This window comes from Procambarus clarkii, chromosome 90, assembly GCF_040958095.1.
Source record: "Procambarus clarkii isolate CNS0578487 chromosome 90, FALCON_Pclarkii_2.0, whole genome shotgun sequence".
Classification (NCBI taxonomy): Eukaryota; Metazoa; Arthropoda; class Malacostraca; order Decapoda; family Cambaridae; genus Procambarus; species Procambarus clarkii.
This window is the reverse complement of record NC_091239.1, coordinates 13,591,886-13,736,064: the sequence shown is the minus strand read 5'-3', so window position 1 is coordinate 13,736,064 and position 144,179 is coordinate 13,591,886. Positions and strand designations below refer to the sequence as shown.

Here is a 144,179-nt window from a genome sequence, read left to right as displayed (position 1 = left end):
ATAATGACATTAATTTTATTTTTCAGGGACATGCCTGTGTTAGCCACAAGCCTCTGACTGGCTAACTCTTTAGCATCCCAATCCTCATTCTCTCGATTTGACAATCCATAAACACGGCAACCTTCTGACAAACTAGAAATGCTTGAACCCAAGCAACCAACCTAGTCTATCAAGGCCAATGCATAGAAAACGTCAACATCATAGTCTATTAATTCTGACAGATATGTAACATAAAGTAAAGTAATATGTTATATGAAATAACACAACAGGTTAGAGGACGGGTTCGTGTGTTACTTACTGGGTATATTTAGGTGGTGAAGGAGAGTTTATAATTTATGTGGGCTTATGTAAGCTCATGTTCAATTTGGTTTTAACAATGTCTTCTTCTGGGTTGTTAAATTTCATGGCAAGTCCAATTTAAATTTGTAACAATGTATTATATTTGATAACTTTCAAATCATCTGTTAGGCCTTTTTCCATAATGCTAACCTTTTCTACCTCCCACCTACAACGTCCCCCACCCCACCAAGACCCCCCCCACCTGCCTCCTGCAAGGTCCCCCACCCCACCCAGACCCCCCCCACCTGCCTCCTACAATTCTCTCTCAAGAACACGAATGCCTATTTCCTATGCACATGGGTATCCTAAGCGTGGTGAGAAGCAAATGTACTGCTGTGCTTCTCTATTATGCCCTTTCAACAGAGAAAGTGGTGGAGTGTGAAAAGATACGTGAATTTAGAGAATGATTTAACCAATGTTCCAGCGATGTGTAAATATTTCATTCAAAATGATATGCTACCACAAATTTTAGCCAAATATCCCCAGTTTGCTAACTGTAGGTAGTAACTAAGTGATTGTAACCTATCCACCGCTGCCTACTGGATGGGGGGCGGTGTGCAGGACAAACATAAATTGTGACACTAGCTCTCCACACGCCAGTTGCTTAATTTAGAAACTGTACTTGTGGTCGATCTCGAACCCATTGTTGATGTGACGACTTATATTAAATTTTCTAACTAGCTCATCAAGATTGTAACTTGCTTAGCTAAATCAATTGTGGGGTTCAGTCCCTGAGCCCATTATGTGCCTCTGTAACCCTTTCCACTACTGCCACAAGATGGCTATGGGGTGCATAATAAATGAACTAAACTAACTACTGTAATTGGCTAATTCTTGACTTGTCAAGATCAAATGATTTCCTTTCTTACTGACATTTTGCATGACCACTTATGATAGTTAATCAGAGTTTTCTTGGTACATTCTTGGATTGTATCCCTCAATCTCCAGGATGCTTATTGTCATGTTCTTGGTCAGGTTTGGCTCAATTAACTCAAAATGTACTTCTGCTCACATGTTCACCACCAGCTCAGGAATTAGCATGACAACTCGAGCTTAGAGGAGTCCTCTACTCTGGTGGTGTCCACTGGAGTCTTTTACTAGAGTTAATTCAGTTCAATAAAACTCTCGAACAGTTCACCAACATGTCCTATGTAGGTTGGGGCTTCCTCTCCAACCTTTTTGCAGGCCAATAGTATGGTCCACATAATACTATCCATACTATCCAATAGTATGGATAGTATTTAAATGCTTAACTATTGCAAGAGACCTAGGTATCCAACTCCACTCTGATAAATTTGTTCTCAAGCACAGCCAGGGATCCTTCTGGGTAGGCGAGTTTTTTGATCGGTTTGGCTAGCATTTTGGCCTGTCGGCTTTGATTCTGTTGCCCGTCATTCAGCTTAGGGCAGTATTCACTTGGTACTGCTGCCTTGCTATCTGAGCAAGTTTCTGAGTTTATACCCATCTCTTCCCTTTCTGTTTCCGGCTGCACTCTTGCAATTCCTGTCTATGGAGAACTGTAATATGTGTTGCCCTGATTGACTATGTACAGTATGTCTAAAACTACGGTGTGATCTGACTTTATGGAGCAGCTAAATGTAAAAGCCCAGAAATAGGACAAATAGGACTCGGTGACAGAAAACAAATTACTATGACAAGATACCTTTCTTGGCTTGGCAGATTCCAGCTTCAGGCTCTTTGCATTGCCTCCAGACGTCTCCATATTTTCATCACCACCAGTCTTCTTTTGTTTAGTTTCAAGACATACGTCATCAAGAGACTGCTTTTCTTCTTCTTTAGCTGAGAAGAAATTAAAAGGGGGTTACATCAATTTATATATATATACACACACACACATACATACATACAAATACTGATGGTCTTAAAATAATGCTATTTTAAGACCATCAATGGAACCAAACAGTTTGGAAGAATAATCTTAAGATGCTCATACTGAAATTTATTACAGTAAGTTATGTGAGAGTTTGAATTCTTGGAAAACCTCATCATAGGAAGAACTCATGCAATACAAACCTTAGGAAAACCATATGGGAAAATATGAATGCATTCCAGACTTAAAAGAAATGCACTTTCTAAGCTTTGCTCTCACTAGTTGCTCCCAATCCACAGCTTATATGATCTGCCAGGACTTTATCTACCTGTCAATCTCTTTCCCCACAGTGGTAAGTAACTTCAAAAGGTATTGAATAAATTTCAAATGATCTGTCAGGACTTTTCCACAACGGTAACCTGTCATGGTGGGTCGACGAGGGTCTGATATGTGAGCAGTGTCCTGCATAGACACTGACCCTGGATAACACTAAGTACAAGCTTCCTGTTCTCAAGAATAGGAAATAAACCCAGCAAACCCCACCAATCTGTATAAAACATGTTGTCCAGAAGAATAATGATGATGTTCTGAACACCAGACCATTTGGTGACGAGTTCTCATAAGACTGTTTGAATCCTTGCTCTTACTGGAAGCTACAAAAACTGAAAACTCTATATAAATGATATGAGAACCAACATGGTGGGTCTAGTCCTCAGGAAAGCCAAACTAAAAACAAAATGTTTCAAAAACTGATATGATTTGAGTACTTACACACTTCCTTCATCTCTTCTGTTCCATTTGTTGCAGATTCTTCCTGTAGATTAATGTCTGGTAGTTTGTTAAAGTTAATGAAGGAGAGAACCTCCAGCTCTGGCACTGTGAAGTTCATCAGGTCTACTGCATCTCTGGTTTAAGAATATGACACTCGACAGAGATAACATACAGTAATTATGGAACTAAAATTTGACAATACTCTTAATACAATATTTTCAACATGGCATATACTTCAAAATATGTCATGCACTCTTTGTATAAATTATTTAATAAATATTTGATCTATAAATGAGTAAAGATTAATATTATCCCAAACTAATCAAATAGAGCTAGTCAGTAATAAATTACACCAATGCAAGTATAGTACAGTTTAACCTCACTTACCCATTATGTTGCAAATATTAATACAAAAATGTCTAAATGAGTAGGTTAGGGTGCCCAAGTGTCAATGAAATGCTACATCCTGGGGCTAGATACAGTACACAAAGAAGTTACGCAAACACTTACGAACCTGTACATCTTTTCTCAATCTTTGGCGACTTTGTTTACAATTATTAAACAGTTAATGAGCTCCGAAGCACCAGGAGGCTGTTTATAACAATAACAGTTGATTGGCAAGTTTTCATGCTTGTAAACTGTTTAATAAATGTAATCAAAGCCGTCAAAGATTGAAGAAAGATGTACACGTTCATAAGTGTTTGCGTAACTGCTTTGTGAATCTGGCCCCTGAGCTATGAGATCAAAGCACCACCAAGGTAGTAAGCAGTACAACTCACGAGAGTTTACCTGAATTTACCCAAGGGGCACTCTCTCTCTAGTGGCTTCAATGGGGACAGGAGGCTGTCAGCTGTCAAAAGACCTTTCCTGGTTCCTGAGGGCTTTCCCATCAAGATTTTGAACCACAGTAATACCTGGGCATTTACGGCCTTGGCAGATAGGTAGTTTTACGGGTATATAATGCTATGGCTAAAGGGAATGCTAAACACCTTCAGAAATAGCCTCTGGGACCAAAGGCCTTTGAGAAAAAGCCACAGAAAAAAGCTCTGGTGTTCAACCCGTCCTCACACTTGATAAATAAAACTCACACTTAAATCAATTTATCTTAAGTATTTGTTAATCAGACATTAGTATTCAGTAGGTTATTTTTTAATGCTACTTGTATTTCTGTAAGCCACGTGTTATTTCTGTATGGTTAGGTTAGGTTATGTGTTTAGGTTCTGTTGCAGATTATTTGTACATATTTGTAGTACGTGGGTGAAGCCTTTACAGAGTTGTGGTTTGAACAAAAGTCATCAGCGAAGCATTTGTTCTGGAAGTGTTCGGATACCTTCAGTTGTGAGTCGTGTGTAAACCACTTTTCATTCATAAACAGGGGGTTTGGCAGGTGCATGGAGTGGACTTTGGGTCCTTGTTTAGAGGACGGGCTGCTTTCTGATAGGTCATTTTGAGGCTTTGTGTTAGCTAAGGAAGCCACTGAGGACAGCCCTCCCAGAAAATTAAACTATGGCCCTTTAATTCTTAAACTGCTAAGCTATTTAAAAGTCTTATATTGTGGTGTGCATGGTAAAAGTAAAGTACAGGCATACCTCAGTTTAAGAGTTTAATTGGTTCCTGGAGACGCCTCGTATTCCGAAAACTCGCATTCCGAAGCTAATTTCCCCATAAGAAATAAAGGGAAATGAATTAATCCGTTCCTGACTACCCCAAAAACCCCACATCAAACTAAATTTTTATACCTAATTCATCTAAATAAACCTACAAAACTATGTTCAAGTTATTACTTACCTTGCTGTTGAATGCTGTAGGCGTATGGAAGATGGTGAGGAGGTGGGAGGAAGAGAGGAGTTACTGTTTGGAAGGGGAGTCCCCTTCCATTATCACATCAGGCAGTGAGGACTTCACTGGTATGCACACTCTGGCACATTTTGCCTGCATACCACTAAGACTTGCTTGTTTTACTAAGAATCTGTCTAAAGACACTTGTTTTTCCCTACATTTTAACACTTGTCTGTAGTAAGACATCACATTATCATTTAAAAGGTCAATGCAACGGCCTGCTACAGCTTTATCTGGGTGAGTTTTTTCAACAAAACTTTGCAGTTCTTCCCATACTTCACACATTTTCTTAATCAAGAAGGGACATCCTCTACTGCCTCTACTCACAGCTATTTTCTTAGGTTGAACCTTACCAATGGCTTTCTTGAGACCCATGGCGAGATATATAATGACAACTTTTATGCTCAAATGGCCAAAAAAACGATAAAAAACTGTAAATCCTTGTGAAGAATTCAGGTGGGATAGTCACTGGACACGAGACACTGGTAAACTGAGGCACGATCGCCATGCCACCACGCGCCAGTCGGCCTGTACACGTATCAACAAACTCGCGTCCCGAGGTAACCCTCGCCTTCCGAGACATATTTTTGGAGTAAATCCTGCTCGTCTTCCGAAAAACTCGCATACAGGGACACTCACATTCCGAGGTACCACTGTACTGAAAACCCCATAAGGATCAATGTGCTGAAACCTCATAAAGATCAAAACCCAATAAGGATCAATTCATTGAAACCCATAAGGATCAATGTATTGAAAATCAATAAGGAACAATCATATATGGCAATTTCAGCATAGAAGGAAATTATAGATAGTGACTAGAACACTGTAATTAAGAATTTTTTTTTACCTCTGTGGATGACTACCATGATAAATCTGAACCAAATGTCCAGTGGTGCCCATGCGGTGCAACATGGCAGCCGTCACCAAGCCCTGAGTGCCAGACTCGAACACAGCAAAAGAACCCCCTGGCTGAACATTCACGTGACACAGCAGCTGCGACAATGTATCAACGCGAAGATTCCTGGTGGAAAAGCCACGAATAAATGGTTTTATTTATTAAGTTGCTAACCTCCGTAGTAAGCAAATATTATTGAATTGCATCAAGTAATCAATGAAGATCAATTATATGAAGACTCCTGGTAACATTCCAGCATATCTGAAAATACAAACTAGATTATACACTACTTAAAAAATACAAATGACTATCTCATTATAATAACTAGAGAAGTGTGTCAACAGATCTGATTAACTGTAGAGAAAATAACATGTGTTGGGTAATTAAAAATCATATATCCAAGTGGCTCCTTGCTTGCTCGCCACAGTCAGGACTCGAGTTCACACAAGACACTCCTCACGCGCCAGGTCCTTGTAGATTTTGAGGCCTATTGCCACAAGGAACTTTTCAAATGGTCATACCACAAAGTATGAGAATTCAACCTGTCTCAACCTGCTCACGTGAAGAGCTGAGCTCAACCCCATGGCCATGATATACCACTACAATCACACCAAAGAACCAACCAACACACCCTGAAAGGGAACAGCACTGAGGATCAAAGTTCGAGACACACCTCAAAAGGAGTCAAACTGAGCCGCTACCCACTATTCACCTCTGGAGGAGTACCAGTATGACAATACACAATCCAAAAGAAGACAAAGCTTCCTGTCCCTGATAAGGGAAATTATAACATACAATAAATCATATACTTCAGGCTTCAGCAAAATGAGCTTGGAAAAAAACTCAAATAAATAAGAATGTCTGCTATCATGTCTGCTTCTGAATGTCGGCTATCATGGCCCACAAGAAACCTCGACTAATGAAATGCATAATCAATACTTACGCTATTTTGAGCGGGTCCTGGGTGTAATACATATTGCTTAACAGTCGTATAGATGGTCTATGTATAGTGATGATTTCACCATATTTCTTCTGCTTTTTATTAACATATTTTTCTTTGGAAAATACTGTTTTATCTTTGAATGTAGTGCTGTTTTCTGTGATCGTCTGAATAACCTGAAAGGACATACTTTATATATAGAGTTGAACAAAATTTCATGATGAAAACTGTTGTGTGTTTACATGTTATGGTGGATTACAAATACTGCACCTGTAATGAAGAAAAATATGTTATAGCAATAAAACTCAGGATTGGTAATAAAATAAGAAGCTTGATATGCATCAATTGCATAGCATTAGGGCAATTATATCTCGAGTTTCCTTCCACAGTATGTCGGCAATACACAAACTTTACAAAATTCCTGTTTTATTGCAATCCTTGAGCTAAAAAAAATCCTCTATTTAAATCCACAGAATTACATTGACTACATTAGACTGCTTGAATTACATTCATCTTCCACATCATCGGTACAGTATCAGGTTCCCTTCTCCCCCATCATTTTGGCCAGAAGATTATCTTTCTTAGACTGGAAGGTGCCACCCTTCCACACACTATGTCTATAGACTGAAGGAGCGTTCCTCTGTGTTCAACTCCCTGCTGGCCAAGACGCATCTGAATATCTTGAACTATGCTCTGTATACTTATCAATTACTCCAGAAAGCTGGGGTTTTGGTATTCAATGTTCAGCTTCCTCCCCCACTGTCCTCAGCTCTGATCTCATGGACTTCAAGACTTGTTTTTGCTTAACCAATGCAATCCAGTTTCTGGTGTACTAAGAGCTCTTATCTTTTCAAGTTTTGAGTGGCTTCCATAGGAGCTGTTGGCACTCATGTCTTGTTGTCTGCCTCTTTGGCTGCCACTGCCATACCTAACATGTTCGTTCCAATCCTCCGTAATGCTGTGTTGGACTACTCTATGACATGCCTTGCCTATTAGAAAACGACAAGCACACACCCTTCAAATTCAGGTGCACATTCTCTCCAGGAAGAGAACATAAATATATGAAGAGTGCAAAAGCAAAAGTGTCCAAGCTGATGCCTGAAAGTCCAAGAAGCAGACATCTGCAGGCAAGGCATGGAGATAAGGCCACTATACTGTAAACATTATGAAGAATCAAGGCAAGATCACAGCTGCAGCAGAAGTAATGAAAAGTGAGGCAAAAAGTTAGATCAACTCTAGACCAGCCAGACCAACTTGGCACTAGAATGAAAGAAGAGCTCCTGGCAGGAACAGAACTTTAACAATATCCAGCAAATGAAAGCAAAAAGCAAGCCTTAAAATCTGTAAAGATGCTGCACCAAGTGGGGAACCTGGACATAGTACTGCCACATCCCAAAAACAGGATGGGACCTTCAAAAAGCCGCAAGCTTCCTGTTCCCACCCATCGAGGCCACTAGAGGTTGTGGCCCTCAGGTTAATTTAGGTAAATACAAGATCCCTTACAAAACAGTCTCCATTTTCCCCACAGAAAATAGCAGACTGAAGAAACTTGAAGAAAGTGTGACAAATTTCTGAAGCATGGATACAAGAGTTACAAGAAGTCCCACTATGCACGAAGGACAGGAAGATGGGACTTTGTGTACCTGTAAAGTCAGAAGATCAGAGACCTCCATAGGAAACACGAATTAAACACAAGGTGGAAAAATGAATGTAATACACTGAAATTCAGGAGGGTAAAACAGCTTCTCAGTCTAGAGGTTATCACCATCATGCTTGGAAATTAAGACCCAAGCAGGGTCAAAAGAGAACCCAGGCCTCATCTACTCTCAAAGCCTCCAGCCAAAGAGTATTCCCCACTAGGGAAGAGGACAGACTGGTTGAGGAGCCTGGAACAAAACTAACACTAAAAAAATAATTCCCAAAACTAAGAGCTCTACAAAAGATGCCCCCAATCCCTCTGTGCAAAAACTGGTGACAATGAACATAAAACCAGAGGAAGAGTTGACAACTCCTGGAACAAACTCTGCATGCCTTGATCATCACATAAAGCCCTTATAGTTCTGCAGCCAAAGGAGGCAGCTGGAAAGTCGGGCAAGGTACAGCTATGGCCTTGGAAGCTAGAGCATTAAGGAGAAAGAAAGTGGGTATTTAGAGAAATATCCTAACTGCCCTGGGAGATGGAAAGCAGCAGTGGCCAATACTGGAGATTACATTATTTCAAGGCAAGTGAGATGTTGCCAAAGAAAGTGACCAAATGACCAATATTCAGTAGTTTGTACTACTTTAAAGTTGGTCATTCCATATATTTAATAAGATAAATAACAGGTACAAAACTGAATGGCCAGTTTCATAACCCACAGTTTAACAAACAGTACAATATCATACTCTTAATTGAGTTAAATCATTATACAGTACTAAGAAAGTACTGAACTAATTAACTGTGTTAATATAAAAAAAAATGATACACAATTGAGAAATCTTCAATGCATTGCTTAGAAACATTTAATACTAAAATAAGATGCGAGTCATAATTTAATTTAACCTTCATTATCATAGTGCATAAATAACAATACAAAAACTTATAAAACTTCATAGCCATCCTTCCCACCTCTTTGCCTGTGAGCCCTGAACCTTTCAGCTGAATAATTTCTTCAGAAGTTAACTTTTGGGATCGACCATCATCTTGTAAGTCCCGATTGTCCTCCCCGCCCTCCTTCACTGCAAGTAAAGTGTGTGGGAGAATAACCTTATAATCAACATCAATATGAAACTTGCAATAGTGATACAACATTTTTAACACTGTCAACAATGGAGAAAGTTAATACAATGCCATAGTGGTTGAAAAAGGGTGAAGGGAAAGCCTGATATATGTGCATTAAAAATTAAATTTTTTGGATGGAACCTATTTTAATAGGTTACATCCATCCATCCATACATACATAGTTTGCTGCCTGTGGTAGTCATTTATTTGCAAAAATAGAGCATCGAGTGTAATGAAATGACCCCTATCTGAGCGGTTACCTTATGGTGAGATACCTTGGTAGCCTGCTGAGGTTACTGCACTGACACCCTAGAACTACACCCCAATGGTCAGACTCATTAGACAGTTGCAGTTCACTGGGAGAAAGCACCAATATCTTGCTTCCTCAAAGGGGCAGGTAAGCATGCAAAGATCAAAGATCAATCCACTACAAAGGTGCACTGCCCAACCTATCTCCCATTCTAGCCATTCCTTATTTAAGGAACTGCTTGTCTCTTGTTTAGAGAGGCCTGGACCTTGAACAACACAAGGAAAGTTGAAGCAAAACAGGAGGTAATGAAGGCAACCAAGTAGCTGTTTAAGAAAGGACCCATCTACCCCCCCCCCCCATCCATCTTCCCTTAACATGCTTTACTCATATACCATTTATGGCACTCATTTTTAAATGATCTAAAATCATTCGTTCTTTATAATATACAGAAACCTTCCAAAAGTTGCAATTCAAATTGAGATTTGGGAACATTCCCTGGTATCAAGTATACAAGTAGAAAAATTGGTGCAGTTATGCTTACTAATTGCAATACAGTGGTATTGAAGGTCATATCCTCTACAATTAAAAGTTTAAATTTATTTACAAAAATTGCTACTAGGGAGTTCCACCGTCCAATTTTAATATGACTTCCATTCACCACTACACTTCATTAAGTCAATACAAAGAAACACTCAAAATATTAGACACAACTTAATAAAGAACAAAAATAAATCATGACAAAACCCCCAGGTATCCTGATCAACCAGGCTGTGTCTCATATGTCAGGCTAAGAGCAGCTGCATCCAACAGCCTGGTTGCCCAGTCCAGCAAGTCCAGCAACGAGGAGGCCTGGTTGAAGACCGGGCTGTGTGGACACTAGGGCACCTGACAGCTGAGTGGACAGCGCTTCGAATTCGTAGTCCTGAGGTTCAGGGTTCGATCCCTGGCGGAGGCGGAGACAAATGGGCAAAAAGTTTCTTTCACCCTCATGTCCCTGTTACCTAGCAGTAAATAGGTACCTGGGAGTTAGACAGCTGCTACGGGCTGCTTCTTGGGAGTGCGTAACAAAAAGGAGGCTTGGTCGAGGATCGGGCCGCGGGGACGCTATTCCCCCAAATCATCTTAAGATAACCTCAAGATGACACTAAGCCCCGAAACCATCTCAAGGTAAGGTATCCTTTACTGATGATAACCAGTTAGTCATTTGCTAATGTACAATACTGAATTTTCTAACAAGTAAGAAAATATGGAGCTGTGCTATCCCGAAATATAATTCAATACTTACCAATATCAAGACAATTACTAAGGTGTTCAGTTTTATGAATGCTGAAAAGCTTGTTTGTCATCCTCTCCATTCGGAATGAAGAGCCAAACTGAGAGCCTAATGCACCATCAATATTGAGAGTGAATTGACCATCCCCTCGTTTACCAAATGCATAGGTCCTGTAAAAAAACACTATATATATTATATACTGTAAACATATACAGGCATACCTCAGAATAAGAGTTTAATCCGTTCCTGGAGACGCCTCGCCTTCCGAAAACTCGCATTCCGAAGTTAATTTCCCCATAAGAAATAAAGGGAAATGAATTAATCCGTTCCTGACTACCCCAAAAACCCCACATCAAACTAAATTTTTATACCTAATTTACCTAATTCATCTAAATAAACCTACAAAACTGTGTTCCAGTTATTACTTACCTTACTGTCGAGTGCTGTAGGCGTATGGAAGATGGTGAGGAGGGGGGAGGAGGAGAGGAGTTACTGTTTGGAAGGGGAGTCCCCTTCCATAATCACATCACATAACCCCATGCCTTGTAACACTATGGATACCACTTCTCTTTCTAAATTTTTCAAACCAGCCCCTGCTTGCCTTAAACTCTTTCTTATCTGCATCACTCGTTGCAGGGGTATTCTTTAGAAGGTCTTCGTGCAACACCCTGGCTTTCTCACAAATAATGGCCTCCGAAACACTATCACCCCTCAACTCCTTGTCGTGTATCCAAATTAATAACAACTTTTCCACTTCTTCAAGTATTTGTGCCGTTAATGTTCTTACTCCTTTTGCCACTTTAGCACCCATAATCTTATTTTTCTTCTTAAGTATAGTGCATATTGTTGATGTGGCTTTGTTGTACTGCCTACAAAGTTCAACAACACGTGTACCGTTCTCATGCTTCCGAATGATCTCTTGTTTCTCCTCTATTGTCATCCTCACAGGAGCTTTCTGGCCTTTATCCTTACCACTGGCTTTCTTGGGACCCATGGTGAGATATATAATAACAAATTGTATAGACAAATCACCAAAAATCCAACAAAACACTGAAAATCCGCGAGAAGAATTGATGTGGGGGTAGTCACTGAGCGCCAGACAATAATAAACTGAGGGGCGGCGGGGCGGAGGGGCGACGAACGCGCTAGGTCGGCTGTACGCGTATCAACAAACTCGCGTCCAAACTCGCCTCCCGAAGTAACCCTCGCCTTCTGAGACAAATTTTTGGAGTAAATACACCTCGCCTTCCGAAAACCTCGCATACAGGGACAATCGCATTCCGAGGTACCACTGTACAGTATATATATCATATATACAGTACACTATGTTTATAACATTCAAATTATATTTTTCATTATGCTTATAGAAGTCATTATTGCGTGCCTTTTACCAATTTAAAATGGACTATATAATGTTGGTCCACATCACTAACCTGCCAGCCATCACACGACAAGTCTTAAGGTACGTGCCCTTCTGTACCACAACTGTGCAGCCATCATAGATCTCGGATTTCACTTCAGGCATGATGACCTATAGAAGAATAAATAGCAATTACAGTACTCAACAGAATTCAGACACTGTACATTGTTCTTACAATATCAGTATACTTTTTAATAAAGTCCAGTACTGCATTGTATTTACAGGATCAGTTTCCTCTTTGATACAATACTGTACTGTACTTACAATATTAGTATGCTTTTTTGCACACATATAGATATTAAAGAACATACAATAGAGTACTGTATATAAAGGGTCCCAGTAGTACAGTTGGGTTCATTCTCGACTCTCAATCAAGAATTCCGAGTTCAAATCCCAGGTGGGACAGAAATGGTTGGACGCATGTCCTATCACCTAATACCCCTGTTCAAGCAGGAAGTAGGTACTCAGGAGTTAGTCAGCTTCTTGTGGGGTTGCATCCTGGACGGGGTCAGTAATTTGACTGCAGGGAGGGACCTCAATATAAACCTATTGTGTATGAATACACTGGCTTCCTGTCCCCCATCCCCCCCCCCCCACACACACAATCAATTATCATAAAAAGCATGTACCAAAGAATAAAGTATGTGCAAACAAAACGTAAATTCTTTAAGTATATAAATATGCTTACACATTAGAGAATCGGTCAATAACGTGGCTTAAACAAATATACATTAATCATCTCCATTCCAAGTTACTTTACCTAAACTAAAGTTATCTTGATAATAAATTGCTACACATCTTTTATTGAGTTCACGTTTATGAACTGCTCTGTAATTGGCTACATAATATATTTAAATGGTGTTTATTTATGTTCCTATGAAGATTATGAAAGCCTAGTACCTAGTGATTCTAGCAGTACATTTTAAACATGATGTCCCTTTGGTGCAGTGGTAAGATACTCACGCCGCGCTTCACGAGCGATTTAGCCTAGGTTCGTATCCTGGCCGGGGAGGTTATCTCGAGATGATTTCGGCGCTTTAGTGTCCCCGCGGCCCGGTCCTCAACCAGGTCTCCAGGCCTGAGGAGGGTTGACTGGGCACCAACCCATAAATGTAGCCTCTGTTCACCCAGCATGGGTACCTGGTTAAGCGATTTAGCAGGTTCGCATTCCAGGGAAAATTAGGATTAAGGACTTGCCCGAAATGCTATGCGAGCTAGTGGCTGTCAAGAATATACGAATGCTTGTACATATAAAAAAGGTTAGTGCTGTCACGCACATCATATAACAAAAGTATGCATCTTATTTTCATTAGGTTTAGTTAGGTTGGATTGTTTTGAGTTCAGGTTGGGTTTGTTTAAGAATGCACCATCTAATTACCACAAGCTTCACAAAGCTTCCTGGCAATACGTTAGTAATGAATAAATATGATAGGTTAGGCTGACCTAACCTAACATAAGCTTGGATCGTCGACTTGATTTGGCGTCAGCAGCTTTTTATTTTCTTTTTATAAAGAAAATAAAAAGCTGCTGACGCCAAATCAAGTCGACGATCCAAGCTTCGGTTAGGTTAGGTTGGTCAGCCTAACCTAACATATATTTATTCATTACTAACGTATTGCCAGGAAGCTTGTGGTAATTAGACAGACCCTATACGAATGCTTGTACAAATAAATAAAAAAAAAATCAGTGATGTCATCCACATCATATAACAAAACTATGCATCTTATTTTCATTAGATGCAGTTAGGTTGGATTGTATTGAGTTCAAGTTGGGTTTGTTTAAGTGGTGATGACAGATCAAACATTTCTCAAGAGCTGAGCCTTATGCCTGGAATTAACTGGTCTTAAAAGTATTCGTCAGCTACTTGGGCAAATCTTATCGACCTATAGTGACTTAATACACCTATCTTCACCCCTAATCAGTTCAAAGTTCAGCAGCATTAGCACAAGCCTTACCTATTTATCCTTCTGTGACTTCAGCCTCGATATTCAGGGGATATCCTGGAGGTTTAAGATGTCTGTAATTGTCTTGTTTACATCTAGAGGTTTTCCTTACGAGGCTAATGACTTATGTTTATAATGGTGCTCAGAGTGCTTTAGAGGTTGTTGGGAAGACACTTAAGGGTCAGCAGAGCTCATAAGTGCGCGAGAGTGTACCTGAGCTCAGCAAGGCTCAGCAAGTGCGTGTGTTGTGTTGATTTAGGGGCGACGACGATCTTGAGTGCGTGTGTGTGAGCGCCTCAGCTCAGCAGTGTTGCCAGATTCAAATTGCTAAAAGTAGCGAGCTGACGGTCTAAAAGTAGCGAATTTGTAATAATAGCCCAATTCTTGGTTTAGCGACTGATACGGGTTTCAAAGTAATCTATTATGATATATAGAGTACATTAAACGATTTTAATTGTTTAACATTATCTCTACATATATATATTTAACCAATAGGATAACTTACCAATATTTACTGTTGGAAGGACTCTACACCCATTAAGCTTCCATGTGGACTGCTGGCCTGGAGAGCGTGCAGAGATCCTTTTCTGCTAGAATCCACTCGGTAAAGCATCGTTAATTAACCGAGCGTTCTGGGAGACCCCGAACAGGGGTGTCTCCAATGCAGGATAAAGCGGCTAAGCGAGTAGCTGCATCCTGAGGAGCAGCAGCGACGACACACGTACCGTAACTGGTGGAGTTAAAAGTAACACACTACTGATTCAACAACGTGTTTATGGAGGGAGAAGTCGTCAGGAGGAGTAGAATCCAGATGGAGATCAAAGTATTTAGCCCACGCAGCGGGGCCAAACAAGGCGTTGTAATTAGTATTACGGGAAGGGATCGTGCGAGTGCGGCCGTGGCGGGAACGGCGTTGAGAATCCCAGGAGTTCATGGGGTAAAAGGCGCAGTAGTCAATGAGAGAGGGAGCCGTGCCAGGGGACGAGGTGGTCACCACTGGGGACTCGACCCTACCGCAGAGGAGGGAGGGGAGTAGTCAGGTCGCAGGGGCTACAGGGGTGACGAAAGGACTGACAATAAAAGGGTCCCCTCGCTCTACGTCGGGTACTACAGTTCTACGGGTGCAAGATTATGCCTCCTCAAGCACCCGGGCGTCAAAAAATAAAAAGGTCGAAACATTAATCAAAACAGGCAAAAGGTCGGCAGAAAATGACAATTTGATACGAGGAGAAAAATAACACGAGTAAAAGGAAAAGGGGCCTGGCAAAATTGGTAAAGGCAGGAGCATAAGGCTGCAAAACGACAGACTGACCTACGGAGCATCACACTCTGGCAGCTGCCCACCAAGCCCCCTCACGGCGACAACGAGCCACACAGTGAGGGGGTTTCACCACCAAGACATTTTGGCCCCTATCATGGGAACACTTTCAGGAGATACTACTGAAGGCCACAATACACACGTTCTTCCCGCTCACTACTACGACTACATTATGATCTACTTGAAATGCAACTAAATACCATTTGTTAGGTGGAAGGGGAAAGTGTTAAACTCAATATTTCAATTCACATCCATCTTTACTAGTGTACACATTACATGAAAGAGAAGGGGGTTCTTGAATGAATAACCTTCATATCTTCGCCAATATCAAGTCCTTTCAGTTCACGGTGTGGGTCGCGTGATCCTTAAGTCTTCAACACTTCTTCTTGCACATCAGCCTCTGCTTCCGTTGTACGTCAAAGTCCACTGGCTCGGATTTCCTCTACCAATCAACCATGATCTCCCCAATCTATAAAACAAATTTGGTATATGGTTATTATTCTATCATTCCTGAACCTATCTATTATAATACATCTTTTAGGATTCAATTCTATATATTCTACAAATACAACACCTTAACCTTTTGTTTTCTTTTTTGCACTAAAGGATCAACGACATTCACGTCTGTTTTACATTTATATCAATTTTCACTTCATTATTTAACTAACGTTTCCCATACTACATTTTTATACCTAGTTTCTTCCCCACACTCCATAATTCGTATATTTACTTTATGATTCCCTGCAACTATGTATTCATTTATGATTCCCAAATTGTCCATTAATTTTTCGACATCAACTATTCACTTCCTATTCCTTCATCACATCTACTGCCCTCTGAGCACAGTAACGACGCGCCTTCAGCCCAGCCCAGCCCAGCCCCCCCCCCCCCTACCATGTTATGATTCACTTTAAATTATTAGTTATACTGCACTTTAATAACTATCAACTGCATATCTAATAACCATAAACTATATGCTCAACGACTCTGCACTACAATAAAGATTTACAACGACATGTTCCATACAAGGTACGAAATGTAATACGTCAACTTCCACCTTCAACACTTGCAGGTCTGTCCCTAAAGTACCTACACACCATGTTCTCCACGTCTAAGGTACTCAAGCCTGCGAAACGCCATTGTATTCACCATTATGAACATTCATATCCTCTACACAGTCATCATTATACCAAATACACGCACATTTCTATAAACTACACAGAGGTGGGGGGGGAGACATACCATAATGCACAGGAACGCCTGAAAATTATCAAATGGGACATACACCGTTATGAAACTAACATCCCTGTCCACCTACCTGACACTATGTCTGGCTCTTGCCAGCTAACCCTCTTTGTCGGCCAACTGTGTAAGCGCCTCTTCACCTGTGTTTAACCATCTATGCATCTCTAGAGCAATACCGTCTACCATTCAGATATATATACACACCAAGGCTTCAACACTTTTCCACCCTAATATAAATAACTGTTCCGTCTAGTCATTCTGGGTCTCATCACCTATAATGCTCAAACTACACCACATGCATAAATCAGCACGTGTTGTAAATATAAATCGTGATGTAAGTGTTAGGTAGTACATAATTTTAAGATGTCTTTAAATTCCAACAACAATTAATAGACTCGCCTCAAGGTCACGACCGTGGTCGACCTTGACCAAGGTCTCGACCGTGGCGATGCTAGTCCTCAACCCCTGCCGGTGTCGCCACAAATAGATACTTCATCGTTCTGTTCCGGCAAGCCTAAACCTCTCCAAACGCTCACCACCTCGATATCAATAATATCCATCAACTTATCCTAACAAACATTTCGTATTATGGCCTACAACCATCTATGAACACAAATCTAAATTCATTACATTTTCGATATTATATTTCAACATCTAACAATTACTATTTTATTTTAACACGTTTTCCCTCAAAGTGTTAAAAGTTGGTAGACAATACATAGCAACATATGTTCAAACTGACGATTGCTACTTTTCTATAAAATACCATCAAAGCGCAACCATGACAACTATAGATAAATAGTGCCACGAGCCTCATGTGCACTACAAATTACTCCAGTGACCGTATCATTAAGAAAAAATCAAAGATTCATTTTAGGACCTATTATTGAAGTCACGCTTATTTCATGCACTATAAACATTTACTTACAATAAGCAATTTAATGTTTTTTGTTAGTAGCAGCTCTACGTCAAACAACCTACAGCTCAATATGTCTACGTCAATCAAAGAGGACACCAAGGCCACGGATTGTCGACACTTTCTCCCCCCCCCCCCCCTCCTCATACGTTAAGACTTATCTACTCGGGTAACCAGACCACTTTAAAGTCCCCATTAAATGATTGACAAAAAGGGGGGGGGGGAAACAGCACTATCAACCCATTTTAAAGAAACTAATGATGCCCAAGCCTACCCACAGTTATTCAGTAGTCTTAACACTTTTCTGGAAGAAACATCCTGCAGCCTAACTGCATTTTTCCACTTCTATCAACTTAAGATTCACAGATTAACACTTTTAACTAGTTTTAAATCAAAACACTCCCTATAAGCGCCCAGATATGGCTGTAGAGGTCCTCAAACTGCCACTTATTTCACCACATCAATGTCCAACTCCGTTCGTCCACAACCCAGACTTGTCTATTGCATGCCGCAAATCTACGTCCACCACGCCTTATCTTCATCACCTACATTTATTTACCTATACATCGAGTGGGTGCCGCTTCAATATACACCACTGCGTTAGGCCCGGTACACTGGCCTTAGTGGCAACGTTATTAACTACTCTTTTAACTCGTGTAAGGTACGGTTCAATTCTACGTCCGTCCATTATGAGGCTAACGTTTCCAACAACAATGTCATTACTTCCTACTTTGTTTAATTGCAGCCAATTCTCCCGGCAACATGTGATTATTTAGTGTACCATGTTAACTATTTTAACGTCATCGTTAACTGACGATGTTATTTCCACTTCATTAATAAATATTTCATAACGTCAACATAACTACCTTGCACAACATTCAAGTTAACTACTCTCCGCCGCATCAACGTGACATTCAAACCACCACAATTATAAACACTCACCTTTACACTGTAGACCGTCTACGTCCACGGTATAGTACTGTACTGTATTGTACGGTACAATACAGTACAGTACTATACATTACAGTACTGTAGAGTACACTTCCGTACGGTACGATACATTACACTACTATACATTACAGTACTGTAGAGTACACTTCCGTACGGTACAATACAGTACAGTACTATACATTACAATACAGTACATTACCGTACCATACACAACAGCCAAGGGCACAGTTCTCTACAGTACAATACAGTACCGTACAGTACAGTACACTACAAGGTACAGTACCATACAATACTCTGCAGTACAGTACACTACAAGGTACAGTACCATACAATACTCTGCAGTACAGTAAACGATACAGTACAGTATTGTACATTACCGTACACTAAACTCAAGGGTACAGTACACTACAATACACTACAGTACATTCATGGACGCTACAGGGTACACTAAAATATAATACACTACAGTAAACTACTCTACACTACAATATACAAGAGTACAGTACGCTATAGTACTCTACAGGATACATTTCGCTACAGTCCAGTACAATACAGTTCGCTACAAAAGAGTATAGTACAAAACACTACAGTACCGTACACTATAATACTCTACAGTATACTTGAGTACACGGTACAGTACACTACAAAACCGTACAGTACAGTCATATACAGTACAATCATGTACAATACAGTATTGTACACAGTAAAGTACAGGGTACAGTACAATGCACTACAGAGCAGTACAGTATAGGACAGAAAAGTACAATACCATACCCTTACTTCCCTTTCAAATATACCAACGGCATCACCCTTATAATTTTTTATATTTAAATAAATGTTTCTTGAATGTATCAACGCGTAATAAGCACAAATTTCACGTGAGATAAGGAGGGAGGAGATTCCTGCAATGGCGGTCTATGGCAACTGACGCTAGTATCACTAACAACCATTCTTATTGCAGTATTACCTTTCCAGCCCTTCATTTTCCTCTCTAAACAACACCAATGTATATTTATATACATTGGTGTATATAAGATTTATATAAATTCTCCCAAGAAATCATACTAGAAATGAAACTAGATATCCTATTAGAAATTTAAAATGATTTAAGCCATAGATGTACACTGCAACTTGTAAAACGATTACATTTAACATGCAATCAAATAGTGTTCTTTTTTCTGAGATATATACAAGAGTTGTTACATGGTTGTAGAGACACTATACACTGCAACTTGTAAAACGATTACATTTAACATGCAATCAAATAGTGTTCTTTTTTCTGAGATATATACAAGAGTTGTTACATTCTTGTAGAGCCACTAGTACGCGTAGCGTATCGGGCAGGTCCCTGGAATACGATCCCCGCCGCGAAGAATCCTTGTTACAACCAAGTACACATTTTACCGTTGAGTTAAACAGAGGCTACAGTTAAGGAATTGCGCCCAGTAAATACTCCCCGGCCAGGATACGAACCCATGACATAGCGCTCGCGGAACGCCAGGCGAGTGTCTTACCACTACACCACGGAGACTGTAATGCAATTTAATGCAATCCATTTATGCAAAGTTATCAGTCATTTTGAATAATAAAGATCTTGTGCGTTACACTTTTATCATTTTAACTGTTGTGAGTCGTTTTTTAGACATTAGCGCTATATTATGATATGTTAAGCTAAGCTAAGCAAGCTACGCTAGACTGGACTAGGCTACGGTAAGCTAGGTCACGTTAGATACAGTACCCTAAAGTAAAGGGTACAATACAGGGTACAGTACAGGGTTATACATTACACAACAGTAAAGTATAGTAGAGTATAGTACACCATAGTGCAGACCAGTACAGTGCAATACATTACACGAAAGTGAAGTACAATGCAGAGTACAACACAAAGTATTGTACTGTATTGTACATAGAAGTACAGTGCAACATTTTCTACTAAAAATTCCGCTAAACATAAAATTAACATTTCCCCTACAATTCCTATTAGAAATTCCCCTATAAATCGTACTAGAAATTCCTCTATAAATCCTACAATAAATTCCCCTATAAATCCTACTAGAAATTCCCCTACAAATCCTACTATAAATTCTCCCAAAAAATCATACTAGAAATGAAACTAGATATCCTATTAGAAATTCCCCTTGAAATTCAACTGCAAATTTCCATAGAATTCCTACTAGAAATACCCCTGGAAAGCCTAATACCTAATTTTGCTAATTAACAAAACTCCGACCGCATCGAGCTTCCATGCTGCTGTCCCGCACCAGCACAAATCAAATCAGCACAAATACACAGTAATTTTGGTGTGAAATGGTCTCTGCTTTGCAACAAAGTCTGCGGTGGGGGTGCAGCGCCGGTCCCCAAGTGTCCCGCTGTCCACAGCTAATACTTTGCCCAGTCTAGGTGCTAGTAAGCCCTACCTTTAGTCAGGAAACCCTTCTCCTTATTCCTTGGCGGCACAGCCTCACGCCCTGGGAAAAAAGTCTCACCCATTGTCATCTCAGTTTTCCCCAGCACTAGGTATTTTCTGCCCGCCGGTTTAATTCCTGTTAATTCAGCTAAGGATTTACCGTTATGTCTTTCCGGCCTCTTGGTCGGCCTCCGTTAAGTGTTATGTAGCCTATTCACTTTATTTAACATTTGTGTCCTGACTGTTATAACTAGATTTATATAATTACATTACATTGACATTAGGTTTCTGCAGAACGTGTTTACCATGTCACTAGGCTAAGCTTACTCTCTTAATAAGGGTGTACATTTTAACTTAAATATTAGTACTCAGTAGACATGGATATGTTACATTTGTTCCTACTTATATATATTTACATGTTCTGCAGAATATAATTTTCCGTCTCCTACTATGTAATAAATAAGCCCCCAAACTGTTGGCGTCTTTTTCCACCTGAGCAGAAATTGCTGTTATTTTATGCATCATTTGTTGTTTTAATAATATTACGGCCATCTCAACAGAGAACAGTACATCCTAAGCAGACGTTATATAATGATATTCTCAACAGTAGATAAAAGAAAATTAATTGTTATCTAATACCAGAATAGTATAAAACCTTATCATAAGCTACGGGATTTGTGGATCAGTGTTTAAAAGGAATTCGGAAGTAATAATGATACAGCTGATGCCATCTGTCGGCAGAAGAGAACACTATCAACTGGCAGGTCAATAGTGGCCATAAGATACAGCTTACGCCATCTGTTGGCATCAAATTACACTTATAACAAATTACCCTACAAAATACAACTAGCGCCATCTCTTTTTTTTCCAACGCACTATAAATAGCCAAACAGCAACCCATAAGGTGGGTTGTTGTGCTCGGGTAGGAAGGTTCCTAGCTCTGCCCACAAGTGGTATGGGGTGCATAATAAATGGCATATCTTTGTTGACATTGACACAACAGCCAATCACAGGAAGGGATCAGCTAAAGGCTCCATCCACTTAATAAATCATCTTTATTCAGCACAACATCCTTGCTTATGATATTCTGCTTCAACTTTAATCTACCTAAAAAGTTAAGGGTTAAGTATTTAAAAGCATTAATAAAGTGATAAATAAATACTGCAGGATGTAACGAGTGTTACAGAAACATGGGCTGGCTACCTAGCTTGTGACGTCATCAGTGGGGGTTGCCTGACGCGAATAATATTAATGATACAATGCTCCGTTCTCTTATTGGACTCAATTATTCAGTTAGATGGAAATGTCTGTCTTGTACAAAACGAACAGGTTGTGTTTGAGATAAGTATATTGTTGTGCAAAAAGACGTATTTCTTAGTTTAAATTTAATTATAGAAAGAGTGTTTGCATTCCCAGCAACAGCCAATCACGGGAAGGTATTTGCTAAATGCAGTCTCCGTGGTGTAGTGGTAAGACACTCGCCTGGCGTTCCGCGAGCGCTATGTCATGGGTTAGTATCCTGGCCGGGGAGGATTTACTGGGCGCAATTCCTTAACTGTAGCCTCTGTTTAACGCAACAGTAAAATGTGTACTTGGATGAAAAAATGATTCTTCGCGGCAGGGAATCGTATTCCAGGGACCATAGGATTAAGGACTTGCCCGAAACGCTACGCGTACTAGTGGCTGTACAAGAATGTAACAACTCTTGTATATATCTCAAAAAAAAAAAAAAGTTCGTCTCCTTACTGACATCTTCAGGAGCGACACACAGATCTACCTTATGACTTTCTCTTTCATCTCTTCTATATAAACAAATATGAATATTTCGGTTACTATGATTATTAAAGAGATTATAACAGTTGTTACACAAAATGGCTAAAATTTGCCATTAAAAAGAGATCATAGTGGATTTTGTAATAGTTTTATGGAAAGTGTTGAGTTTCTTAATATTAATAGCCCAAAGTAGCCCAACTTGCGTTTAAACTAGCCCAAAAAGTCACAAGTAGCGAAATTAAAAATTTGGGAGCGTGGGGCTCTCAAAAGTAGTCCAATTCGCAACTTGTAGCCCAATCTGGCAACCCTGTTCTGACTCTCTGCGCCTATTTTAATTTTCAAATTACGACATTTTACACCGAAAATATGGCAATTACTGAAAACGGCGAAGGATCATATCTTGCCCAAACCCCCCTGCAGTTTTCAAAATATCTGAAATGTCGGAAATTTGACTCCTGAGCGTGATTTTTGAGCCGAATTCTGACTCTCTGCACCTATTTTCATTTTCAAATTACGACTTTTTATACCGAAAATATGCCAATTACTGAAAACTGCGATGGGTCATATTTTGCCCAAACCCCCCTGCAGTTTTCAAAATATCTGAAATGTCGGAAATTTGACTCCTGAGCATGATTTTTGAGCCGAATTCTGACAGTTCTAGCAGAATTAATAAAATTATAACAGATACATTGCAAGAAAAAAATGAGATGAGAGAGATTAGTAAGTATATTAAAGCACATTGGTGTAATGTTGTAATAAACTATTCCAACATTTACAGTTGTTCTTCCTTGTGAAGATTTAACAAAAACTTGTGCTTGTAAGAGTGATAAAGTTCAGCCCCGGCAGCACCCAGTCTTACTCCATAGTTCCACCTTTGTGGGACCAGTATAAGCCTAACTTGTATATATACCCTGGCTGCCTGTCCCCCTACACAATGATTTATCATTAACTATTATATACAGTATGTCCGGCTAAAGCGAACACAGTACAGTTTCTTCATAGGAGATTCCTAGACTGGAATTCACTACCAAATTTCAATATATCAAAGTATTTTTGGTGTGAAATGGCCTCTGCTTTGCAACAAAGTCTGCGGTGGGGGTGCAGCGCCGGTCCCCAAGTGTCCCGCTGTCCACAGCTAATACTTTGCCCAGTCTAGGTGCTAGTAAGCCCTACCTTTAGTCAGGAAACCCTTCTCCTTATTCCTTGGCGGCACAGCCTCACGCCCTGGGAAAAAAGTCTCACCCATTGTCATCTCAGTTTTCCCCAGCACTAGGTATTTTCTGCCCGCCGGTTTAATTCCTGTTAATTCAGCAAGGATTTACCGTTATGTCTTTCCGGCCTCTTGGTCGGCCTCCGTTAAGTGTTATGTAGCCTATTCACTTTATTTAACATTTGTGTCCTGACTGTTATAACTAGATTTATATAATTACATTACATTGACATTAGGTTTCTGCAGAACGTGTTTACCATGTCACTAGGCTAAGCTTACTCTCTTAATAAGGGTGTACATTTTAACTTAAATATTAGTACTCAGTAGACATGGATATGTTACATTTGTTCCTACTTATATATATTTACATGTTCTGCAGAATATAATTTTCCGTCTCCTACTATGTAATAAATAAGCCCCCAAACTGTTGGTGTCTTTTTCCCCCTGAGCAAAAATTGCTGTTATTTTATGCATCATTTGTTGTTTTAATAATATTACGGCCATCTCAACAGAGAACAGTACATCCTAAGCAGACGTTATATAATGATATTCTCAACAGTAGATAAAAGAAAATTAATTGTTATCTAATACCAGAATAGTATAAAACCTTATCATAAGCTACGGGATTTGTGGATCAGTGTTTAAAAGGAATTCGGAAGTAATAATGATACAGCTGATGCCATCTGTCGGCAGAAGAGAACACTATCAACTGGCAGGTCAATAGTGGCCATAAGATACAGCTTACGCCATCTGTTGGCATCAAATTACACTTATAACAAATTACCCTACAAAATACAACTAGCGCCATCTCTTTTTTTTCCAACGCACTATAAATAGCCAAACAGCAACCCATAAGGTGGGTTGTTGTGCTCGGGTAGGAAGTTCCTAGCTCTGCCCACAAGTGGTATGGGGTGCATAATAAATGGCATATCTTTGTTGACATTGACACAACAGCCAATCACAGGAAGGGATCAGCTAAAGGCTCCATCCACTTAATAAATCATCTTTATTCAGCACAACATCCTTGCTTATGATATTCTGCTTCAACTTTAATCTACCTAAAAAGTTAAGGGTTAAGTATTTAAAAGCATTAATAAAGTGATAAATAAATACTGCAGGATGTAACGAGTGTTACAGAAACATGGGCTGGCTACCTAGCTTGTGACGTCATCAGTGGGGGTTGCCTGACGCGAATAATATTAATGATACAATGCTCCGTTCTCTTATTGGACTCAATTATTCAGTTAGATGGAAATGTCTGTCTTGTACAAAACGAACAGGTTGTGTTTGAGATAAGTATATTGTTGTGCAAAAAGACGTATTTCTTAGTTTAAATTTAATTATAGAAAGAGTGTTTGCATTCCCAGCAACAGCCAATCACGGGAAGGTATTTGCTAAATGCAGTCTCCGTGGTGTAGTGGTAAGACACTCGCCTGGCGTTCCGCGAGCGCTATGTCATGGGTTAGTATCCTGGCCGGGGAGGATTTACTGGGCGCAATTCCTTAACTGTAGCCTCTGTTTAACGCAACAGTAAAATGTGTACTTGGATGAAAAAATGATTCTTCGCGGCAGGGAATCGTATTCCAGGGACCATAGGATTAAGGACTTGCCCGAAACGCTACGCGTACTAGTGGCTGTACAAGAATGTAACAACTCTTGTATATATCTCAAAAAAAAAAAAAAGTTCGTCTCCTTACTGACATCTTCAGGAGCGACACACAGATCTACCTTATGACTTTCTCTTTCATCTCTTCTATATAAACAAATATGAATATTTCGGTTACTATGATTATTAAAGAGATTATAACAGTTGTTACACAAAATGGCTAAAATTTGCCATTAAAAAGAGATCATAGTGGATTTTGTAATAGTTTTATGGAAAGTGTTGAGTTTCTTAATATTAATAGCCCAAAGTAGCCCAACTTGCGTTTAAACTAGCCCAAAAAGTCACAAGTAGCGAAATTAAAAATTTGGGAGCGTGGGGCTCTCAAAAGTAGTCCAATTCGCAACTTGTAGCCCAATCTGGCAACCCTGTTCTGACTCTCTGCGCCTATTTTAATTTTCAAATTACGACATTTTACACCGAAAATATGGCAATTACTGAAAACGGCGAAGGATCATATCTTGCCCAAACCCCCCTGCAGTTTTCAAAATATCTGAAATGTCGGAAATTTGACTCCTGAGCGTGATTTTTGAGCCGAATTCTGACTCTCTGCACCTATTTTCATTTTCAAATTACGACTTTTTATACCGAAAATATGCCAATTACTGAAAACTGCGATGGGTCATATTTTGCCCAAACCCCCCTGCAGTTTTCAAAATATCTGAAATGTCGGAAATTTGACTCCTGAGCATGATTTTTGAGCCGAATTCTGACAGTTCTAGCAGAATTAATAAAATTATAACAGATACATTGCAAGAAAAAAATGAGATGAGAGAGATTAGTAAGTATATTAAAGCACATTGGTGTAATGTTGTAATAAACTATTCCAACATTTACAGTTGTTCTTCCTTGTGAAGATTTAACAAAAACTTGTGCTTGTAAGAGTGATAAAGTTCAGCCCCGGCAGCACCCAGTCTTACTCCATAGTTCCACCTTTGTGGGACCAGTATAAGCCTAACTTGTATATATACCCTGGCTGCCTGTCCCCCTACACAATGATTTATCATTAACTATTATATACAGTATGTCCGGCTAAAGCGAACACAGTACAGTTTCTTCATAGGAGATTCCTAGACTGGAATTCACTACCAAATTTCAATATATCAAAGTATTTTTGGTGTGAAATGGCCTCTGCTTTGCAACAAAGTCTGCGGTGGGGGTGCAGCGCCGGTCCCCAAGTATCCCGCTGTCCACAGCTAATACTTTGCCCAGTCTAGGTGCTAGTAAGCCCTACCTTTAGTCAGGAAACCCTTCTCCTTATTTCTTGGCGGCACAGCCTCACGCCCTGGGAAAAAATTCTCACCCATTGTCATCTCAGTTTTCCCCAGCACTAGGTATTTTCTGCCCGCCGGTTTAATTCCTGTTAATCCAGCTAGGATTTACCGTTATGTCTTTCCGGCCTCTTGGTCGGCCTCCGTTAAGTGTTATGTAGCCTATTCACTTTATTTAACATTTGTGTCCTGACTGTTATAACTAGATTTATATAATTACATTACATTGACATTAGGTTTCTGCAGAACGTGTTTACCATGTCACTAGGCTAAGCTTACTCTCTTAATAAGGGTGTACATTTTAACTTAAATATTAGTACTCAGTAGACATGGATATGTTACATTTGTTCCTACTTATATATATTTACATGTTCTGCAGAATATAATTTTCCGTCTCCTACTATGTAATAAATAAGCCCCCAAACTGTTGGTGTCTTTTTCCCCCTGAGCAAAAATTGCTGTTATTTTATGCATCATTTGTTGTTTTAATAATATTACGGCCATCTCAACAGAGAACAGTACATCCTAAGCAGACGTTATATAATGATATTCTCAACAGTAGATAAAAGAAAATTAATTGTTATCTAATACCAGAATAGTATAAAACCTTATCATAAGCTACGGGATTTGTGGATCAGTGTTTAAAAGGAATTCGGAAGTAATAATGATACAGCTGATGCCATCTGTCGGCAGAAGAGAACACTATCAACTGGCAGGTCAATAGTGGCCATAAGATACAGCTTACGCCATCTGTTGGCATCAAATTACACTTATAACAAATTACCCTACAAAATACAACTAGCGCCATCTCTTTTTTTTCCAACGCACTATAAATAGCCAAACAGCAACCCATAAGGCGGGTTGTTGGGCTCGGGTAGGAGGTTCCTAGCTCCGCCCACAAGTGGTATGGGGTGCATAATAAATGGCATATCTTTGTTGACATTGACACAACAGCCAATCACAGGAAGGGATCAGCTAAAGGCTCCATCCACTTAATAAATCATCTTTATTCAGCACAACATCCTTGCTTATGATATTCTGCTTCAACTTTAATCTACCTAAAAAGTTAAGGGTTAAGTATTTAAAAGCATTAATAAAGTGATAAATAAATACTGCAGGATGTAACGAGTGTTACAGAAACATGGGCTGGCTACCTAGCTTGTGACGTCATCAGTGGGGGTTGCCTGACGCGAATAATATTAATGATACAATGCTCCGTTCTCTTATTGGACTCAATTATTCAGTTAGATGGAAATGTCTGTCTTGTACAAAACGAACAGGTTGTGTTTGAGATAAGTATATTGTTGTGCAAAAAGACGTATTTCTTAGTTTAAATTTAATTATAGAAAGAGTGTTTGCATTCCCAGCAACAGCCAATCACGGGAAGGTATTTGCTAAATGCAGTCTCCGTGGTGTAGTGGTAAGACACTCGCCTGGCGTTCCGCGAGCGCTATGTCATGGGTTAGTATCCTGGCCGGGGAGGATTTACTGGGCGCAATTCCTTAACTGTAGCCTCTGTTTAACGCAACAGTAAAATGTGTACTTGGATGAAAAAATGATTCTTCGCGGCAGGGAATCGTATTCCAGGGACCATAGGATTAAGGACTTGCCCGAAACGCTACGCGTACTAGTGGCTGTACAAGAATGTAACAACTCTTGTATATATCTCAAAAAACAAAAAAAAGTTCGTCTCCTTACTGACATCTTCAGGAGCGACACACAGATCTACCTTATGACTTTCTCTTTCATCTCTTCTATATAAACAAATATGAATATTTCGGTTACTATGATTATTAAAGAGATTATAACAGTTGTTACACAAAATGGCTAAAATTTGCCATTAAAAAGAGATCATAGTGGATTTTGTAATAGTTTTATGGAAAGTGTTGAGTTTCTTAATATTAATAGCCCAAAGTAGCCCAACTTGCGTTTAAACTAGCCCAAAAAGTCACAAGTAGCGAAATTAAAAATTTGGGAGCGTGGGGCTCTCAAAAGTAGTCCAATTCGCAACTTGTAGCCCAATCTGGCAACCCTGTTCTGACTCTCTGCGCCTATTTTAATTTTCAAATTACGACATTTTACACCGAAAATATGGCAATTACTGAAAACGGCGAAGGATCATATCTTGCCCAAACCCCCCTGCAGTTTTCAAAATATCTGAAATGTCGGAAATTTGACTCCTGAGCGTGATTTTTGAGCCGAATTCTGACTCTCTGCACCTATTTTCATTTTCAAATTACGACTTTTTATACCGAAAATATGCCAATTACTGAAAACTGCGATGGGTCATATTTTGCCCAAACCCCCCTGCAGTTTTCAAAATATCTGAAATGTCGGAAATTTGACTCCTGAGCATGATTTTTGAGCCGAATTCTGACAGTTCTAGCAGAATTAATAAAATTATAACAGATACATTGCAAGAAAAAAATGAGATGAGAGAGATTAGTAAGTATATTAAAGCACATTGGTGTAATGTTGTAATAAACTATTCCAACATTTACAGTTGTTCTTCCTTGTGAAGATTTAACAAAAACTTGTGCTTGTAAGAGTGATAAAGTTCAGCCCCGGCAGCACCCAGTCTTACTCCATAGTTCCACCTTTGTGGGACCAGTATAAGCCTAACTTGTATATATACCCTGGCTGCCTGTCCCCCTACACAATGATTTATCATTAACTATTATATACAGTATGTCCGGCTAAAGCGAACACAGTACAGTTTCTTCATAGGAGATTCCTAGACTGGAATTCACTACCAAATTTCAATATATCAAAGTATTTTTGGTGTGAAATGGCCTCTGCTTTGCAACAAAGTCTGCGGTGGGGGTGCAGCGCCGGTCCCCAAGTATCCCGCTGTCCACAGCTAATACTTTGCCCAGTCTAGGTGCTAGTAAGCCCTACCTTTAGTCAGGAAACCCTTCTCCTTATTTCTTGGCGGCACAGCCTCACGCCCTGGGAAAAAATTCTCACCCATTGTCATCTCAGTTTTCCCCAGCACTAGGTATTTTCTGCCCGCCGGTTTAATTCCTGTTAATCCAGCTAGGATTTACCGTTATGTCTTTCCGGCCTCTTGGTCGGCCTCCGTTAAGTGTTATGTAGCCTATTCACTTTATTTAACATTTGTGTCCTGACTGTTATAACTAGATTTATATAATTACATTACATTGACATTAGGTTTCTGCAGAACGTGTTTACCATGTCACTAGGCTAAGCTTACTCTCTTAATAAGGGTGTACATTTTAACTTAAATATTAGTACTCAGTAGACATGGATATGTTACATTTGTTCCTACTTATATATATTTACATGTTCTGCAGAATATAATTTTCCGTCTCCTACTATGTAATAAATAAGCCCCCAAACTGTTGGTGTCTTTTTCCCCCTGAGCAAAAATTGCTGTTATTTTATGCATCATTTGTTGTTTTAATAATATTACGGCCATCTCAACAGAGAACAGTACATCCTAAGCAGACGTTATATTGTAACGGGGGGTGGGGGAAATAGCTCTATCTTGTCCATTATTCCACCCCCCAGTTAACTAACGAGGCCGGGGGAAACAGCTCTCTCTAGTCCGTTATCCCGTCCCCAGTTAGCCAACTATTCTAGAGCACCTCCAGAGTTCCTAAGGCAACCTCTCTCGTTCAACACCTTGTAACCTAGGTATTTGACTACCTAGGTGCTAAGACTACAAGGCGCCGTCCCTTGATCAGTTACCCGAAACTCTAGAGAGAACTCTAGAATACAAAATCATTGCCACAAACGTATACGAGGAAACGAAAGGAAAGAAATGAAAAGTGAAGTAATTAGTGAGGGTTTGGGGTGAGAGGTAGAGAGGTGGGAGGAGCGAGGAGGGTCATTAGTTGAAAGTGAAAGTTTAGAGAAGGGTGGAGGGAGAGGTGTAGATAGGTAGAAGGAGAAGAGTAGATAGTAGAAGTAGAAGAGTAGATAGTAGAAGACGAAATGCTGCCACCATCCATTCATGATCATTACATACAAGACAAGGAATGGAACTTGCCTGTATCACAAAATTCTCCAAGGATGTTATCATGAGTTCATTATTAGTATGTTCCCTCTGTACCATGTATCAACTCCAAACAAGTACTCATTAATATCTTGAATCTAGTAACCACCGAGGCTTTCTCACCTCAACTCAAAGCTCTAGGGAACAAAGTTAAACACAATTTAAATAATAAATTCATAATTATATTTCACATGAAGTATCATAATGTAGCAATTCAATTAAAATGTTAAAGAGAGTCATTATCCAAGAATTCGAGAACCCTACAACTTGACTGCCCCTGATCATCACACAACATATGTAAACACGACCAAGTCACCTTAATGTTCACTCACCGAGGACTGAGTCTAAGTTGAATAGAGAGGGGGGGGGGGGGGTCTGTAGTTGACAGAGACTCCCGCCCTTGCCGGCCGACAGCCTCCCTGATAGGGACGTCTCTGCTCTCGTCTGCTGTTCTGTCTGTTAATCCTTCCTGCTGGATAGCTCTCCGAGTTTATATTGGGGAACCTAGTAGCTAACTCCGCCCACAAGTAGATAGCCTCCGGCACTACCAAGCCACTCCTTAAACGTCGGCTTGTTTGAAGGCTACCAGCCTACAATTAAGAGCTTAGCGGAAGCAAGGTGAAATTCTCATGATCTGACCTCAGGTCACTTGAGGTCATTAACGCTTTGAGGTGTGAGATCTCAGGCAGACAACTGGCGCCTTTCCAAATCCCTGTCTGTGACTCATATTCTATATATATTTTAAATAAACTAACCCAAACACTTTTACAGTGTTACATCTCCCCTTCTCCCCGAAATAAAGTTTTTGCAACACTGCTAAAGCAAGCTAGCTGTGTGCAACAACTTTATTAACGAAAAAAAAAATACATCCTAGCTAAACAAATATACATCATCCTACTCTAAAAAATGAAATATGTAGACAGACGTCCATTGTCTCTGGCTGGGCGACGTCACTGCTTGGTCTTGTAGATAATCCTGTACCACATTTCTTCAACACAACTGCCTCCGTCGCTTCTCCGTCGTTAACGCACAACAACACTTGGTCAACCCGAAAGCCGTTACTACTTGAACTGAGCACAGGACCGTGGAATTCGGTTGTCCCAGCTGATCTGTAATTGGCCCTACGTCAGTCACCATGAGAGACGTATATTGGGGTTCTTCACAGCTATAGGGACTACAAGTTTCGAGACCTTCATATAGTTGCCAACAGTAGAAATCCCATCCTACTCTTCTTCCTCCCTGTTGCTCCAGCACGCCTCCTTCAGAGAGCTACTTCTGACAGCCACATCAAGTCCGCATGACACAGGAAGAATCACTCAACAGAGCAACATGCTTGTAGGAGGGGCGGCCAGTCAAGGCAAACGATCCTGTCTTGCAATTACGCTCCATGCAATAATGCTGACACCAGCAAGGGACACTAGGTATCGTGTCTCAGCTTGGCTTATCTTCTTCTTTCTTCTCTCTTCTTTCTTCTCTCTTCTTTCTTCTCTCTTCTTTCTTCTTTCTTCTCTCTTCCTCCTCCCATGGGTCTTTGACAAGCGACCTGGGGTCCATTGGGGTCCGTCCGTCCTGGGGTCCATCCTGGGTAGACCGATGTTGGTGGGACAGACTGGAGTCGTTGTTGCTCCTCTTCCATCATTACTGGGTCGTCTGGGGTCGTCTGCAGAACGACCTGGGGTCCACTGGGTAGACCAATGTTGACCGACCGAGAGGGCTGCGTCTTGGGGTCCCCTGGGGTGGTGGTGGTGGTGGAGCCATGACCTCCAGGTAGTGGGCTGGTCGTGGTGGTGGTGATAAACGCCCCTGAGTGTGGTACACAGCAGCCGTCTCCCTCTTCTGTATATGCGTCGCGCCTCTCCTCTGGCTCCCACCTGTGAATTGAACATAAAGGCGACAATACCCGTGTTCCATGCTGTTGTGTGACCCTGTAGTTTGTATAGGGTTACACAGTTATATCATAACGCTCTCCTCCTGGCAACAACTACACTTCAATTTTTTTTTTTTTTAATAATCCAATTAACTCTGAATGATACTGACTTGGTGGAACATAAGACAGTAACAGAGGAAAGTTAGAGAAGAGAGAATAAGGTCATCACTACCTTTAACTTGTCCCAAAAAAAAAATCAACACTAATAGACAAAACACTAGCCTAAACTTAACTGTACCGTTCCTAATCTTAAGTACATAATTAACCATTACTCCCACCCTTAACCTACAGCCACCTACGTGACCCAGAGTGTCTCCCTAGCATCTCCGCCGTTCAACAACTCCAAACTGTTGCCACCCCTGTGACCAGACTATCTAACGTCGAGCGTCCCCAACGTGAAGTCTACTGACATACTAAGGCTCCCCCTAGCATGCTGTACAAGACCAGTACACCTCGGGTTATTGCGTTCAAATGGAGTAAAACAGTCGATCGCAATAATCTGAGCAGAACCACTAAAAACTACTTAAAATCTATTTAAGAACTACACCTGCCACTCCCCACTGACCTGGAGACCAGCGGTGGCTGGGTGTCCCCGTGGGACATGCGAGGTCACCTGTCACACTCAGCTGACCTGCACTACCAACACCGCTAAGTTCCCAAATCGCCAAATATTATTACTAACATAAATCACTACACACGCAAGTTCTGGTGAACATTCCCTGAACACCACAAAACTCACAAAATCACTAAACCACAACACTAGAGAATCACTATCTCCTAGCCTGAAAAAAAGTTCGCTAACTCGCGAATAATAAACACCTGTCAAGATCTCCCTGATAGCGCCTGAGCGGTAAAAAGACACGTGGGACTGAACAATGTTAAAAGAACACCAACTACCTACAACATTGTTCAACACCGCTGCCAACATTGTAACGGGGGGTGGGGGAAATAGCTCTATCTTGTCCATTATTCCACCCCCCAGTTAACTAACGAGGCCGGGGGAAACAGCTCTCTCTAGTCCGTTATCCCGTCCCCAGTTAGCCAACTATTCTAGAGCACCTCCAGAGTTCCTAAGGCAACCTCTCTCGTTCAACACCTTGTAACCTAGGTATTTGACTACCTAGGTGCTAAGACTACAAGGCGCCGTCCCTTGATCAGTTACCCGAAACTCTAGAGAGAACTCTAGAATACAAAATCATTGCCACAAACGTATACGAGGAAACGAAAGGAAAGAAATGAAAAGTGAAGTAATTAGTGAGGGTTTGGGGTGAGAGGTAGAGAGGTGGGAGGAGCGAGGAGGGTCATTAGTTGAAAGTGAAAGTTTAGAGAAGGGTGGAGGGAGAGGTGTAGATAGGTAGAAGGAGAAGAGTAGATAGTAGAAGTAGAAGAGTAGATAGTAGAAGACGAAATGCTGCCACCATCCATTCATGATCATTACATACAAGACAAGGAATGGAACTTGCCTGTATCACAAAATTCTCCAAGGATGTTATCATGAGTTCATTATTAGTATGTTCCCTCTGTACCATGTATCAACTCCAAACAAGTACTCATTAATATCTTGAATCTAGTAACCACCGAGGCTTTCTCACCTCAACTCAAAGCTCTAGGGAACAAAGTTAAACACAATTTAAATAATAAATTCATAATTATATTTCACATGAAGTATCATAATGTAGCAATTCAATTAAAATGTTAAAGAGAGTCATTATCCAAGAATTCGAGAACCCTACAACTTGACTGCCCCTGATCATCACACAACATATGTAAACACGACCAAGTCACCTTAATGTTCACTCACCGAGGACTGAGTCTAAGTTGAATAGAGAGGGGGGGGGGGGGTCTGTAGTTGACAGAGACTCCCGCCCTTGCCGGCCGACAGCCTCCCTGATAGGGACGTCTCTGCTCTCGTCTGCTGTTCTGTCTGTTAATCCTTCCTGCTGGATAGCTCTCCGAGTTTATATTGGGGAACCTAGTAGCTAACTCCGCCCACAAGTAGATAGCCTCCGGCACTACCAAGCCACTCCTTAAACGTCGGCTTGTTTGAAGGCTACCAGCCTACAATTAAGAGCTTAGCGGAAGCAAGGTGAAATTCTCATGATCTGACCTCAGGTCACTTGAGGTCATTAACGCTTTGAGGTGTGAGATCTCAGGCAGACAACTGGCGCCTTTCCAAATCCCTGTCTGTGACTCATATTCTATATATATTTTAAATAAACTAACCCAAACACTTTTACAGTGTTACAATATAATGATATTCTCAACAGTAGATAAAAGAAAATTAATTGTTATCTAATACCAGAATAGTATAAAACCTTATCATAAGCTACGGGATTTGTGGATCAGTGTTTAAAAGGAATTCGGAAGTAATAATGATACAGCTGATGCCATCTGTCGGCAGAAGAGAACACTATCAACTGGCAGGTCAATAGTGGCCATAAGATACAGCTTACGCCATCTGTTGGCATCAAATTACACTTATAACAAATTACCCTACAAAATACAACTAGCGCCATCTCTTTTTTTTCCAACGCACTATAAATAGCCAAACAGCAACCCATAAGGCGGGTTGTTGGGCTCGGGTAGGAGGTTCCTAGCTCCGCCCACAAGTGGTATGGGGTGCATAATAAATGGCATATCTTTGTTGACATTGACACAACAGCCAATCACAGGAAGGGATCAGCTAAAGGCTCCATCCACTTAATAAATCATCTTTATTCAGCACAACATCCTTGCTTATGATATTCTGCTTCAACTTTAATCTACCTAAAAAGTTAAGGGTTAAGTATTTAAAAGCATTAATAAAGTGATAAATAAATACTGCAGGATGTAACGAGTGTTACAGAAACATGGGCTGGCTACCTAGCTTGTGACGTCATCAGTGGGGGTTGCCTGACGCGAATAATATTAATGATACAATGCTCCGTTCTCTTATTGGACTCAATTATTCAGTTAGATGGAAATGTCTGTCTTGTACAAAACGAACAGGTTGTGTTTGAGATAAGTATATTGTTGTGCAAAAAGACGTATTTCTTAGTTTAAATTTAATTATAGAAAGAGTGTTTGCATTCCCAGCAACAGCCAATCACGGGAAGGTATTTGCTAAATGCAGTCTCCGTGGTGTAGTGGTAAGACACTCGCCTGGCGTTCCGCGAGCGCTATGTCATGGGTTAGTATCCTGGCCGGGGAGGATTTACTGGGCGCAATTCCTTAACTGTAGCCTCTGTTTAACGCAACAGTAAAATGTGTACTTGGATGAAAAAATGATTCTTCGCGGCAGGGAATCGTATTCCAGGGACCATAGGATTAAGGACTTGCCCGAAACGCTACGCGTACTAGTGGCTCTACAAGAATGTAACAACTCTTGTATATATCTCAAAAAAAAAAAAAAGTTCGTCTCCTTACTGACATCTTCAGGAGCGACACACAGATCTACCTTATGACTTTCTCTTTCATCTCTTCTATATAAACAAATATGAATATTTCGGTTACTATGATTATTAAAGAGATTATAACAGTTGTTACACAAAATGGCTAAAATTTGCCATTAAAAAGAGATCATAGTGGATTTTGTAATAGTTTTATGGAAAGTGTTGAGTTTCTTAATATTAATAGCCCAAAGTAGCCCAACTTGCGTTTAAACTAGCCCAAAAAGTCACAAGTAGCGAAATTAAAAATTTGGGAGCGTGGGGCTCTCAAAAGTAGTCCAATCCGCAACTTGTAGCCCAATCTGGCAACCCTGTTCTGACTCTCTGCGCCTATTTTAATTTTCAAATTACGACATTTTACACCGAAAATATGGCAATTACTGAAAACGGCGAAGGATCATATCTTGCCCAAACCCCCCTGCAGTTTTCAAAATATCTGAAATGTCGGAAATTTGACTCCTGAGCGTGATTTTTGAGCCGAATTCTGACTCTCTGCACCTATTTTCATTTTCAAATTACGACTTTTTATACCGAAAATATGCCAATTACTGAAAACTGCGATGGGTCATATTTTGCCCAAACCCCCCTGCAGTTTTCAAAATATCTGAAATGTCGGAAATTTGACTCCTGAGCATGATTTTTGAGCCGAATTCTGACAGTTCTAGCAGAATTAATAAAATTATAACAGATACATTGCAAGAAAAAAATGAGATGAGAGAGATTAGTAAGTATATTAAAGCACATTGGTGTAATGTTGTAATAAACTATTCCAACATTTACAGTTGTTCTTCCTTGTGAAGATTTAACAAAAACTTGTGCTTGTAAGAGTGATAAAGTTCAGCCCCGGCAGCACCCAGTCTTACTCCATAGTTCCACCTTTGTGGGACCAGTATAAGCCTAACTTGTATATATACCCTGGCTGCCTGTCCCCCTACACAATGATTTATCATTAACTATTATATACAGTATGTCCGGCTAAAGCGAACACAGTACAGTTTCTTCATAGGAGATTCCTAGACTGGAATTCACTACCAAATTTCAATATATCAAAGTATTTTTGGTGTGAAATGGCCTCTGCTTTGCAACAAAGTCTGCGGTGGGGGTGCAGCGCCGGTCCCCAAGTATCCCGCTGTCCACAGCTAATACTTTGCCCAGTCTAGGTGCTAGTAAGCCCTACCTTTAGTCAGGAAACCCTTCTCCTTATTTCTTGGCGGCACAGCCTCACGCCCTGGGAAAAAATTCTCACCCATTGTCATCTCAGTTTTCCCCAGCACTAGGTATTTTCTGCCCGCCGGTTTAATTCCTGTTAATCCAGCTAGGATTTACCGTTATGTCTTTCCGGCCTCTTGGTCGGCCTCCGTTAAGTGTTATGTAGCCTATTCACTTTATTTAACATTTGTGTCCTGACTGTTATAACTAGATTTATATAATTACATTACATTGACATTAGGTTTCTGCAGAACGTGTTTACCATGTCACTAGGCTAAGCTTACTCTCTTAATAAGGGTGTACATTTTAACTTAAATATTAGTACTCAGTAGACATGGATATGTTACATTTGTTCCTACTTATATATATTAACATGTTCTGCAGAATATAATTTACCGTCTACTATGTAATAAATAAGCCCCCAAACTGTTGGTGTCTTTTTCCCCCTGAGCAAAAATTGCTGTTATTTTATGCATCATTTGTTGTTTTAATAATATTACGGCCATCTCAACAGAGAACAGTACATCCTAAGCAGACGTTATATAATGATATTCTCAACAGTAGATAAAAGAAAATTAATTGTTATCTAATACCAGAATAGTATAAAACCTTATCATAAGCTACGGGATTTGTGGATCAGTGTTTAAAAGGAATTCGGAAGTAATAATGATACAGCTGATGCCATCTGTCGGCAGAAGAGAACACTATCAACTGGCAGGTCAATAGTGGCCATAAGATACAGCTTACGCCATCTGTTGACATCAAATTACACTTATAACAAATTACCCCACAAAATACAACTAGCGCCATCTCTTTTTTTTCCAACGCACTATAAATAGTCAAACAGCAACCCATAAGGCGGGTTGTTGCGCTCGGGTAGGAGGTTCCTAGCTCCGCCCACAGATGGTATGGGGTGCATACTAAATGGCATATCATTGGTAGATATTCTTTGTTGACATTGACACAACAGCCAATCACAGGAAGGGATCAGCTAAAGGCTCCATCCACTTAATAAATCATCTTTATTCAGCACACCATCCTTGCTTATGACATTCTGCTTCAACTTTAATCTACCTAAAAAGTTAAGGGTTAAGTATTTAAAAGCATTAATAAAGTGATAAATAAATACTGCAGGATGTAATGAGTGTTACAGAAACATGGGCTGGCTACCTAGCTTGTGACGTCATCAGTGGGGGTTGCCTGACGCGAATAATATTAATGATACAATGCTCCGTTCTCTTATTGGACTAAATTATTCACTTAGATGGAAATGTCTGTCTTGTACAAAACGAACAGGTTGTGTTTGAAATAAAGATATTGTTGTGCAAAAAGACGTATTTCTTAGTTTAAATTTAATTATAGAAAGAGTGTTGGCATTCCCAGCAACAACCAATCACAGGAAGGTATTTGCTAAAAGTTCGTCTCCTTACTGACGTCTTCAGGAGCGACACACAGATCTACCTTATGACTTTCTCTTTCATCTCTTCTATATAAAAAATATGAATATTTCGGTTACTATGACTATTAAAAGAATGAGATTATAACAGTTGTTACACAAAACGGCTAAATTTTGCCATTAAAAAGAACTCATAGTGGATTTTGTAATAGTTTTGTGGAAAGCGTGTTATACAATTTTTCTAAATATCTTCTGATATGGGTGATGACTTCTCAATTTGTGTCTCTAATACTTGAAGGCTTCTCTCCAGTTCCTTGTAGATTTTATACCAGTCAGAATAATGAGTAAGGGCTCTGAGTATAATTGCGTTTAATACACTATTCTTATATCTGTCTGACCATTCATACACATTCCAGTGTTGGTGGGTTTAGTATAATCTTCTGTGGTGAAAGTTGTTTTAGGTTCTCACGTAGACATGGAGGAAAGGGTGTGTACCATCGATGCCTAGTTCATGGGTAAAGTTAAGCGTAAATTTAGCATTTACAGCTTCAGCGGGTAGGCGGTTCCATGGGTTTTATAACCCTCTTGATGGAAAAAAACATCTGTTTTCAGTTCTACTTGAGAGAACATACTCTCCAACACTATATCTGTGATTGCCCTGTTATCAGTGACTTCATACCAAATGGTATGAGGTATTTTGAGCTCTGTAATTACTTTATACACTCAGGAATATTGGAAGAGATTCTTGTGCTGCACCCAGATTTTGCCAGTGGAGGCTAATAGATCAGCATTAAATATTTTGTTCTCTCCGGATTCCATGTATGACCGGCCATCCTGTGAGGTGAGGATGTTGGATGAGCTTGTAGCTGGTTTTTGATCTTCACTGTGTGGTCCTTATACAGAATAAGGAAGCAGCACATTGCTGTGTATACCTAAACATGTTAAAAAATACATTGTTTGAGAGGAGTCTTGTAGAAACTGGTAAGAGTAATTATAATATAATGTTTCCATGATTCAGTGCTTATCTCTTGTGAAAATCGTGAAGAGTTGTTTAGTCAGAGTTGATTTGTTCTTTGCATTGAGGCTGGTGTTTTCTACCTTGATTCCATGTATACAATACAATACAATACAATTTTATTTAGGTAAGGTACATACATACAATAAATATTTACAAGGATTGTTTAACTTATAGGTATAGCTAGTACATACAATGCCTAAAGCCACTATTACGCAAAGCGTTTCGGGCATGATAAACTTAAATGACAAGCTTAATACTAATTGAGCATAATGAGTAGAATGAAAACAAGAAATGAAAACATAGATGAAAAAGCAGCACAAATACAATTATGTCGACAAACAGCGCTCTTTAAAGAAAAAAACAGACATTGGTTGACAATAGAAGGGTAAGGTAGGTTACAGGGAATTTATTAGGTATAGCTTCGCTTTTAACTTAAACTGGTTGAGAGAGGTACAGTCTTTAACATGAGATCGGGATTGGCATTATAGTTTAGCGTTTTATATATGTATAATACACATGAGAGAATGTGCAGTGACTTAATGTCTAACATATTCAGAGATTTAAGTAGGGGTACCGAGTGATGTCTGGGGCCAGAATTGGATATTGTCCTAATAGCAGCTTTGTGTTGAGTAATTAGAGGTATGTCTAACACTCCTGTGAGATGGGAGTATTAGATAAACTTATAGCTAGTTTTTTATCTACACTGTAATATTCCATATAGAATAGGGTAGCAGCACATTGCTGTGATCTTCTTGAGATTATCTTGAGATGATTTCGGGGCTTTAGTGTCCCCACGGCCCGGTCCTCGACAAGGCCTCCACCCCCAGGAAGCAGCCCGTGACAGCTGACTAACACCCAGGTACCTATTTTACTGCTAGGTAACAGGGGCATAGGGTGAACAAAACTTCTGCGTTTTCTTCCAACCTCAGAAAATTGTGCATTATGTTTCAATTTTTCACTTCCTTGGATATACTGTACAGTACAAAAAGATAGGATAAAAATAAACCAATAATATTTCTTTCATTATATTTTTTATTTAAATAACTGCATCAATATTTTTACAGCTGACGGGATTTGTTTTACCATACAGGTGCATTATTTGTTAAAAAAAATTTGGTTTATTGTTACACACAATGGTGCTACAGTAGCCTTCCCAGCTTGGTGCCTTCTTTTAATACTTACTGATTAATAAATAAATAATAATAAATAATGTTTATCAAGGAAAAGTACATACAGTTGATTTACAAACATAATGTTGGATTTACAGACAGAGCTAGTACATACAATACCTAAAGCCACTAATACTCATAGCATGTCGGCCAAGGTGTGGGGAAAAAACACTTAGACTAAAACTTAATAGTAATCGGGATTAGGTATAAATTGTGTTGAAAGAAGGAATGAAAAATAAAAAAGGGGGGTAACATAGCAGATCTCAGCTGTACACGATGGTGAACAGCATTGTTTAAAAAATAGCAAGACATGGGTTGACATTTAGGGAGTAAAGTAGGTTACATGGAGTTAATTAGGTAGTACTTAGTTTTACTCTTAAACTGATTGAGAGAGGTACAGCCTTTGACATGATTCGGGAGGTCATTCCACATTCTGAGTCCCTTGATTTGTAGAGCACTTCTAGTTTGGTTACACACAGCCAAATTGTATAACAGGAAGAAGTCTTGGACACAAATTTGTTCCATGCTAAATGTAGAGGAATCAGCTGAGTATTCCTCAAATAAAATAAGCTGCCTCAGCTTATAAGGTAAATAAAATAAGCATTTCTCAAATATGTAGCTGCCTCACCTCACTGTCTTACTGCTAACATAGCCTTCCCTGCATGATGCCTTCTTTTGATAATTACTTGTTCCACACCAAAGTTGTGTAACAGGAAGAGGTCTTGGACCCCTACCTGAATACCGACGTAGCCGCCACGAAGGCGCTATAAGAAGGAAAACATTCGTAGCTAAGTAGAAAAACCTTCGTAAGTACCTTCGTGAATCTGGCCCCTGGTCAATCAGGCTGTGATTTGTCCACATTACATTATAAAAGCATAAATAATCACTCGATGAGTTTCGATTAGTAGCCCAAAGTAGCCCAACCTATTTTTAAATTAGCCCAACCTATCTTTAAATTAGCCCAACCTATCTTTAAATTAGCCCAACCTATTTTTTAATTAGCCCAAAAAGTCGCAAGTAGCGAAATTAAAAACTTAGGAGCGCCGGGCTTTCAAAATTAGCCCAATTAGCTATTTATAGCCCAATGTGCTACTTGTAGCCTAATCTGGCAACACTGCTCAGCTGTGTGAGTGTAAACAAACCCACGTGGTCTGCTAACTCACCACAAAGCCTAATTATCACTAATCAGTTAAAATGCAATAAATCAATATTTGTTTCGATGTATGACAAAAATAAATAATATTTTCTAAAATAAATAAATATTAACTTTAGATAAGTCAAATATGAACGTAAAGTTTACATGGAAGACATTGATGCCACATAGAGACAAATACACTCTTGTTATACTGCACTAATCTAACATTTATAATGACGCGGTAATAAACTTTCCACACATCACATAACGCAAAATTAATAACAAAATAAAGGATAACATAATATAATCTTATGCGAGGTGTTATTAGTATTATATTTATTAGCCCACAATTCTCCTCTTGAGTTGGCAGCAGTGTGACCATAGCCAAGCTAAGGTCCACTTTCCTCCTGTCGCCTCTACATCAACAACAACACCTACATCCTGTACTCATTGTAACTCTCAGTTAACTCTCCTGTGCTCCTTGTAACTCTCCTGTACTCCTTGTAACTCTCAGTTAACTCCTGTACTCCTTGTAACTCTCAGTTAACTCCTGTACTCCTTGTAACTCTCAGTTAACTCTCCTGTACTCCTTGTAACTCAGTTAACTCTCCTGTGCTCCTTGTAACTCTCCTGTACTCCTTGTAACTCTCAGTTAACTCTCCTGTACTCCTTGTAACTCAGTTAACTCTCCTGTACTCCTTGTAACTCTCAGTTAACTCTCCTGTACTCCTTGTAACTCTCAGTTAACTCTCTTGTACTTCTTGTAACTCTCAGTTAACTCTCCTGTACTCCTTGTAGCTCTCAGTTAACTCTCCTGTACTCCTTGTAACTCAGTTAACTCTCCTGTACTCCTTGTAACTCAGTTAACTCCTGTACTTGTAACTCCCACCTGTCTTCTTCTGTACTCCTTGTAACACCCACCTGTCTCCTGTACTCCTTGTAACCCCACCTAACTACACAAAATGGCAGAATTTGTCGAACAGCGCATTGAAGAAACCATTCCCGAGATGGAGGAGATGGAGCGGATCGGTCTCTTAGCACCAAAGGAAGTGAAGTGAGTCACAACGGCATCACGGCTTTTATTATGTCAACTTCATATTTATTTAATGTTTGGACTCGAGTACGCAACACGATTGTTTAAATGGACTTGTTTACATAATTGGACAGTTGAATGGACTTGTGTATGCAACAGTTTAGTTAAACTAAGCACATAATATTTTGTAATATTTCATAATATAGTGGCATCGAGTTGCTATGTACTGTACGAAGTGTATATTTTAATTCAATAAAGCTACTGCTGCAATTAATCGGGATGATAAGTTGTTTTATTATTGTAAGCCATATTATTGTATTCAATTCACAGTACTGTGTATATATATATATATATATATATATATATATATATATATATATATATATATATATATATATATATATAATATGTAAAACCTAGAGAAAAATAATGTAACCTATTCTTACATTATTAGTAACCTATACAGCTTACAGGCTAATTGTTCTGTGCTGTTTGGTTTCAGGCATATAGATATACACTTACATTCATACATACTGTAATGTATTTGGCCTGAAAACTATACAAATGCAGGTTTGGGGATAAGATACTGAGGGGGAATAGGTAAGATGGACAGAGATGTTGACCAATGCACACTCTAGAAAATGAAGGGACGACGACGTTTCGGTCTGTCCTGGACCATTCTCGAGTCGATTGTGTGGATTGGTCAACATACTTCAGCCACGTTATTGTGACTCATCGCCTGCACATGGACAGATATGGCCTGTTCAGACTGAGAGAAAACAGGACAAGAATGCTTGGGTGGTAGTCTGCTTTCATTAGAGAACCGTTTTGAATTCCACATTTTTTTTCATTCTTTTTACAACAGATGAGATTTTCTGTATCTAAATACATTATCACAGTGGTGGGCAAAAGATTTGTGCCCATGGTTACTGCCGCAGTAGCAGTCTAATCAACCAGATACAATCCCTAAATGATCATGTGTTGGCTTTTTGGTAATTACTGTATTTTATATATATTGTTGCATGTTCTGCCCGAAACGCTGCGCGTACTAGTGGCTTTACAAGATTGTAATTACCATATTATGTATCCTCACATTCCCAATGTACCTTCTTGTATATGCATAAATAAATAGATAAATATGTGGCACAGTGGACAATGCCAGGATCACCTTGTCAATCAGGATAGGCACTGTTCAGTCTAGCCAGTAACTGAATGGGTGATTGGGCAGCTTTTTCCTTGGCTAGGAGGATCCATGATGAACCTAATAATCTTCCTGTCCAACAAAAAGTCTTGTGAAACTTGTAGAATAGCCTAATAGGACGTGGATGGGCTTAGTATGTCAAAAGTTCTTTTGAAGCAAGTGAATTGACATGGTACTGAAAAGAATCATTGGAAAAAATGAGGGAAGGGGGGGTCCTTTGACATGCTACCAGCTTCCTGTCCCCATCGAAGCCACTAGAGAGATGATGGCCTTCGGATAAATTCAGGTACTGAATGCTGTCATAAAATTTACCCCTGTTAGTATAAAATATGAATTCTTAACCCCTCTTTATTATTTGCACCATGAGATATTCTGGCATTGGGGTGTGGGGATATACTGTATTGCCTAACCTGCTTTCTTCCATTACTTATGATTAAAAAGTACTGTAATGTATATTGTTTAAGCCTAAGGCTTAATGCAGATGTTTTATATTTTATGATTACATTACAAGACAAACTGTTTGTCGTAACTAAGATACTCAATAAATGTGTTGTTATTTATAAATTATTTTCTATTAGAGTATTTTAATTCACTCATCTTGGCTATTAATTCTAATACAGTATTAATATCTGTTGTATAAGCATTAAATATACGGTATTTGAATAGTTTAACATTTTCAGTACTGTACAGTATAGATCAACAGCTTTTTAATCTGAATTTACCTGAGGTGACTATATCTAGTTGACTTGATGGGAATAGGATGCCAGTTGATAATATAGGTAACCCTTACTTTCATAGATTTCATCTTCATTTCTTTCTTACATGAAATAATAATTTTCAACTTTAATTATTACTATTATAGTATACAGTACTGTATTTATAAATGCAATTATTTCCCTCTACCCTACAATGGCTGTACAGTAATTTTACCAGAAATGTTGTGTTCAATATGTTTCATAAATGTGCTGTTCTCACTAGCAGCAATATCCGAGTCATATGTATGCCTAGGAGGATCCAGTATTGGTTTGAGAATTAACAATTTTTTCTTCTACAGAAAGCTTATTCAGAAGAGGAGGGACTTCCAGTATCGCCTTGCCCGAAGGTCAAAAAACAAGTCTGATTTTTTTAATTATATAAATTATGAGAGAAAACTTATTGAATTGATCAGAATCAGGCGGAAGGTAGAGATCTTGCTTTTGATTTGTTTGTGTATTATAGTGTTTATTAAAAATTTTGTTTAGATACAATGTTATTCCAGGGATGTGTGTGATAATACAAATGACAATAATTGTATAAAACTATATGGTAATTTCTGTACATTACTATGTTCAGTCCATTCTCTTTCTTTTCCCAGCAAATTGGAATACATGAGAAGCGCAAGCAAATTGAAACTGCCATATCAAAAAGAGTGATTAGACAATTACGTTACGTGACCCGTGTTTGGCCATCACATCTTGATACCTGGAAACTTAGGATTTGTTTTGCCCAGTTCATTGGGTGGAAGGAAGAGGTATGTAAAAAAATATAAACATATACAGTGTAACCTTCAATATCTAGATCTATTTATAATGTAACTCTTTAAATATCGAACTAATCACTTACCGAATCCCCCTTCCAGAATTTGATCGGGATTTCATATAAGCATTTGATGTGAAAGCTGCACCGATACTATAGTTATTTCTGGCAGGATTTGTTTAGTTTTTGTATTTATATTTAATATATTTTGAATATTTACTATTGTTTTAGTAGCAAATTTTATTTTATAACAAAAAATCCATTTCTCAGCTAGCCCCCTGTTGCTCTATTGGCTTACAGTCAGAGTCCAACTTGGTCACTACAGAAAACAGGCCTTCTTGTTATCTTCACCCAGTAATGGCAAGTGTCTTTACAAACATCTTGCCATGTGACTGGAGAGGTGAGCTGCAAGAGAGTAGTCTGTCGTCAATAATGCAAAGAAGTGAAAACAAATCACTCGATATCTCCTTCATACGATAATTGGGATCACCAGGACAGCCAGTTATCATCTTAAAAACTATCACTACTGAATTACCTGTGACTTGAACACCCCTAGATGGCAGCACAATTACACCACTACTGGGAAGCCAACCTCGGTTTCAGCCTGGCTTTTCATGGTTCTATATGGATGTCTGGGTCAGCAGAGATTAATTCATTTTATTGGTATTCTTACTGAACTTTCCTTGAGGCGTCTTTATTCAGTGCAGTATGTATATTGCTTAGTTTGCTTCATGGTGTTGTTACCAGTATTTTGAGTCTGGCTTTTCCATTTATTCTTTGATACGTGCAGTTTTTGTGAAAGTTTTCTCCTCTCAAGGACTACTATTTTTGTATTTTCCCTGGCTAGGTTAGTTTGATGGTTATTATCCAGCACACTAAGGTACTGATTACCGTACTGTATTAAAGGCCGAGGACACCAGTTATCTCTGACCATGACTGTGTGGTAACTTGATTTTGCTCTTCTTCAGTGGACCACTGCCTTGGCTGTACTTTTTGAGACTTGGTCCTGGGGGGGTAAGGCCTTGGAAAAGCGCTGTTACTATGCACACACTGGGATTGTGTATGTCATCTCCTTGAAGGAATTACACAGTGGCCCCTTTATCCATAAATTTTTTAGACTTGCCCTGCCCTGTCATGGGGTACAGTAAACACATGTCAGTTTCACTTTCTTGTGTCTTCGCTGTATTTGTATGACTCTTACAATATAAAAGTATGAATAGTAGTATACATTTTGCAGTTTTATTATGGTTCGGTATTTCAAGATTTAAAGAAGCATATGCAATTATTCTTCCAGATTAGCAGTACATTTGCAGAACAAATTCGCTACCATAGCAATCAAGAAAATGTATGGGTGGCTTGGGCAAAGTGGGAAATTGAAGAAAGGCAGAATTTTGATAAAGCAAGAACAATTCTGCTCTCTAAAGCTTCTCTACACCACCCCAAGTCACGGCTTATTAAAAGGGAGGTAAGATTTGTAATTCAAAGTTTTCATTTACCTTTGTGCTTTCTTTTTATATTTATTGCATATTGTATACTGTATCTTATTCCTATTTCAGTAAAATTACACTGGTGGCATGTTCCATACTAATTTTCATACACAAATATACACTGAACTTAATGTAGGTGTAATTGTGCGTATGCAATCTTAGACTGTTTTAAATTAAATTACTGTACTGTATACTGTATATTGGATGCGAACTTCTGATAAAGGAGGATGCTTTTTTAATTATAGACTAAATTTTGTTCTAGCTGTTTCGTCTTGAGCTGTTATATGTTGAGTTTCTTATGAATAAACTGAAGAATGACAACATTGCTGGCTTGGAGGAAATCATCGCAGAGAACCGTGAAAAGGTATATTAGTGATTTTCTTTGCAACTTTCTTTATTCTTCATTGACTCAATTTATCTTTTTATTTCACCATTCTAAACTTTCTTGATGCATTTGACCTTGGTTGCTAACACTTCACTTTCATACATAACTACAGTACATGCTCATTTTCTCACTTTATTCAATAAACATTATATTCAATACATTTACAGCAGTTTAGCGTCTGTTTTGTAAACTATTGATTTAACTTGTGAAATGATTATGTTATAGGTCTTCATTGCTACCTAATTAATGCTGATTTTATTAGATATATCTAATGCTCAATTAACCCTTAAAATGCACATAGGATAAATCAAGCATTTTCTATGTGCTCAAAAGAAAATAATTAAAATAAAGTTTTTCTCTTCATATATTAATAAAAACCATGCACTGAGCATAGGAAAATGTAACAAAAAAATTAAGGCTTTTCAAGATGTTTATTGATGCCTTCAAACACTGTTTAGGAACTCTTGTGTATCCTGTAGGATTTCAGATGTTGCAAAGTACTGTATCTAAAACATCTTTGGATGCTATGTGCACAAGGATTGACCTTCTTACGATGATAGGTGCATTTCAATGGTTAATATCCACTACCAGAAGATATTTTCTAGTAGTGAAAATGTTAAAATCAGCAATGTTTCTTGGTTATAAATATATTTTTGTTTATGCTGGACTCAGGTGTTGAACTGTGCCGTTGCCAAGGCAGTATACAAAGATGCTGTTTCTTCTCTCCCTGACCCGGAACTGTATTTGGAACTCTACCAGGTAGCTGATAAGTTTGAGTATGCCCACACTCTGCGAGATGAAATTTACAGGTAAGCTGTGTTTTGTATCTGAAATCTTGTTTTGTCAGTTTTTACAATTATGTAAATTATTTTGTTTTGTGTTCTGTTCAAACACTGGTATTGCTGCCATACCAATCATGTGTCGTTCTTTTTTCCTTATGCCCTGGATAGGCATTAATGATCTACTAGGTGGTGAGCTGGCATATTTGGCCAAGCTGGCATACAAGCAGCTATGAAGCTAAAAATTTTCAAGTGCTGTACTGAGAAGTACTGCTACACTTATCACAGAAAACACATGGACAAGACACAATCAGTTACCATAGGGCTATATTTACCACAGAAAGTCACACAAACTCTCTTATATGTGAGAGTTAATTGAAATATTAACTGGTTGATACCTGGTTGATGGGGTTCTGGGAGTTCTACTCCAAAAGCCCGGCCCGAGGCCAAGCTTGACTTGAGAGTTTGGTCCACTAGGCTTTTGCTCTATTAAATATTGAAGTTAAATACTTTGTAGCAGTAAGAAGTGAAATATGAGTGTTTTCTCAGCTTGGCGGGGCAGACACAATATTCTGGTTTACCAAGAATTTGTCTATTAGCCAGTTTTTTCCTTCCCACGAAGGGTTTTAGTTTACAACGATCTGTTTGAGTAAGGTTCCACTATGCAGTACAGTACTTAATAGGAAAATATTGAATTTAACAAGAGCATGTACAAAAATTCTAGTTTACCTAATCTTTACTTTACTAGAAATTCTAGTAAAAAGGTGGTTTTGAGGATCAGTGTCTATGAGGTCTGGTCTCTAACAGGGCCTCCTGGTTGATGGTCTGCTCAACCAGGCTTTTAGATTTGGCTGCCCACAATTTTGCATATTTTTAGGAAACATTTTATTTGAAATAGCTTGGGAATCCTTATGTTATTTAAATAGCAGCAGCAGCATCATCGCTACCCTGTTTTTCAGTTTCATGAGTGGGAAACATAACCCTGGAAGAAATTCTGTAGTCTAGCATTGGAACCAGCACCGTCACACTAGAAATAAATCCAGAGTAGCACCTCAAATTCACACAACCAGGTGGAAAGTGCTTGGGAGTTAGAATTTAAAACACATTAAATATTCAAGTTCAAGTACTGTATGTTTATCGAGACAATAAAATACATCTCGGAAGGATCGAGTAGCGTAGGCTATTTCTACTCTCCTCATTAAATCTAGCATTTGACTAATTCCAATCAACCACACATCATTACTGTATCTGCTTGTAACAGCAGTAATTATAGGTACTTATGAGCTGATACGCTCTCTGCAGATTTCTTTACTTTTTGATGTTATTATTGATTAGCAATTAATATTTTGATTTCAGAGATCTTTCTGATAAATTCACAAATGCTGATGGTGTATGGAAGCTCAGAGCTCAAAGAAAGGCGTTAGGCTTGCCAGAAATGAAGAGTGATGGGGAAAAGAGTGACAGCATATCTGGTAAAGTAAGTGAAGATAAGGAAGCGGAAATGGAAAATGGTAGTGAGGAAACCAAGATAAGGACTGAAGACCTTTCGGATAGTGAGGAGAAGGATTCGGAAGCTTCAGAAGAGAAAAATGTCATAGATAACAAAGTTATGGATGTCATACTGCCAAGAAGTTTAGAGGCAGTGGAGAAGGTTAGTAAACGTGTGTGGAATGTGCCACTTTATAGAATTCAATCTACATAGTAGAATATTTGGCCTTGTTCATCGTAAGCAGCATTGCTGTGGAGGGAGGGGGGGGGAAGGGCAATTTTTTTTCACTTTGTACACACTGCAGTGCCATTGAGTCGTGTGTCTCACCTTGTCCACCTCCACACTGCCCTTTCAATGAATGCAGAGTTCTTTCTTGTACTTGTAAAATAAAAAAAGGAGTAAATTTAAGTAAGGATAAGTAAAAAGTGGCAAATAAGTTTTAATAAGTGAAAAATAGATTGCTCTGATCTGCTGGTTTGAGTTTAAACAGTATAAGGGATTGATTCCCATCATAATTTTATATAGACAACTTATCCATCAAAATATCTTCCTCAACAGTTGGAATGTATCATGTCTACATTTGATGAAGCCATACAAGTAATTGGAGGAACGTTTGTAAATACCTACTGTGCCGAGCTTCTCCCTCTGCTGTACCAGTGTTGGGGCGAGACAACCATGGCTGACCTGATATTCAAGAAGCTGATCAGTTTGTGTGAGGCACATACAAGTGTGTTATCTCCGCTCATTTTCTTTATATGGGTAAGATGTTTTTCTTTAGAATTGAGGTAAATCATGGGTGGTCTCACATGGACACCTAGGCCCCTAGGTGAACCTGTTATACAGTATTTAAATCTTCACCTGTTTATTATGTGTTGGGTATTTCAAGAGTTCTTCTGCCCCTTTAACCTGGCCAGCCTTTCCTGGTGATAGCCTGGTATGTGAGATTGTCTTTATAGACTGAAGACCCACATAGCCACAATCGACTTGAGAATGGTCCAGGACGGACCAAAACGTCGTCGTCTTTTCACCTTCTAGTGTGTGGTCTGGTCAAACTAGCCATCGCAGTCAAGCAGATCTATAACTCCAGCAGAAACTTGCCCAGTTGCCTTTTGAAGACTTCCACTGTGATTCTAGCATCTCCAACCATATACATTGTAAAACTTGCCACAGGCATCTTTCCTTCACGAACAGCTATACACAATGTTCTATGTTAATCTAGTTGGGCAATATTGTATGTATCATCTACATGGGCTATAAACCTGGACTATATATATATAAAATGGCTATATATATAATGGCAAATGGCTGGTCCACCCAGATTAATTTCCATCCAGCACTATTATTGCTACTCTCTAAGGAAAGAATATTATATCCTCAGCTAGCTGCTATCAGTATCCCCTCATATTATTAGTGGCGTGTGTGTTAAATTACAATTAACCCTTAGTGTGTGGATTTAATTTGATGGGGGTCCACCTGAAACTAAAACTTGGAAGCTTCCCAATGCATTTGATCCGGTGTCATAGGCACATCGGCAAATCTGTCAGGCTTTTGGACTTGTGCAGGCCTACCAAACACTGGAGCTAGACCCTTGTGTACTCATAGAGGTGAGGGGAGCATAGAAATCAACCTCATTAATGAGTAAACTGCCCAAAAAGTGAAGCGAAACTAACCATGTATTTTGACAAGAGAGAAAACGGAAACAAGGAGAGCAATAGCTTGTTTAGTGTTGGCAAATAATGTGTTAGTATCCAAGCACATCACCAGGTGGCAGCTCAGATCACCCAAGGGATGTACAAGGTGGTTTGCTTTGTGTTGAACCAATGATAGGAAATAAACGTGTGATCTAACTGTCTTATATCAGCAGTTGATCCCCAAGTACATACTTGCAGCCTGAGGGTCACCATGTTGATCACGCTAGCAGTTCTGGTAAGAGATATGCTGGGTGAGTGAGAATCACCCTGAAGCCATAGAAACCTTGTAGGCAACACCATACAAGAGCCCAGGAATCGGTCTCCTTCCAGCCAAGGAACTGTCTTCTGCTGGACACCATCCAATATACATGATTGGGAAACAGCTGAGAAAACTAGCCAAAACGGTTCAGTGGCACTCGAGATGACCTGGGTCTGACCTACCTAGGAAACTAGACACACTTAGCAAACTGAAATATTTCAGGCAGACCCACATAGCACCAAAACTTGGAACATGAGGGTCAACTTGCTAAAAAAATGGTCTCCTTTTTCTTTTTTGTCAATTGATGCATAGAGCAGTCATGATATATGTTAGGTAGTTGCAGGTAGAAACAATCTGAGTCACAGGTGTTGCCACCTGTGACAGGGAGCCGGTCGGCCGAGCGGATAGCACGCTGGACTTGTGATCCTGTGGTCCTGGGTTCGATCCTAGGCGCTGGCGAGAAACAATGAGCAGAGTTTCTTTCACCCTATGCCCCTGTTACCTAGCAGTAAAATAGGTACCTGGGAGTTAGTCAGCTGTCACGGGCTGCTTCCTGGGGGTGGAGGCCTGGTCGAGGACCGGGCCGCGGGGACGCTAAGCCCCGAAATCATCTCAAGATAACCTCAAGATAACCTATTGGTGGCAGTTGGGGAAGTTAAGATTGGTTTTTAGGTTTTTACGAGGTTCCTATTGGCAGCCATGAGTGTACTATCACAGACTTGTAATTAAGTTTGCAAAAATACCACAGTGCCTCTGTCTATTCTAATGTATGAATTATTTTTCTTCAGAGCTTCGTATATATAACCTGTGGTATCAGTGCCATATGTACTCTGGCCTGACTCGGGTTGCATTGCATGTTCGGAACATAGACTAGAAATACCTCTGAGAGCATTGGAATGACTAGCTTAAATTTAATTAGTATAGTGAGACCTCAAGAGCTATGTATAGGCTTGTAAAGTAAGTTAGATTTAATTATTTTTAAAATTTTTAAGCTTGCATTGATTGGTATTATATAACTGGTGTGAATATTATTAGAGAGGCTTCACCATAACTAGTATAACTTCCTTTCCTCAGTCTCAGGTATTGTGTGAGATGTCCCGACCAGTCGGTGAGATGCAGTCCGTTTTAGAAGAGGCTCTAAAATGTCACCCAGAAGTAGCCCATTTGCGGTTGAAATTTGTGCAACTCATCACCAGAACATTGGTTAATAAAGAGATGATGGAAGGTATTTAAAACACTAATAATTTACTAAAAAAGTCTTTTTCTATCTTATCAATATGTGCCTCTTCACACAAATATGTTGGATCAATAGTAGTAATTTATGATAGTAATGCCCATCATCTTGCTCTTGTATCCTCACTTTATATATGGTGAATTGGAATGAACAGCTTTTCTCACACTTGAACAGTGAGCTATAATGAACAGGTTCACTCACATTTGTATATGGTAAAGAGAGCTAGTCGAGGTGTAAAAGTACCAGGTACACGAGCTCTATGGAGACAGGTATACACAGGAATAGGAGCAGGTAACTAGAGGAATAGAGCAGAAGGTGAGGAAAATAGAAGAGATAATAAACTCAGCAGAAGGACTAAACAGACAAAACCCTTTGCAGCAGCAGTTAATAGTTGAGGATGGTAATCAAAAGGGAGCCGGTCGGCCGAGTGGACAGCACGTTGGACTTGTGGTCCCAGGTTCGATCCCGGGCGCCGGCGAGAAACAATGGGTAGAGTTTCTTTCACCCTATGCCCCTGTTACCTAGCAGTAAAATAGGTACTTGGGTGTTAGTCAGCTGTCACGGGCTGCTTCCTGGGGGGTGGAGGCCTGGTCGAGGACCGGGCCGCGGGGACACTAAAGCCCCGAAATCATCTCGAGAAGCTATCCTCTAATACATGAACATGAGGCAATTCAAGTACAGTATGTTTACCGAGACAATAAGATACATCTCAAAAGAATAGAGTAGTGAAGGCTATTTCTACCCTCCAAAACGTGAAGCAAGTTGTCTCAAGTCAAACCTGGCCCCAGGCTGGGTTTAGGGCGTAGAGCAACTCCCAGAATTCACTCCTGGCATGATCTAAGTATGGTGGAAGTGAATATCACGCTAGAGATGTTGAGCCAAAAAGCAATTATCATATACTGTACTAGTTACTGGAGCCAGTGGGAAAGACAAGAGGCAAGAGAATGACTTGAAAGAGAATAGATCCTACAGGTAATTATTGTAAATAAGGAGACACAAGAGACTGAGAAACACATTAGAATAATGAGGTACCGAGCAGGATTTGTGGCCCCGTGGGCTTTATCAAAATATTCAAAACCAGGAAGCCAGTGGCGCCAATACTGCCTGAAAAATATGAAACGAGTGGATTAATGTAAATAACAGAAGTGTACCAAACAATAGAGAGGAGGGGGGAAAGGGGTAGAGGAGAAAGACTAAATGCAAATCCATTTAGTATGGTACTTAGGGGTATGGAACCCCTAAGTAGAGCAAACATGGTCCACATGAACAGCAGTACACGGCTCTGGACTTGGATGATAACTCTTATCCCACAACAAAACAAGCAAGAATGATAAGGCATAAGTCCTTGCCTCCACCTCCTCCCAAACCTGTCTTTGGCACACTTTATTCACCCTTTTCTGGCTTTTGTGAAATAGAGCACTGATACTATTATTCCCTGTTTATTTTAATTATTTCATTTAATTTCAGGTTACACTGCACAGTTTGCAACACTTTGACAGAAATTATGCAATAAATCACTAATTAAACTTTTAAAATTGGCAGAATTTGACAAAGTGGCTGTTTCGATGAAGGGTGAGTGTGGCCTCCAGGCATGGATGGAGGTGATAAAGCATGTGTCAGATGACTTGCTGAGGACCAAGATGTTTCTCCAGGCTGTTGATCATGAGGATCCCACAGTGTCTCAGGGAATGAGAGTCCAATATCTGAAACAGACTGGCCTTCAGAAAGGTTAGTATAACATAAAGTACTTTGTTTTTCCTAAGGACCGTTTAACATCAACTCTTCCTTGCCACCAACTTTCTTGGGTACTTTGCAGACAATGAGACATGCACCTGGAGTAGATATGCAAGTGCAGTACGTGATCCACGAAGCACTGTTGCAAGCAACAATAAAGTAGAAGCCTGCTATGACGCAGAGATTGAAACAGACTTCCACGAATCCAGATAAGACTGAGTATAACGATAAAAAGTATATAAAGGGGCAGCCAGTAGGTACTTTTACAATTAAATCCTTTTCAATTTTCATCTACATTATACTGCTCTTTTTCAATGCCTTGTGAAATAGTACATAAAAGACTTAAGCTCAATACCAGTCAAGGACACTCTAAGGTCCGAACCATTGGAGATGTGACGCAGGAAATAACCTCTCAAGCATGGAAATCAGATCAACAAAGCCTGGGGCAAATCCAGAAGCACCAGTTTGGATGCACTCGGCAAAACCCATACACCACTGGCCAGGAAAGGCAACAGTAGCCACAAAATAAAGTGTCACTTTTACTACGCACTATTTTGTAAACATGTTAAATGTGCATCTTTTAAAATATAGTAATGATAAAATTTGTCGACTCCCTTTTCTTTTAATGTAAGAAGTGACATAAATCATAGAGATTTACTGTACCTGAATGGTGTTTTTAAGTAGATTAATGAACCTATAATGGAATAAATATTTAACTTCAATTACAAATTGATCCGATTTCAGGTATTAAGAGCGCTCGCAAATTGTACCGAAAGTTGAGTTGGAGACCACCATTTACTGCTAGACTTCATGCTATGATGGTTGAGTTTGAACTGGCAGAGATCACTATAGATGCTGAGGAGGTCAGACAAGTATTTAATAATGCTCTGCAACAACATGGAACAACACACCCAGGTAAACGCATAATGTTGACTTAATGGTGTTTGCGTGCGTCAAACCATTTTGTCAGTGTTTCTATAATTTGGTGTAAACTTAAACAAGTGACAATATAATTAAGTAGAGTAACTATAAAGTGAACTTTGATAAAGCAGACATTTTATACACTATAAGGTGGCTATGCATTTGGTCTGCCATTGTTTTATTTACTTTAATGTGTGGCAGTCATTACTGTTTTGAAGAAAATCTTCTCTTTGAAGCATGGAGTGGGCAAAACCATCATTTGTGATAAATGACAGGGCAAAAAGCTCTATATTTTGTGGTGCACGTGTTATTTACCTGTACAATATTTTATGCAAATTTTAAAATGTAAAGGTTCTGTATTTTTTAATACAGGAGTGTGGTTAGCATATATTCAGTTTGAGAAGCGCCATGGTGATCCCTTGAAGACTGGAGGACTCTACACAAGAGCAGAGAAAGAGCTAGAAGCCAACCATGCCCACATATTCAGGGAGCTCAATATAACTATTAGGGAGCTACTTGAAGAGGTAATATTAAATACTGTACAGTATATATATCCGGCCTATGATATGAGAGTTTAATTCCTGGAAGGACTCAAAATATTGAATTATGATATGTTGAACAAAGTTGGAGGAACAGACATTTCTCACTTGTGGCCAGACAGCCTTCAGTGTGGTGCAGTTCCTTTTGAGTTGTACTACTACCTTGACTGTGCCTCAGGGCTTCACCATGGGTCCAGGCTGCCTGTTGGTGGTTCATATACTGTTGAGTCTGTGACTGTGGCTCTTATATTTTGTTTTCAACCTATGGTTGTCCTCGCCTTTTTTTTGTGGGTTTAGTTAGCGTACACAGAGTACATACCTTTTGCTGGTGGGTTCCAGTCTTGGGGTTCGAGTTGGAATAGTAAGCTTGGCTCCTGTGTTTTCTCTATAGGCTGGTTGTAGTTTTCTATATTGCAAGTTCTAATTTCAGTGGGTGGAGTCTAGGTTATCTGCTCGTGTCTGTCACAGGTCAGTACGACAGAGTCATCCCCATGTAGTCATCCCCAAAACAGTGTGTGCCTCTTTGTGCGTCTTGAATGTCAAACTGTGGGCTTGATTCTTGTGCCTCCAGTGACTAGAATGTCCATGTATTGGGTTGCTTGCTTCGTGCTCAGTTCCCCATGCTCATGCTGACTTGTACACCCCTTGGTGCACTTTTAACATTCTGGATTGACTGCTTCATACTTAGTTCTTATGCTTTTATATCCAGTTTACTTATTGAGCATGATAAAGCACCAGGCTGACTGTTTACTGCTCAGTTCTTGAGCCTTTGTTGCTGAGATGGGCAGTTTATTAGTCAGTTTGTGTTCTTCCCAAAAGAATGTATATTGCAAACTTATTCAAAAGAATAAGTTTGCAATATACATTCTTTTGTTCTTGGATGATGCAGGTACTTTTCCTCATTTTACTGCCCCTTTTGGCTCCACTGTTCATTTGGGATGAAGGTTTGTTCTGACCCTTGCGTGTCTGCCGAGTGTTGCCATCGGTCCTGCTGAGGTTGCTCTGCCCACTTGCTGTGTATCAACCTGGGTCTCGGTTGTGCATGTGCTTGTGATTCTCTGCATTGTCTAGTGGAGGTATAAGAGGAAAATCCTGTTGTTAGTTTTGCATGGGGTTGGTTGGTTATTCCTCCAGTGCCATAGAGAATATATTAATGATGGAGATCAGGTGTAGTGAAGAAGTGGCCTCTGCTCTTCAGCCTGGCAATAGCAGGTGCCTCTACTATTAAATTCAATGCTGTATCAGGTAGTGGACGGTATGGTCTTACACTTAACTGTATATTTTAACTACCTCTAATAAACTGTGCCTATTGCAAAGTAGACACTTTATTCAGCCACTTAAGCATGCCTGCTAGAATAGGGAAACATGTTTACTATGAAAATGTATTATCATCATCCTACCAATACATACAATGAACAACTATGGGAACAATGCACCAAAAAGTCTTGCACAGGATTTCCGCAATTCCACATATATTTTCAAGGCCTCCATACTTCATCTTTATTATATATGTGATTGGTTCTTTGGTGCTGTAAAGTTCACGAGTAATTTCTTTTTGTTATGTTTACTCTACAAGTTGTCTTACTGCAAATATCTGATCATCAGAATTTCTTCTCCAAACAAAATCCACTTTGCTCCTCGCTCATCAATTTCTCAGTTATTTTCTTAACTCCTCTAGTTACTATTCAGACAAGCAATGCATTCACAACTCAGAAGGCCGGTGCCTCTGCTGTTCTTGCTTATAACATTCACTTCTATGCAGCAGTCATGATTCTCCGGGAAAATCCTCCACATTCATTACTTCCAAATATGATTGTTAAACTGTTATAAATTTTAGAAGTACATAAGGGTTTAATCTCGTGGAATAAGGCAACGTTGGTGTATAAAATAGTCTCCAGAACAGCGTTTCTCAACCTTTATACCCTTGAAATAATTCCGAGTCGCATTTTAGATAAACACACACAGCTTTAAATGTCAATTGAAGGGAAACAATTTCTGTCTTTGCTCTTGATACTGGTTAAATGAGAAAAATTCAACATAAAAATGTCTCAAAAAAATTACATGTACAATAATTAGAAGTAGCCTGTTTATCACCATCTCTTGTGAAACCCCCTAGTTACCTTACGGTGTTCCATGGAATCCCAGTTGACAATCTCTGCTCTAGAATCACAATCTGGGTTTATTCCTGTGAAATAGGGCAACCCTGGGACAATAAATAGCCTCCAGAATCACAGCCTTGCTATTTTTCCTCAGGTGGCTACATCAGTTTCTGATGATGAAAACAAGAGCATTCTGATTGAAAATCTGAGGGATGAAGATTCAGAAGAAGTTGCGTGTGTGTGTAAGCCAGCTCTAGCCACTCTGTACAAAGAGGAACTGATACTTTCAAAATCTGCTGACGAGGCTCGCAAGAGGTTCTTCTTAAGCATTAACAGTATGGAGAAACAAATCAGTAAAGGTAAGGAAGAGTTATAGTTTAATGTTATGTCTATAGTAAATACATTAAGAAAGAATGTTTTATATTACCAGAAATATTGCGAAAAAATATGGTATTGAATATGTATGTAAAGTTTTTTCTTAGCACGTCACTCAATTGTTCTGTAACCCTTTATGCTGCTCCAACTGCAGTATGAGATTTCCTCCTGTGCTTTAATTACCATACTCTATTTTCCCTGTTTGATTTGTTAACTATATTTAGTCATGCACCTCTCAATGTAATACTTTGAAATAGCTGTACAGTTCAGGGGTTAGGGTAAGATCTGCTGTCGGCAGGACTAGATCTTGAATAGTCAGGCAGAATGATATTCTAGCATCAAAGTTGCAGGGAGCTCTTTTAAACAATCCCTACAGGGTAATGGAGAGCATTGTAGCATCCTCAAATCAAGCTCAAGTTCAAGTAAGTTTATTGAGACAAGAAAAAAAATACATCTCAAAGGGATAGAGTAGCTTAGGCTACTTCTACCCCCAAATTAAGTTTGGAAAGTCATTCAGAAGGTTGATTCATATAAACTCAAGAGCCCTTCACAGCCATCCTTGATATCACAAGTGATTGTCAATGAAGCACTCATACTAACTACCAGTAGGTCTATCCATCCATCCATCCACTTACCCAGACCACCACCAGGCAGCAGCTCACTCATAACAGTGTTCTCTGGTCTGAGCAGAGCCATCCTGCAAGAATGCAAAGAAAAACATGCAGCCCCACAATTTTTTTCCATTTTCAAATTACTTGTACTATGTCCATTTTTGGCCATACGAGCAAACGGCCATATTCAGACATAATTTGTAAGAGGCCAGGTTGGCCTACATCTGTTTGTAATGCTGTTATAGAAGCAGATCTTGTTTAATGAAGCAACTGAGTTAGATACCCCAGAAAGGAATATATCATGGCAGGATATTTAGAAAAGTGTTTTCTTGCACGTGACAGTGGTTAACACGTGAATTAGTTTTTGCTTAAAGTTAATAAATAGTTTAGAAAACTAACACATAAATCATGAATAACGATTTAAAATTTGCAGGTATACAGTGATTAGGCTGGAATGTTAATAATTTTATTGTAGTTTTCTGAAAGTATTTAAAATTGGTGATAAATTTAGGTCCTCTTAAAGCTGTCTAATTTGATTGATTATGGTGTTGCAGATAAGCACAAAACAAATGGCTGCTTAGGCATATTCATTGATATTTTCTTGTTTTGCAGGTAACACTGATGCTCCAAAGGAAGATGGAAGTGAATGGGAGCATGTATTGCAAATTTTAATTGGTCACAAGATTGCATTATCTGTTCAGCAAGTGAAAATCAAACCACTTGCTTCAGAACAAAATATTACACCAGAAAAAGATATGATTTTCCCAAGATTTAAGAATAGGTGAGTTTAAGTTCTGGCTTCCCAGGTGTCTATGGCCAACTCCTAAATGATCAACCCAGAGTGAATTTCTGTGTGCTTCACCCAGCATTGTGTAAGTGCTAGGGTTGGTGGGGGGGTCTAAGCAAATTTTGTTTGATGATCTTATTAAACAAGGTATGTTCTAAATCCTATGTAATGAACTTTACAAAATAAGCCTTTGCCTGTTTCAAAACCCAGCCTGTGGTTGACAGACAAAACTATGCTCTGAACATAAGTGTTGTAATTGGGTCCTCCTTCAGACTTGGGGTCTAGGGCAGTATTCCTGGGATCTGACTAGATTTTTACCTACCTTGAGGTTACGTTGAGGTGCTTCCGGGGCTTAGCGTCCCCCTGGCCTGGTCGTTGACCAGGCCTCCTGGTTGACGTGCCCAAACTACACACCTGGTTGACCTACTTATGTATTCTTCATGGTGTCCATACTTTGTGTCTTCCATAAGTTAATATTGAATAATTTTCCCTCAACCAGTGCTGCATTAGGAAAGATGTTAGAGAGGTGGAAAAACAATGTTTTTATAGAGGTGAAGAAAGAAATGTGTGCAGAAACATACAAAAATAGAACACTTGTGTAATCCAGAAATATTTAACAAAATTATATATCCATTCAGGTACCAACCAACTGACCAGTTAGAATTGGAAGAAAGTGAAAGTGTGAAGAGCCATCAAGACAAGAGTGTTGAGAAGATACTCGAGACATCTGCTGTGTTGAAGCCAGAGTTTATGCAAAAAACTCATCTCTCTCCATACTTTATTGGGAAGAAAAAGGCTAAGGAGCAACGCAAAGTATGTTACTCTTTAACTATGCGAGTTACAAAAATGATCACACGTCCTTTATTACATGAATCCCTATCCTTTCCTGTCATGTTCTTCCAAACCAAGGTATTCCTTGCACCAACAGCTTTCATTCCATAACTCGTACATTTTGCAGGCCCATTGGCAAGTGAATGCTGAATAAATATAATGTGACAAAATGCATTACATAGAGGGATTATATAACCTGCCATTAAAATATTTGACTTCATATTATGAGAGAATACAAATGTTATACACTAGAGCATATGTGAGCATAATATTTAAATACATTTAAATATGTATCGCATCACGTAGCTTTCTAAATCCCACAACCTGCCTGTGATCTTCCCTCAATTGCACATATTCCTTGTGTCAGTCACACATGCCAGCCTTTTTAACTGGGAAATGGGTTTTGGCACTTCTCCATTCACCCTGATTTCTAACACACAGGATCAAAGTTTTTTTGCAACAAATTTATATAAATCATTGCAATTCTGGCTAGACTGAACAGATGTACTGCTGTAAATGTCTTACATATTTTACATGTATTGAATAATATATAGCAAACAGTTAGGGGGTTAAATATATTGACACAGCATACAGCAGAAAATTTAAAAGATGGTTAAATTGATATTATATTTAGTATATTAAAAGGCCTTGTTTAACAAGGCCATGTACCCTAATACATTACAAGAAACATTACCTAGTGGCTTAAAAAATAGAATTGCAATACAGTATTGGTAAACAATGTATCTTAAGTACAATACGGTAATATTAATTATCTCGGCATAAATACAAAGCAATTGCATATGTAAAGAATTCTGTTGAACATGTTACATACAATGTTGGTACATTCAGGGGTCTGGATCGCCTATTGAACACCGCTTTTGTAACAGATTTGCATTAAACAGGAAGTCGGTCACTTTTCAATATGCTATTTCTTTGTCACAGTAAATTTTGAATAATATTAAGTAATGTCCAGCTGAGGGTATTCCTACTGACTAGCAAGGTATTTTATTATATATGCAAGACCCAATATACACCCGGTTCAATACTCTAGTGGAACAGAAACGGTTGTGCACATTTCCTTTCACCTGAAGCCTCTCTTTACGTAGTAGTAAAATAGGTACTGTACTAGGGTTAGCCAGCTGTTGTGGGTTGCATCCTGGGGAAGGCCAGTAGTTGACCTTGGGGGAACCTCAGTAAGCCTAATTGGCTCCATGTCCCCAACAATGGGTATTATTAGTTACATTCTCTTTCAACTGTCCTACACATCTCATTCATTCCCTACCTGAACTACCAATCAAAGACATTAGTCATAAATGGTAGTACATTTATAATTGGGAAAGTTTACATAAAAAGTACAGTACATTAATTACACAAGAGTGACAATAACAACATAGCACGTAGACATTGTCATTATCAGAATCACAAAGTTAATCCGTAACAACTTGTACAACTCATGATAAGACTGGCTGGACTAACCACCCACATTTGTAAAGTTTCCCTACTCTACTGCATAGTTTTGATGATGCTAATAAGGATAAAAATAACAAATGCTGTTGATGTTTATTGTCTTAGCTTGAAGGTTCGAAATATGTTAAATTGAAAAACATGCCAATTCATGTCTCAATACTGTTAAACCTTTGAACCTTTTAGTTGAAAAATGACTGAGCCTTCTTGAATTTATAGTCATCAAAAGGTATGTACACATACTGCAATAAAGTGGTAAATAATGTTAGTTATAATACATAATTTAAATGGTTTAGGAATCATTAGGCAAGTATCTTTTTATTTCCCAAGTTACTATAATTGTTGCGGTGGGATGCTAACATAAAAATAGTGTGTTGAGTAAGAGGGCAGGTTGGGTAGTGATGTGACAGCAACTCATTTCATGAGAAAATCTCTTATTTAACTGTACTGAAATTTTGCACTAGGAATTTTTAAATGGCAAATACATTTTTGAGCTCAGTCCTTTTGATTTTATTTACATTTTTAAGGTCAGTCCTTGAGATTTTATTTATTAAAATTTAATTTATATTTGACCTTACAGCGAGAAAGTGAGAAGACAAAGGGCCCTGGCTGGTTTGACATGAAAGCTCCTGAATTGACTGAGGAAGTCAAGCGAGACCTGGAGGTGCTACAGATGCGCTCAGTCCTTGATCCCAAGAGACATTACAAAAACAGTGATATGAAGGTGGGTTTGAATGGTTTGAATAGTATTTGCATGTAAGTGTATCACAATCAATGAATATCAGAGGTCCATGGTTCTTGAAATGTGAGAAATATTGTTGGAACACCAGTGGTGGTCAAGAAACAATTTTGACAAGTTCCTGCAGGACCAGCTAATATTATAATTGATATGTGGGCTTGCGGGCTGCTCCAAGCAACAACTGGATCGTTAAAGTTATCACAAGGTAAACCTGGCCCCAGGCCAGGCTTGGGAAGTTGAAGAATTCTTGGAATTATCTACAAATACATACAGGAGACAGACCAGATCAAGGTCTAATGGTAATCTGTCCATTGAATAAATATACTGTACCCTGCTCATCCCTTTATTTACTGGAAAAATTTGACATCTGAGCTTGACTTCCTGCCTTTATGGACAGGTTTTTAAGGAATTAATTCTCTGTTGATTGTTTGATGAGCATTTTTTCTGTAAGGATGGTAAATTTTTTTTTTATGAAATGTCAAAATTTGCACGGTATCAAATTAATTTTCCTACTGCAAGTATAAATCTAAGATGACCTTTCTCTCTAGGTACTGCCCAAGTATTTCCAGTTGGGACGTGTGGTTGATAATCCAGTTGAATTCTATTCCTCCCGTGTTTTGAAGAAAGATCGCAAACGAACCTTAGCAGAAGAAATTATTCACGACGAGGAATCTCTGCGGTAAGAACAGAACATTTTACATGTTGTATTACTAGTTGAGCTGAAGGACATATTAAGCTTGTTTCACCACTTCACTTCTCACCTGTTGCCTTCTGTTCCTCTTGTATGTCTCTACCACATCTCTCTTGTCCCTTTTTCTTCCCTACATTGTTTCCTTTTCCCCTTTTTTTCCTGCTCTCTCTTAACAATCATCACCCTATTGTTTTCTGTACATGTCTATGTATGCCCTCCCTAGCTCCTCTCTTCCCCTGTCCCACTATCACCACCTATTTTACCTTGTTTAAACTCTAATTCCTCCTACTCCCAGTTTATTCCTTTCCCGTCCTACTGCTGTCTTCCAATGCTCTCCTCCCATCCTGCCTATTTTTGTTTTTTATTTTATCTTGACTCTTCGCTCCCTCCTTCTTTTCTTTGCTCCACTTATTTTGTAATTATTTCTCTGTTTTGCAGTTACCAAAAGCGTAAGTACAATGAAATAATAGCAGCCAAACAGAAGAAGGTGATAAGACACCAGGGACAACGGAAGAAGACTGGCAAGAAGGTAAACAAGAAGGACAAGTCCAGAGTATCTTGATAATCATATGACTATATTATAGTTGTAGGCCTGTAAAATGCCACCTTTCTATTGTTACATATGTTGCTTATAAAATCCATAAATAAATCATGCTTCACGTGTAAATAAAAACAAGTTTTATTGGTAATTAAAACATTTTTTAAGCCCTTATAAAATTGTAAATCTCTGGAGATGTATACACCAGTATATATCTGCAGAGGTTGTAATAAAAACGGAAGTAAACTGGTGCTTGTGTTAATTTTACCTGTTTACATCGGTTCTGTTTTGTATTGATGCTATAGTTCTTTCAAAAGGGAGGTAAGGTAATCATCAGGAGAAGGCAAAAAGCCAGTATGATTATATAGCCCTGGGAAGGAATGGTTATCAACCACTTCGACCATCAGAAGTGAATGCCGACCTGCAAGAAACGAGGTCGTCACTGTGCCGACCTGCAAGAAGCGAGGTCGTCACTGTGCCGACCTGCAAGACGCGAGGTCGTCACTGTGCCGATCAGTCGTCAAATGGTTGGGAGATATTAATAAGATGCTAAATATAAAAGACAGAAAACAATTTATTAAGATTAGATTCAGGAAAGAACTTGGTAAATACTCATTTGGAAATCAGAGTTGTTGAATTCTAGATCAGATTACTGGGCTACATAAACAAAAGTGCTGAATTGTTTCAAGTGCAGGTTAGACATACAAGTTGGTGTGCTTAAATATAAATAGTTGTTTTGCATGGGACAATAGACTTTCTGCAATTTTCTTACTCTTGTCTAGATGAAGAAGAGACAGTGGATTCACTTCCATTGCCCCATCCACTCTTACTCTCGTCTCTCCCTCAATCCTTTTCTCCATTATCCCTTAATAGTCCTAGCAGACAAAATATGCTCAAGTAACCTTAAATGAACATTGTTTCAGTGTTGATAATGTTAGTAGACATCCATCAGTCTCGGGAGACTATGGAGTTGCACTCTGGTTGCCGGTCTGGAAAGGCCTCTCCATGACACAACTTGAGAGTAGATGATAATGTAACAATACCTGTATTACATTGTCATTGTTTAGATTTGCCCAGAGGGGTTATCTTGAGATGATTTTGGCGCTTAGTGTCCCCGCGGCCCGGTCCTCAACCAGGCCTCCACCCCCCAGGAAGCAGCCCGTAGCAGCTGTGTAATGCCCAGGTACCTATTTACTGCTAGGTAACAGGGGCATCAGGGTGAAAGAAGCATTTTGCCCATTTCTATCCGCCTCCACCAGGGATCGAACTCGGAACCTCAGGACTACGAATCCGAAGCGCTGTCCACCCACCTGTCAGGCACCCTGGGGTCGAGCATTATGGGAAACTAGTAACATCACAACAATAAATTATCTCATCTTTACATACAAGAGACATGAACAAAATCATTATAAAGTGTAACAGGCATACATTTCACAATATATCCCATGTTGGCCTTTCACTTCTACTCTCAAGTGCACCTTACATCCTTCACTACATCATCACTGCAGTCAACATTACCATACCAACCTGGTGCGCTCTCTACAATCGCATCTTCAAGATAAAACTAGACTTTTTTAAAAAACGTGCTGGACCACCCGGGCTGTGGTGAGTATGTGGGCCGCTCCAAGCAACAGCCTGGTGGACCAAACTCTCTCAAGTCAAGCCTGGCCTCGGGCCGGGCTTGGGGGGTAGAACAACTCCCAGAACCCCATCAACCAGGTATCAAGCAGTCACACTTTTCATATCCACCTTTCATTACAATATCGTACCTTATATACATTACTCTATTTAGGATAAAACAAATTACTGTATTCATTTGTTCATTATAACAACTAACTACTGCTTTAAGTTATTAGTAATGTACATTTATATAAATAATTTTAATTATTTTGTAATAACTCCGATGATCCAAATGAACTATGAGGGAATGTTTAAACAAAAAATAATTAAATAACTTTTAATGAATAATCTTTGAATCTTATATACTGCGATACAATAGACATTATATGACTATACAAATATTCTGAAAATCAGCTTTCAAACACATAAATATCTAAACTATACAAACACAATAAATATATTGACTATGAATAGGAAACTAATCAATTGGCACAGTTAAATGTAATGTACATGCACATCTAATAATAAATTTATTGAAAGGTTACTTTGAGATGGTTCCGAAGATCACTATTCCCAGGGCCCGCTCTCTGGCCAGATCGCCTCCCACGTGTCACTGCAAGCGGACAGCACGCTGGACTTGTGATCCTGTGGTCCCAGGTTCGATCCTGGGCACCGGCGAGAAACAATTGGCAGAGTTTCTTTCACCCAATGCCCCTGTTACCTAGCAGTAAAATAGGTACCTGGGTGTTAGTCAGCTGTCACGGGCTGCTTCCTGGGGGTGGAGGCCTGGTCGAGGACCGGGCCACGGGGACACTAAAGCCCCGAAATTATCTCAAGATAACCTCAAGAACCCTTCACTGTTACAGTATTTGCAACTTGTATATTTTGGCTTGTGTTGCAAACCTAAGTGACAAATGAAGACACTTGGCATCAAGTGTCAATGGTATAATATCTCCTTTCTATATTAATAGAATCTGAATTATGTCCGGTGCATAACTGAACCATTTATATGTACCGTGCGATTTTCTATTTCTACAATTACTTTACAAAAATAGGGCAATAGGTGATCACATAGTTGTAAAGAACACTGATCAATGGCACATGAAGAATTATAAAAAAAAAAAGCAGCAGCATCATCGTCCGGCGGCGATGCAGTCTGCGACATAAATAAATTGACGGATGACCGCTGGCGAGCATGATGCGTCAAAATTTAAAATATTTGTTAAAATTATATTTTTTATCCGATCATTATCATACTAGTATTAAAATGTGCGCCTTTAGATTGTGAACAATTTGAAACCAAAATGAATGATGTAGCACGACAATTGAGGTCAGAACACTGGAAAGATTATAAATACTTGTGGTGATGAGCAACCAAAATGAAAATATTTGTTAAAATTCCATTTACTATTGGCTATTATGGTACTAGTTTTAAAATGTGCGCCTTTATATTGTGAACAATTTGACACCAAAATGAACGACGTAGCTCAAAAATTGAGGTCATATCTGGAAAGAGTACATACATTAATGTGGGTGTGCGCTCCCAGGAAATGACAGGCCCACCTTGGGGTGGGTTGGGAGTGTTAATATCAAATCTGGCGTGTAATTGTAATGCTTGCAGGTTTTACAACATTTGGCAGTACAGTATTAATTTATAATCCCAGCATTTATTACATAAAGTTGGTGCAATACTTTTTGGTTGATGTGGTAACTTGAAATACAATAGCACACACAAATTACATTTGACTTAGTAACTAATCATTGCACAAATGTTACACAAATAGTTATAATATACAGTGAATACATTACACTAGCATGGCTAAGACTAATAACCAACCCCCACACACATATAAGGTCACTTTCCATACACTTAGGAAATCACAATAGCATGATATAGCTTTGCGAAAACCACTGGAGAAGGACGGGGATTGAACCAGTGTCGTGGATTATGGCGCGCATTGACCATGATGCTGGTTCGATTTCCCCAATCCTGCTCCAATGGATTTTGCAAAGGTCACTTTCATTTCATGTGTGGGTTGGGTTACTTAAATTCTAACTAGAATCAAGCAATACAATGATTGGCATAAGAAATAAACTCAATATCTGGTATAATTTTGACTATAACCTACCTAATTTACTGTAGCATTTTCAGTAATGAGTCAAAGATTATATAGGTTATGCCAACAATGTATATCACATAACAGGATGTCTTTGACAACATCATAAAATGGTGGAAATGATTCCATAACGTAAGATTAAGATGACAACGTAAGATTAAGATGACATCATTCCATGTTGCACATACATCTGGGAACAAAGCATCATAGGTAAGACACTGTATATACTGTATACATAAAATACATATTTTTCTTTCAAGGAGTTTACTGACTTTGTCATAATCTGTAGGTGAAAACTGTCACACAAACTAATGTGTCAAAAGAAAATTACATCGAGATGAATTTCCTATTTACTTAAATAAAAGGCCACCAAGTAGCTGACTTAAAGTTGTTCAACCAAACCGGACACTTCGTTCAAGAGAAAGTAATTAAAATAAAAGATTATTTGTGCACAATGATTATTTGTTGCTTTAACCTCATTACTACAAAATTACCTTAATTTATCTCTTTGCAATGTGTTAATCCTTATAATAAGTTAAAAATATTTGGAACAATCGGAGATATTGTTTAAAATGTTTAACGCTTCTTTTTGAGGGTGTTTATGCCACAGCCGAGTCACAAACTTTGAAATATCGAGTCATATAATAATAAAATATCGGGTCATGAAATAACTTTACTATAAGGACAGCTGTTAGGCTTGCTTCTTAAGATTTACCATTAAAATTTGTCTTAAATAGGCAGAAACTGTGGCTTTGATGTTCACTGATGGTACACAACATCTGAATATCACTAGTGAAGAAATTTTATGAAATAAACGTTTTATATTCAAAGACATGTACATTATATTTGCAAGTCTTCTGGGTACAAAGCACACTGCAAAATTAAATGTGATTTTGTCCATTGGAATAAGTCCAATGGAAGAAGTGTTAGATGCAGTTACATATCCTGAACATGTAAAGCTTTTGGCATTTATATACAGTAACAACAAAGTTGTTATCAATTATGAGGAGCTAAACAACTTTTTGTATGCACTCCTGTCATGCATAGTTTTTTCTGATTCCATATTAGCTAACTGAGATAGTAATTTCCTACAACCAGGAGACACAGTAGCATCCAGCCTGGCAGCCTTTTCCAAGTCCTTTCGAGCTTCAGCTGGACTGAAGACCTCGACATACGCACGCCCACGACGATAGAGCGCTTTCACATTATCTGAGCAGCAAAAATAAATCATTTACTATAATAAAAATGTACTTTAATACTAAAACTACTAGTATTAATTTTTTATTAACAATTGGCTCTTAACAAGCTCTTACTAATAATTGGTTATCAAAAGCAAAAGCCAAATAATTAACTACTGGGGGTGACTGAGAAAGGCACAGCCATCTCCACCTCGAACCACTGAGACTTTGATGGCAAGACTCTACATAACAAAAGTTCCACATAATTAAGCATTGAAAGTAATGAAATGACCTTTCCTAGGCAGTGTTGGTAGCATCTTAAGACATTGGTGGTGGTACCACAGACACATCCACAAAACTAGCAGGTCTCTGGACTTATTTAGGCATCAAACACGAGGACCAATATCACATGTGCTCATAGCGTCATGTGAATTTGAGATAAAGGTCAAGATTGAAAAAGTACAGGTGGAGCAAAACATTCATTATATATTCAGAAAATATGGAAATTGGAATTAGTACTTTGCCCAATATCAGTAAGCTATGCACAAATATTCAAGTGAATCACCGGATGGCAGCTCAAGTCACTCAACTGCCTGATTTTCTTACTCATGCGCCACCTCCAATCCCACCCACTTTCCCTTCCCGATCCCCACAGGTAAGAAGAGCAGGTATTGGGAGGCTTAAAAAAAAAAAAAAAAAAAAAAAAAAAAAAAAAATTCTTGACAATCAATACTTGATATGAGGACTGGCTTTCAGTAGTTCCCCAAAGTATACTCATAATAGCACCTTGGAAAAGCAACCATCTCTGAGTTTTAAGGAACAAATTAATAAGAAAAACAAAGCTAGAGGACTGACCTGACCTGTAGTGAGAAGGGCAGAAACCCAGGACTTGGAGAAGGACGAACTGAGTGACTGAGAAGGTGGCCAAGTGCCACATAGGCACTTAGTCATAGACATAGGCCACATAGGCATAGACATAATTACATTTAAAAGATAACAGGCAGTCAGCATTCTGTTAGACCACCAGAATCTTTGAGCTAAACATGTAAGTTGTAGGCATATTAGCAAAGAAGGCAATAATAACAGCATACTTATATACAAAGATATATTTAAGGGGAACTGAATTTAATCACCAGATGGATAACATGAGAAAGCCTGACCTTAGAACTAGATGCCAGGGAAGAGAGATTGTCACAGAATGCAACAGCTTGGGATGTGTGTGTTACATGCAATTAACACCACACCACAGCAACAGGACAGAGGACATGATGCACCCCAATGAACAAACCACCAGAGGACCTCTACAAAAAGCAGAGTACTCATTCTTGACCAAAAATGAAAAATAAGGTTAAAGAAGGAGATAGTTTTCCAAAAGATGAAAAGAACAAAACCCTTTTCTTGCAGAGAACATGAAATTTGCAATAATGACTATTAAAAGAAAGAACTAACAAGAAAGCCACCTTAAAAAAGTATGCCTCAGCCGAAGAAAACACCAAAAAGTGTCTTGTAACTTTCCACATTTCTAGCAGATAGTTCACCTTGTTAGTGGGTTGATCTGTGAACCTTGCAGGCATCCCACCCTATTGAAGAGGGCAAGGCAGTCCTGAAAAGATTCTTGTTCCCAGTGTGTCAGGACTATCACAGGAGCCTGATGTATCCAGTTTTTGCCCAAAACGCTGTGCGTATTAGTGGCATTAGGCATAGTATATACTAGCACTCTCTAGAAATACCATATTTACATCCTCAAACAAAACCCAGAATCATGCAAAGTAGATGACTTACAGTCTCCAAAACAAGAAAAGAAAATGACCAGCACCAAGCACTGGCACAAGATCAAGTCCTGCGGCAGTAGCATAATTCAACAGGAACTGTACCGCACTGAAGGCAACACTTGCCAAGATAAAAGACTAGTTACCTTGCCATGAAGAGAACACAAAGGCATGGAACCCCTTGTGCTGAGACACCAGTCAACTTTACTAAAGTGACGACTGCACAGCTGGGTATGACTGAGTGGACTGTCAAGTGATGACTTAGTGAACTGTCAAGTGATAACTGAGGGCTGCTAGGTCCCCTGATCCTGATGTAGTGGCCTCTGCTGTCACCTGGTGACGGCCCATCAATGGAGCAGCTAATTACTAACCAGTAGAGTGATGATGGGTTAGCCTCCCGATTACGACAAGACCATTTGAAAAATTACTCACCTTGGTAGGGTAGTAGGTCATTTGTGAATTTGGCATGTGAACTGTGTCCTGGGTGGAGCATAGGGCTCTGGCTCATGGAGTACTCGAGGGATGCTGGTTCAAAATTCAATCCTTGATATGAAAATATTTTTGTAACTTTACCGGAACCAGAATTGTTAGATTATCTTGCTTATCCAAATTCTTGATCCCTCTGACACATCTGGAGACCTGTTGAATCAAGCTCCATTTTTTTCATATATTGTACATCTTTGTTTTCTTCTGAATTCTTAATGAGTTTATCACTACCACCTACCTGGATCTTTCTCCAAAACTGTAGTACAGTGTTCTATAACCGCATAGTATTCTCCTCGTATGAGTTGACATTGAGAGAAGTTCAGAAGTAGAGGCATCTTCATCTCATTAAGCTTCAACCATTCTTCATCATTAGGTTTCTCTCTGTGGATATATATGTGCTTTATCCGTAATAGTGGCTCACAAATAAATATTGGCAATAATAAGCATTTAACATTACATGAAGTAAGGTACTGTAAGTCATACAAGCTGGCATATTTCAGATGCTTTCTTCTTTCTGGACAGCTCAGCTAATTACAAGTCCTACATTGTGGTGCACATGACAAAAAATAGTTCACAAGCTAATAAAAATTATTCGAGCACAGGAGGTAATCCCACAGTGGTAACACTGTGCCAGTAGTTTCAAAGCGTTATATGACATAGAGTGCTGGGAAGACGGGATACCACGAGCGTAGCTCTCATCCTCTAACTACACTTAGGTAATTACACTGCAGTCTACACAGAAAGGAACTCAAGATAACCTCAAGATAACACACTTGTCCTGGTCCTCGTGAGCTATTTGGTGAGGGTTCAAGTCTTGACCCAAGGAGGAATGAAAAGCCATCAGTCCTTAAATGTTCGTTCTTGTTCACCCATCAGTAATTAGGTACCTGGTTGTTAAATACAGTAATAGGAATCTACCAAATTGACAAAAGAGGAATTGCTAGAAAAGCTATGGGTGCTAATGGCTTTACAAGATTGTAAGAACTCTAGTATAAATATAAAAACAAATTCTTGAAACCATCAACTTCAAGAACAAGAGGACAGAAATTCAAGCCAAGGACATAAAGGTGCCAACAAAATATTAGAAAGTTTTCTTGTGCAAACAGAGTGGTAGACGGTTGGAACAAGTTAAGTAAGGTGGTGGTGGAGGCCAAAACCATCATTAGTTTCAAAGAGTTATATGACAAAGAGTACTGGGAAGACGGGGCACCACAAGCGTAGCTCTCATTCTGTAACTACACTTAGGTAATTAGTATATGTTAGGTTGATATCAAGTACCCCTCCCCCCCATCTCGAATTACTGACTTTTTCCAGGATACAACCCCACAACAAGCTGACTAACTCATGGGTACTTATTTACTGCTAGGTGGACAGGGGCATTAGGTGATAGGAAAAGCACCCAACCACTTCTATCCCATCCACGATTCGAAACCGTAATTCTCAACTATGAGTTAAGAACAAACCTGACTACTACTGTTACGGTGCCCTCTCCTATTTCTTTCGTTTGCCGGCTTTAAGAGTCATATCAGCTCTCCCTACTGATTCTCTGAGGTTCAGGGAGTCTAATGATATATGTGGCGACCAAACCGGCTGCCATTTAATGGAAGGAGGTTATATTATAAGTTGTAAATAAAGGAAAATTGGCGCCCTGTTATAAAATGAAACAGTATCCCCTAAGGCAGATATGACCTTGTGGAAGGGACACTATGCCGATCGCGGATTGGCCGACGTAGGTCGCGGGCGACAAATCAGGGCCCGCCATGACGTCACCGAGTGCCCCGGGCGGCGCCAACGTCAGAGTTGTACTGACCGTGGAAGCGACAGGACGCGCGTCGGTCTGCTCTCAAAGATTGGAGGCTCTGCAAGCCTTGTTCAGTGGATTGAGCTGGCCTGCGCAGACCACCACAGTTATTGGAGACCCTGCGCTTCTGGGAAGCCAAAGAGGAACCAAGTTCAGTGAGCAGAGAAGTGCCAAACTTGGAAAACAGTCGGCGACGACGCTGGGCGGCGCCGCTGGCTGGACGTTGAGGTCTGAAGGGTGGGCGAGCAAGCCCAGCTGTGACTGGGGTCACATCCACTGAGAATCTTGGAAGGACGACACAGTGCCTAGGACAAGGAGCGACGCCCTGTGGGAGAGGCGAGTGTGGGGGAAAGATAGTGATTAGCTCAGCGCCCATCGATGAACCAGGATTGGGGCAGCTGAACCTCAGGGATTGGAACGGCGATGACGCGAAGGTTTCACGACTCCTGAGGACCTGTGGAACGCCCTGGATCGTCGAGGATCGACCCAAGGAAGCGTGGGAACCTCACACCATCGAGGGACAGGCGTCGTGAGCCAGGAGTGTAAGGTAGATCATTTTCCCTCCCATTACCCCTTGTATGAGTAGGCTAGTTAGGCCACAATATTTACTTGTGTATGTGGCAGCAAGACTTTATTGCTTTAATGGTAGAATAGGCTGCAATGCAGCTTGTGTCCAGGACTGTCAGAGAGGACAGTGTGTATGGATGGCAGGACAGTGAAGAAGAGGTGCCGACGTGGTGAAGAGGCCCTCCTGTGAGAGTGTGAGACTCCTGTCTTCCCGCCCATTTGAAGGAGTGTTGGAGGTCGTGGAAGAAGAGGCTGACGACCTCCAGACTCATTATCCATATTCCATATTCATGTATTACTTGTGATTGTGTGTGTGTGTTCATGTAACTTGCGTCAGTAAATCCACACATTTTATTACTGTGTTTGAGTGTGCCTCCATTTGTGATATCTCTCTATGAGCATACATTTTCTGGCTACAAACGATATATGATACACCCACTGAACTGCATTGCTGGGGTGCAGATATAATAACCCAGCTGGCGACCTTGCTAAGAGGAAGATAGAGAAGACAGGCGGGAAAGGAGTTCCTGCAACCTTTTTTTTGTCTGGCAGGCAAGACTCAGGGAGGTTATGGTTATAGGTAAGCCTGAGTCTTCCTTCACTCCCCCACGGGTCTAGGCCGGAACTGTTAAAAGCAGTTTCCCCGTGGTTGACTGAAGGGCTTCCAGGGTGAATCAGTGGCACCCCTTTGTGGTGGAAGCAAAGACCTGCGGAGGTGGGCATTGTTGGTCCTATCTTGTGTGACCAAGGAGACTCCGGTGAATCCAGGGAGTCGGAGGGGATGAGTATTTGGGCCTTTTGAGCCCCAAGCAGCCGAGTGTTAGCAGAGCCCCGGACCGCCCACCCCCACGTGACAAGAGAACTGGCGACCTTGCCAGGATAAGAACCCCAGTAGCCAAGGACTGGGAACTTCGCCAGGAAGCGTGGATCAAGCTACAGTGTGGACCAAATTGCAAGACAAGTGTTGCCAGGGTACTAATACAGTGTGGCCAGTGAATTCGGTGGTACTGTTACTCAACCAGCTAAGGGACTGAAACGGTGAAATTAGTGCCTACTAACTTGTCTGTGCTGTCGTGTATGCTCAATGATATAGAGATGGAGGAAGACGAAGTAAAGAAATTTATTGACACAAGGGACGAGAGAATTTTGGAAGAGTGTACCAAGGCCCAGCTCCAACAAGTGGCAAACCACTTTGGGATCAGGTTGAGGACGACTAAGGTAGCGGAGCGAAGGATAGAGATCATGGCACAGCTCACAGCTCGAGAGGAAGCGACGGGAGAGGAGCCATCTCAAGAGGAGCCGTCCCGAGGAGAGCCGTCGCAAGGTGAACCGTCCCGACTAGGGCCACCCCAAGCGCCTACCAGTGTGGAGAGAATTCACAGTGAACATGGGAGCAGTGGAAGGTCCAGCTGTAGTAAGAGGAGCCTGCAACTGGAAATAATGAAGATGCAACTGGAAGCCCAGCTGCGACGAGAGGAAAGAGAAGCGCAAATGCAGCGAGAGGAGCGAGAAGCACGGCTGCAGCTGCAGCGAGAGGAGCGAGAAGCTCGGCTGCAGCGAGAAGAAGGAGAGAGACGACTGCGACTGGAGGAGATAAAGGCAAAGAAAGAAGTCGAATTGCGTCGCGTTGAACGTGGTCTGCCCTCACTACCTGCACGGCGGGATGACCTCAAGGTAAGGGAACGTGACTTACCTACGTTCGAACCACAAGAAGCTGAGGCGTTCTTCGAACACTTTGAACGGATAGCGACTCTGAAGGAGTGGCCGGAAGATGATTGGGCTGCTCTGGTCCAGGGCAGGTTGACTGGAGAGGCCCGGGAAGCCTATAACATGCTGGACCTAGAGGAGTGTACTAGTTATGACGCGATTAAGAATGCGGTTCTCCACTCATTCCGGCTGACTCCGGAGATGTACCGGAAGCGGTTCAGAGAGTGTACAAGGGCGTCGGGAAAGACTTACGCCGAGACCGCCAGGGATATGGAACGGAAATTCCTACGATGGTTGAAGGAAGCGGAGTCGGTGGATGATATCAAACGACTGATAGTGATGGAGAAGTTTATGTCAGTGCTCCATCCTGAGTTGCGAGTAAGGGTGAGAGAGGCAGGTATTAAGGACCTGAAGGCTGCGGCGGATCGAGCCGACATGCTGGAGGAGGCACTACATATCAGGAGGGAGGGGCCGCCCAGACACTCGCCTTACCCAAGGTCGGGAGGGAACTTTAGGAGTTCAGGAGGAGCGAGGACGAGTGGGGACTCTCCCAAGAGTAGTGTGCCCGATGAAGTAACGTGGTTCAAGAGCTCAAGAGACGCGGGGAGGAAGCCCCAAGCTGTGGGCAGTGGACCTAACTCGGGAGCAAGTGCTGCAGTCCCGGATACGACGACAGGGAGTCCAAGGAGGACACAGGGGACGTCTGCAAGTGGTACCGCCAGAGTGACTGGCGAGTGGCCGCCCAGGGGAGGCAGCCGATGCTACAACTGTGGTGTGAGAGGACATTATGCCCGCGAGTGTGAGGAGCACCAAAGGAATGTAGGATTAATGTTGGAAGAGGAGAGAGTGTTTGTTCACACCCCATATTATAGTGGACCCAACGTGAATGGTTGGGAAATGAAGTTGGGTGAACATCCCTTCGTTTTCGGGGCCAACGTGAAGTTTGGAAAGTCAGACCCAGTGGAGGTTGCCGTGCTTCGAGATACGGGTGCTGACATAAGTATGGTGACCAGGAGTATTCTCCCCAAGGAATTTAATGATTCACCTGTGGGAGTGGTGAGGATACGCAGTGTGGGGGAGGAATACAGGTTGCCACTTCACGAAGTACAGCTGATTGCCGACTGCGGAGTCGAGAAAGCTATAGTAGCTGTAGCCCCTAAGTTACCCCTAGAGCATGTACAGATGGTGCTGGGTAATGACCTCGGAGGAGGCAGGATACAACCTGATTGGGCCAGGAGTGCCTATGTTGCAAGCAGCGGTACAACCCTGCCGGGTGAGGTATCGGTCGTTCCAGATGATAGAGAGGAAGCCGACTTTGCCAGGGAAAACGTCGCCAGAGACGACGACAACGAGGGCGAGAGTGCAGAGAGGTCGTCGGAGGTTGTGGAAAACCCCGACGGGGACCTCCGACTAAGCCTGATGATGCGTGTGGAGGAGTGGCGAGGAGCAGCTGTACAAACGCCTGGGGCGGTGAAGAGGCTGCAGACCGCACTCCCTCCATACAGAAACGTAAATAAAGTAAGCTCAGTGGATGAGCGAACGGCAGTGAGGGGCAGAGTGGAGGAGCCACGACGCAGTGCACCCTATGCCGGCCAGATGAATAGTGGTAGGTGCAAGATGAACCACCGTGGTGAGGTGGGCCACAGGGAGGTGGATGAGCCCAACCACGAACCGAAGAAGACGTCTGCAGGGAAGAGAATCTCGTGGAGGAGTGAAGATGTTCGTCGGGAACGAAGGAGCGAGTGGTATAGGAAAGGCAATACGAAGAAAGCAGGGAATAGGTACACCCAGGGTAGGCGCCAGCCTAACCAGAGGGGCATTGGGCCATCGCAAAAGCCTAGTGTGGAAGAGAGGGAGCTGCTGGATGGAGTACAGGTTACAAGTGCCACTGTGAGGAGACAACGCACCTACGGGAGAAGAGGAACCGAGAAGAGAGAAGATTGGCGAAGAGGAGATCATGGGAGGAAACATGGAGTACCTGTAGGACGCAATGGAAATGCAAGACTATCTCGGAGTGCACGACGCGGTGGAGGCGCTGCATGCACTGAATCTTACAGTGGTAACGAGCCGTGGGAGTACACTCGTAGCCACGGAGAGAGGATTTCTTGTAGGTGTTCAGGGAACACCCATCACACCCGGTACTATGCGAGGTGGAGATACAATGAGGCAAGTGACTGGCAAAGTGGTACGAGCCACGTCACCAACTGGAGGAGTGACACTTCAGGAACGGAGGGAGCAAGAGTATAGGTTGCCCTCTTGAGTGCTGCTCTTCCGATATGACTCTTATTTTAAGGGGAGGGGTATGTTACGGTGCCCTCTCCTATTTCTTTCGTTTGCCGGCTTTAAGAGTCATATCAGCTCTCCCTACTGATTCTCTGAGGTTCAGGGAGTCTAATGATATATGTGGCGACCAAACCGGCTGCCATTTAATGGAAGGAGGTTATATTATAAGTTGTAAATAAAGGAAAATTGGCGCCCTGTTATAAAATGAAACAGTATCCCCTAAGGCAGATATGACCTTGTGGAAGGGACACTATGCCGATCGCGGATTGGCCGACGTAGGTCGCGGGCGACAAATCAGGGCCCGCCATGACGTCACCGAGTGCCCCGGGCGGCGCCAACGTCAGAGTTGTACTGACCGTGGAAGCGACAGGACGCGCGTCGGTCTGCTCTCAAAGATTGGAGGCTCTGCAAGCCTTGTTCAGTGGATTGAGCTGGCCTGCGCAGACCACCACAGTTATTGGAGACCCTGCGCTTCTGGGAAGCCAAAGAGGAACCAAGTTCAGTGAGCAGAGAAGTGCCAAACTTGGAAAACAGTCGGCGACGACGCTGGGCGGCGCCGCTGGCTGGACGTTGAGGTCTGAAGGGTGGGCGAGCAAGCCCAGCTGTGACTGGGGTCACATCCACTGAGAATCTTGGAAGGACGACACAGTGCCTAGGACAAGGAGCGACGCCCTGTGGGAAAGGCGAGTGTGGGGGAAAGATAGTGATTAGCTCAGCGCCCATCGATGAACCAGGATTGGGGCAGCTGAACCTCAGGGATTGGAACGGCGACGACGCGAAGGTTTCACGACTCCTGAGGACCTGTGGAACGCCCTGGATCGTCGAGGATCGACCCAAGGAAGCGTGGGAACCTCACACCATCGAGGGACAGGCGTCGTGAGCCAGGAGTGTAAGGTAGATCATTTTCCCTCCCATTACCCCTTGTATGAGTAGGCTAGTTAGGCCACAATATTTACTTGTGTATGTGGCAGCAAGACTTTATTGCTTTAATGGTAGAATAGGCTGCAATGCAGCTTGTGTCCAGGACTGTCAGAGAGGACAGTGTGTATGGATGGCAGGACAGTGAAGAAGAGGTGCCGACGTGGTGAAGAGGCCCTCCTGTGAGAGTGTGAGACTCCTGTCTTCCCGCCCATTTGAAGGAGTGTTGGAGGTCGTGGAAGAAGAGGCTGACGACCTCCAGACTCATTATCCATATTCCATATTCATGTATTACTTGTGATTGTGTGTGTGTGTTCATGTAACTTGCGTCAGTAAATCCACACATTTTATTACTGTGTTTGAGTGTGCCTCCATTTGTGATATCTCTCTATGAGCATACATTTTCTGGCTACAAACGATATATGATACACCCACTGAACTGCATTGCTGGGGTGCAGATATAATAACCCAGCTGGCGACCTTGCTAAGAGGAAGATAGAGAAGACAGGCGGGAAAGGAGTTCCTGCAACCTTTTTTTTGTCTGGCAGGCAAGACTCAGGGAGGTTATGGTTATAGGTAAGCCTGAGTCTTCCTTCACTCCCCCACGGGTCTAGGCCGGAACTGTTAAAAGCAGTTTCCCCGTGGTTGACTGAAGGGCTTCCAGGGTGAATCAGTGGCACCCCTTTGTGGTGGAAGCAAAGACCTGCGGAGGTGGGCATTGTTGGTCCTATCTTGTGTGACCAAGGAGACTCCGGTGAATCCAGGGAGTCGGAGGGGATGAGTATTTGGGCCTTTTGAGCCCCAAGCAGCCGAGTGTTAGCAGAGCCCCGGACCGCCCACCCCCACGTGACACTACCTAGATCATTATGTTCCTACTACACTGATGAGTTGTACCTTAACATGAGTTGCTCAAGTCTGCCGAGAGCTTCAGAATACGCCTTGCTGGCAGCTTCGTAGTTTCTCTCCTTATATAAAGCATTGCCTTGCTCTTTTAGAGCTGGGATACTCTCAAGTCGTTCACTCTCGGTCATTGCCCAAAATTCCTTCTCGTATGATCCTGCTCCTGCCACTTTCACTAATTCTGAAGAGACAAAGAAAGCAAGTTGTGCCTGTATATGATTTAACAAGTGATATGTATGTAGTAAAATAGCAGACTAAATTGAATGAGAATGACAGATCCCATCCAAACATTATCAAAGAATGTCCTTGGAATCAATCTTAAAGATTCATCAGAATTTAAGTAATTTTTCCTTGAAACAACTTGATAAGGGTCCAGGATGGACTGAGACGTCACTACTTTAATTTTCTTCTCTTTTCTCGTGTGGGATGAGTTAATTATTTTCAGACATTATTGTGATTTATTTTCTGCAATAATAAGTATTTTTTACAGCAACCTAAAATATATTTCTTCGAAATTAATATTTATTATGTGCTAATTATGGTACAGTAAATGATATGTGCTCCATGATATGATTAAATTTAAGTTTCTCATAAAAGAAGTACAGTACAGTATTTCTACATTAAAAAAATCAGTTAGACAAGGAAATTTAATAATTGCTAATAAAACTACATACATATGAAAAGCAACTGCCACAAATAAGTGTATTGTACTCTCTGCATACTGAATGCATATTTTGCCAATATGTCTAATATAAATATAAAGCAATTTACTTACCAATTGTGAATTTCAAATCTTTGGGCGTTTTAACTAGCTCATCTAAATCTTGGTAACCGAGCCCTTCTTTAAATCCCATCCCACAGCAATGGTGTGGCTTTTTTTCTTTGTCAACTTTTGTTTCACCATATGCTTCTCGTAAGGTCTTGGATACTAGTGGATACGGAGAAAGCAACTGGAATTAACAGAAAACAACATGTACTGTACATAATGTTTTACCAAACGGAACAATAACTTAAGGATAATAAGATTCAGCTTCTTAATTCTTTGATCCAAATTCTTAAAGTTCTTTCTGAATGTTGTGATACAGACAATGTTTAAAACTAAGAATCTGTAGTAAATTTCAATAGGAACATATATGAATATACTGCATATACTGCATGAACATATGAATATACTGCACTGCACTGTACTTATTGATCATAAGAGCAGGAATAGGTGTATACTAGTTTTCATATACTATCTGTAGCAAGGAATTCCTAGCCTTAAGGTTGGAGTAACTGTAAATGCTTTGCTAAATGTATTTTGAATATCAATGCTATAAAGAGAACACAATTCTAAATATTAAAGTACAGTAAAGTATACATGAAGTTACATAAAAAAAGAGGAATTCTGTCAGGCATTTAGACATTTACATATCAGAGCTAAATATTTATAGAGACTATCAAAGAGTCGCACAAGGGCAAAATGTTCAGCTTTTCTATGATGTAACACGGACTGATAACAAAACAATTTAGTGTGCTGGTTGTGTAATAAATGCTGTGGTAAGACTCTCATCCGTGGTGTACATTACCAGTTAAATACTGTACAGTGAATTAATATAAACACATGCAGTATTTCCACAGGAAATTACAGTGTTCTTTTGTTTCATTCATTCATTAAACTGCTGCTTAAGCCCAGAAACTCACAGATTTGTCAATTGTGAATGAAGCCACCTCTCCCAGAATCATTGTGTGAATGCATGCTTCCAACACCTCCAATTTGAATTTTTTGCCCAAAATAAGTTCCACTGGTTTTGACCATCGATGACTATCATCAATAAGTTGTGGACTATCTTCACAGGTTTCGGTCTTGATGTGGAATGTAACCTGGTTTAGAAAAATTTAAAATTAGTCAGTTACACAATAAATAAATTTTACCTTTTCTATCTTGACTCATTTTGAAAACGAGTAGGTATCTCTAATGTAGATTTAGTTCACCTTATGGTTTCTCAAAGTTAGGGACAGGAAGTCTGCACTTAAGTTTATCGAGATGATCCCCTCCTCCCGGCCAACTATCGATGACCTCACCCCAGAATGCAACTCAGCAGTCTGCTAACTGAAGTTTCCTTTCACCTAATGCCACTGTTCAAGTAGTAGTAAAATAGGTAGCTGGGATTTAGGCTACTGTTGTGGGGTGCATCCTGGTGAAGGGGTTAGCCTAGGGAAACCTCGATAAACCTAAGAACAGGCTTCCTGTCACCAAAAATGGGAAATAAGGGAGCACTCTGGTAATTTGAACCAGCATTTTGGATCTCCAAAGATTTTTGCATAATAATATCATGTTATTTTGATTTTCTAGAAAATTCTTGAAATACTCCAAAGATAAATACTGGTAAACACGTCATCTACATTAAGAACAATGAGAACAAGTGTTATAGCTTGAGATGTTAATGTACAAATAATGTTGAGATGTTACATGAAAAGTAGTGAGTTCTTTCCTGTCAGCAGTTCTTCAGTCCTCTTCCTGCCAATGTTTCTGTGCATAGACTATTGACTATTTATCTGTAGATAAGCACATCTTGCTCATCAGTAGTTGAGTACTCTACAAAAATGCATTCAAGTCTTTGTAAAATTTTATCTGAGAATTGTGCTGACTGTAAAAGTAGAATAGTCTTTCAGGAGCTCAGTGGTAAAGTTGTTCCTTTTGTTTGTCCATGGACGTTGCATCGGTGGGAAGACTTGCACTAAATTTATATTGTGAGAAGGAATATGAATAGCAAAGATGATCTGTGCAAACTTTAAATTCTATTCATGTAACATCTCAACATTATTTGTACATTAACATCTCAAGCTATAACACTTGTTCTCATTGTTCTTAATGTAGATGACGTGTTTACCAGTATTTATCTTTGGAGTATTTCAAGAATTTTTCAACTCTTACAATATAACTTCCCTAGTGATTGTCTGGTCATATAATATTAGTACTAAAAATAAAGGCTATTGTGAATGTTTAAAAGGTTGGTTAGGTAAAAATTTGAAATGGAGAACACATAGTCATGTAATCAATAAAGTTGAACAGTTCTGTTCATATGGTGAACTTAGTAATTATTAATACTCTTAAGCAGTGAACTAAGCATGAATCACGAAAAATTACCTTGGTTCCATCATTGTAGTCGCTTTTTCCTTTTCCTTGATACAATATTTTCTTCTTAATCAGACCATTATCCATATCTGAAAAATTACCTAAAAAAATATTTTGGCTACAAATTTGATACTCATACACCTCTTTTTTCTTGCTTCAGTCAACGTTCATTTTACCGGCAGAGCGCCTGGATTTGCCAACAAGACTCTGGGTTTAACCTTGTAGCTTTTTTGCTATCTTTGCTATGCTGTATGTGCTTTGTGCCTGAGGGCTTGTAAAGGCTGATACGAGTTGTGACAACAGTCACAACTGTTGGTATTCTTATAAAATGGAATCGTGTAAGTTGGGGGGTGTCGTGTGGGCTGGTAGAGTGCTGGTTGTTGGTGATGTCCGGTAGTGTACTGGTAGAGTGCTGGTTGTTGGTGATGTCCGGTAGTGTACTGGTTGCTGGTGACTGGTTATGTCCAGTAGTGTGCTGGTTGGTGGTGACTGGTTATGTCCAGTAGTGTGCTGGTTGGTGGTGACTGGTTATGTCCGGTAGTGTGCTGGTTGGTGGTGACTGGTTATGTCCAGTAGTGTGCTGGTTGGTGGTGACTGGTTATGTCCAGTAGTGTGCTGGTTGGTGGTGACTGGTTATGTCCAGTAGTGTGCTGGTTGGTGGTGACTGGTTATGTCCAGTAGTGTGCTGGTTGGTGGTGACTGGTTATGTCCGGTAGTGTGCTGGTTGGTGGTGACTGGTTATGTCCAGTAGTGTGCTGGTTGGTGGTGACTGGTTATGTCCAGTAGTGTGCTGGTTGGTGGTGACTGGTTATGTCCGGTAGTGTGCTGGTTGGTGGTGACTGGTTATGTCCAGTAGTGTGCTGGTTGGTGGTGACTGGTTATGTCCAGTAGTGTGCTGGTTGGTGGTGACTGGTTATGTCCAGTAGTGTGCTGGTTGGTGGTGATTGGTGATATCCGGTAGTGCTGGTTGGTGGTGACAGGTTATGTCCGGTAGTGTACTGGTTAGTGGTGACAGGTAACGTCCGGTAGTGTACTGGTTGATGGTGACTGGTGATATCCAGTAGTGTACTGGTTGATGGTGACTGGTGATATCCAGTAGTGTACTGGTTAGCGGTGACAGGTGACGTCCGGTAGCGTTACTGGTTGATAACGGGTAATAACCAGAATTACGTCGTTTATCTTTGACGACTAATACACCTAGGCAACGACGTAAACCCTCTCTTCCTGTTAACGGGTCTCCTGGAGTATTCAGCTTGACTTCTACTTAGCTGTCCTAAGCTTCTACATGAGAGGAGAGGCTCCTGACGACAACAGCTGATCAGTTGTTGTGATGGCGGCGACCGCTCGCTTAAGGTACGGTGTTGGTCTTCCCAGTTTCTGTGAAGCGCAAATAAATACAAATACAAAATACAAATATTTATTCAGGTAAAGTACATACATACAAGGTTATCGCCCCTAAATCAACAACAACATACATACAAGGTGAAATACAAAAGTTGATGGATTTATAGATAGAGCTAGTACATACAATGGCTAAAGCCACTATTACGCAAAGCGTTTCGGGCAGAAACGCTTTTAAGTTAAACTTAACTATTCGATAAATTTAATTATTTCATTTTGGTAAATTGTAGCTTTAACCTAAATTTACCTGAGAGCTAGTGCCATTAGTGACCCTTCAGGCCACTAACACTAGTCGCCTCGACGAGAACAGGAAGCTAGGCGGCGGATTGTCGGAATTCCCCCCCCCCCCCATTTGCCTTCAAATTTGCGTTAATAATATGTTTTGTTTGGGACAGGCAGTCTGTATTCATCTAGTTGTGCTTGCAGGGGTTCAGCTCAGGCTCTTTCGGCCCGCCTCTCAACTGTTAATTAAACAACTAAATTTTTTTTCCACACACGCACATCCATGAAGCAGCTTATAGCAGCTGTCTAACTCCCATTATTTTATTATTTTACATATAATACATACATTTATGTATTTTACATATTTTATTTATTTATTTATATATATACAAGATTTCTTGCATACTAGTACAGCCACTAGCACGCATAGCGTTCCGGGCAGGTCCTTAATCCTAATTTTCCCCCGAATACGACCCTCCAAATCGTTTAACAATATCTACCCAAACCTACTAAAATATAACTGACCTACAATTGAAACGACCCAGCGATTGTACCTCAAGTGATACTGGTAATGTGTTCCATAAATCCACCATCCCATTTCCACACCAGTTAGTTTTCGTATTGACAGACAAGGCGTTTAATTATGAAACCGGGTAACAAAGGCATAAGAGACAATAGACGGAGCGGTACAATGTGAAGTGGCGCCAAATTTTTTTCCCGCCGTTTTCTTTGCGCGGTAAACATCTGGAGGGTGAGGTGGGGCGGGGTATGTGGTCTTTGTGTGGCGGTGAGCATTATTATTATTATTATTATTATTAATGGCTAGTGGGCGCTTCAAGAACAAGACGTCACTAAGGAAGCGACCCAAAAAAATGACAAAATGACAAAGAGCAACCGAATTCTGACTCACTGCACATATTTGGAGTTTGAAATTACGACTTTTTATACCGAAAATATGCCAATTACTGAAAACAGCGATGGGTCACATTTTGCCCAAACCCCCCTGCAGTTTTCAAAATATCCCAAATCTGACTCCTGAGCCATATTTTGGAACCAAATTCTGGCTCTCTGCACTTATTTGGAGTTTGAAATTACGACTTTTTATACCGAAAATATGCTAATTACTGAAAACGGCGATAGGTCACATTTTGCCCAAACCCCCCTACAGTTTTCAAAATATCCCAAATATCCCAAATCCGACTACTGAGCCATATTTTGGAGCCAAATTCTGGCTCTCTGCACATATTTGCAGTTTGAAATTCCGACTTTTTATACCGAAAATATGCCAATTACTGAAAACGGCGATGGGTCATATTTTGCCCAAACCCCCCTGCAGTTTTCAAAATATCCCAAATCCGACTCCTGAGCCATATTTTGGAGCCAAATTCTGGCTCTCTGCACATATTTGCAGTTTGAAATTCCGACTTTTTATACCGAAAATATGCCAATTACTGAAAACGGCGATGGGTCATATTTTGCCCAAACCCTCCTGCGTTATTTTTGAACCGAATTCACACTTGGAGACTAGGTGCTTGCTAGCATCGCCAAACTTTGCACGGTGAATGATCTCGGGTATGAGACGATCATAGTCTAGCCAGGGTAGGTTATATTGATCCTATTAAGAAGAGGTAGGGCCTAGCAGTAACTTCCCCTTCCCTACTCATGAAATTATTGAAAAAAAGGTTGTCGATTCCCTAGATTTCTTAACTTGAAAACGAATTGAGATTTAGACTAGCTGGCCCACACTAGCCGGATACTCCCTTCACACTAGCTGGCCACACTAACCGGTTACTCCCTTCACACTAGCCGGATACACCCTTCACACTAGCTGGCCCACACTAGCCGGTTACTCCCTTCACACTAGCCGGATACACTCTTCACACTAGCTGGCTCACACTTCCTAGTTTTCCACCACCATCTGGGATCATTTATACGCAAATATCCCCCCCCCCCTCCCAGGGTCACTCCTCTCCGCTCCACCAATCAGAGGCCAGACAATCTACTCAACCACTCATTATCATAATTCTGCCATTTGTTCCCTTATCGTGCTGGTAATCTAGGTGACTCCACGGGTCTTAATAATTCCTCTTCCCTTATGCACAAACTCATAGTTATTTTCTATATATATATTTCTCTACATTAAAAGATAATAATGAGAATTTTGTATGTGGGTTTTTTCTAAAGATTTTTATATTTGTTTTTGAGGTTAAAGTTTCGTGCGGAAAATGTTGGAACGTGTGTGTGTGGTTTGAGGAAATATGTGTTAATAATTTTTAGAAGTATATGTGATACTCGTACGTCTGGGGACAGGTGGACAGCAGCTATAGATAAGGGGGGGGGGTGGAAAATTCCACTCATCATGTTAATATTTTGTAAGGAATTGGAACTGGTGGAACTAGTTCAGGGAACAGTGGAAGCTAAGAAGGTGGAGGATGTCTGTCTGTCCAATGATGTTATCACGGGAAGAGTTACAGATAAGAGCATCAACATTTGAGACCAGGTTAGTCAGCAGATTAAGGGCAGTTCCACCAGCATGAAACAACATTTGGAACAATCAACTGATTACGTATTAGGTATATCAAGGATAATGAAAGATAAGTTCTTCTCTTGCAAGGCTTTGCAATCACAAAGAAGGCGTAAGTTATATCCCGATTCTTGGATGAGTTTTTTGAGAAGCATCAGATGAAGTGAGGAAAATGCAGGGGTCTCTCCCTGAAGGCTAAATGATCCTTCTGTATCTTTACTATCCGGCAGACATCTTCAATCGCCTGAATGACCTCAACTTGTCTACGCAACGTTCAATTGCTAATAGCCGTTGTGTAGATAGAGTAGAAGCCATCAAGAAGATCTCCCTCTGGACCGAACAAACTATAAGCAGTTGGTTTGCTCAAAACGACCAGTAGTTTTCAAAATACGATGCCTGTCGGAAAAACGACTCTTGACCGTTATTTTTGAGCGGAATTCCGGTTCGTTACACATATTTGAAATTTGAAATTACGACTTTTTATACCGAAAAAAATCCAATCAGTGAAAACGGCGATGGGTCAGATTGATCACAATCACAAAATACAGTCAGTACTCGACACCATTCACTGCCTCACCATCACAACATAGCTCACAGTCTTAAGATTAGCCTCAGAAAACTAAACTCGCGTATAGTGAGAACTTTTCCATCACATTCAGCCAAAAATATCCACCCCACAGGACGCTGGGAGTTACTCTCAAGATTTTGTCTTGGTTCGCTTGTTTAGCTTCAGTTTTGTCGAGTAGGAGCGCAAATACTCCCAAGTTGGAGTCCCACTCGAGGCGAGAAGTTCTGATGCTGTTGGTTCAGAGATGTTGTCGCTTCCTGATGGGCTGGAAGATGACGGCTGTTGACTGACGGTAAAATGACAGTTGCTTGATGTGCAGGAACCGGGCCTTCACGTGGGGAACCTGTCGAAACCTGCAAAGTCTGAAACCTGCAAAGTCTGAAACCTGCAAAGTCTGAAACCTGCAAAGTCTGAAACCTGTAAAGTCTGAAACCTGTAAAGTCTGAAACCTGGAAAGTCTGAAACCTGTAAAGTCTGAAACCTGCAAAGTCTGAAACCTGTAAAGTCTGACACCCACAAAGCCTAACAGCCCACAAAGCCTAACAGCCCACAAAGCCTAACACCCACAAAGCCTAACACCCACAAAGCCTGACAACCCACAAAGCCTGACCACCAACAAAGCCTATAAAAAGCCTGACACCAATCATATTTCCTTACAGATGAAGCCTAATTTTTCAATTTAAAATTTTGTCTCGAATTTTTGAGCTCGTAAAAGCGGCGGGGCGGGGGAGAGGGGGAGAAAGGGAAGGGGGGTGGGGGAGTTTAAGTGCATCGTTCATCTCTCCCACCCATTACTCTTCCCTGCTCTTCCCCTTAACGTTCTTTTCCTTTTATCCAGTCTCTCCTCCCCCATTATTTCTGGTTCCCGCTTCCCATATTTTCTCCTCTAGTCGGCTGTGTTCCTTAAGTCCTTCTTCCACTTAACACATTTTTAGAATTTTTTTAGGCTTTTTTTATGGATAATTTAAGTTCTGACGCGTTAATTAACATTCTCATTAGTGATAATTAATTTTCTCGGTTGAGTCTAAGATGGTATTCAATCTTAAGGGGGGGGGGATCAAATGGGTAGTTTCATAGTTAATGGGTCAGTGGGAGTTGTCTGGAACAAGCAAAACATTGACAGTAATCATTGCAACGACAAATGTATTGGGCCGGTGGAACCATCGACAAGCCGCCGGCTTCCTGTCCTCGTAGAGGCTCCCACTAGTGTCAGTGGCCCCTCAGGTAAATTCAGGTAAAATACAGTACTTACAAACACACGTCACAAGGCTGCATTATTATTTAATAAACATTATTTCTAGTAGATGCTGTAAGTAGATAAGTCATTTGACTAGTAGATGCTGTTAGTAGATAAGTCATTTGACTAGTAGATGCTTTTAGTAGATAAGTCATTTGACTAGTAGATGCTGTTAGTAGATCAGTCATTTGACTAGTAGATGCTTTTAGTAGATAAGTCATTTGACTAGTAGATGCTTTTAGTAGATAAGTCATTTGACTAGTAGATGCTTTTAGTAGATAAGTCATTTGACTAGTAGATGCTGTTAGTAGATCAGTCATTTGACTAGTAGATGCTGTTAGTAGATCAGTCATTTGACTAGTAGATGCTGTTAGTAGATAAGTCATTTGACTAGTAGATGCTGTTAGTAGATCAGTCATTTGACTAGTAGATGCTGTTAGTATATAAGTCATTTGACTAGTAGATGCTGTTAGTAGATAAGTCATTTGAATAGTAGATACTGTTAGTACAAAACGTTGATTGGTTGAGTAGATACGTTGATTGGTAGGAGACACGTCTGGCAGCAGTGTTGCGAGTCCCAACCCCACTGCCAAAGAGTGCTGCCGTGCCCGTGATGAAAGCTTCGTACTTCAAAACAATAACTAAAAATTTTCTTTTCTTCATAAAACAATAATCAGGAAATACATCGTTTGCTTCATCTAAATCCCCTAATCAAGCGCAACAGTTAAAAGTCTTTACACATTATTAAATATATATATTTTTAGTCTGTCTTACAGTATAAAATTACATATTAAAAATGCTAGGCTTTAAAAGCTTAGAGACGGAACTTCATTTCAGCGCCTAATGTTAAACCCACATATTCTCTCTACATATTAAAGTTAGAAATGGCGTCCGCGCAAATTATAATACAATTTTTAGTGATGTTTAAAGTGTTATGATATGAATATAAACGTTGTGTTTAGTCTAAATGTGTTTAGTGTTGACTGAGTATGTTTAATATCGCCATAGCCCACCTTACAAGCTGTTATATTCAAATATGCCGGATGGTTATGTATTCATACATACATATATGCATATGTTCACATATTTATAGATACAAACACGTATGTAAATATATATATATATATATATATATATATATATATATATATATATTTATTTCTATATAAATCCACCTGTGGATTAGATGTTCCTGTGTACCATATATGTAACTCTTTTCTTGTAATAAAGTTTAATCTATATATATATATATTATTTAAACATGTTAACATAAATTGCATAATGTACTTTTAATATAATTTTTAACATAATTCTTTAGCTGTCTCTCTAATGCTTTGTACTCGCCTAGCTGTGGTCTACTTTGCTCTCTCTCTTTCTCTCTCTCTCTCTCTCTCTCTCTCTCTCTCTCTCTCTCTCTCTCTCTCTCTCTCTCTCTCTCTCTCTCTCTCTCTCTCTCTCTCTCTCTCTCTCTCTCTCTGTCTCTCTCTCTCTCTCTCTCTCTCTCTCTCTCTCTCTCTCTCTCTCTCTCTCTCTCTCTCTCTCTCTCTCTCTCTCTCCCTCTTTTTATCCTTGTGTCTCTGTCTCTCTTTTCCCTTTCTATTCCATGGTTTCTGGAGATGGGAAACATATATACAACGTCCTGACCAGGAGAGATAGAGAAGGTAATTTCCTCCCGTAGCAACATCAAAGGTAATAGTCACCAGAGGGAGCAGAGACAAAAGAAAATACCTCCATTGTGATGCCCAGACCTAAAAAATAAAGGAAGAATTTTCCTGTTCTGTGCAATACCAAAGGGAATGTGGAATTTAAGGGGGGGAGTAGAAATGGGTGTGTGCAAGGAGAGAAAATTCTCATGTTTTGGTAAAGGAGAATGATGGAATGTCGGTGTCACTTTTGATATCCTTATCAAAAGGATCTGGGTTTGGTTTCGTGTTGTGCTGAAGCCTATCAATCTTCGGTTTCGTGTTGTGCTGAAGCCTATCAATCTTCGGTTTCGTGTTGTGCTGAAGCCTATCAATCTTCGGTTTCGTGTTGTGCTGAAGCCTATCAATCTTCGGTTTCGTGTTGTGCTAAAGCCTATCAACCTCTGGTTTCGCTACGGGCTCACCATAGTCCGTGCTACTTGAAACTTTTTGTTTCCAGCAGCTGGATCTTAAACAACAACAACGAATCATTCTATTGACGACCTTCCCACGAGCGAGCATTCCTCTGGCGACTATTCTCACGAACGAGTGTTTTGAATAGTGTATTATACACGATGCAAGAAATGGTGTGTATGTTTATACCGCGTGTTGTGTAATGTATGTGCTATATTGTGTCTGGTATATGGTCTCCAGTGTATGGTGTGATGTGCAGTATATACAGTTTTGGTGTATTGTACTTCGTGTACAGGGAGTGGTGTATACATGTGATTGATATTCGGTTTATGATGCATGACATATGTGCAGTGTATTGTATACGGTGTATATGTTGTATGATGCATTGCGTATGATATATGGTGCATGATGTGTGGTGTATGATTCATAGAAGGACAAGAGAGAGAGAGAGAGAGAGAGAGAGAGAGAGAGAGAGAGAGAGAGAGAGAGAGAGAGAGAGAGAGAGAGAGAGAGAGAGAGAGAGAGAGAGAGAGAGTGAGAGGAAACCAAATACATAGACTAAGGAAGCCAGAAAGAGAGGTAGCAACCAGATAGGAGAGAGACGCCAGACAGAAGGAGAGAGCAGCCAAACAGAAGAAGAGAGCAGTCACACAGAAGGAGGGACCCAGAAAGGAAGATACACAGAGCCACAGCAAAAGAGAGAACCATCCCAAACACAACTTCTCTACCAGAATATTTACAGGACCTTCCACTTCCCCCCCCCCACACACGGAACCCGAACGCAGCTAAAGTGTCGACGCGGCAGAAAATTATTAAATTATTTTTGCATCGCGACGCAGAAAACCCCAAAAAGGAAATAGATTTTTTGAGCGGGAGACGAAATTATTATCTTTCCGTCTGAGCGTCTCTCCAGGCGACCAGGAGAGAGAGAGAGCCATGGCTGGTGACCTTACCAGTAACGTACCTTTGGAGAGCTTCAGGCTCCGTGGGGACACGTAAGTGATACGCTGAGAAGAAAGACTCAGAAACACAAAATTGTGGCCAGCGGCTCCTGCTGTAGTTTCAGGAATTTCAGAACGAGAGAAAAGGAATTGTTGAAATGCCTGAATCTTGTTGGCGAAATATTGGTATGGATTTTGAAGGTAAATATATATATATATATATATATATATATATATATATATATATATATATATATATATATACAGAGAGAGAGAGAGAGAGAGAGAGAGAGAGAGAGAGAGAGAGAGAGAGAGAGAGAGAGAGAGAGAGAGAGAGAGAGAGAGAGAGAGAGAGAGAGAGAGCAGCTGTTTAACTTTCAGGTATCTATTTGCTGCTAGGTGAACAGGACATCAGGTTGAAAGAAACTGCCCATTTGTTTCCGCCTCCGCCGGGAATCGAACCCGGACCCTTAGGACTACGAACCCCGAACGCTGTCCACTCAGCCGTCAGGCCCCAAATTCCTGTCTGATACGTGTCTGTTATGACTAGGTATGAAGCTTACACTCGTCCTGTTTCCTACTTGATAGTTGCTTACTATTAACTTTGAGTTTATTCGTAATGGATAACAAAAAATAAAGCTCATCAAATATTAAGTTTCTAGACAGGTTTCAAATGAGCTGATGTAGGATAACAACTCTTGCTTGCACTTTCATTGGGAACTTTAGCACATTCCCTAATAAGACTTAGTTAAAAAATAAATAAATAAATAAAAGAGAAAAAGAGAGAGAATTATATATATGACAATGATTGATTTTCTCATAAATATTTCTGACTTGCAGGTGCGCACAGGATATAAAAACAATTTCTCTATGGAGAAATTGTTTTTCTCCATAGAGAAATTGAAATTATTAAATAAAGCTAGGAAAACTTTCCTAGCTTTATTTAACTCTACTGTATATCTAAAAATAAATTGACAAATTTATTTTTTAGATGTGTCACCTGTCTACAACTGTCTAACTAGCTGGCGACGAAAGAACCTGATTAGATATCGAAATTCTAGACCAATCGTCTCTCAAGATGACGCTTGAAGTTCGCTGAATTTTTTTTGAATGATTTGGGAGAGATCATTTGCATGGGGAAGAAGGGGGGGGGGGGGGGAGAAGGGAGGAGTAGCCATGTTATTGATAAAGCCAGTCGACCATTTTATTAATTCTGCTAGAATTTACCTACTTAAAACTATCTGTTAGATTAAGGACCTGCCCGAAACGCTGCGCGTACTAGTGGCTTTACAAGATTGTAAATACTTTGCTCTGTATTCTCACAAACCCAATGTACCTTCTTGTATATAAATAAATAAATAAATAAATAAATAAATAAATAAATAAATAAATAAATCTACTAATATCTTCTGATCATGCGCCAAATTTGAATTTTCGGGGGATGACATGGCGCCACCAATTGAATCCTAGCGCGGGAATTCTAACCATTCACGAGAGAGATGAACAAATTTAAACTTTTTGAAGCGGTATATAAGGCGAGGTCTCTCGCCTCAACTACGGGCTCACCATAGCCTGTGCTACTTGGAACTGTTAGTTCCGAGTAGCTGAATCTAAAACAACAACAACAACTCTCACATTAACTCCAAACATCTACCACTTAGGACCTACTTAGGGGTGGCTTAATCTTCATCAATCACTTCAGTTCTGGACGAGAGTATATTTGATAAACTAAGCTATTTGCTGCCCCTAATTACCCTTCCGCCAAACTAAATCAGCATTATCTATGGTCTAGATCGTTGGTAAAACTGTATCACTGCTAGTGGTAGGTTTTTAGCTTCTACTTGAGTTAAGTTCAATCTAGTTAACTACCAACTACGGGCAGTTAATGCGAACAGTAATTAATGACGAGGAACGGTTCCGTAATTACCAGAAGTTGTCAGTAGTGGGGGAAAAGGTTACAAAGTAGCCGGGCCACCACTCTGCCTACTTTGGCAAATGAGGTTAATTTAGGTGAAAGTTGAACTAGTTATTGTTCAAAGTGGTCGTGGATCTAGAGTTCTAGTCCAGGCGTGTAAATGTTCTTGGTCAGGTGTGTAAATGTTCTTGGAAAGGTGTGTAAATGTTCTTGGTCAGGTGTGTAAATGTTCTTGGTCAGGTGTGTAAATGTTCTTGGACAGGTGTGTAAATGTTCTTGGTCAGGTGTGTAAATGTTCTTGGACAGGTGTGTAAATGTTCTTGGTCAGGTGTGTGAATGCTCTAGACCAGGTGAGTAAATGTTCTAGACCAGGTGTGTATCAAACTCATTTCCTATCGCTGGCCAAATTGCATATGATTCTACAAGATGTGAATTATGAAAAAAACCGCCCTCCTCCTCCTCTGGGGCCAAGCTCTCGTAAATACAATAATACTACAAATAAACCACAATGGCGTGGGCTATAAATGAGAAAATCCCTGCAGCAGTGCAGGGATTCGAACCAGCGTCCTGTTGAGCACCAGACGCGCGCCTTAACCTGGTTGTGGCACCAGCTGAGGCCTCCAGTCTGAGTAGATTCACGTTGATTAGATTTTGTTCTGTCGTGGCCTAGTGGGTTAAGAGTTTTATCTGATAATCGCCAGGACGCTGGTTCAAATCCTCGCATTGCTGCTCCAACTGATTTTGCTATGAAATAATAATAACTTATCATGCTTCCTGATACTAGGCGTCGCCCTGAATCAGAGTCTTGAGTTTCGGTAACTTTGAGTCTCGATCGAACCGTTCATTGCAGAAAAATGAGCTGTTTACAGACAAGGGCGTGAGTTTATATAAACAACACTCCATTCTGGGGTAATGGGGTGCCAGGCATTGATACAATGTGCCAACATTTAGGCTTGAAAGCGGAGGAATCCTTCCCTGGGGGTGTTGTAAGTCAGTATATCTTTCGTCAGACTCATTCCTTAGCCTAGCAATCTTTCTGCGTTAATTTTCCGTGTTTATTTCAGCATAAAATTTAGGTATGTCTTGGTTTCCAGGTTGGAGAGTAGGATAGAAGTCTCTGTAAATTACTCCTTGAATAAACTGTAGTTTCATCTCAAAGCCGTAAAACTGTGCCACCAAATTTGTTTTTTCTTTGCCGGTAAGTTATTTTTCTTTTAATATAGTTACCGCATTAGCTTTTCTAATCATCATTTGTGGAAAAAGAGCTCTTATTCAAGAGGAATTTGTAATACAAATTTTACTAAGATATCATCAGCAGTTATTTCTAGTGTTCATGAGGTCTGCTGTTGCCTGCATACCTTCATCAACACATAGAAATTATAGGTTGTGTTGCTGTATAAGTTATATTTGTACTTCCATAAATTGTAATGTAAAATATTATACTTTGAGTTGACTGTTAATATTCTCTGCTCCTTTTAGAAACTGTATTTCTTGTGAGGTGTGTGTGTGTGTGTGTGTGTGTGTGTGTGTGTGTGTGTGTGTGTGTGTGTGTGTAAGTCTCACACGCAAGCCTAGCGCGCAAGCCTCGCACACACACACACACACACGCACACACACACACACACACGCACATACACACACACACGCACACACACACACACAAGCTCGACGTTTCTCCGGGCGAGCAAATTCTGAAGACATCAAGGTGTATTTTTATATAAAGTGGCCTTCCGAGAAATGCTTCAAAGACACATCACATGAGCAGTCAAGTAGCTTGCCTGAACTGTAGCCTCACTGACTTGATGGAAACTTTCACTTCCTGTCTCCTGTTTTCTCAACTTCTACAACTCTTAACTTTATCCTCATGCTGTTTGTCACTTTATATGTATGTATGTATGTATGTATGTATGTATGTATGTATGTATGTATGTATGTATGTATGTATGTATGTATGTAGTTTCTTTCTTTTCCCGCCAGTTTCTTTATTTTCGCGCCAAATGCTTTATTTTTCGCGCCAAATTGTACACTGAGAGACGAATATATAAATAAAAATATATCAGAATCAAAATAATTAACAATACCAATTACAATACACGACACATGAAATAAAATAAATTCAACCGAAAGTTATAATAATTTTAATGCAAAGTTTTAACATTTTGATTCAAAGTTTTAACATTCAGTACAATTTTAATACATATTGAACCTATTAACTAAATATTTACACAGGAATATATATATAACATGACGTCATGAACTCTATATAATATATAGAGTCCATGAACTCTATATAATATATAGAGTCCATGAACTCTATATAATATATAGAGTCCATGACGAAGCCTACGCCAGGGCCGCGTGACTTCAAGAGGACAGAGGTTCGTACACGAACGCCCAGATCTCCAGTACGTGCAATAGTGGGTACGTCAGGGCACGTGGGCATACATGTTGTACCTGGGATCTACCCGGTGGTTGTTTCAGGTGTTGTGGGGGTGGTTTCAGTTGTTGTGGTGGTTATGGGTGGTTCTGGAGTGGGTGGTTCTGGAGTTGGTGGTTCTGAAGTTGTTGTAGTGGATGGTAGAGTGGGTGGTTCTGGAATAGGTGGTTCTGCAGTGGGTGGTTCTGGAGTTGGTGGTTCTGAAGTTGTTGTAGTGGAAGGTAGAGTGGGTGGTTCTGGAATAGGTGGTTCTGCAGTGGGTGGTTCTGGAATAGGTGGTGCTGCAGTGGGTGGCTCTGCAGTGGGTGGTGCTGCAGTGGGTGGTTCTGGAGTGGGTGGTTCTGAAGTTGTTGTAGTGGATGGTAGAGTGGGTGGTTCTGGAATAGGTGGTGCTGCAGTGGGTGGTTCTGCAGTGGGTGGTTCTGCAGTGGGTGGTTCTGGAGTTGGTGGTTCTGAAGTTGTTGTAGTGGAAGGTAGAGTGGGTGGTTCTGGAATAGGTGGTTCTGCAGTGGGTGGTTCTGGAATAGGTGGTGCTGCAGTGGGTGGCTCTGCAGTGGGTGGTGCTGCAGTGGGTGGTTCTGGAGTGGGTGGTTCTGAAGTTGTTGTAGTGGATGGTAGAGTGGGTGGTTCTGGAATAGGTGGTGCTGCAGTGGGTGGTTCTGCAGTGGGTGGTTCTGCAGTGGGTGGTTCTGGAATAGGTGGTGCTGCAGTGGGTGGTTCTGCAGTGGGTGGTTCTGGAATAGGTGGTGCTGCAGTGGGTGGTTCTGCAGTGGGTGGTTCTGCAGTGGGTGGTTCTGGAGTGGGTGGTTCTGAAGTTGTTGTAGTGGATGGTAGAGTGGGTGGTTCTGCAGTGGGTGGTTCTGCAGTGGGTGGTTCTGGAGTGGGTGGTTCTGAAGTTGTTGTAGTGGATGGTAGAGTGGGTGGTTCTGGAATAGGTGGTGCTGCAGTGGGTGGTTCTGGAGTGGGTGGTTCTGAAGTTGTTGTAGTGGGTGGTAGAGTGGGTGGTTCTGGAATAGGTGGTGCTGCAGTGGGTGGTTCTGAAGTTGTTGTAGTGGGTGGTAGAGTGGGTGGTTCTGGAGTGGGTGGTTCTGAAGTTGTTGTAGTGGATGGTAGAGTGGGTGGTTCTGGAATAGGTGGTGCTGCAGTGGGTGGTTCTGCAGTGGGTGGTTCTGAAGTTGTTGTAGTGGGTGGTAGAGTGGGTGGTTCTGCAGTGGGTGGTTCTGCAGTGGGTGGTTCTGCAGTGGGTGGTTCTGCAGTGGGTGGTTCTGCAGTGGGTGGTTCTGAAGTTGTTGTAGTGGAAGGTAGAGTGGGTGGTTCTGGAATAGGTGGTGCTGCAGTGGGTGGTTCTGGAGTGGGTGGTTCTGAAGTTGTTGTAGTGGGTGGTAGAGTGGGTGGTTCTGGAATTGGTGGTGCTGCAGTGGGTGGTTCTGCAGTGGGTGGTTCTGCAGTGGGTGGTTCTGCAGTGGGTGGTGCTGCAGTGGGTGGTTCTGCAGTGGGTGGTTCTACAGTGGGTGGTTCTGCAGTGGGTGGTTCTGCAGTGGGTGGTTCTGCAGTGGGTGGTTCTACAGTGGGTGGTTCTGCAGTGGGTGGTTCTGCAGTGGGTGGTTCTGGAGTGGGTGGTTCTGGAGTGGGTGGTTCTGAAGTTGTTGTAGTGGGTGGTAGAGTGGGTGGTGCTGCAGTGGGTGGTTCTGCAGTGGGTGGTTCTGAAGTGGGTGGTTCTGCAGTGGGTGGTTCTGAAGTGGGTGGTTCTGCAGTGGGTGGTTCTGAAGTGGGTGGTGCTGCAGTGGGTGGTGCTGCAGTGGGTGGTTCTGCAGTGGGTGGTGCTGCAGTGGGTTGTTCTGAAGTGGGTGGTTCTGCAGTGGGTGGTTCTGCAGTGGGTGGTGCTGCAGTGGGTTGTTCTGAAGTGGGTGGTTCTGCAGTGGGTGGTGCTGCAGTGGGTGGTGCTGCAGTGGGTGGTTCTGCAGTCGGTGGTTCTGTAGTGGGTGGTTCTGCAGTGGGTGGTTCTGCAGTGGGTGGTTCTGCAGTGGGTGGTTCTGCAGTGGGTGGTTCTGTAGTTATTGTAGTGGTTGTTGTAGCTAATGATGGAGACGGAGTCACTTCTGTTGTCGTAGATAGTACTGTAACCGAGGCTACAGTAGATGTACCCGTAGACACAGTTGTAGATGAAGCAGGGGTAGATGTCCCCGTAGCCACAGTTGTAGATGAAGCAGGGGTAGATGTCCCTGTAGCCACAGTTGTAGATGAAGCAGGGGTAGATGTCCCTGTAGCCACAGTTGTAGATGAAGCAGGGGTAGATGTACCTGTAGCCACAGTTGTAGACGAGGCAGGGGTAGATGTCCCTGTAGCCACAGTTGTAGATGAAGCAGGGGTAGATGTACCTGTAGCCACAGTTGTAGATGAAGCAGAGGTAGATGTCCCTGTAGCCACAGTTGTAGATGAAGCAGGGGTAGATGTCCCTGTAGCCACAGTTGTAGATGAAGCAGAGGTAGATGTCCTTGTAGCCACAGTTGTAGATGAAGCAGGGGTAGATGTACCTGTAGCCACAGTTGTAGATGAAGCAGGGGTAGATGTACCTGTAGCCACAGTTGTAGATGAAGCAGGGGTAGATGTCCCAGTAGACACAGTTGTAGATGAAGCAGGGGTAGATGTACCTGTAGCCACAGTTGTAGATGAAGCAGGGGTAGATGTACCTGTAGCCACAGTTGTAGATGAAGCAGGGGTAGATGTCCCTGTAGCCACAGTTGTAGATGAAGCAGGGGTAGATGTACCTGTAGCCACAGTTGTAGATGAAGCAGGGGTAGATGTACCCGTAGATAAAGTTGTACACCAGGTAGATGTAGATTTACCTCTCGGTTGAGCTACAGGAAAAAAAATATAGTAACAAAATAATTGAAGAATATCGCATTATATTTCAGACAATATCTTAAAAAGTCACGCAAGTTCGATCCCATCTAACTGCCTCCATATTACCTCTTAGATCAAGTCCTTCGTCCTTTAGACCCATGGGAGGGTCTAAACCTTCCCATCTTGGGTAGTTTCCCCTTATTACCTGAAGCCCCATCATTATGTATACTTGTATAGGAAGTTATGTATACTCATAAGGCATGTATACATGTTGAGAGAGGGAGTGACTTACGTGGTTTGCAACATTTACATGTGCTTCCCTTGCACGAGCAACCATGGACATAGCCGTTGTGGCAATGGTTGGGGGAAGGGAGACAGCGCCCCCCTGCTCGCTGGCAACATGGCGACTGGCGACACTTGCTCCTGTAGCAGCAATGGCAACTCTTGCCTTGGCACCCCTGACGGAGCACTTGTTCTCCCTTAGAGCACTTGAGTTGGCACTTGCCCGCACGCTCCTGGCACTCCTCCGTCTGTCTGCACTCTGTTGCGTGCACACAGAGTGCACGCAAATAAATGCAGTAATGTATCTTTAGATGCACACTTATATATCTATACTCACTACTTTATATATATATATATATATATATATATATATATATATATATATATATATATATATATATATATATATATATATATATATATATATATAGATGTAGACTAATACAGTAATGTATCTATAGATGTAGACTTATACAGTAATGTATCTATAGATGTAGACTTATACAGTAATGTATTTATAGATGTAGACTTATACAGTAATGTATCTATAGATGTAGACTTATACAGTAATGTATCTATAGATGTAGACTTATACAGTAATGTATATTTAGATGTAGACTTATACAGTAATGTATATTTAGATGTAGACTTATACAGTAATGTATTTATAGATGTAGACTTATACAGTAATGTATATTTAGATGTAGACTTATACAGTAATGTATTTATAGATGTAGACTTATACAGTAATGTATTTATAGATGTAGACTTATACAGTAATGTATTTATAGATGTAGACTTATACAGTAATATAACAATTAGATAACAAAGATAATAAAGAAGTTCTGAAGATTACTTACAGGTTCACTACAGCCCCGAGCTACAAGGACATTACAGACTGAGTAAATACATCTAATACAACAACAACAACAACAAGATGTGAAGATGGATGATCACTTACTGATACAACAGACACATGTTCCCTTGTTACAGCCGCGAGGTGTAGACACCCCAGTCTTACACTCCTTCTTCTTGGTACACCTTCCTCCCTCTCTCTTACACCTCTTGGTGCTCTTGCAAGCTCTTGGTGTGATCTTCTTGCAACATTTGCAACCCTTCCCTTCACAGTCAAGGCCTATTTCTTGCTCCTTCTTCTCCTCACATTGTGTCTTACACTTCCCGCCACACTCCCGACACTCTTCGCCTTCTCTACACCCTGCTGGAGGAGGTGTAGTGAGTCTCTTACACCCTGAGGCTCTTGACGGACACCTGTCAACTGTAGGCCAGGGGCTTGACACCTCTGGGCCCTCTGTTGTCAAGTTAAACACATCTCAATGGTCATTATTTGTATATTAAAGTATTATCTAATGTATAACACCCTCCCTCTACACCCTGAGGCTCTTGACGGACACCTGTCAACTGTAGGCCAGGGACTTGACACCTCTGGGCCCTCTGTTGTCAAGTTAAACACATCTCAATGGTCATTATTTGTATATTAATGTATTATCTAATGTATAACACCCTCCCTCCCCCTCCCCCCCCCCCTCTCACATGAGCGAAGGTGGCGACGTTTCGGTCCATCTTGGACCATTGTCAAGTGGTATTCAAGACGGAGCGAAACGTCTTGCCTCATGTGTTTCGGCCCCGCTATTGTGACTTATTCTTAGTATTTGATATAAGACATTTCCTTGAGTTTATAGTGAAGTAATAATACTAAAGTGTGTGTGAGCATTATGGTGAACAAACCGGAGGGGACTTACTGTGCGGACAGCAGATGCAGGACTTGTCTGCACACGTCTTGTGTGTGAGTACTTTAGGCTTAAGGTGACAGTGGTCTGCTGTGACCACACACAGACCCCGCAGACCCAGACACCAGACCCCCAGGTGTCTGCACAACCTCTCATTCTCTGTCTTATTCCCTCTGTTGTCTTCTCTGCTTCCCGCTTTCTTCAGACTTTCTTGACTGTGGGGCCACTCTTTCCGTTTTCTTTGGTTTCTGTGCTTCCGTTTTCTTTGGTTTCTGTCCTTCCATTTTCTTTGGTTTCCGTACTTCTGTTTTCTTTGGTTTCTGTGCTTCCGTTTTATTTGGTTTCTGTGCTTCCGTTTTCTTTCTTTTCCCAGTTTCGGTTTTCTTTGGTTTCTGTGCTTCCGTTTTCTTTGGTTTCTGTGCTTCCGTTTTCCTTCTTTTCTCAGTTTCCGTTTTCTTTGGTTGCTGTGTTTCCGTTTTCCTTCTTTTCTCAGTTTCCGTTTTCTTTGGTTGCTGTGTTTCCGTTTTCCTTCTTTTCTCAGTTTCCGTTTTCTTTGGTTGCTGTGTTTCCGTTTTCCTTCTTTTCTCAGTTTCCGTTTTCTTTGGTTGCCGTGTTTCCGTTTTCCATCTTTTCTCAATTTCCGTTTTCTTTGGTTGCTGTGCTTCCGTTTTCCCTCTTTTCTGAGTTTCCGTTTTCTTTGGTTTCTGTGCTTCCGTTTTCCCTCTTTTCTCAGTTTCCGTTTTCTTTGGTTGCTGTGTTTCCGTTTTCCTTCTTTTCTCAGTTTCCGTTTTCTTTGGTTGCTGTGTTTCCGTTTTCCTTCTTTTCTCAGTTTCCGTTTTCTTTGGTCGCCGTGTTTCCGTTTTCTCTGGTTCTCATTTTGTCTTAAAATTTGACTTTTGTAATTATGTTTTTGTCTTCGATTTGTTTTTATTTTCTTTCTTTTATTTTTTGTTTTATTTTGTATTTTTTTCTTGTTTATTTTTTCTATTTTTTTGTCCTTTTGAAGTTTTTTCATTTTTCCATTTTTATGTTTTTTTTTTGCCACAACTTTATTGTGTTTGTTAATTATTTGTTTCTTTTCGCTGTTGTTCTTGTGGTTGTTTTTGTTTCCTTGTTTTGCTTGTTTGTTGATTATTTTTATCTTTGTTCTTTTGTCTGTGTCTCGCTGTTTTTGTTTCTGGTTTGTTTGTTCTTTGTTGGTCTTAAGTCCTCCGTGTTCTCTGTTGGTCTTAAGTCCTCCATGTTCTCTGTTGGTCTTAAGTCCTCCGTGTTCTCTGTTGGTCTTAAGTCCTCCGTGTTCTCTGTTGGTCTTAAGTCCTCCGTGTTCTCTGTTGGTCTTAAGTCCTCCGTGTTCTCTGTTGGTCTTAAGTCCTCCATGTTCTCTGTTGGTCTTAAGTCCTCCGTGTTCTCTGTTGGTCTTAAGTCCTCCGTGTTCTCTGTTGGTCTTAAGTCCTCCGTGTTCTCTGTTGGTCTTAAGTCCTCCGTGTTCTTTGTTGGTCTTAAGTCCTCCGTGTTCTCTGTTGGTCTTAAGTCCTCCATGTTCTCTGTTGGTCTTAAGTCCTCCGTGTTCTCTGTTGGTCTTAAGTCCTCCGTGTTCTCTGTTGGTCTTAAGTCCTCCGTGTTCTTTGTTGGTCTTAAGTCCTCCGTGTTCTCTGTTGGTCTTAAGTCCTCCGTGTTCTCTGTTGGTCTTAAGTCCTCCGTGTTCTCTGTTGGTCTTAAGTCCTCCGTGTTCTTTGTTGGTCTTAAGTCCTCCGTGTTCTCTGTTGGTCTTAAGTCCTCCGTGTTCTTTGTTGGTCTTAAGTCCTCCGTGTTCTCTGTTGGTCTTAAGTCCTCCGTGTTCTCTGTTGGTCTTAAGTCCTCCGTGTTCTCTGTTGGTCTTAAGTCCTCCGTGTTCTCTGTTGGTCTTAAGTCCTCCGTGTTCTCTGTTGGTCTTAAGTCCTTCGTGTTCTCTGTTGGTCTTAAGTCCTCCGTGTTCTCTGTTGGTCTTAAGTCCTCCATGTTCTCTGTTGGTCTTAAGTCCTCCGTGTTCTTTGTTGGTCTTAAGTCCTCCGTGTTCTCTGTTGGTCTTAAGTCCTCCGTGTTCTCTGTTGGTCTTAAGTCCTCCGTGTTCTTTGTTGGTCTTAAGTCCTCCGTGTTCTCTGTTGGTCTTAAGTCTTCCGTGTTCTCTGTTGGTCTTAAGTCCTCCGTGTTCTTTGTTGGTCTTAAGTCCTCCGTGTTCTTTGTTGGTCTTAAGTCCTCCGTGTTCTCTGTTGGTCTTAAGTCCTCCGTGTTCTCTGTTGGTCTTAAGTCCTCCGTGTTCTTTGTTGGTCTTAAGTCCTCCGTGTCCTCTAGACATCTTAAGACCTCCGTATCCTCTAGAGATCGTAAGACCTCCGTATCCTCTAGAGATCGTAAGACCTCCGTGTCCTCTAGAGATCGTAAGACCTCTCATAACCTTCTGATCTTTACTCTGGTGAGTTCCGCCATCTTTGTTTCTCTCTCTCACTCCTCTAATTCTTCTTCGTCTCGGAGCTCTTCCTGTTTTCTTTAGAGTATTTTCTTGACTATTTGTTTCTCTTCTTGTTCCTCTGTTTTGTTTCTTCAGTTGGATCTGGATCCTTTCCTCTTTCATCAGCTGTTTTGTGTCGTATCTTGCGTGAGACTTCTTATCTCTTGTGTCGTGTTCCAATCTTCCGTGAGACTTCTTATCTCTTGTATCGTGTTCCAATCTTCCGTGAGACTTCTTATCTCTTGTGTCGTGTTCCAATCTTCCGTGAGACTTCTTATCTCTTGTGTCGTGTTCCAATCTTCCGTGAGACTTCTTATCTCTTGTGTCGTGTTCCAATCTTCCGTGAGACTTCTTATCTCTTGTTTGTCTTTTGTTTATCTGTTCCAAGTTGTTTTGGCGGGAAATGTTGTCTTCTTGCTTGAAGAGTTTTCTCCAGTAGTTAATTGTCTTTGTTAAAACAAGTGAAGCATTTTCTTGCTTTTTCTTATTGTGAAGTTGAGATGACTTGAAGGCTTCCACTTCTCTCTTTGCTTGCTTCTTGCTCGTCTCTGAAATGTGTAATTCCCTTGTTAAGTAATAGACGAATGTGCTTGGTCCAGTGAGAGTGTAGGGGAAGATTACCTTGTTCTCTGGACAAGGTAAGGGACTTACCCTATCCTCATCCTACAAGGAGTGTATAGCACTGTCTACCCTGACAGTTTGTTTACACTCTCTGCCTCCGAAGATGCTCAAGAGTGATTCAGCGTAACGCGTCTTGTAACAACGTGCCTAAGGCCTATTGTAATGTTTAAAATGATTTTTGGAAAGTTAATTTTTCAACATTTTGCCAACGTTTGGGCTCAGGGAGACTCATACGGCTATTGTCAATTGCTTCCTCACACTTATTGTATTGTTAATCCTTATTTTATTTTGGTGATATTAAGAAGCAGTAAATATTGTGAGGTCTTGGCTTATCAGCATAGTTGGTGCTGTTAAGATAACGCCTTGTGACAGGGCAACAGTCTTCCAACAACCAGATCATTGTAGGTGGTTACGATAACCACCTACAATGCAAATACAATTGCCGTTGGTGCAGACATCAACACACCACCGGTTACACACCTGTAACCTTCAGGTGTGTAACATTATCACGGTGAACTTACCTATGCAGCAGACTGTAGCGGCGTGGCACCCTGAGTTGACATGATACAGTTGTTGGCAGCCAGGAGTGCCATCCGGCAGACACCGACCTCCAGCAGACACGCAGCTGCCTTCAGCTGTCTTCCTGTCTGCCTCCGTCTGCCAGTAAACACTTCCCTTCTTCCTGTCTGGCTCCGTCTGCCAGTAAACACTTCCCTTCTTCCTGTCTGGCTCCGTCTGCCAGTAAACACTTCCCTTCTTCCTGTCTGGCTCCGTCTGCCAGTAAACACTTCCCTTAGTTACTGCTGCTCCTTACTTGGTGGTCTCTCATTACCACCACACACTATGCTATATTATAGTCCCATTATCCCCTTGCTAACATCTCCTGTGCCAGGTGAGTACGATGGGGCTCACCATAGCCTGTGCTACTTGCACCTTCGTGTTCCCAGTAGCTGAATCTAACACAACAACCCTTGCTAACACTTCCTATTGTAATATATAGTCATCTTAGCCTCTAATTCCTCATTAAATATTCTCTTCTTACTCCAAATATTCTCTTTTTACTTCAAATATTCTCTTTTTACTCCAAATATTCTCTTTTTACTCCAAATATTCTCTTTTTACTCCAAATATTCTCTTTTTACTCCAAATATTCTCTTCTTACTCCAAATATTCTCTTCTTACTCCAAATATTCTCTTCTTACTCCAAATATTCTCTTCTTACTCCAAATATTCTCTTCTTACTCCAAATATTCTTCTAAAATCAAGAATATTTGCTGTTTTTCTCCCCAGGATAATGTTCTATAACACTCCCATGCACCAAGAAAGGATGAACTGGGATCTGAACAAATCCACAAGGGCCGTGCCGAGGATTCGAACCTGCGTCCGAGAGCATCCCAGACGCTGCCTTAATCGACTGAGCTACGACATGGTCAAAGTCATAAGCAAATCGCCCTTGTCGGTTTGTTCATTTGTTCCATCACGCTACTGGGCTTTGTGTGTGTGGCTGGGGTCTCTGTCACTCTTCTCACACTTCTGGACATTCATCACGCTAAATTATCTTCACATTCACTCTATCATCTGAACTGAAGTTGCATCCTGATTATTTCATATCATCTGTCAAACTTCAATATATATATATATATATATATGGTCCTGGGGACCATTCAGGCTTGTTCTCATATATATATATATATATATATATATATATATATATATATATATATATATATATATATATATATATATATATATATATATACACTCAGTTATTTATACAAAAATCATAACTTTAATGTCAAATAATTATGTTGCAACATTTGAGTCACATTTGACAAGCTTGTCAAAGGCCTGTCAAAGGCCTGTCAGGGCCATGCTGGCCCCGTCGAGGCCACTAGAGAGATAGTCAGGTAAATTCTGGATTTACCTTTGTCCTGGACATGTTAAGGGCTAAAAAATACCTGCTGATTGGTCATTAAGCCTGGCGTGACGGTCTTAATAACCCTTCAGATGTTTCAAAAAGTGCCACTTCAGAGGGAAAGGGAATTATCAGGAGAAATCGCCAAGCCACACCGTCTTGGTATGGAACGAAGGAAAGAAATGGTGCCCAACCACTTGTGGACGGTCGGGGGATTGAATGCCGACCTGCATGAAGCGAGACCGTCGCTCTACCGTCCAGGCCAAGTGTCCGTACATGCAGACGAGAAGTCACAATAACGTGGCTGAAGTATGTTGACCAATCCCCACACTAGTAAAACAGAGGCTACAGTTAAGGATTTGCGCCCAGTAAATCCTCCCCGGCCAGGATACGAACCCAGGACACAGCCCTCGCGGAACGCCAGGCGAGTGTCTTACCACTACGCCACGGAGACTGCTAAAGACTGTTGGGAGCAGTTGCCTGCTCCCAACACCGTGAACAGCACCATCTTCACAGTCACGCACCTCGCTCAGAAGATAGCAGACCCAAACTACAAGAAATCCGTACGAATTCTGAACATCCTGTACGCCTTAAATGACCTCCCAACATTTACAGTTCAAGAAGAAATCCTCCACACTTTAGCTACTACTACGACCCTAGTTTCTGACACCAATGTCTCTCCACCTGCACCCGCAGATCACCTGTCTGCTGATACCCACTATCAGCAACCAGTATCAGCTACGCTGTCTCCTACAACTATCCCGCTAGACGCTGTAGTTCTATATCAAACCACAATCGAACTCTCCTTACAGCTCCTAAGGAACAGAAGACGCTCTCTCTCCGCTACATTAGACGATCCGGATAAACCTGTGATGCTTTACAGAGAAGATAAGCTTCCCCTGAAGATAAACGCTTCAATTCTCTGGCTTAAATCAGGACACAACATACGTCAGGCTGCGAGCAGCCGCGTCTAACAGCCTGGTTGATCAGTCCGGCAACCAGGAGGCCTGGTCGACGACCGGGCCGCGGGGACACTAAGCCCCGGAAGCACCTCAAGGTAACCTCAAGGTAGGAGTATGAGGAAGTTCTAAAGAAGGTCAAGAAACAGTGGTATATTCAAGTGACCTCAGTTCGTTATCATATGGACGTGACCTTACTCCACCCTAACCTTATTGACTCCCCAAATACAATGTTATTTAATACATATGTTTGTTATATATTTTTAATACATCGTATGTTGTCCGTTGGTGGATTTAAACGTCAAAATGTGTTGTGTTGTTCTAGAGAGGAATGATAATAAAAATATGTGTTCTGTCGACACATATTCCTTTACATATGTGGCAGGAAACATAGTGATCGGACCAGTTAAGTACATATAGCTGAGTACACACACACACACACACACTCACACATTTAGACAAACTGTCACGTCCACACACACACACACACACACACACACACACACACACACACACACACACACACACACACACACACAATTAGACAAACTGTCACGTCCACACACACACACACACACACACACACACACACACACACACACACACACACACACACACACACACACACACACACACACACACACACACACACACACACACACACACACACACACACACACACACACACACACACACACACACATACACACACACACACACACACACACACACACACACACACACACACACACACACACACACACACACACACACACACACACACACACACACAGTGTTGAACATAATACTCACTGTTGCCATAGTAACGGCCAGGAGAGTACATAGGTTGATGATCGCGAGCATCTTGATATCTTGTGCTCCTAACATGGTTTCTTAACCCCCTCGACCTCTCTAGTACACGTACAGCACCTGTACATGTACACACCAGCGACATGTGTACACAATAACACGTGTACAGCGCTTGTACACTTACACCAGCGGTCTATGTACACTGTAACAGATGTACAATAAAAGAATGACTTAGACAGATGTACATCAGTATCCATCAACTGTGTATATACAATAGAATCAAATGTACACAAGTCACAAATGTACAGAGGCAGTAAATGTACACTAATATATACTAAGTATACTGGTGACATATGTACACTAGTGCTCAAATGTGCACTTCTGACATATGTACATTGTAGGCAGGTGTATATGTACATTCCTGCTCAAATGTGCACTTCTGACATATGTACATTGTAGGCAGATGTATATGTACATTCCTGTAACTTTGTACAGCATACCACACAAAATTCTGGGCCAGAATCTACAGGGACGTTTGGGCAGGTGTTCTTACACCTGCTACTTCTGTTCACCCCAGAGGTATGTGAGTTAGTCAACTGTTGTGGGTGGCATCCTGAGGATCTCATTCATAGGCCTAATAGGGGAACTCGATAAGCCTAACAGTTCAAAATATCAAAGAGGAAAAACAGTTAAGAAAATGTTCAGGAATTATGCAGAGATCTTCAACAACCGGCTGGCTTCCTGTCCCTGTCAAGGCCATTAGAGGCGGTCTCCTTCAAGTAACTATTTACAATGAAGACAGATATCTACAATGAAGACATTGTAACTACCTTGACGACAGATATCTACAATGAAGACATTGTAACTACCTTGACGACAGATATCTACAATGAAGACATTGTAACTACCTTGACGACAGATATCTACAATGAAGACATTGTAACTACCTTGACGACAGATATCTACAATGAAAACATTGTAACTACCTTGACGACAGATATCTACAATGAAGACATTGTAACTACCTTGACGACAGATATCTACAATCAAGACATTGTAACTACCTTGACGACAGATATCTACAATGAACACATTTGTAACTACCACGCAGGCAGATATCTACAATGAAGACATTGTAATTACCTTGACGACAGATATCTACAATGAACACATTTGTAACTACCACGCAGGCAGATATCTACAATGAACACATTTGTAACTACCACGCAGGCAGATATCTACAATGAACACATTTGTAACTACCACGCAGGCAGATATCTACAATGAAGACTTTATAACTATTTGGCTTTACAAGATTGTCAATTACCATACAACGTATTGTCACAAAGCCAATGTACCTTCTCGTATACATATATAGATAAATTTCCACTAAAGGCTTTCTTGGTGCATCTGTAAACTGGTGTAGACACCACACAGCTTTACCAGATGTACACTACATGTTAAAGATTAGCTGCCTGGAACAAAGCTCCAAGCAGCACGGGCTATGGCGAGCCCGTAGATGTACACTACATGTTAAAGATTAGCTGCCTGGAACAAAGCTCCAAGCAGCACGGGCTATGGCGAGCCCGTAGATGTACACTACATGTTAAAGATTAGCTGCCTGGAACAAAGCTCCAAGCAGCACGGGCTATGGCGAGCCCGTAGATGTACACTACATGTTAAAGATTAGCTGCCTGGAACAAAGCTCCAAGCAGCACGGGCTATGGCGAGCCCGTAGATGTACACTACAGGATGCTGAACACGAACGCAAGGTATAGTACACTGGCTGCTGGCTCAGATATCACTGCTGGCGGGTGTACAACCTCACTATCCACACACCTGTAGGGAGGGAACTACCAGGAAGGGGGGGAAAGCGCCAAGCCATTACGACTATATAGCACTAGGATTGGGGTCAGGATATAAGGATTTGGGATGGGACGGTGGGAAAGGAATGGTGGTCTTGAGGTTATCTTGAGGTTATCTTGAGATGATTTCGGGGCTTTTTAGTGTCCCCGCGGCCCGGTCCTCGACCAGGCCTCCACCCCCAGGAAGCAGTCCGTGACAGCTGACTAACTCCCAGGTACCTATTTACTGCTAGGTAACAGGGGCATTCAGGGTGAAAGAAACTTTGCCCATTTGCTTCTGCCTCGTGCGGGAATCGAACCCGCGCCACAGAATTACGAATCCTGCGCGCTATCCACCAGGCTACCAGGCCCCCTACGAGGAGGTCTATTGTGGACATATTTATATATATGTAATATATATCTGAATGTGTAATGTTGGTTAGCAAGAACTTAGACACAAATGCTAAATAACATTACACATTAGACGAAATAATTCTTGGAAATGTTAGTCAGCTGTTTTTCCCTAAGTCGATATATGTACTATGGTTCTCATTCTTCCTATAATTACTACCAAAACAGGAGAACGGGCCTTATTAACTGTACCTAGGTGATATACCACGCAGAACTGGTAGAGCAGACAGCTTGGTGATAACAGGTAGAGCAGACAGCTTGGTGATAGCAGGTAGAGCAGACAGCTTGGTGATAACAGGTAGAGCAGACAGCTTGATGATAGCAGGTAGAGCAGACAGCTTGGTGATAGCAGGTAGAGCAGACAGCTTGGTGATAGCAGGTAGAGCAGACAGCTTGATGATAGCAGGTAGAGCAGACAGCTTGATGATAGCAGGTAGAGCAGACAGCTTGATGATAGCAGGTAGAGCAGACAGCTTGGTGATAGCAGGTAGAGCAGACAGCTTGGTGATAACAGGTAGACCAGACAGCTTGGTGATAACAGGTAGACCAGACAGCTTGGTGATAGCAGGTAGAGCAGACAGTTTGGTGATAGCAGGTAGAGCAGACAGCTTGATGATAGCAGGTAGAGCAGACAGCTTGATGATAGCAGATAGAGCAGACAGCTTGATGATAGCAGATAGAGCAGACAGCTTGGTGATAGCAGGTAGAGCAGACAGCTTGGTGATAGCAGGTAGAGCAGACAGCTTGGTGATAACAGGTAGACCAGACAGCTTGGTGATAACAGGTAGACCAGACAGCTTGGTGATAGCAGGTAGAGCAGACAGTTTGGTGATAGCAGGTAGAGCAGACAGCTTGATGATAGCAGGTAGAGCAGACAGCTTGATGATAGCAGGTAGAGCAGACAGCTTGATGATAGCAGGTAGACCAGACAGCTTGGTGATAGCAGGCAGAGCACGTGGATGTAAGATTATGCCATGCCATCCACCGAAGGAATGACGGATGAGGTAATAAGCTTACTGAACAAGAGATAGAGTAAGGCTGTCAGGTGTCTATGGTGTAGCTACTGATTAGAATAACAATATTCTATGATAACATTGGTTTGGGTCATTGGCCATAGTGTGTGTGTGTGTGTGTGTGTGTGTGTGTGAGTGTGTGTGTGTGTGTGTGTGTGTGTGTGTGTGTGTGTGTGTGTGTGTGTGTGTGTGTGTGTGTACTCACCTAATTGTGCTTGCGGGGGTTGAGCTTTGGCTCTTTGGTAGAGCCAAAGAGTGTGTGTGTGTGTGTGTGTGTGTGTGTGTGTGTGTGTGTGTGTGTGTGTGTGTGTGTGTGTGTGTGTGTGTGTGTGTGTGTGTGTGTGTGTGTAGATGATTAATCTGGTTACTCGTGTAAATGTGATTAGATGATTAACTATCTTTTAGATAATGTTTAGATAATCATTAAGGTTAATCATATTAACTTCATTGTATTACAGTTACATTGTATTAGTATGTGTAGCTTAAATATATATTTTTGTATACAATACACTCGTGTATTCATTCATATACAATGATCTTATGAGTGTTTAAACACATGATTCATCAGAACAAGTGGTTCATTATTAATCATTATCATACAGTAAAGTATGTATACAAGTATACAATGAGTATACTGTATCGATATTTAGTGTATGTGTATACTCTACCAGTATTCAGAGTGTGTGTATACTGTATTCACTGTACTGTCTTTGATAATGTAATAAGTTATTACGAAACGCGTTCAAGTGTCGCGTCAGACTAGAAATAAAAATGAATTTTGGAGAATTGACTTTTCAATTACCATCGACAGTGAACAGAAACATAAGAAATATTGAGAAAATTCGCGTTAGAATTATTAATCTTACTTTTTCGGTTATATTTAATAATGTATTCACTATGTATATCAAACCCGTATACAATGTGTAAAGTCCAGTTTCATACATGTAATTCCCATTTCTTGAAGTTCAAGTTCTTTTCCTTTGCTTTCTTGAATTAATATCTATGTTTTTTGATATGTTATCTTTTAAAACCCAGGACACAATGGTTATCTTGAGGTTATCTTGAGATGATTTCGGGGCTTTAGTGTCCCCGCGGCCCGGTCCTCGACCAGGCCTCCACCCCCAGGAAGCAGCCCGTGACAGCTGACTAACTCCCAGGTACCTATTTACTGCTAGGTAACAGGGGCATTCAGGGTGAAAGAAACTTTGCCCATTTGTTTCTGCCTCGTGCGGGAATCGAACCCGCGCCACAGAATTACGAGTCCTGCGCGCTATCCACCAGGCTACGAGGCCCCTGCGGATTGTATCCAGGCTACGATGACCCCTCTGTGGGTTAGGTAATTTTAAAGACACATTCCATCCCTTCATTAGAAGAAAGGTTTTCCTGTTTTCCAATCTAACATTTTTATGATTTAAGTTCCCCTTTATCAGTAATTTTGCGGCAATTATGTATGCCGTTGTATGTATTTCATGTATAGATGTTTGTTTGGTATTCATGTATGGTGTCTTATGCTGTATGGTGTGGGGTTGTATATCTTTGATTCCGTCTGTTATATCAGCGTCTCAGTGATGCAATTTGCGTATACAGGTGGATTACCATATGTAAGCTGCTAAGTAAACACTTTGGGTGTATTAAAAAGAGTGCACAACCACTTCCTCCTTTGTTGTCTTCCCCCTTGCGTATTATCTGCTCCATTGAGCATATTTCACCCCAGATCACATCAGTAATTTTAGTTTCCGCCACCACATTTTCTATCGACCATTTATTATCCCATTTTCTTTGTGACTTAATTGGCATTGGTATAAGAAATATTGAGGTTCGTCTTAGACGCACTAGAATGTAAATCTTCAGAGTACATGTGTTCTCTGAGGCTAAGGGTCCCCTTCTTCCAGGGGGAGAAGGTGTATGTATATATATATATATATATATATATATATATATATATATATATATATATATATGTCGTACCTAGTAGCCAGAACTCACTTCTCAGCCTATTATGCAAGGCCCGATTTGCCTAATAAGCCAAGTTTTCATGAATTAATTGTTTTTCGACTACCTAACCTACCTAACCTAACCTAACCTACCTTTTTGGGCTACCTAACCAAACCTAACCTATAAAGATAGGTTTGGTTAGGTTAGGTAGGGTTGGTTAGGTTCGGTCATATATCTACGTTAATTTTAACTCCAATAAAAAAAAATTGACCTCATACATAATGAAATGGGTAGCTTTATCATTTCATAAGAAAAAAATTAGAAAAAATATATTAATTCAGGAAAACTTGGCTTATTAGGCAAATCGGGCCTTGCATAGTAGGCCAAAAAGTGAGTTCTGGCTACTAGGTACGACATATATATATATATATATATATATATATATATATATGTCGTACCTAGTAGCCAGAACGCACTTCTCAGCCTACTATGCAAGGCCCGATTTGCCTAATAAGCCAAGTTTTCCTGAAATAATATATTTTCTCGAATTTTTTTCTTATGAAATGATAAAGCTACCCATTTCATTATGTATGAGGTAAAAAATTTTTTATTGGAGTTAAAATTAACGTAGATATATGACCGAACCTAACCAACCCTACCTAACCTAACCTAACCTATCTTTATAGGTTAGGTTAGGTTAGGTAGCCGGAAAAGTTAGGTTAGGTTAGGTTAGGTAGGTTAGGTAGTCGAAAAAACATTTATTCATGGAAACTTATATATATATATATATATATATATATATATATATATATATATATATATATATATATATATATATATATATATATATATTATATGTGTGTGTATATCACGAAAATATACACGTGATTAAAAATGTGACAGTGTCAGACCACGGAGGAAAATTGAAACAGGAATTTCCTTAAGTACTTTCGTATATTAATACATCTTCAGAACTCCTTCTGAAGATGTATTAATATACGAAAGTACTTAAGGAAATTCCTGTTTCAATTTTCCTCCGTGGTCTAACACTGTCATATATATTATATATATATATATATATATATATATATATATATATATATATATATATATATATATATATATATATATATATATATATATATATATATATATATATATACCTGAGTGATAGGTATTTTGTCTTGGTTTCTTTTTCTGGAAGACTTGCAGATGTTTGCCAAGAGTGAAGGTCCAGCCTGAATAAACTGTGTAGCACTTGACGACACGTCTGGCGGGTGAATTATTCCTGACAAGTATCTATGACACTGCTACACATGTATCTATGACACTGCTACACATGTGTCGGGGCCGCTCCCAGCAGGAGGTTTGATCCCAACTCACCTAGTTGGATTCACCTTACAGGGGTTGAGCTCTGCTCTTTCGGCCCGCCTCTCAACTGTTAATCAATTGTTTCTACTACTACTACTACTATTTTTTTCTCACCACACACACACACATACACATACCAGGAAGCAGCCCGTGACAGCTCACTAACTCCCTGGTACCTATTTACTGCTAGGTAACAGGGGCATTCAGGGTGAAAGAAATTTTGCCCATTTGTTTCTCGCCGGTGCTAGGGATCGAACCCAGGACCACAGGATCACATGTCCAGCGTGCTGTCCGCTCAGCCGGCCGGCCCCGTGTGTGTGTGTGTGTGTGTGTGTGTGTGTGTGTGTGTGTGTGTGTGTGTGTGTGTGTGTGTGTGTGTGTGTGTGTGTGTGTGTGTGTGTCCTGATGATTCTTCACATCAATAACTGTGTAACAAGTTAACAACCCACAAATATGAATTTAAACTCACGACGTTTCGATCCGTCTTGGATCCTTATCAAGAAATACGACAAGATAAGAATCCACAAGATAAAATCGAAACGACATCAATGTCCCTCCAAATTAATTGAATGTGAGCGAATGGGCCGTTTATCAATAATTGCCAATTGTTAATTATCCTAAAACAGCTGACTAACAACTCTTACCCTCCCCCCCCCAACAGGGTTAAGAAAAACCCAATCACAAACTACTGAACGACCTAATTGTCAACGGAACAACATCTTAACAGCTTGCAGAGTCGTTAGTAGATGGCTATCAGGGGAAAAGGGGGGGAATCTAGAGATATATATATTACATATATATTACATATATACAAATATATGTATATATGTACCTATGCATATATCTGTTTTTTTCTCGCAACATTTCCCCTGCAGATGTGTAGTGTTTTCAGGCGGTGGAAGGTGTGTACACCCAGGAACAGTGATCAGTGAGCCAGCAGCTCGTGTAGTACAACTTCTGTTCGTGCTTAGCGTACCTAAAGTGTACATGTGCTAAAGCTGTCTGGTGTGTACGTCGTCCACCAGTGTACACCATCCATCAGTGTACAAATCCACCAGTGTACAAATCCACCAGTGTACAAATCCACCAGGATACACCATCCACCAGTGTACAAATCCACCAGGATACACCATCCACCAGTGTACAAATCCACCAGGATACACCATCCACCAGTGTACAAATCCACCAGGATACACCATCCACCAGTGTACAAATCCACCAGGATACACCATCCACCAGTGTACAAATCCACCAGGATACACCATCCATCAGTGTACAAATCCACCAGGATACACCATCCATCAGTGTACAAATCCACCAGGATACACCATCCACCAGTGTACAAATCCACCAGTGTACGCCATCCATCAGTGTACAAATCCACCAGAATACACCATCCACCAGTGTACAAATCCACCAGTGTACACCATCCACCAGTGTACAAATCCACCAGGATACACCATCCACCAGTGTACAAATCCACCAGGATACACCATCCATCAGAGTACAAATCCACCAGTGTACACCATCCACCAGGATACACCATCCACCAGTGTACAAATCCACCAATGTACATTCACAATTCCTGAGGCTTTTTCGGATTATTTTGACCAATTTTGAGCATTTTTAATCTGAAATAGGGTGCTGAATTGGGGCAAATGTCATCTCCAAGAAGGTGATTTCATGGGTTTGGATTCCCATTCCCCGTGACAGGAAGCCTAGTTGGTTTATTGAAGTTCACCCTAGGCTTATGATTGACCTCCTCCATGTACACCTGCCTATAATGTACATGTGTCAAAAGTGTACATTTGAGCACCGCTGTACATTTACCACCAGTGTACTGAGTATATATTTGTTATTAGTGTACACTCGCTCTGTACACCTGAAAGTGTACATTTGTCGCTGGTGTACTCACCTAATTGTACTCACCTAATTGTGCTTGGGAGGGTTGAGCTTTGGCTCTTTGGTCCCGCCTCTCAACTGTCAATCAACTGGTGTACAGGTTCCTGAGCCTACTGGGCTCTATCATATCTACATTTGAAACTGTGTATGGAGTCAGCCTCCATCACATCACTGCCTAATGCATTCCATTTATTAACTACTCTGACACTGTACATGTACAAGTGCTGTACGTGTACTAGAGAGGTCGAGGGGGTTAAGAAACCATGTTAGGAGCACAAGATATCAAGATGCTCGCGATCATCAACCTATGTACTCTCCTGGCCGTTACTATGGCAACAGTGAGTATTATGTTCAACACTGTGTGTGTGTGTGTGTGTGTGTGTGTGTGTGTGTGTGTGTGTGTGTGTGTGTGTGTGTGTGTGTGTGCGCGCGCGCGTGTGTGTGTGTGTGTGTGTGTCTTCTTGAGGTTAGGTTGGGTTATCTTGAGATGATTTCGGGGCTTTTAGTGTCCCCGCGGCCCGGTCCTCGACCAGGCCTCCACCCCCAGGAAGCAGCCCGTGACAGCTGACTAACACCCAGGTACCTATTTTACTGCTAGGTAACCAAGGCATAGGGTGAAAGAAACTCTGCCCAATGTTTCTCGCCGGCGCCTGGGATCGAACCCAGGACCACAGGATCACAAGTCCAGTGTGCTGTCCCAATTACTGCATCACCTATCATCCATTTGAAATTATTGATCGTGTCATATCCATTTATAGTATGCATAGTATGTAGCATATATATAGCTAATATATTGAATATGTAATATAGCATAGTATGTGGTGGTAATGAGAGACCACCAGGTAAGGAGCAGCAGTTACCTCATTTCCCTATAATAATGCCCTATCATTTCTTAACAGTCCTCACACGTAAACAACACTCCCAAACAACATTCAGCGTGGACGGTAGAGTGACTGTCAGGGTAATTGAGTGAGCTGAGTGACAGGTAGAATGATGTGTGATGGACAGATCCATTCTTCCATTGCAGACAATGATTCACATTAACGTGGGTGAAGATATTCTTTCTTTATTGTTGAATGGGAGAGCAATGCAAGGCTGTAATAATAATAATAATAATACAAATAATAATAAACAGAGAAATGACATGGGTTCGAACCCTAATCACGACTCCAGTTGGATTTATTCAATAATAATAAAACTAACAATAATACTTATTTTACCAAATAGTCATAAGAACATGAATATATAGCTACAGTGATTATATATAAAATAGTTACTAAAATTATTTCCGGCATAATTAAAAAAAAAATTAAATTAGTAAAAATAAAAAAAAAATTGAGGAAATATTGCAAATATTGAAGGGAATGACCTTTGACCCCACAGTGTTGCAATTTAAGGTTGATATCGTTATCTGCACCAAAGGTGGTACTCACTGATATCAAAAGTTTCATGTATCAAGCATATTAATTTAAGATTCTTTTGTGTTTTTTTGGGTCTGAAATCATATAGACTAGCACATAATATATTACATTTAGCTAGATAGGAGTACAGCTTTTTTTTCAAATATTCTGGACATGATTGGGGCATGACTGATACTGGTCTAAAGTGAAGCTTGCGAGTGTAATGCCTCATGAGGAGTGAAGATCGTAGTGTGTGTTTAGTGAGGAATGAGAGGCTAAGATGACTATATATTACAATAGGAAGTGTTAGCAAGGGTTGTTGTGTTAGATTCAGTTACTGGGAACACAAAGGTGCAAGTAGCACAGGCTATGGTGAGCCCCATCGTACTCACCTGGCACAGGAGATGTTAGCAAGGGGATAATGGGACTATAATATAGCATAGTGTGTGGTGGTAATGAGAGACCACCAAGTAAGGAGCAGCAGTAACTAAGGGAAGTGTTTACTGGCAGACGGAGCCAGACAGGAAGAAGGGAAGTGTTTACTGGCAGACGGAGCCAGACAGGAAGAAGGGAAGTGTTTACTGGCAGACGGAGCCAGACAGGAAGAAGGGAAGTGTTTACTGGCAGACGGAGCCAGACAGGAAGAAGGGAAGTGTTTACTGGCAGACGGAGCCAGACAGGAAGACAGCTGAAGGCAGCTGCGTGTCTGCTGGAGGTCGGTGTCTGCCGGATGGCACTCCTGGCTGCCAACAACTGTATCATGTCAACTCAGGGTGCCACGCCGCTACAGTCTGCTGCATAGGTAAGTTCACCGTGATAATGTTACACACCTGAAGGTTACAGGTGTGTAACCGGTGGTGTGTTGATGTCTGCACCAACGGCAATTGTATTGGCATTGTAAGTGGTTATCGTAACCACCTACAATGATCTTGTTGTTACAAGACTGTTGCCCTGTCACAAGGCGTTATCTTAACAGCACCAACTATGCTGATAAGCCAAGACCTCACAATATTTACTGCTTCTTAATATCACCAAAATAAAATAAGGATTAACAATACAATAAGTGTGAGGAAGCAATTGACAATAGCCGTATGAGTCTCCCTGAGCCCAAACGTTGGCAAAATGTTGAAAAATTAACTTTCCAAAAATCATTTTAAACATTACAATAGGCCTTAGGCACGTTGTTACAAGACGCGTTACGCTGAATCACTCTTGAGCATCTTCGGAGGCAGAGAGTGTAAACAAACTGTCAGGGTAGACAGTGCTATACACTCCTTGTAGGATGAGGATAGGGTAAGTCCCTTACCTTGTCCAGAGAACAAGGTAATCTTCCCCTACACTCTCACTGAACCAATCACATCCGTCTATTACTTAACAAGGGAATTACACATTTCAGAGACGAGCAAGAAGCAAGCAAAGAGAGAAGTGGAAGCCTTCAAGTCATCTCAACTTCACAATAAGAAAAAGCAAGAAAATGCTTCACTTGTTTTAACAAAGACAATTAACTACTGGAGAAAACTCTTCAAGCAAGAGGACAACATTTCCCGCCAAAACAACTTGGAACAGATAAACAAAAGACAAACAAGAGATAAGAAGTCTCACGGAAGATTGGAACACGACACAAGAGATAAGAAGTCTCACGGAAGATTGGAACACGACACAAGAGATAAGAAGTCTCACGGAAGATTGGAACACGACACAAGAGATAAGAAGTCTCACGGAAGATTGGAACACGACACAAGAGATAAGAAGTCTCACGCAAGATTGGAACACGACACAAGAGATAAGAAGTCTCACGGAAGATTGGAACACGACACAAGAGATAAGAAGTCTCACGGAAGATTGGAACACGACACAAGAGATAAGAAGTCTCACGGAAGATTGGAACACGACACAAGAGATAAGAAGTCTCACGGAAGATTGGAACACGACACAAGAGATAAGAAGTCTCACGCAAGATACGACACAAAACAGCTGATGAAAGAGGAAAGGATCCAGATCCAACTGAAGAAACAAAACAGAGGAACAAGAAGAGAAACAAATAGTCAAGAAAATACTCTAAAGAAAACAGGAAGAGCTCCGAGACGAAGAAGAATTAGAGGAGTGAGAGAGAGAAACAAAGATGGCGGAACTCACCAGAGTAAAGATCAGAAGGTTATGAGAGGTCTTACGATGTCTAGAGGACACGGAGGTCTTACGATCTCTAGAGGACACGGAGGTCTTACGATCTCTAGAGGACACGGAGGTCTTACGATCTCTAGAGGATACGGAGGTCTTACGATCTCTAGAGGACACGGAGGTCTTAAGACCAACAGAGAACACGGAGGACTTAAGACCAACAGAGAACACGGAGGTCTTAAGACCAACAGAGAACACGGAGGACTTAAGACCAACAGAGAACACGGAGGACTTAAGATCAACAGAGAACACGGAGGACTTAACACCAACAGAGAACACGGAGGACTTAAGACCAACAGAGAACACGGAGGACTTAAGATCAACAGAGAACACGGAGGACTTAAGACCAACAGAGAACACGGAGGACTTAAGACCAGCAAAGAACACGGAGGACTTAAGACCAACAAAGAACACGGAGGACTTAAGACCAACAGAGAACACGGAGGACTTAAGACCAGCAAAGAACACGGAGGACTTAAGACCAACAAAGAACACGGAGGACTTAAGACCAACAGAGAACACGGAGGACTTAAGACCAACAGAGAACACGGAGGACTTAAGACCAACAGAGAACACGGAGGACTTAAGACCAACAGAGAACACGGAGGACTTAAGACCAACAGAGAACACGGAGGACTTAAGACCAACAGAGAACACGGAGGACTTAAGACCAACAGAGAACACGGAGGACTTAAGACCAACAGAGAACACGGAGGACTTAAGACCAACAGAGAACACGGAGGACTTAAGACCAACAGAGAACACGGAGGACTTAAGACCAACAGAGAACACGGAGGACTTAAGACCAACAAAGAACAAACAAACCAGAAACAAAAACAGCGAGACACAGACAAAAGAACAAAGATAAAAATAATCAACAAACAAGCAAAACAAGGAAACAAAAACAACCACAAGAACAACAGCGAAAAGAAACAAATAATTAACAAACACAATAAAGTTGTGGCAAAAAAAAAACATAAAAATGGAAAAATGAAAAAACTTCAAAAGGACAAAAAAATAGAAAAAATAAACAAGAAAAAAATACAAAATAAAACAAAAAATAAAAGAAAGAAAATAAAAACAAATCGAAGACAAAAACATAATTACAAAAGTCAAATTTTAAGACAAAATGAGAACCAGAGAAAACGGAAACACGGCGACCAAAGAAAACGGAAACTGAGAAAAGAGGGAAAACGGAAGCACAGCAACCAAAGAAAACGGAAACTGAGAAAAGAAGGAAAACGGAAACACAGCAACCAAAGAAAACGAAAACTGAGAAAAGAAGGAAAACGGAAACACAGCAACCAAAGAAAACGGAAACTGAGAAAAGAAGGAAAACGGAAGCACAGAAACCAAAGAAAACGAAAACTGAGAAAAGAAGGAAAACGGAAACACAGCAACCAAAGAAAACGGAAACTGAGAAAAGAGGGAAAACGGAAACACAGCAACCAAAGAAAACGGAAACTGAGAAAAGAGGGAAAACGGAAGCACAGCAACCAAAGAAAACGGAAACTGAGAAAAGAGGGAAAACGGAAGCACAGCAACCAAAGAAAACAGAAGTACGGAAACCAAAGAAAATGGAAGGACAGAAACCAAAGAAAACGGAAGGACAGAAACCAAAGAAAACGGAAAGAGTGGCCCCACAGTCAAGAAAGTCTGAAGAAAGCGGGAAGCAGAGAAGACAACAGAGGGAATAAGACAGAGAATGAGAGGTTGTGCAGACACCTGTGGGGCTTGTGTCTGGGTCTGCGGGGTCTGTGTGTGGTCACAGCAGACCACTGTCACCTTAAGCCTAAAGTACTCACACACAAGACGTGTGCAGACAAGTCCTGCATCTGCTGTCCGCACAGTAAGTCCCCTCCGGTTTGTTCACCATAATGCTCACACACACTTTAGTGTTATTACTTCACTATAAACTCAAGGAAATGTCTTATATCAAATACTAAGAATAAGTCACAATAGCGGGGCCGAAACACCTGAGGCAAGACGTTTCGCTCCGTCTTGAATACCACTTGACAATGGTCCAAGATGGACCGAAACGTCGCCACCTTCGCTCATGTGAGAGGGGGGGGGGAGGGGGAGGGTGTTATACATTAGATAATACATTAATATACAAATAATGACCATTGAGATGTGTTTAACTTGACAACAGAGGGCCCAGAGGTGTCAAGTCCCTGGCCTACAGTTGACAGGTGTCCGTCAAGAGCCTCAGGGTGTAGAGGGAGGGTGTTATACATTAGATAATACATTAATATACAAATAATGACCATTGAGATGTGTTTAACTTGACAACAGAGGGCCCAGAGGTGTCAAGTCCCTGGCCTACAGTTGACAGGTGTCCGTCAAGAGCCTCAGGGTGTAGAGGGAGGGTGTTATACATTAGATAATACATTAATATACAAATAATGACCATTGAGATGTGTTTAACTTGACAACAGAGGGCCCAGAGGTGTCAAGTCCCTGGCCTACAGTTGACAGGTGTCCGTCAAGAGCCTCAGGGTGTAGAGGGAGGGTGTTATACATTAGATAATACATTAATATACAAATAATGACCATTGAGATGTGTTTAACTTGACAACAGAGGGCCCAGAGGTGTCAAGTCCCTGGCCTACAGTTGACAGGTGTCCGTCAAGAGCCTCAGGGTGTAAGAGACTCACTACACCTCCTCCAGCAGGGTGTAGAGAAGGCCAAGAGTGTCGGGAGTGTGGCGGGAAGTGTAAGACACAATGTGAGGAGAAGAAGGAGCAAGAAATAGGCCTTGACTGTGAAGGGAAGGGTTGCAAATGTTGCAAGAAGATCACACCAAGAGCTTGCAAGAGCACCAAGAGGTGTAAGAGAGAGGGAGGAAGGTGTACCAAGAAGAAGGAGTGTAAGACTGGGGTGTCTACACCTCGCGGCTGTAACAAGGGAACATGTGTCTGTTGTATCAGTAAGTGATCATCCATCTTCACATCTTGTTGTTGTTGTTGTTGTATTAGATGTATTTACTCAGTCTGTAATGTCCTTGTAGCTCGGGGCTGTAGTGAACCTGTAAGTAATCTTCAGAACTTCTTTATTATCTTTGTTATCTAATTGTTATATTACTGTATAAGTCTACATCTATAAATACATTACTGTATAAGTCTACATCTATAAATACATTACTGTATAAGTCTACATCTATAAATACATTACTGTATAAGTCTACATCTAAAGATACATTACTGTGTAAGTCTACATCTATAAATACATTACTGTATAAGTCTACATCTATAAATACATTACTGTATAAGTCTACATCTATAAATACATTACTGTATAAGTCTACATCTAAATATACATTACTGTATAAGTCTACATCTAAATATACATTACTGTATAAGTCTACATCTAAATATACATTACTGTATAAGTCTACATCTAAATATACATTACTGTATAAGTCTACATCTAAAGATACATTACTGTATAAGTCTACATCTAAAGATACATTACTGTATAAGTCTACATCTAAAGATACATTACTGTATAAGTCTACATCTAAAGATACATTACTGTATAAGTCTACATCTAAAGATACATTACTGTATAAGTCTACATCTAAAGATACATTACTGTATAAGTCTACATCTAAAGATACATTACTGTATAAGTCTACATCTAAAATTACATTACAGTTTTTATTAGTATTAATGGTTAATGGACCTGTAATAATGAAGAAACCTTAACACCTTGCATTATACAGTTGGATTAATGTATTAATCTTGGGAGAGTGTGTGCAGCAGTGCACATTATACAGTTGTATTAATGTATTAATCTTGAGTGTGTGCAGCAGAATGCATTATACAGCTGTATTAATGTATTAATCTTGAAGGTGTGCATGTAGCAGAGTGCATTTTATTTAATATATATATATATATATATATATATATATATATATATATATATATATATATATATATATATATATATATATATATATATATATATATATATATATATATATATACATATAATATATGTGTGTTTGTCTCAGTCCCTCCTCCGAATAGACAGTACGTTTTAATACTAAATGTAATAAGTACAATACTGACTACCGGCTTAGTACATAAATACACTTAATCGGCAGCATCGCACCAAAATATTGTGAATATTAGAGTTTACCTGAAAAGCTGAATAGAAAACTTAACCTAACCTTCTTAGTGTAGGAGGACAAGCATTTTATTGCTTCTTAATTACAATTAGTACTTAACCTATAGCTATATTGATATTACAGTTTTATAAAACTAATAAAACAAAACTAAAATCTTTCAATAAATTTTAAAGTAACTCAGGATAGTTTCAAATTTTGCATAAAATTCTCTATTGTTTAATAAAACTGAAAAAAAATCTTTATATTTAAAACTTGTGTTCATCGAGTTGCTTTATGGGCTATTCATGCCCGTACCACCTCTTGGGTAGTTTAATCTTTATCAATCATCGAGTTGAACATGAAAACTTTATCCTAAAATTTTGAGTCTTAACAGAAAATGAGAAGAATATACGGTGAGGCAAATGTAACGGCACAATTAAGTGTATTTATGTACTATGTAGACAGTCAGGAATGTACTTATTATATTTAGTATTAAAACGTACTGTCTAATCGTTGGTTTGACTTGACGACAGTGGGCCCAGTAAGATACTCAGATACAATACTAAGAAGGTTAGGTTAGGTTGTGGTTTTCTATGGTTGAGTTAATTTACATTTTATTTAAATATTTTAGTTTTGTTTAATTATTTTGTATAAAACTGTAATATCAATATAGATATAGGTTCAGTACTAATTGTAATATCTTAACATACTAAGAAGGTTAGGTTAGGTTGTGGTTTTCTATTCAGCTTTTCAAGATAAACTCAAATATTCACAATAAATTAGTATGTCACATATGCACTTATTCATAAGTAAGATATTGACTATAAGCAAGTGCGAGAACGGGTTGGCCCAGAGCGGGCAAGTCCCTGGCCTACAGTTGACAGGTGTCCGTCAAGAGCCTCAGGGTGTAAGAGACTCACTACACCTCCTCCAGCAGGGTGTAGAGAAGGCGAAGAGTGTCGGGAGTGTGGCGGGAAGTGTAAGACACAATGTGAGGAGAAGAAGGAGCAAGAAATAGGCCATGACTGTGAAGGGAAGGGTTGCAAATGTTGCAAGAAGATCACACCAAGAGCTTGCAAGAGCACCAAGAGGTGTAAGAGACAGGGAGGAAGGTGTACCAAGAAGAAGGAGTGTAAGACTGGGGTGTCTACACCTCGCGGCTGTAACAAGGGAACATGTGTCTGTTGCATCAGTAACAGTAAGTGATCATTATACGTTATATTAATATATATATATATATATATATATATATATATATATATATATATATATATATATATATATATATATATATTTTTTTTTTTTTGGTAGCAGTCTTTCTTGTAAACATATGATGTTGAATATGACCGAAAAAGTAAGATTAATAATTCTAACACGAATTTTTTCAATCTTTCTTATGTTTTTCTTCACTGTCGATGGTAATGAAAATATTAATTCTCCAAAATTCAATTTTTTATTAATGGTCTGATGCTTAGAAGCGTTTCGTAAGGGCTTTTTACATTCTCAAAGACTTCTTTACACTTAACACTATACTTATGAACTACATTTATGATACACTTGATGCACTGTGTATGAAACATTTGACATAACCCTCGCTTTTTATTGGTTTGGGTGAGGTGGGTATTGGGGGAAGTGGGTACATGAAAATGGAAGTAAATGCAGAGGGCCTATTGGCCCATACGATGCATTGAAGTGGGTAGAATATAGTTGTGCATTAATTGGCTGTTGATTGCTGGTGTTGACTTCTTGATGTGTAGTGCCTCGCAGATGTCGAGCCGCCTGCTATCGCTGTATCTATCGATGATTTCTGTGTTGTTTGTTAAGATTTCTCTGGTGATGGTCTGGTTGTGAGAGGAGATTATATGTTCCTTGATGGAGCCCTGTTGCTTTTGCATTGTTAGTCGCCTGGAAAGAGACGTTGTTGTCTTGCCTATATACTGAGTTCTTTGGGGCTTACAGTCCCCAAGTGGGCATTTGAAGGCATAGACGACGTTGGTCTCCTTCAAAGCTTTCTGCTTGGTGTCTGGGGAGATTTTCATGAGTAGATTTGCCGTTTTTTTGGTTTTATAATAAATTATGGTATTTTCTGATTTTTGTCTGTAGGGATAACGTTCCTACCAACATGCCGTCGAAAAGAAAGTTCCTGTAAAATAGTCTAATAGGGGGTATAGGTGTTGTGTTGGTTGTCTCTTCAGAGGTTGCATGGCGTTTCACCTTTCTTTTTAAGATGTCTTCAACGAAACCATTGGAGAAGCCGTTGTTGACTAGGACCTGCCTTACCCTACAGAGTTCTTCGTCGACTTGCTTCCATCCTGAGCTGTGGCTGAGAGCACAGTCGACATAAGCATTGACAACACTCCTCTTGTACCTGTCTGGGTAGCCACTATTAGCATTGAGGCACATTACTATGTTTGTTTCCTTAGTGTAGACTGCAGTATTGAATCCTCAGCTCCTTTCCGTGACTGTTACATCTAGAAAGGGCAGTTTCCCATTATTCTGGCCCCTTATCTCCCTCGTCTTATCACAATCAATAGAGTCGTTGTCTCTTCAATTTCCAGTGAGGTTTGGTCAACATTTTTCAGTCAGGTTATTGGCTGAAATTGGTTATCATTTCAGTTATCATGTTATTGGTTATCATCTGAACATGGGATGGTTTAGAATATAGTAAAGACCCTCCCAGCCATGGTAGTGAGAGAAGGAGTTGATCTATGAGGTAATATGGAGGCAGTTAGATGGGATCGAACTTGCGTGACTTTTTAAGATTGGATTTCAATATAGTCTGAAAAATAGTGCGATATTCTTCAATAATTTTGTTAAAATATATATTTTTTTGCAGCTAAACCGTCAGGTACATCTACCCCTGCTTCATCTACAACTGTGGCTACAGGTACATCTACCCCTGCTTCATCTACAACTGTGGCTACAGGGACATCTACCCCTGCTTCATCTACAACTGTGGCTACAGGGACATCTACCCCTGCTTCATCTACAACTGTGGCTACAGGTACATCTACCCCTGCTTCATCTACAACTGTGGCTACAGGTACATCTACCCCTGCTTCATCTACAACTGTGGCTACAGGGACATCTACCCCTGCTTCATCTACAACTGTGGCTACAGGTACATCTACCCCTGCTTCATCTACAACTGTGGCTACAGGTACATCTACCCCTGCTTCATCTACAACTGTGTCAACGGGGACATCTACTGTAGCCTCGGCTACAGTTCTATCTACGACTACAGAAGTGACTCCGTTTGCGTCATTAGCTACAACAACCACTACCAACATCACAACAAACATTACTACAACCTCTACAACCATTGTAGCATCCTTAACAACCATTGTAACAAGTATACCACCATTGACCACCACAACAATTACATCACCTGCCACTACAACCACAACAACACCAACCACTACAACCACAACATCACCAACCACAACAACACCAACCACTACAACACCAACCACAACAACACCAACCACTACAACACCAACCACAACAACACCAACCACAACAACACCAACCACAACAACACCAACCACAACAACACCAACCACAACAACACCAACCACAACAACACCAACCACAACAACACCAACCACTACAACACCAACCACAACAACACCAACCACTACAACACCAACCACTACAACACCAACCACTACAACACCAACCACAACAACACCAACCACTACAACACCAACCACAACAACACCAACCACAACAACACCAACCACAACATCACCAACCACTACAACACCAACCACTACAACACCAACCACAACAACACCAACCACAACAACACCAACCACTACAACACCAACCACAACAACACCAACCACTACAACACCAACCACTACAACACCAACCACTACAACACCAACCACAACAACACCAACCACTACAACACCAACCACAACAACACCAACCACTACAACACCAACCACAACAACACCAACCACTACAACACCAACCACAACAACACCAACCACAACAACACCAACCACAACATCACCAACCACTACAACACCAACCACTACAACACCAACCACTACAACACCAACCACTACAACACCAACCACAACAACACCAACCACTACAACACCAACCACAACATCACCAACCACAACACCAACCACAACAACACCAACCACAACAACACCAACCACAACAACACCAACCACTACAACACCAACCACAACAACACCAACCACAACACCAACCACAACAACACCAACCACAACATCACCAACCACTACAACACCAACCACAACAACACCAACCACAACAACACCAACCACAACAACACCAACCACAACAACACCAACCACAACAACACCAACCACTACAACACCAACCACAACAACACCAACCACTACAACACCAACCACTACAACACCAACCACAACAACACCAACCACAACATCACCAACCACAACACCAACCACAACAACACCAACCACAACAACACCAACCACTACAACACCAACCACAACAACACCAACCACAACACCAACCACAACAACACCAACCACAACATCACCAACCACTACAACACCAACCACAACAACACCAACCACAACAACACCAACCACAACAACACCAACCACAACAACACCAACCACAACAACACCAACGACAACAACACCAACCACAACAACACCAACCACAACAACACCAACCACTACAACACCAACCACAACAACACCAACCACAACACCAACCACAACAACACCAACCACAACATCACCAACCACTACAACACCAACCACAACAACACCAACCACTACAACACCAACCACAACAACACCAACCACAACAACACCAACCACAACAACACCAACCACAACATCACCAACCACAACAACACCAACCACTACAACACCAACCACAACAACACCAACCACAACAACACCAACCACTACAACACCAACCACAACAACACCAACCACAACAACACCAACCACAACAACACCAACCACAACAACACCAACCACTACAACACCAACCACAACAACACCAACCACAACAACACCAACCACAACAACACCAACCACTACAACACCAACCACAACAACACCAACCACAACAACACCAACCACTACAACACCAACCACAACAACACCAACCACAACAACACCAACCACTACAACACCAACCACAACATCACCAACCACTACAACACCAACCACTACAACACCAACCACAACAACACCAACCACAACATCACCAACCACTACAACACCAACCACTACAACACCAACCACTACAACACCAACCACAACAACACCAACCACAACAACACCAACCACAACAACACCAACCACTACAACACCAACCACAACAACACCAACCACAACAACACCAACCACAACAACACCAACCACAACAACACCAACCACAACTACACCAACCACAACATCACCAACCACTACAACACCAACCACAACAACACCAACCACAACAACACCAACCACAACAACACCAACCACAACAACACCAACCACAACAACACCAACCACAACAACACCAACCACAACATCACCAACCACTACAACACCAACCACAACAACACCAACCACAACAACACCAACCACAACAACACCAACCACTACAACACCAACCACAACAACACCAACCACAACAACACCAACCACAACAACACCAACCACAACAACACCAACCACAACAACACCAACCACAACATCACCAACCACTACAACACCAACCACAACAACACCAACCACAACAACACCAACCACTACAACACCAACCACAACAACACCAACCACAACAACACCAACCACTACAACACCAACCACAACAACACCAACCACAACAACACCAACCACAACAACACCAACCACAACAACACCAACCACAACATCACCAACCACTACAACACCAACCACAACAACACCAACCACAACAACACCAACCACAACAACACCAACCACAACAACACCAACCACAACATCACCAACCACTACAACACCAACCACTACAACACCAACCACAACATCATCAACCACTACAACACCAACCACTACAACACCAACCACTACAACACCAACCACTACAACACCAACCACAACAACACCAACCACAACAACACCAACCACTACAACACCAACCACAACAACACCAACCACAACAACACCAACCACAACAACACCAACCACTACAACACCAACCACTACAACACCAACCACTACAACACCAACCACAACAACACCAACCACAACAACACCAACCACAACAACACCAACCACTACAACACCAACCACAACAACACCAACCACAACAACACCAACCACAACAACACCAACCACTACAACACCAACCACAACAACACCAACCACTACAACACCAACCACTACAACACCAACCACTACAACACCAACCACAACACCAACTCCTACAACACCAACCACAACAACACCAACCACAACAACACCAACCACTACAACACCAACTCCTACAACACCAACCACAACATCACCAACCACTACAACACCAACCACAACAACACCAACCACAACAACACCAACCACAACAACACCAACCACAACATCAACAACCACAACAACACCAACCACTACAACACCAACCACAACAACACCAACCACTACAACACCAACCACAACAACACCAACCACAACAACACCAACCACTACAACACCAACCACAACAACACCAACCACTACAACACCAACCACAACAACACCAACCACTACAACACCAACCACAACAACACCAACCACAACAACACCAACCACAACAACACCAACCACTACAACACCAACCACTACAACACCAACCACAACACCAACCACTACAACACCAACCACAACAACACCAACCACAACAACACCAACCACAACAACACCAACCACAACAACACCAACCACTACAACACCAACCACAACAACACCAACCACAACAACACCAACCACTACAACACCAATCACAACAACACCAACCACAACACCAACCACTACAACACCAACCACAACAACACCAACCACAACAACACCAACCACAACAACACCAACCACAACAACACCAACCACTACAACACCAACCACAACAACACCAACCACAACACCAACCACAACAACACCAACCACAACAACACCAACCACAACATCAACAACCACTACAACACCAACCACAACAACACCAACCACAACAACACCAACCACAACATCAACAACCACAACAACACCAACCACTACAACACCAACCACAACAACACCAACCACTACAACACCAACCACAACAACACCAACCACTACAACACCAACCACTACAACACCAACCACTACAACACCAACCACTACAACACCAACCACAACATCACCAACCACTACAACACCAACCACTACAACACCAACTACTACAACACCAACCACAACAACACCAACCACAACAACACCAACCACAACATCATCAACCACTACAACACCAACTACTACAACACCAACCACAACAACACCAACCACAACAACACCAACCACAACATCATCAACCACAACAACACCAACCACTACAACACCAACCACAACATCATCAACCACAACAACACCAACCACAACAACACCAACCACTACAACACCAACCACTACAACACCAACTACGACAACACCAACCACAACATCATCAACCACAACAACACCAACAACACCAACAACAACATCACCAACCACAACATCACCAACCACTACAACCACTTTAACCGATATTACAACATCCGAAACAACCGCTATACCAACTGAACCACCCCCTACAACAACCACTACAACTACAGAACAACCCACTACAACAACCACTACAACTACAGAACAACCCACTACAACAACCACTACAACTACAGAACAACCCACTACAACTACAGAACAACCCACTCAACCTCCCCCTACAACAACCACTACAACTACAGAACAACCCACTACAACAACCACTACAACTACAGAACAACCCACTACAACAACCACTACAACTACAGAACAACCCACACAACCTCCCCCTACAACAACCACTACAATAACCACTACAACTACAGAACAACCCACTACAACTACAGAACAACCCACTCAACCTCCCCCTACAACAACCACTACAACTACAGAACAACCCACTACAACAACCACTACAACTACAGAACAACCCACACAACCACCCCCTACAACAACCACTACAACTACAGAACAACCCACTACAACAACCACTACAACTACAGAACAACCCACTCAACCTCCCCCTACAACAACCACTACAACAACCACTACAACTACAGAACAACCCACTACAACTACAGAACAACCCACTCAACCTCCCCCTACAACAACCACTACAACTACAGAACAACCCACTACAACAACCACTACAACTACAGAACAACCCACACAACCACCCCCTACAACAACCACTACAACTACAGAACAACCCACTACAGCAACCACTACAACTACAGAACAACCCACTCAACCTCCCCCTACAACAACCACTACAACAACCACTACAACTACAGAACAACCCACTACAACTACAGAACAACCCACTCAACCTCCCCCTACAACAACCACTACAACTACAGAACAACCCACTACAACAACCACTACAACTACAGAACAACCCACACAACCACCCCCTACAACAACCACTACAACTACAGAACAACCCACTCAACCTCCCCCTACAACAACCACTACAACTACAGAACAACCCACTACAACAACCACTACAACTACAGAACAACCCACTACAACAACCACTACAACAACCACTACAACTACAGAACAACACACTCAACCTCCCCCTACAACAACCACTACAACAACCACTACAACTACAGAACAACCCACACAACCACCCCCTACAACAACCATTACAACAACCACTACAACTACAGAACAACACACTCAACCTCCCCCTACAACAACCACTACAACAACCACTACAACTACAGAACAACCCACTACAACTACAGAACAACCCACTCAACCTCCCCCTACAACAACCACTACAACTACAGAACAACCCACTACAACTACAGAACAACCCACACAACCACCCCCTACAACAACCACTACAACTACAGAACAACCCACTACAACAACCACTACAACTACAGAACAACCCACTCAACCTCCCCCTACAACAACCACTACAACTACAGAACAACCCACTACAACTACAGAACAACCCACACAACCACCCCCTACAACAACCACTACAACTACAGAACAACCCACTACAACAACCACTACAACTACAGAACAACCCACTACAACAACCACTACAACTACAGAACAACCCACTCACCCTCCCCCTACAACAACCACTACAACTACAGAACAACCCACTACAACAACCACTACAACTACAGAACAACCCACACAACCACCCACTACAACAACCACTACAACTACAGAACAACCCACTACAACAACCACTACAACTACAGAACAACCCACTACAACAACCACTACAACATCAGAACAACCCACTTCAACAACCACTACAACCTCAGAACCCACTACAACAACAACCACTACAACATCAGAAATATCCACAACAACAACCACTACAACATCAGAAGTATCCACTACAACAACCACTACAACAACCACTACAACATCAGAAGTATCCACTACAACAACCACTACAACTTCAGAAGTATCCACTACAACAACCACTACAACTTCAGAAGTACCCACTTCAACAACCACTACAACCTCAGAACCCACTACAACAACAACCACTACAACATCAGAAGTATCCACTACAACAACCACTACAACATCATAAGTATCCACTCCCCCTCCCACTACAACACCTAACACAACCACAACCTAACAACCCCCGCTACCACCAATTACAACAAACAATTCCTCATATAAGAACGCAAAAATTTCTATAAGTGTGTTTTAGCGTGTACGAAATGGTCATTTGAGCTTCCACTAATGTACGCTTCTTTGATCTATTTCTCAAGTTCAATTTCAAGTATGTTTTCTGAGACAAGAAAATAGAGCTTATGTATCATTAACTGCGTACAGGTAACTACTTCAGCCAATTATGTTGTACGCCTCTCAAGTCTGAGCCTCGCTGTGTGTGTGTTAATAGTTAAAACCCATTAACTATTTTGTTAATGGGGTTTAATGGGTTTTAGAATTTAACTGAATTGTTTTTTTTGCATCTAAATTTGAAAACTTTGTATCAAAGTATTCATTCTCTGCATGGATATGTTAAGACTTTGCGACTAGATATTAAAACTTTGCATCGATATATGTTAAAACTTTGCATCAAAATATTAAAACTTTGCATCAAAATATTAAAACTTTGCATCAAAATATTAAAACTTGGCATCAAAATATTAAAACTTTACTTCAAAATATTAAAACTTTCAGTTGTATTTATTTGATTTCATTTGATTCCTTTTACTGAAATTGGTATTGTTAATAATTCTGATTCTAATAAATTATTGATCTGTTGTATAAGTTCACAACTCACTACAACAAACTGAACTACAGCACTGTATAATGTATACTCTCCCTGTATAATGACTGCTCTCACTGTATAATGACTGCTCTCACTGTATAATGACTGCTCTCCCTGTATAATGACTGCTCTCACTGTATAATGACTGCTCTCACTGTATAATGACTGCTCTCACTGTATAATGACTGCTCTCACTGTATAATGACTGCTCTCCCTGTATAATGACTGCTCTCACTGTATAATGACTGCTCTCACTGTATAATGACTGCTCTCACTGTATAATGACTGCTCTCACTGTATAATGACTGCTCTCACTGTATAATGACTGCTCTCACTGTATAATGACTGCTCTCACTGTATAATGACTGCTCTCACTGACGCCTAAATAAACTTTACAATAATCGACTAACTAGCAATTATCGAAGTTAAATACCTATAGGTCAATAATTGCACGATCATGATAATTATTCGCTTAAGTGCAACTATTTAATCAGTTCGTCTAAACCGTTTCCACTTTCCAATTAGAGCTAAACTACTAATTATAGGCGACCTTAATCACGGAGAAATAGATTGGGAAACTGGCAACATAAGAAGATAAGAACAAAGGCAACTGCAGAAGGCCTATTGGCCCATACGAGGCAGCTCCTATCTATAACCACTCAATCCCACTCATATCGGGGAAGAAACATGCCGAGCAAAATTAGTAGAAGCTTCGGAGAGAAATTTCTTAACACAGAATGTAAAATAAGACATAAGTGAAAGTTTGGGTAATATGCACAATAGTCTAATGGATCACATCACCGGGAATAATGAAGATATTGAAAACTTAAGACCATGTAATGCTATTAGGACCAATTGCCTAGGTCTTTGACTATACGGTTGAATTAAGAGAAAGGGATACAAGTTAAGGAGATAGAAAATGGTATAGAAAATGGAATAATGGGAGGGAGGACTAAGAGAAAATATAACAACACATGGTTTATCAGCCACTACCGAGAACAGACGACAGAGAACAACCGGTAAAGATACAACACAGTTATGAACATCAGTGAACACAGTTATGAACGCCAGTGAACAGTGAAGACAGGAAAATACTCAGTGAGCAGGCGATGAGTCACAATAACGGGGCTAAAGTATGGTGACCAGACCACACACACACACACACACATACCAGTTGATTGACAGTTGAGAGGCGGGACCAAAGAGCCACAGCTCAACCCCCGCAAGCACAACTAGGTGAGTACACACACACACACACACACATCTAGTCAAGGATAAGACTAAACTGGAAAAGGTTCAAAGGTTTGCCACCAGACTAGTACCCGAGCTGAGAGGTATGAGCTACGAGGAGAGACTACGGGAATTGAACCTCACTTCGCTGGAAGACAGAAGAGTTAGGGGGGTCATGATCACTACATTCAAGATTCTGAAGGGAATTGACAGGGTAGATAAAGACAGGCTATTTAACACAAGGGGCACACGCACTAGGGGACACAGGTGGAAACTGAGTGCCCAAATGAGCCACAGAGATATTAGAAAGAACTTTTTATTGTCAGAGTGGTTGACAAATGGAATGCACTAGGCAGTGATGTGGTGGAGGCTGACTCCATACACAGCTTCAAATGTAGATATGATAGAGCCCAATAGGCTCAGGAATCTGTACACCAGTTGATTGACGGTTGAGAGGCGGGACCAAAGAGCCAGAGCTCAACCCCCGCAAGCACAACTAGGTGAGTACAACTAGGTGAGTACACACACACAGGAGCCAGAGAATATACCCAATCCGTTACTAGCTTTTGATTCACCTATAACCATACACCTGTATACGCCATACACATGTATACACCATACACTAATACGCATATGTGACTACGGCGCTTCGTACCTGACACACAGCACTGATTGGGCACCGAACTCCTGTTTGTGACTGCAATATTGTGTCATATCTTCACAAAATGTGTCACCTGCTCCCGTTATGACACCTGACACGTTGTTGTTGTTAAAGATTGGCTACCTGGAAGAAAAAGTTCCAAGTAGCACGGGCTATGGTGAGCCCGTATTTTCCACCTGACACGCCGCCATATTGGGTGAAAAACTCGTGTTTTCACTCGCGTGAAAAACCTCGCTACCCCCCAACGAAACCGTTCGATCTTTCTAGAGTGAAAGATCGGGTAAAATATGTCGCATATTTAGTGCAAAGTGCAAAAACTTTGAGTAAAAGTAAAAATAATTTTTTAGATCAAAAAGGAAGTAGTGTAATAATGTTTTCTATACATCGGCCTTTGGTAGGTCACTTTTTGGACGTTTCTGTTCAGGCGGAAACATTGCATTTTTGACGGATTGTCAAATCCAGAGATCAGGGGCCAGATTCACGAAGCAGTTACGCAAGCACTTACGAACCTGGGGCCAGATTCACAAAGCAGTTACGCAAGCACTTACGAACCTGGGGCCAGATTCACGAAGCAGTTACGCAAGCACTTACGAACCTGTACATCTTTTCTCAATCTTTGGCGGCTTTGTTTACAATTATTAAACAGTTAATGAGCTCCGAAGCACCAGGAGGCTGTTTATAACAATAACAACAGTTGATTGGCAAGTTTTCATGCTTGTAAACTGTTTAATAAATGTAACCAAAGCCGTCAAAGATTGAAGAAAGATGTACACGTTCGTAAGTGCTTGCGTAGCTGCTTCGTGAATCTGGCCCCAGGTTCGTAAGTGCTTGCGTAACTGCTTCGTGAATCTGGCCCCCAGGACCTTAGCATTTAGTTAAATTTAAAAAATAGGCGCGTAATCGTCGACTGCACTCTAATCCAATTAGCTAATTTCGCAATGGAAATAATTTGGTAAGACATCAGTTTCTTTAAATGCAATTTGCTAATTGTTGTAGAGAATTATGCGTCAATTTCCACGGATAAAAATTGCAGAAAGCCTCATAATTGGTAATTTGCCAATTTTCAACTGGGAATGTATCTAGCAATATTATTGATTTTTGCGTTATAATATTCATATATGTATTAGCGTTAATTTCAAATATATTAAAGTCAATTACAACGACTATATATAGAAAGGACAATTATATAAAGGCGACAGGAGAATGAGAAGAGATTACTGAGTAGTTAACAGGGGCCAGATTCACGAAACACTTACGCAAGCACTTACGAACCTGGGGCCAGATCCACGAAGCAGTTACGCAAGCACTTACGAACCTGTACATCTTTCCTCAATCTTTGACGGCTTTGGTTACATTTATTAAACAGTTTACAAGCGTGAAAACTTGCCAATCAACTGTTGTTATTGTTATAAACAGCCTCCTGGTGCTTCGGAGCTCATTAACTGTTTAATAATTGTAAACAAAGCCGCCAAAGATTGAGAAAAGATGTACAGATTCGTAAGTGCTTTCGTGAATCTGGCCCCTAGGTTTATGAGAGGTGGGGGGGGGGGGTCCGTAATACCCCCCATTATATATACTAGTGTGCGAATAGTGGGATATTAAAAATAGAGAAAAAAATAAGAAAAAAAACATGCCAAGAGTTCTTGTAAGAAATCCGGATTACACAGATGACAACAGAGGACCAATTTAAGCTGTGTACTAATTACACAGTAATTAAGCTTACTGTAATTAATTACACAGTAATTAAGCTGTAAGTAGGCTTACACCCTACACGTGTTACACATGTGTATTTACCCGCGTAAGTGGACCACTTAAAGGCTTACACTTACAACTGCTATACTTTGTTATACCCCCTGTATTTGTGGACCACTTATCCGGTGTAATGCACTAAGCAATTCTGATGTGTAAATGGATTGTCGCAGCTGGGGCTTGGGAGAGAGACAGCTGGCTCACTCCTAACTTGCCCCAGGACAGCTGGCTCACTCCTAACTTAGCCCAGGACAGCTGGTTCACTCCTGTTACCTCAGGACAGCTGGCTCACTCCTAACTTAGCTCAGGACAGCTGGCTCACTCCTAACTTAGCTCAGGACAGCTGGCTCACTCCTAACTTAGCCCAGGACAGCTGGCTCACTCCTAACTTAGCCCAGGACAGCTGGTTCACTCCTGTTACCTCAGGACAGCTGGCTCACTCCTAACTTAGCCCAGGACAGCTGGTTCACTCCTAAGTTACCTCAGGACAGCTGGCTCACTCCTAACTTAGCCCAGGACAGCTGGCTCACTCCTAACTTAGCCCAGGACAGCTGGCTCACTCCTAACTTAGCCCAGGACAGCTGGCTAACTCCTAACTTAGCCCAGGACAGCTGGCTCACTCCTAACTTAGCCCAGGACAGCTGGCTCACTCCTAACTTAGCCCAGGACAGCTGGCTCACTCCTAACTTAGCCCAGGACAGCTGGCTCACTCCTAACTTAGCCCAGGACAGCTGGCTCACTCCTATACCTCAGGACAGCTGGTTCACTCCTAAGTTACCCCAGGACAGCTGGCTCACTCCTAACTTAGCCCAGGACAGCTGGTTCACTCCTAAGCTACCTCAGGACAGCTGGCTCCTATAGCATATATGAGGGGGTCATCCCCCCCTTTCTCCCTAAATCCATGCCTTATAAGATGTAATTCACAAGGGCTTCAGGGAAATTTTAACGTCTCAGCTACCCCTGGGAGAGTGAGGAAGAGTTTGGGAGAGAAAGTGAGGGAGAGTGGAGGAGAAACTGAGTGAAAGTGAAGGAGAAAGCGAGTGAGAAAGCAATATATATATATTTCAGTCTTCCCTGGAAACCATATTTTATTCATCCTTGTATATCAGAACTTTTCTAGTTCCCCTATTCTTCCTAGTTTTAATAATGACTTACAAAATAGTATCTTGAATGCGTAAACCCTCAATTAACCTATTTTTCGAACTATGAAACACCAGTAAAACCATCTCAAATTCTATTTAATTTATTCCGTGTACAACAGACCGCTTTTGTGCCACTAAATAAATGCTATAAAAACTTGGATTATTAGTATTATTAAAAAAGCGTTTTCGGCGGGGCAGGATGGGTCATCTTTAGAGAGCCTGACAGCTCAGTGGACAGCGCTTTGGATTCGTAGTCCTGAGGTTCTTGGTTCGATCCCCGGCGGAGGCGGAAGCAAATGGGCAGAGTTTGTTTCACTCTGATGGATCTGTTCATCTAGCGGTAAATAGGTACCTGGGAGTTAGACAGCTGCTACGGGCTGCTTCTTGGGGGTGTGTAGCAAAAAGGAGGCCTGGTCGAGGACCGGGCCGCGGGGACGCTAAGCCCCGAAATCATCTCAAGATAACCTAAAGGCCTATCAACCTCTGGAGGGTTATTAAGGCCTATCAATCTCTGGAGGGTTATTAAGACCTATCAACCTCTGAAGGGTTATTAAGACCTATCAACCTCTGAAGGGTTATTAAGACCTATCAACCTCTGGAGGGTTATTAAGACCTATCAACCTCTGAAGGGTTATTAAGACCTATCAACCTCTGGAGGGTTATTAAGACCTATCAACCTCTGGAGGGTTATTAAGACCTATCAACCTCTGGAGGGTTATTAAGACCTATCAACCTCTGAAGGGTCTCAAAGTCTGTTTCTGGCTTCTATGATTCTGTCTCTCTGTAAGTCAGTCTGTCTCTATCTTTGTCTGTATCTCTTTTATCTCCCTGTTTATCTCTGTGTCTCTGCCTATCTGTCTATCTTTCTCTATATCTCTATCCAAACCCTCTTATCAGTTAACCCAACCGATACACAACCCCAAATATCGCTCAAGACAAGAAAACTCATCCTTAAAATAAAAGAATTTTACACTTTAGACAAAAAAGGCATTCCATTACACGAAGCCAGAAAAATGGTGTTTTGCAACCGGCAAAGAGACAAATAACACAGAATTAACCAGAAAAAGGCGGGTTCAAGCCGGAGGAGAGGCAGCAATTTCCCTCCAAGACACGTACAATAAATGTCCCTACCTCCTTGAGTCTCTCTCCTTACCTGTGTTGGGTTTCGCGAGTCGTCTTCTGACACCAGATGTTGTTTACACTCGTATCTCTTTTGTTTTACACTCGTGTGATTCCTGGTTCGTGTTTACATCCTGGTTTTACATTCTTTACTCACCTAGTTGTGCTTGCGGGGGTTGAGCTCTGGCTCTTTGGTCCCGCCTCTCAACCGTCAATCAACTGGTGTACAGGTTCCTGAGCCTATCGGGCTCTATCATATCTACACTTGAAACTGTGTATGGAGTCAGCCTCCACCACATCACTGCCTAATGCATTCCATTTGTCAACTACTCTGACGCTAAAAGAAATCTTTCTAATATCTTACGGCTTCAAGTGTGACTGTTGCTTCTACAGTCAATGATGAATTTGATGATTGAAGTGTTTTAAACCATGTCGTGATGATTTACAATAGTGTTGTGGGTTAGTGATATAGGGGTTTCGATGCCTTCTTTCTGTAAATGAACTACGACGCGCCTATTCAGAGTGTTAGTAATATGCTTAAAATATTAAAAAGTCAGACCGAAACGTCGTCGTCTCTTCATTATCTCTTGTGTGGTTCTGTCTTCATATACTACATGCTTCAGGCTGTAGCCGGTGGCTGAGCGGACAGAACACTGGACGCGTGATCCTGTGGTCCAGGGTTCGATCCCAGGCGCCGGCGAGAAACAATGGGCAGAGTTTCTTTAACCCTGATGATACTCCTGTTACCTAGCAGTAAAATAGGTACCTGGGTGTTAGTCAGCTGTCACGGGCTGCTTCCTGGGGTGGAGGCCTGGTCGAGGACCGGGCCGCGGGGACACTAAGCCTCGAAATCATCTCAAGATAACCTCAAGAAGATAACGTAAATTGAATTCATACATGTATTTTGAGTCAACTGATGCTCTCCTGTATCCTGTATCATCATACCTGGTGCTCCTTCTGTATCATGTATCATCATACCTGGTGCTCTCCCTGTATCATGTATCATCATACCTGGTGCTCTCCCTGTATCATGTATCATCATACCTGGTGCTCTCCCTGTATCATGTATCATCATACCTGGTGCTCTCCCTGTATCATGTATCATCATACCTGGTGCTCTCCCTGTATCATATATCATCATACCTGGTGCTCCTCTGTATCATGTATCATCATACCTGGTGCTCTCCCTGTATCATGTATCATCATACCTAGTGCTCCTTCTGTATCATGTATCATCATACCTGGTGCTCTCCCTGTATCATGTATCATCATACCTGGTGCTCCTCTGTATCATGTATCATCATTCTTGATGCTCCTCTGTATCATGTATCATATATATAATGTACATATATGTATCATTATACATCATTATATATAAATTCAGTGACCCATCGAGGATTCGAACCTGGGCGGCGAAGGGTCACCCTACTGGCTATGTGGTATACTAATACCACTTAACCCATCAACCTCTGGCTGCCCAGGTTCGAATCCTGGAGGGGTCACAGACTTTATAATGACATACATGTCTGTGTGCTCAAAAAATGATGACATTGTTAAACAGACAAACTGATCAGGAATCTATATATGAGTTAAAATAAATTCACTTGAGTTGTGAGGTGATGCGAACCCTTGACCAAAGGATTGCTAATCGCATACTTTACCACCTGCACCATCGCTGGCGTGGTAATGTGTGGCACAGTGGTGGTGTATGCGATTTGGCAATGCTTTGGTGCCGGGTTCGAGCCCCCCTCACAGCCCAAGATGATGTTTTTAACTAATGTATTAGTGTGATTTCCTATGTACCATGTACGAGGTGTTTTCCACCAGCCGGCAGCAGCGATTAACCCCGCTGTGTGGCGTACGATTCACTTGACCAAACTCTAAAAGTAATCCCACTTCGTCCCAATTCATGCAAACTCTTGCTTTAACTGCTAAATTGGGCCTAGTTAATCAATACATAAAATATCAAACCAGTCTGTACACTACGTGAAAAATGCGACTGTCTTACCTACCCAGAAACGTACAAATCCGAACTACTCACGTTAGAGAGGCCGATGCATAGAAAACGGAAATATTATGGTGTATTAATGTATTAACGGTGTATTTTCAGACCTGTCGTCGACTTCGTAATAAATGCGATGTATTAGTTGAAAGAACGGATTGGTCTGAAAGCAGCTTTGGCTCTCGTGGACTGAATTATTGAGCAGGGTTATCTTGAGATGATTTCGGGGCTTAGCGTCCCCGCGGCCCGGTCCTCGACCAGGCCTCCACCCCCCAGGAAGCAGCCCGTAGCAGCTGTCTAACTCCCAGGTACCTATTTACTGCTAGGTGAACAAGGGGGCATCAGGGTGAAAGAAACTCTGCCCATTTGTTTCCGCCTGGGGGATCGAACTCGGAACCTTAGGACTACGAATCCCAAGCGTTGTCCACTCAGCCATTAGGCCCCTCAGGGTTCAGAAAGGGTATACTCCCGAGTAACATTTGTCAACTTTTCAAGATGACACATGGGTGGCAGGTGACTGTCATAGGCTGGTCTGGGTTAACAACATTGCCTCTAAGAAAAAGCGGCCGTGACAGGTACCCCCAATTGCGATTTTAATCAAATTTAAATCTGGGATTTATTTTCCGTAGAGTTTCAGCAGCTTTCCTCTTTTCATATTATATTTTCTGAGAAAAAGACACACGAAGATGAAGAGAGAGAGAGAGAGAGAGAGAGAGAGAGAGAGAGAGAGAGAGAGAGAGAGAGAGAGAGAGAGAGAGAGAGAGAGAGAGAGAGAGAGAGCATACCTGAAGACTATCTGCCCTTGAAATCTCTGGAGACTCTCATTGATCTCCTGCTGGCAGCATCCTTGGAGGCTGTATCATTGATCTCCTGTTGGTAGCATCCTTGGAGGCTGTATCACTGATCTCCTGTTGGTAGCATCCTTGGAGGCTGTATCACTGATCTCCTGTTGGTAGCATCCTTGGAGGCTGTATCATTGATCTCCTGTTGGCAGCATCCTTGGAGGCTGTATCATTGATCTCCTGCTGGCAGCATCCTTGGAGGCTGTATCATTGATCTCCTGTTGGCAGCATCCTTGGAGGCTGTATCATTGATCTCCGCTTCCCTCATCATCTCTGGAGATGAGAGAGAGAGAGAGAGAGAGAGAGAGAGAGAGAGAGAGAGAGAGAGAGAGAGAGAGAGAGAGAGAGAGAGAGAGAGAGAGAGAGAGATAAATAATTACAAAGACTGGTGAGACACAGAAAGAGCAGTAAGTGTAGGGATGTCTTAAAGTGGCACTCTGGCACTGTGCCACCGTCTTCATAAACAGCTTGGGCACTCTCCTTCACAAGGCAAAGTGACCCCCAAAGCCTAATCATCTTTCTTGCTCTTCTCTTTCATTTCCATTTTCTCCTCTTCAGTAATGACTCCCA

General features: G+C 41.0%; 5 protein-coding genes across 8 annotated transcripts in view; 2 read left to right on the top strand and 3 right to left on the bottom strand.

The window, feature by feature from the left end:
* The window catches only part of Trmt6 (tRNA methyltransferase 6 non-catalytic subunit), a 17,982-nt gene extending 3,411 nt beyond the window's left edge, over nt 1–14,571 (bottom strand). Inside the window, exons 1-8 of one of the 2 annotated variants that reach the window (XM_045728137.2) lie at nt 14,275–14,571; nt 12,333–12,430; nt 10,912–11,069; nt 9,224–9,333; nt 6,619–6,791; nt 5,628–5,801; nt 2,942–3,075; nt 2,003–2,139 (exon numbers count right to left, since the gene is read on the bottom strand). In XM_045728137.2, the coding sequence (XP_045584093.1) occupies nt 2,003–2,139; nt 2,942–3,075; nt 5,628–5,801; nt 6,619–6,791; nt 9,224–9,333; nt 10,912–11,069; nt 12,333–12,424 (978 nt within the window). In that variant the 5' untranslated portion in view covers nt 12,425–12,430; nt 14,275–14,571. The remainder of the gene's footprint in view (nt 1–2,002; nt 2,140–2,941; nt 3,076–5,627; nt 5,802–6,618; nt 6,792–9,223; nt 9,334–10,911; nt 11,070–12,332; nt 12,431–14,274) is intronic. The other variant, XM_069318359.1, reaches the window with a different exon arrangement.
* Nucleotides 14,572–42,672: 28,101 nt separating this feature from the next.
* On the top strand, nt 42,673–64,964 carry LOC123746557 (U3 small nucleolar RNA-associated protein 6 homolog). The gene is made up of 18 exons (XM_045728138.2): nt 42,673–43,370; nt 45,605–45,731; nt 45,905–46,060; nt 47,360–47,530; nt 47,815–47,916; nt 48,610–48,746; nt 50,073–50,367; nt 50,764–50,964; nt 53,230–53,380; nt 54,932–55,117; nt 55,868–56,038; nt 56,417–56,568; nt 58,837–59,041; nt 60,281–60,449; nt 61,094–61,268; nt 63,331–63,474; nt 64,038–64,168; nt 64,619–64,964. The coding sequence occupies exons 1-18, from the start codon at nt 43,279–43,281 to the stop codon at nt 64,740–64,742; spliced, it is 2,889 nt and encodes a 962-aa protein (XP_045584094.1). The 5' UTR covers nt 42,673–43,278; the 3' UTR covers nt 64,743–64,964.
* Nucleotides 64,965–66,661: 1,697 nt separating this feature from the next.
* LOC123746558 (AH receptor-interacting protein) lies at nt 66,662–84,514 on the bottom strand. 3 transcript variants are annotated; one of them, XM_045728140.2, is made up of 7 exons: nt 84,380–84,514; nt 83,195–83,283; nt 81,748–81,927; nt 80,840–81,014; nt 80,059–80,245; nt 72,127–72,269; nt 66,662–69,664 (listed from the first exon to the last, which is right to left on the bottom strand). In XM_045728140.2, exons 2-7 carry the CDS (start codon nt 83,267–83,269, stop codon nt 69,456–69,458), a joined length of 969 nt encoding a protein of 322 aa, XP_045584096.1. In that variant the 5' UTR covers nt 83,270–83,283; nt 84,380–84,514; the 3' UTR covers nt 66,662–69,455. The 3 variants fall into 3 exon arrangements, with proteins under 3 accessions (XP_045584096.1, XP_045584098.1, XP_069174459.1); XM_045728142.2 differs by having other exon boundaries at nt 83,195–83,271; nt 84,380–84,499; XM_069318358.1 differs by having other exon boundaries at nt 83,195–84,514.
* A 26,113-nt stretch (nt 84,515–110,627) lies between these two features.
* LOC138359410 (nuclear pore complex protein Nup58-like) lies at nt 110,628–112,413 on the bottom strand. The gene is made up of 2 exons (XM_069318546.1): nt 112,401–112,413; nt 110,628–111,457 (listed from the first exon to the last, which is right to left on the bottom strand). Exons 1-2 carry the CDS (start codon nt 112,411–112,413, stop codon nt 110,628–110,630), a joined length of 843 nt encoding a protein of 280 aa, XP_069174647.1.
* A 4,516-nt stretch (nt 112,414–116,929) lies between these two features.
* On the top strand, nt 116,930–121,941 carry LOC138359409 (micronuclear linker histone polyprotein-like). The gene is made up of 4 exons (XM_069318545.1): nt 116,930–117,004; nt 118,577–118,868; nt 119,463–121,166; nt 121,379–121,941. Exons 1-4 carry the CDS (start codon nt 116,930–116,932, stop codon nt 121,939–121,941), a joined length of 2,634 nt encoding a protein of 877 aa, XP_069174646.1.
* Nucleotides 121,942–144,179: the final 22,238 nt, after the last annotated feature.

What these genes read in the sequence shown, in the direction of transcription:
- LOC123746557 (XM_045728138.2), top strand. Translation starts at nt 43,279, where the DNA reads ATGGCAGAATTTGTCGAACAGCGCATTGAAGAAACCATTCCCGAGATG. An exon ending in TGATCAGAATCAGGCGGAAG is followed by an intron (nt 45,732 to 45,904) that starts GTAGAGATCTTG and finishes TTCTTTTCCCAG; the next exon opens with CAAATTGGAATACATGAGAA. An exon ending in AGGCTAAGGAGCAACGCAAA is followed by an intron (nt 61,269 to 63,330) that starts GTATGTTACTCT and finishes TTGACCTTACAG; the next exon opens with CGAGAAAGTGAGAAGACAAA.
- LOC123746558 (XM_069318358.1), bottom strand. Translation starts at nt 83,269, where the DNA reads ATGGATAATGGTCTGATTAAGAAGAAAATATTGTATCAAGGAAAAGGA. An exon ending in AGATTTGAAATTCACAATTG is followed by an intron (nt 80,246 to 80,839) that starts GTAAGTAAATTG and finishes TTGTCTCTTCAG; the next exon opens with AATTAGTGAAAGTGGCAGGA. An exon ending in AGTTTTGGAGAAAGATCCAG is followed by an intron (nt 69,665 to 72,126) that starts GTAGGTGGTAGT and finishes TTTGCTGCTCAG; the next exon opens with ATAATGTGAAAGCGCTCTAT.
- LOC138359409 (XM_069318545.1), top strand. Translation starts at nt 116,930, where the DNA reads ATGTTAGGAGCACAAGATATCAAGATGCTCGCGATCATCAACCTATGT. An exon ending in TGGCCGTTACTATGGCAACA is followed by an intron (nt 117,005 to 118,576) that starts GTGAGTATTATG and finishes GTTTACTGGCAG; the next exon opens with ACGGAGCCAGACAGGAAGAA. An exon ending in CGCTACAGTCTGCTGCATAG is followed by an intron (nt 118,869 to 119,462) that starts GTAAGTTCACCG and finishes TACACATTTCAG; the next exon opens with AGACGAGCAAGAAGCAAGCA.